At 45.1% G+C, this 144,179-nt stretch overlaps 2 protein-coding genes across 25 annotated transcripts in view; one reads left to right on the top strand and one right to left on the bottom strand.

The window, feature by feature from the left end:
- Positions 1-25,617: 25,617 nt before the first annotated feature.
- Positions 25,618-101,364, bottom strand: CXXC1 (CXXC finger protein 1). Of its 2 annotated transcripts, XM_086940375.1 has the most exons (16): positions 101,218-101,364; positions 90,267-90,370; positions 86,172-86,272; positions 83,795-83,913; positions 83,506-83,523; positions 55,500-55,658; positions 54,041-54,193; positions 52,898-53,011; positions 51,359-51,543; positions 50,663-50,870; positions 43,994-44,104; positions 43,471-43,520; positions 43,069-43,165; positions 27,089-27,241; positions 26,464-26,623; positions 25,618-25,931 (listed from the first exon to the last, which is right to left on the bottom strand). In XM_086940375.1, the coding sequence occupies exons 1-15, from the start codon at positions 101,218-101,220 to the stop codon at positions 26,477-26,479; spliced, it is 1,722 nt and encodes a 573-aa protein (XP_086796501.1). In that variant the 5' UTR covers positions 101,221-101,364; the 3' UTR covers positions 25,618-25,931; positions 26,464-26,476. The 2 variants fall into 2 exon arrangements, with proteins under 2 accessions (XP_086796501.1, XP_086796500.1); XM_086940374.1 differs by lacking the exon at positions 83,506-83,523 and having other exon boundaries at positions 83,771-83,913.
- A 40,996-nt stretch (positions 101,365-142,360) lies between these two features.
- LOC147684447 (uncharacterized) overlaps positions 142,361-144,179 on the top strand; it is a 1,151,265-nt gene continuing 1,149,446 nt past the window's right edge. For 15 of the 23 annotated variants that reach the window (XM_086940376.1, XM_086940378.1, XM_086940381.1 and 12 more), the window contains exon 1: positions 142,391-142,653. The gene's annotated coding sequence lies outside the window, so the exon portion shown is untranslated. Of the gene's footprint in view, positions 142,654-144,179 lie in introns of all 23 variants that reach the window. The other 8 variants (XM_086940377.1, XM_086940386.1, XM_086940393.1 and 5 more) reach the window with 3 other exon arrangements.

Raw genomic sequence — 144,179 nt, forward strand, 5'->3', positions numbered from 1 at the left:
AGTAGATTATACATTTGTATCTCTAGCTTTTAAGGAAGAGCATGCTTTTTTTTCAGACCAAGGTCTAAGAATTTTTTACATCTGTTTAGCATTACTCTGCCTGTTTGGACCAGATTAATTAGGGAGAATGGTTCACTGCCTCACAGCTTATTTTGCCCCATGTATGCTGTGTTTCTTCTACTGGTCAACATTTGTATGTCTCCCATAGGCAGCACCTGCGCTGTCTCTTTGAGACATGCAGTATTCAGTATATGTGCATGAAGCTCCGCCTACGTTCCACCCATCTTTTTAATTGGCTCCTGTCGCTGTCCTTTGTAAATAGTGGCTTTTTATTGGTCAATAGGCCTTGTAGTCCCTCCTTAGTAACGCCTGGTCTCTTCTTCTAACCTCCCATGAGGACACCCCGTTAGATGAGTTGTAACTCAGTAGGTTTTAATTACAACCTCCAAGGACTATTTTCTTAAATGGTTTGTAGTAGGCAGGCAACGCTCAGTGACACACAGCACTTCCAGCGGAGCATGCCAGAGGAGCTTTATCCTTCATTATGGCGGCCGCACAGATCGCAGGGTGACTTTCACTTGCCAAACCCTGTTGCAGTAAGGACACGCTCAGTGAGACACACCACTTCCAGATGGCATGCCAGAAGCGCTTTATATTTCATTATGATCTGCCGGGGTCATAGCTCGGGGTTGATTATCTCTAAAGATAGGCATTTTGGTAATTACTAACAATAAAGGCTCGGACTACAAGGGAATCTTTCTTTGTTAGGCTTTGGGGGTCCCGTTGTTTCTGCAAGCACCCGCTCGTCACAGAGGGTAATTGCTCGAATTCTGTGGGAGTGCTGTAAACACAAGGCCTCGATGAAAATGCCCATTAGGTTGGGCAAATGTCATGCTTGGAGTCGGTGCTCAAATCCCTGTGCATGGTCTCTGCTATGGTGGCACCAGGCAGCTTTTCTTTATAATCAGGTGAAAGGACGCAGCATGTTTAAAACAAAACTCAATGCGTCGTTAATAACTACGAGTAAAGAACGTTTCCGTTCCCCCAAGGTTTTGGCCAGAATCATCGAAATTATAATGCTATTTTCCTAGAGGGAGACAGCATAGTGTAAAGACATAATTTGTGAAGTTATTTGTGACTTTTTCAAAGTCAGTTTTAAGGCAAGGCCCAGAGTCCAATTGTGTGCAAGTTTGTAATGATCGGGGCCCTAGACCCTCATGCACCTATAACGACCACACGGACACAGGGAGTTCCAATCTGGAACTGGCCCAGGGCACGTGCTCCCAGCCCCTTTTATTGGTAGGATCACATGTGCTGTGACACCTGTGATGGATAGATGTGGGGGGATGTCGGAAGCCAACCCTAAGGGAGTGGCTGGTAAATGCATACACAAAGAAACACTAGACCAGTGACCAGCCGAACACTAGACAGTTGTCATACAAATCTACTAAATGATTTAGAAGAGCGGTTTCGTTTTTGGCAGCTCACTCTATCAATTCCGTTAAGAGGTCAATGTTATGTCGTAGGACATTGACCCACATGTTAAATAAATACATACACAGACAGCACTTGTGTATGCTGGCCCCGGCGTCTTGGGCCCCTTACGCTGCCGGCTTCCACCCTCTTTACCAGGATCCGCTTCCGTCTGGGCCTCCCTATTCCAGAGAGGAGCTCATCCTAATAGGTAAGCAATTAGCCGACAAAGGAACACTGTCTCTATCACCCTTCTCCCTCCCCAGGGCTGATGTACTCTGTGTTGATGTTCTGCATTGTGGGCTATTAAACGTTAGGTCTCTTCCTAAACACTGCACAGAGATCCAACTGCTGTTAGTCTCTCATGAACTGGATATCCTTTTCATGACTGAAACCTGGACGCGTCCAGACTGTCTGGTCGATCCGGGATTTGCTTGCCCCTCCGGGTTTACATTTCTCCACCTCCCTAGACCTATTGGTAGAGGCGGAGGGGTGGGAGTTATTTTTAAAGCCTCCTGCAACATTAAAATCCTTACTCTTGATCCTATGTTGGGCATCGAGTTGCTAGGACTCTCCATTCAGACCAACGCCGGAAATATTGTTACAGGAATTTTGTGCTATCGCCCACCAGGGGCGTTTAGCCTTCTACAGCAACAAGCTTTTATCACTACCCTATCCAATATCGCCTTATCCCACCAGAAGCTGCTTATACTTGGCGATTTCAATCTATGGCCAAACGGTATTCTTGATTCAGCCCTTACAAACCTACTCTCCACCTGTGATAGTTTTGGCCTCTCTCAGCTGACCTCCACAGCCACCCACAGGGCGGGGCATCTGCTTGACCTGATCTTTGCGGCTCGTGACTTGGTGGTAATGGGAGACATTCTTCCAATGGATTGGACTGATCACTCATTGGTTAGTTTCTTTCTTCATAAAACGTCAGGCCCCGGCAAGGCCCCGGCACCGAACAAGGAAATTAAATGCCGAGATTGTAGGGCTCTCTCTCGCACACATTCTTCGGGCGAAATGTTCCATTAGCAACAACTTTTTGATTTGAATAAAAACACAGATGACAATTACAATGCCCTTATCTCCAACCTCTCTAGGGTGGTCGACTCCCTTGCCCCCCTCAAAACTCGGACTTGCAGAGGTAAAGACTCTGCTCCTTGGTTCAACACCGACCTAAAACTGCTAAAACTTGAATGTAAACAAGCAGAGAGAAGGTGGAGACGAGAGTATAACAAAACGGACAAAGATACGTGGAAAACAAAGATCCGGGCGTATAAAACTCTTATTAAAAAATCTAAAGCCGAGCACTACGCCTCCTTGATCTGTAACACTAAAAACAATTCTAGGAGCATTTTTAACATCCTAAATAGCGTCACTAATCCGGAGTCTTGTAAAAATGTGATCGTTCCGTCCCAAGACCTCTGTGACAACTTGGCCCTGTTCTTCAAGGAGAAAATTGAACTTATCCTTAAAGATCTGGATTCTCCTTTGGTTGCTGGAAACCCCCTCTCCTTGCACACTGCTACGCCGGAGAATCAAGTGCCTAACTTAGCGTTGCCTCCAGAAGAACTCCTTTGCAGGTGGCCACCGCTAACTCTCGAACTCTTCACTAAGGTAGCTAGAGGGATCGTGTCTGGGTCTCCACTGGACCCAGTACCCCCCAAAATCTGGAAAGAATTCGAAGCAGAACTCTTCCCTCCGCTCCATCTTATTTGTCAGCAATTCCTGCTGACGGGCACTGTCCCTGCTCACTGGAAACGAGCGCTAGTCTCTCCTTTACTGAAGAAACCTTCCCTGGACCCGGACTGCTCAAAGAGTTACAGGCCCATCTCACTGTTGCCGTTCCCTGCCAAGATAGTGGAACGGGTGGTTAGTAACACCCTGTCTAACCACCTAGAACACCATCTACTGCTGGATGGGGACCAATTCGGTTTCCGGCCGGTCCATGGAACTGAAACTGCCCTTATTATCGCCATGAACGAACTTCAAAGGCGAGCAGACAGAAGCCAGGCATCATATCTGATACTGCTCGACATGTCTGCCGCCTTTGACACGGTGAATCACAAGATCCTACTGAGACGCCTATGGGAGGCAGGAGTGAGGGATACGGCCCTGCACTGGTTCCACTCCTTTTTGCTGGACAGGCAGCAAGCAGTTTCTCTACCTCCTTTCCAATCTGTTTTCTCTCCGGTAACGTACGGAGTCCCACAGGGCTCGGCCATTAGCCCAATACTTTTTAATATTTACCTTAGGCCACTTATTCTCCTGATCAAAAGCTTCGGTATCAAAACCATTAATTACGCCGAAGACACGCAGATGATCCTCTCCCTGGAAGGAGAGGACTCTATCTCCATTGAGATCCTACACAACTGCCTGCGGGAGACATCAAGGTGGCTGAAGCATAATTCACTCCAATTCAACGCCGGGAAAACCGAAGTGCTGTTTAATAGTGGCTCGAGGATCCCCCGGCCGTTCCCTAGCAACTTCTGGCCCCCGGAGACAGCGGCCAATGTACAGCCTGCAGACTCTGTCCGCAACTTAGGGGTCATGCTTGACCACAAGCTCAGCATGGAGACCCATGTTCAGAAAACCTCTGCCTGTTGCTACGCCATTTTGCGCTCTCTAAGGAAGGTGCTCTTCATCAACTGTTTTCAATTTTATATCTTAATATTTGGGATTCTTTAATATTACTTAACCACGTGCATATTGTGCGCCCTGTGCTGCACCCAAGTAGAGGCATTTTTTTGCCTGTATTCCCAGCCAAGTCAGCGGGATACATGTTCCAACCCGAGCCAATCCCATGATGTGGGAGATGTGCAATGTTCTTTTAAATATAAGTCAGGGATATAATTTTCCCGTATTAAAATACATTCATTTATGTACCAAATAGGTTACGTGTCCCCAACCCTCCAGTCCTGATGAAGACCCTACTGCAAGATTATAACAATATCTGCGCCTACAAGGGTCGAAACGTCGACATCTGATAGCCTTTCTTCATCAACTCCGCACCCTATTGGTTTCATTCACTGAATTTTTGGAGTATGATATATGTCTAAAATAATATATTTGAACCTGTTGGTCCTGTTTTTGGTACAGAATTTGTAACTGTGCGAAACAAGCTTCTAGTGTTGATTGTATCGTCACCTAAGAATCTTTTCTTTTTTTCCTCACCAACTCCCATCACTATCACATTTCCCTCCCCGCTTTTACCCTCTGGGGCACTGTAATTAACCAATGCTTGATTATTGTGTAATCTGTGTATGTTCAGTATAACGTCCCATTGTGAATTAAAACAATGTGGACTAAAGCTTTGTTGATTTGATTTATTTCTAATTATTTGGTTAATGTCTCCCTGTTACTGGGACCCCTTCGCTTTACACGCTTACTCACCCAGGTCCCCTTAACCTTAACTGGGTAAAACCCCCCTATTAATACTCCGCCCCTCCTACCAAGCCAGGCTCGCGCCCAAGTAGTGAGATGTACAATCCTGAGCAGGCTGGACTACTGCAATGCCCTCCTGCTCGGGGCCCCGGAGTTTCTATTAGATAGGCTCCAAAGAGTCCAATCTGTGGCTGCAAAACTGGCTCTGGGGCTCCCGAGGCGATCCCATGGAGCATCCGCGTTGGCACAATTGCACTGGCTACCTCTTAGACAGAGAGTGCAATTTAAGGCCCTCTGCATTGTTTTTAGGGCCCTTCACGGCTGCGGCCCAGCCCCCCTACAAGCCAAATTTGTGTGGTACGCCCCAACCAGACAACTCCGCTCCTCGGATGCCAAATTGGCAGTCATCCCCAGATTTAAGAAGGTCAGATCTGGAGGTAGATCTTTTGAGGTTACCGCCGCCAGGCTCTGGAACTCCCTTCCCACCGAGATCAGACAGATCGATGAACTCCTACCTTTTAGAAAAAAGGTCAAAACGTGGCTCTTCCCGGGCTAGCCCACGCCCTTTTTCTGTTTCACATCCTTTTCTGTTTCACCCCCCCAACCCTCCTCATACTCTGTCAGCGCCAGGATGCCTGAAATGGTGACAGTCTGCGCTTTATAAATTCTTAAAATAAATAAATAATAAAATTATTAACATGGTCACTGGAATGGTGTTGCCCAGGGTGGACGGGTGTATGTACAGCCCTCAGGGAGGAGCAGCCTGGTGACTGCCCAAAAACGAAAGTAAGGTAATGCAAGTTCAAACTGTGGCCACAAAATAACCTCAAAACTGAACATCACGGAGTCCATCAGTCTCCACAGTCAATCAGCAGGACAGTAATGACCCACTGGCACAGTGTTGGATGCAGCTAGACATCACTGCTCTAGTTCATAGTTTAACCTGATGGGATTCAGGGCACAGACACCGGCGCAGAAAAGTACAGGATCTCTTGAGTTTATCACAGCAGAATTAGGTCCAAAGGGTACAGAGTTGGTCCACCCAGCTGATGCTTTTATAATAAAACTAGCAGCCCGTCCCGACGTTGTCCGGGGATGAAATGTAAAGTGTGTAATGTTGTTACAGATGAAGTATAATTTGTTTTTTTCTGGTCACAATTATCACTTTCCCCTCATGTATCGTAAGGTGTGCTTTTGTAATCTGTTCACGTGTAATGTGCTCCTTATGTTTATTGTAACGTGCACACTTGTCACGGTTTACTCCTGGCACTTTTTGCTACCTCATGTATTTTTTTTGGTCACAATTGTCAGTTTTCCCTCATGTATGTTAACGTCTGCTTTTGTAATCTGTTCACGTGTAATGTGGTCCTTATGTTTCCTGTAACCTGCACACTTGTCACTGTTTACTCCTGGCAGTTTTTGCTACCTAATGTATTTTTTGTGGTCACAATTGTCACTTTTTTCTCATGTATGTTAACGTCTGCTTTTGTAATGTGTTCACATGTAATGTGCTCCTTATGTTTATTGTAACCTGCACACTTGTCACGGTTTACTCCTGGCAGTTTTTGCTACCTCAGGTATATATTTTTTTGACAATAGTCACTTTTGCCTTATGTATTTTAACGTCTGCTTTTGTAATTTGTTCACGTGTAATGTGCTCCTTATGTTTATTGTAACCTGCACATTTGTCACGGTTTACTCCTGGCAGTTTTCCTAATGTATGTTTTGTGGTCACAATTGTCACTTTTCCCTCATGTTTCGTAAGGTGTGCTTTTGTAATGTGTTCACATGTAATGTGCCTCTTATGTTAGAATTATCCTTGTACTTGTGTTTAGTACCTGTTTGTAAGTTGCACACACCTTTTTCCCCTTGTAACACACATTATGGTACCTCTCACATTTTGTTTATTGTTGATACTTGCACCAGTGCCACCATTGTCTGTGTATTGTTTATTATTGTGCCTGAGTGTGCCTTTTGAATTATCCTTGTGCTTGTGTTTAGTATCTGTTAGTAAGTTGGAGACACCACTTTTCTCTTTTAATACACAGTATGCTACCTATCACATTTCGGTTTTTTTTATACTTGCACAAGTGACACCATTGCCTGAATATCGTTTTTTGTTGTGCCTGATTGTGCCTTTTGTGAAGCAGTCACAGTATCACGTCTGTGCTTCTGTCTGTTTAGAAACTCCTGCACCTACGTGTTTGACGAAATAAAAGCTTAAAACCCAACTCTGTTGTGATTTCAGCTGTTTGAAAGCGAATTGCATCCGCCTGCCTCTTTAATTTATGCACTTCAATGCACAGAGGGAGCGTAGGCAGGCTGCCACCGCGTCTCACCAGACCCTGCCTCGCAAACCCTGCGTGCAGAAATGTGACATAGTTGTGTTTTCTGCAGGTTGAACGTGAATTGCAGCCGCCTGCCTCTTTAATTTGGGCACTTTAATGGACCGAGGGAGCGCAGGCAGGCTGCCACCACGTCTCACCAAGGGTCTGTTAGTCAGCCGGCGGCGGAGGTTAAGAAATCCCGCTTTGAGGCACTATGAGGCTGCTTCCTCGACCAGCACCACAGAAGTAGTTGCAGGCATGGCTGTTGCGCTATATATAGACGCCTTTGTGTAGAATTATGCTGGTTTTAAAGTATGTGATATGAAGTGCTCTTTCACTATGGGCCCGCGCTATCTCAAAAATGCTTTTGGAATGTCCACACTGTCTAAAGACGCATACATCAATCCTCCTCGCGTTGAACAAAGAGAGCCTTGTTTACTTCCTGCCCCCTTTATGACGTGGATGCCCAATGGTTCCAGAGTTCGTATTTGTTTTATTGTAAGTTGTGTGTGTGTTTTATTAGCAGAGTTGTGATTGGTGACTAATGTTATTATTCCAGCCCCCTCGTGTGACGTCATTATGGAAGGCACTCCCGCTTTAGCCTTCGAGTGTAATGCATTGTAATTTAAATATGGTGTTGCAGTACATGAAGCCGGCAATTTGAAATATGGCTACATGAAGACGTCTTTTGGTAATTTCGGAGCTATTTTTAAACGCATAATTAAATCCTTAATTGCGTTGTGGTGATAGCAGCTGTTGTTTTAAAATCGTGTCAAATTTGCAGAATGTACATTTCCGATCTCGTTCGAGTGTATGCTTTTAAATTCTGTGAAAGCGCATTTGCGCTGTAAGGGTGCAATGTAAGGGGCGCTCTATGTGTGCAATATATGGAGCGCTCTATGTGTGCAATTTAAACTTGCCCTCTTTGCCTGTGACCACATATTTTGTTTTTTGACGCCCACAGCCACGTTCTTACACGCGACCACACCCCCAAGGGACTACTTTTACACTTTTGGGTTTTATTCTTTTTGAATATATATGGTGTACACATTTATAGCCTATGTCCTTCTGCTATATCTCCCCTTTCAAATGGTGTATTGGGTGTAGTGATTGGTGCATTACTTTTGTAGTTTACCTGGCTCAAAGGTTTGTGTTCTCTCTTTATAATAGTAGTATAGATTTAAAAAGCATGCATTAGGAGCACTGTTGGAGTACGGTGCCAAATTTGCTTTTGTGCTGTTGCTTGATTCTCAGAAGACAGTCCTGTAGGAACTTGGAAGCGCGCTTACAGTTTTCTGAGGCCCTCTGGTATCCATCGATGAAGCAGCGTCAAGTACATCTCTAACTTGGGGATGTGTTGCCAAGTGGACTGCATGTGATGTGTGCTAAGGCTGCATCTGGGCCAAGGAGCTACTGCCTAGTCCTTCCAGCTATTGCAGGGGTATATAGGCAGAGGCAGTGGAATTATGCGATTGTGCTGCTGCAGCGATTTTTGCATAATTATACAATTCCGGCATTTGCCACAAAATCCTCCATCTGCCTCATAATCTTCAGATTTTAACAACAAAAAAATGTTGTTTCTAGCTCAAACGGTTCAAAAGTTAGTAAAAATGCAGTGACGTGTTGCTGCGCAGTGGAGGGCCCTTTGCAAAGCTTTACTGATCACCTTTCTATTGCTTTTAGTAATATTTGGGTGTTAAGCAGGTGCTAATTAGGGGCAACCAATACCCAGACTGTTCACAAGTTTAACAATCATTGGCATAGCCAATAGGTCTCCCCTTTGGGACCTTATAAGTGTTTAGTTATGTAGCACAATATCCTTGGTGCAACAACATCAAGTGTTGCATGGCTAAACACTTAAAGAGGTCCCAAAGGCGAGACCTATTGGCTATGCTTGTTCTGAGTGAGTGGCTCATGCACATCACTGTGAGGTAGAGATGCTGCGAGTGCTTTTACAGGAGCCCCTGTGACATTGTGCCTCTTCAAAATGTATCTTGGGTCTGGTGTAATACTTCTAGTCCCTATTCCAGTCTTCTCGCACTCAATGCATCCTTAAATGTACCATGTACAGCCGGGGTTGACACTCCTATTACCCCTGCCCTCCAGTGACACTTTACCAGTCACGGGTGGTGGTGGTGGACATGGTGGTGGTGGACATAGTGGTGGTGGTGGTGGACATAGTGGTGGTGATGGACATAGTAGTGGTGGTGGACATGGTGGTGGTGGTGGACGTAGTGGTGGTGGACATAGTAGTGGTGGTGGTGGACGTAGTAGTGGTGGTGGACATAGTAGTGGTGGTGGTGGACATAGTAGTGGTGGTGGTGGACGTAGTGGTGGTGGTGGACGTAGTGGTGGTGGTGGACGTGGTGGTGGACGTGGTGGTGGTGAACGTGGTAGTGGTGAAGTGGCAGTGGACGTGGATATAGTGGTGGTGGTGGACGTAGGGGTGGGGGTGGTGGTTGTGAAGGATGTGTTGGTGGTGGAGGACGTGGTGGTGGTGGAGGACGTGGTGGACGTGGTGGTGGACGTGGTGGTGGAGGTGGACGTGGTGGTGGAGGTGGACGTGATGGTGGTTGATGTGATGGTGGAGGTGGTGTTGGACGTTGTGGTGGTGGACGTGGTGGTGGACTGAGAATGCAGACTGCTAATTCGAACACTGCGAGAGGAAGTACTGGGAATGCTGATAATTCATTGCCAGAGTTCGCTTGTTTAAGAGATGAGAGAATGAATGGTAGCAGTGATGTTGGTGGCGCTTCTGCGAAATCAGGAGTTTACACTCGGGTGGCGAGATGGACTGCTTCACCAAAACAGTTTCACGATTTTGTAATATAATGGGGTGATATCTTAGACACTTTTGAGGAGTCATGCAATCGAGTTGCTGAGTACTTTGCAGATAAAGTTGAGAAGATGTATTCTTCTTTTCCCGACTCTGCTCACGATGGCAAGAGAGTGGAGAAGAAATCTGTGGGTGCTTCCGAAATGCAGGGTCTTTATGAATTTACTGTGCCCCCCAGGGACACTCTTAAAAAGATTGCCACTAGCATCAAGTCTGGCTCACCCAGGGACCCAGCTACCACCAGGGTGCTCAGAGGAAGTATTGACACACTTGAGACTTTTATGAGATATCTTTTAGAGTTGTCTTTTACATCAGGAGTGGTCCCGGAAATGTGGAAGGAGGCTGTGGTACTTCCCTTACAGAAGAAACCTCATATCGGCACTGACCAGCTTGACAACTTGCGCCCCATCTCCCTGCTTCTGTATTTTGCTAAGGTTGTAGAAAAGATTGTGAATATTCAAGTTACAGCACATATTTGTAACAACAACCTTTTCATCCCTCCCAGTCTGGCTTCCGGGCTTTTCATTCCACTGCATCTGCCCTGTTGTACTCCACCGAGACCATCCGGACGTATGTAGATGAAGGACAGACAGCGGCCTTAATTCTTTTAGACTTAAGTGTAGCTTTCGACACGGTTGCCCACCATACCCTGCTTCATGATCTAGAAAGAGGGGGTGTAGCTGGCGGAGCATTAAAGTGATGGCATCCTTTTTATCCGAGCGTAGCTTTTAGGTCATGCAGGGCATTTATTACTCTAGGAACATCAAGTTGACTCAGGGGGTGCCTCAGGGCTCTATCTTGAGCCCAACACTGTTCAACCTTTATGTCGCCCCCTCCTGGCTAAAATCTCGGATACATTTCGGATTAATGCTGTGTCCTATGCTGATGACAGTCAGCTGGTGGTCTCTCTGACCCAAGCCCGGGATGGAGCTGCCTCCAACTTTGTATCCTGCCTTCAAGAACTGGCTGTATGGATGGCAAATAACTGCCTAAAGTTAAATGGCAGCAAGATCGAGGTGTTGGTGATAGGGAAAGCTCCATCAGTACGGTCTTCGGCATGGTGGCCCCACACTCCTACACCTTGTGAGCAAGCTAAGAACCTTGGGGTTTGGGTGGACAACAAGTTGTCTTTCGATTACCATACCAGGTGGGTGGCAGGCGCCTGTTTTGGCATCTTGAGGGGACTACGGAAAACCCTTGACCCTCTACCCACTGCATCTAGAAAAATCCTTGTTCACGCTTTGGTAACCTCTCGCCTAGATTATGGCAATCTTCTGTATCTGGCTGAAACTGTCAGATGTTTGCAGTGCATCCAGAATGCAGCAGCAAGACTGGTTCTGATGGTCCCAAAGAGTGCCTCAGCTACTGGTGCGCTGGCTTCTCTACACTAGCTTCCCATCAGGGAGAGAGTAAAGTTTAAGGCCTTGTGTGTGTCTCATCGGATTTTACAAAGAAAGGGGCCCATGTATCTGCATGATTTTTAAACCCCCTATGTACCGATTAGACTGTGAAGGTCCAGCGGGAAAGGTAAGGTGCATGTCCCCAAATTCAAAAGAGAGCCAGCATGGTTGGTTGCAGGTTTTGTTACTTAGCGGCCCAGCTGTGGAACACGCTCTCTCAGGCACTCCGGCTAGAGTGTTCTGAATCTATCTTCCGGAAAGGTCAGAAGACTCATCTGTTCCCTGCTTCTTAATTTGTTCTGTTTAGTTCGGTTGTTACTGCTTCTTTCACTGCTACCTTAGCGCAGGGACACACTGGCCGCAACACAGAACTAAACAGAACAAATTAAGAAGCAGAGAACAGATGAGTCTTCTGACCTTTCCGGAAGATAGATTCAGAACACTCTAGTTTGAATGTAAAGCCGAAACATTCATTTATAGTTACGGAGTAAGATAATTGCTGGGATTTGTTTGGAGGCGATACATGTTCAAGAGTAGTGGTAGTTCTTGATTTGAGGTGTAAACATCTAATTAAGCATCTTTATATATGGAGCAATACAAATGCATTGATAAATCTGGCAGTAACAAAAAAACATTTTTAACCCCTTCCACACTCATGACGAGCTGGGCTCGTCATGGTGTAGCCTCCTCGTACACTGATGACGAGCCCAGCTCGTCATAAAACAATGAAGAATAGCAATTCCCAGCACAGGAGGGGAATTGCCTTAGCAGCCATGGAGTTAAAGAAAAGGTGGTGGCAATTGATAAAGGAACTGCAATCGAGTCGAAACTTACGCTGAGTTGAGCATAATCGATTTTAACCAATTAGTTAAAAAAATACCAATGTGTTAGGAGCATGTCCATCATATATCTGGGTTAATAACAGATGTTTTATAATACTGTTTGGCTTTAGAACCCTTGGACTGAGATAATTGAACAATTCCCTTAAAGAAAGGATAAGAAGAAAGGAAAACCTCTTAATGTGAAGATTAAAATAACAAGAATAAATACTAAAACATAGACCGGTAAGCTATAGCTGAGAAACATATATAGAAAGGGGGTGAAGGGTGAATGGGCCTCATATTGAAAGATTCCTTTACTGTTTTTTGAAAGGTGCCAATACGTATCCTTAGAGAGTAGAAAGGAACGTCTACAGCGCAGAGCAATCCTTGTTCATAAGTGAAAAGAAAGTATTACCCGATGTAAACCTTCGATTTTAGAGTAAGTATACTTTGCATTGGTTGTAAAAAGTAAATGAGGGATGGGATACGAGTTATCCAACATCTTTTCTGTCTTCCCCCAACATAGGACTATAAGAAAAAGCTGTCCTTAATCACCTTCACAGTAACAACCAGGGTGAATGGTGGTAGATATCAAGGTATGCAAATAAATAAAAAGGTTTTTTGGACTTGAATGGTTAGAATATTGATCCTGTATGAATGTTGGATGTAGTATAAAATGGGGGAGGCATGTGATTAACACCTTGCATGCTCATGATGAGCTGAGCTCGTCATGAGCTACAGTGCTCCGGTGCTCATGACGAATGACTAATGAAATGATGGTAATATTGAGTACAAACACTTTGATGGTGATGTAAACATATGCCAAGGACGTATAGTGATTATGTTTTTAAAAAAAATTGTCTCCACAGAATTGTTTTTAATTGTCCTGAGGAAGGTGATGCAGGATCCACCGAAACGCGTCGACTTGGATTCATTTATCTTTTTAATAATGTGTTGTAACCGTTTGGCTTATAATATATAAATTGTATAGCTGATACCTTCATAAGAAAGTATATGCACACTTGATGTTTTTAACACCTTTACTGCTGCAGCAAATCCCGCTTGGTGCTGTACTTTTCAGATTTCCATTGTTCATGACGAGCTCAGCTCGTCATAAGCACACGACCAGTGTACTGCATGACGAGCTGAGCTCGTCATGAGCATGGAAGGGGTTAATATCTTCTTTTTATATGAATAAAAATACTTTGGCGATACATACGCCTTGGCAACGTAATATACAGTTTTAGATTGTAAGTGCTTTTGTGGTTCCATTTGAGACGTGGGGTGTCTGAGTGATTGAGAAACCGAATGATCACAATTCTTAATAGACATCTATTGAGTACTGCTGGAAGAGTGGAGTAAAGGTAGACACCTGATCAACTTGTAGTAAACGAAATCAAGGGAACTTCTTTGTTTGTTGACATTATTTACCCTGTTCCCTTGTGATCAAAAGGGTTACTCTCTTTTATATTGTAGCTGTAGCTTGCGTACTACTAATGGAATTAGTGGGAGAGGTGGAAAAGTGTACACAAATTTGTTTGACTAGTTCATCCATACCGCATTGCCTTAGGATAATGGGTGTGGGTATCTGGCGGCAAAGCTTGTGCATTTGGAGTTGTGGTTTGTCGCAAACAGATCTATCTCTGGTTGACCCCACTTTTGAAAAAATGGCTGAAGAACTTGATGATGAAGTTCCCATTCGTGTATCTGTTGTCTTTGACGACTTAACAGATCTGCAACTTGATTGTGAACTCCTGGTAGATGTTCTGCTAATAGAAAAATGTTCTGAGGAAAGGCCCACCTCCATATGCTCTGCGCCAGCCGGGAGAGCTGTAGGGAGTGTGTTCGTCCTTGTTTTTTAATGTAATACATTGCTGTCATATTGTCCGTCCGGACTCGTACAGCTTTGTTTGATAGGTAATGCTGAAACTATTTTAGAGCTAGAAAAATCGCTAGTAACTCCAGACAGTTTGTGTGGAGTAGTTTTTGTTGCATTGTCCATGTACCCTGTACTGTGTGATTTTGTAAATGCGCTTCCCATCCTGGGAGAGATGAGTCTGTGGTTAGTATTATTTGTGGAACAGGTTCTATAAACGGCCGGCCCTGGGAAAGGTTTTTGGTGTTCCACTATAGCAGAGAACGATATGTCCGCCCGACTACCACCACCAGATCTGTTATTTGTTGCTCAGCCAGATTCCACTGACTTGCCAAACACTGTTGTATGGGGGGCATTTGTAGTCTTGCATATGGTGCTATGAAAATGCAAGATGCCATCATTCCTATTAGTTGCATGATCACTCGAGCTGGTAGTGAGTGTTGTGGCTGGAATCTTCTGATAAGATCCTGCATAGTTTGTATTCTTGTTGGGTTGGGGTATGCTATTGCCTTGGAGGTATCTATTGTAGCACCCAGATACTGTTGAGACAGGGATGGTTGGAGATGGGGCTTCTTTTGATTCACTGTGAATCCCAGTTTGTGTAGCAGGCATATTGTTTGATGCGTGTGCTGTACACATTGGTTGTATGACTTGGATTTTATTAACCAATCGTCCAGATATGGGATGACATGAATGTTGTCCCTTCTTAAGTGTGCTGCTACTACTGCTAGACACTTTGTGAACGCTCGAGGTGCTGTAGTTACTCCGAAAGAGAGTACCTTGAATTGGTAGTGTTGACCTTCTAGATCGAACCTTAGGTACTTTCTGTGCGATTAATGTATGGGAATGTGGAAGTAGGCGTCCTTGAGATCTAATGTGGCAAGGAGGTTTGCCTTCTTTAGCAACGGTAGAACCTGTTGTAGTGTGACCATATGAAAGTGGTCTGTTTGGATTTACAGGTTTAGGGGCCTTAGATCTAAAACAGGTCTGAGGGACCCTTCCTTTTTGGGTATGAGGAAGTATAGAGAATAAACTCCTGTGTTTTGATGATGTTTTGGGACTGGTTCTATTGCATTCTTTTGCAGTAGAGATTCTACCTCTTGTCTTAACAGTATGAGGTGTTCTTGTGACAAGGGACGTTCTCTGAGTGGTATTGTTGGAGGAGTGAAACTGAGCTCCAGGCAATAACCTGACTGAATTATTTGTCTTACCCACCTGTCTGTGGTGATGGAGTTCCAGACAGGTAGGAACTGTTGTAACCTCCCCCCGACAGGAGTGGAATGGTCTGGGGGGATGGAAGGGAAGTCACTGTTTGGCAGTAGAGGTGTTGCGATTGTTGTTTCCTCTACCTCTGCCCTTATTGTTGTTTCCTCTATAAACTCCTCTATATCTTTTACTGGGCGAGGTTTTGTTGGGCGCTTTAAACGAAGAGGCGGTATTGTCGGTTTGGAAACCCTTAGAGGTGCCCCTATATGCGGAGCGACAAAAGGAAGGTCTATGGGCTTGTGTTTGTAAAGCTCCCATGGATTTTGCCGTGTCTGTATCTTTTTTCATCTTTTCTAGTGCACTATCAACTGATGGACCGAAAAGATGCTGGTGGTCAAATGGCTGGTTTAAGATACTGGCTTGCACTTCTGGTTTAAACCCAGAGATGCGTAACCATGCATGTCTACGCAACAATACCCCTGTATTTATTGCTCTAGAAGCTGTGTCTGCTGTGTCTAGTGCACACCTTATGGATGTATTTGTAATAACCTTGTCTTCCTGTATTAGGTCAGAAGCCCTGGTTTTATATTGTTCTGACAAGTGTTGCATGAGTGACTCTAACTCATCATAATGAGCTCTAGCATATCTTGCTAACAAAGCTTGAGTGTTAGCAATCCTCCAGATACTGGCTGCTTGTGAAATGGTGTGTTTTCCTGAAGCATCTAAAAGCTTAGACTCTTTCTCAGGGGTGGAGCATCCTCTGTTGTCTGCGAGTTAGCTCTTTTTCTCGCATTTGACACTACTAGTGAGTCCAATGGAAACTGTCTTTTTAATGTATGCTGGATCAGTTGGAGCAGCTTTGTACTTCTTTTCTAGTCTGGGGTTAATTACCCTAGCTCTGACTGGGTCTTTAAATATTTCAGGTGCATGTCTTACCACTCCACTAAGTATTGGAAGTGTGGTTGTGGTCTTATGTGATGACATTAATGTGTCCATTAGGAAGTCTTCTTCCATTGTATCTGTGTGTAAGTCTACTCCATGGAAAGTGGCTGCTCTATGAATGAGCTGCGTAAACCCAATAGTGTCATCTGGGGGAGATGGTCTAGACGGGTATACATTATCGTGTGGCAGATTTGGTGCATCTGGGGCATTATAATCTTCCCATGGGTCACCTGATGGCCCAGGAATATCATCTGGGTCATTCATGTGATGTTCACTCTCTATGTCTTATGAGTAACTATCCCCATCATCCTCATCTTGTGGTATAAGACTATGTGTACTAGATGGTGAATGTACAGGAGAAATATCTACTGGTACTTCTACTTCTGGTGAAGGAATCCTCATTGGTGAAGTTTGAGCATGCTTTTTTAGAGGAACTGGCGGTGGTCTAGGATAGTCCATTTTCCTCTTTTCAGGCACTGAAGTGATATGTCCAGTCTTTGGATTAATATGAAGAGTCTTTTGCTTTGGATCAGGTTTAAAAAGCTCTTCTACTGGCAAATCTTTTTTTGGCGCCGATTTACTTGGTTTGGGGCCTAAATGCTTTTCTTTAACAGAGTTTATTGTGTTTGGAGCAGGTTTTGGTTTCGAAGACTTTTTCCTAGGATCCGCGCTCTTTGGATCCAGAGTTTTTATTCCCGGAGTATGTTTAGACTCATCTACCTTCGGAGCCGAAATATGTTTCGGTACCGGAACCATCTTCGGGTCCACTTTTTTCGGAACCGGGGTGGTTTTTGGGTTCGGTAGCTTTGGGAACCTCTTTCGGTGCCGAACTTGCTTTCGGTTCGACCACTTTCGGTACCGAAGGATGCTTTGGTGCTGGTGTTAATTTTGGCTCAAGGACCTTCTGCTTTTCGGGACCGACAGACTGACTCGAGCCAGTCGACTGGAGGCTTTTTTATATTCTTCGGTGCCGAGCCAGAAGAAGCTCCGGAAGCTTGTTTCCGGTCCAGGGAAGACATGGCTTGGCAGTTCGGGCTGGACTGTTCCCATGAGGCACAGGGTCAGACTGATTTGCATATAGCCATGTCTGAACTGGGGTGGCAGAGTGGGCTAAAGAACGGTGATGGATTAAACCCAGATCTTTTGACTCGGTGTGAGTGTTTGATTGATTGATTCAGATGCTCCGTCCATCACCACCCCCTTTTGTACCGCTTTTGGCCGCCATAAGTGTGGCAGGGTATGCTCAGACATGAGTCCCTTGCTCACTTTGCCACTGGATTCAAGCAAGCCGGGCTGAAGACGGCTGGAATGCCAGAAACCGGTCCTCGGAAGCTTGTTTCCAGTCCAGGGAAGACATGGCTTGGCAGTTCGGGCTGGACTGTTCCCATGAGGCACAGGGTCAGACTGATGTGCAAATAGCCATGTCTGAACTGGGGTGGTAGAGTGGGCTAAAGAATGGTGATGGATTAAACCCAGATCTTTTGACTGGGTGTGAGTGTTTGATTGATCCAGATGCTCCGTCCATCACCACCCCCTTTCGTACCGAGCCAGAAGGAGAGGCGTTGAAATATTTTGGTCGGTGTGCACCTGGACCCGGAGGTTGAACCGAACGAAGCCTGTCTCGGTATGGTGGGGGGAACAGGGTCGACGTCAGTACTCACGCCCTGTTGACCAGGTGGAAGATAGTCTTCTTCGGATTGATCCTCTGCTCCAGAAGCTGAATCCTCTGCTTCGGAAGCGATTACTTTGTGCTGCTGTTCTTCAACGTCTACTTCAATTGGAGCCTTGTCTATGAGGAGGTCTGGTGTCGATGAAGAGGACTGTGCCATTACTCTTCGAGCTCGACTGTCCCTGATGGTTTTCTTGGACCGGAACGAAGTGCAGGCCTCACAGTCTCGACTCTCGTGCTCTGGAGATAAGCAGAGATGGCAAACCTCATGAAGATCCGTGTGAGGGAATTTGTGTCCACACCGAGGGCACTTCTTGAAAGGTGTTCTTTCCATGAGCCAAAGGCCCAATGGCGCAGTTGGGCCCGACCCCGACGAACGCTGGAATCGAGAAGTGAAGCCTTTCTCCGACGCTAGTAACCGGAATCAATGTCAACGATGATGCAGATGGTATTTTGATTGATTTATGGATTCGAAAAGGGATCGGTAACGGGACCGAACGATTAACACATCCGAACCCGATGGCGGAAAAAAACAATCTGAAGATGGAGTCGATGCCCATGCGCACTAAGATCTAAGGGAGGAGTCATCGAACAGACAAAAGACTCTTCCAAGACAACAACAAAGTGTAATCATCCGGGCCCACCACCAGATGGTGATCTAATGCAATAGTGTGTGGTCTGCAGCCCTGTAATGGCAGAGTTTTTGGCTCGATTTAGCAGTGATATAGATCTTAGTCTTGCTCACATCTAGGATAGGTATTCTTAGCCTGTGTTGGCCCTTTTAAGCCCTTTCTTCCAGACCTAGAAGAGGATAGCTGCTTAATATGATGATAGATCCCTTATTCTTGACTCTAACCTGTCTATTGCCTATTGGCTTTGACATACTAGACACATTGGTATGGTTTATGTAGGTATTCTGGCAGAGCTAAGGGGCATTTCATCCCTTTCAGGCCTACAGGCCTAGAGCTAGAGGGACTCCATCTTGATGGAGCTGAGAGGCTTTTCAGGGTAAAGGTAAAGTTTACAGTAAGGCTGTTTGTGTGCTAGAGGAAGACCGGTTAGGACTGCTTCTTATACGAGAAATGTGTTTTTCTCTTGGGCCCAGACGTAACAAGCAGATGGCCACTGCGGTTGCGTGGAAGCCTGGGAGCTGGCACAGGAATTCGGTAGGAGGCAGCCCTCTGGTGGAAATTTCCATGAGGGGAGAGGAATCCATATTAGTGAGCTACAGGAGAGGAGGGGTGGTCAGTTCAGCTTGGAGGTCAGTTCAGCGTGGTGTTCATTCCAGCTTGTGTGCAGTTCAGCCTGGAGCTCAGAACAGCTTGGAGCTCAGAACAGCTGGGAGCTCAGTTCAGCTTGGAGCTCAGTTCAGCTTGGAGAGAGAGAGAGAGGATGTCTGCTGGAGCTGCAGAATAGAGTGCAGTTCTTGAATGGAGAAAGAAGGCAGACGATTGCTGAAGAGGAGGAGAGAGAGAGCAGTGCAGAGAGCATCAAAGAAGGCTGTCAGCTGGAGCAACTGAACCAGAGGCGTGGTGATGTGGTGAAGGAGGGAGAGACAGAGAGAGCCCTAATCCCACCAGAGGCAGAGAGAGCCCTGATCCCACCAGAGTCAGAGAGAGAGAAATCTTCCTTCTAATAGGTGAGGTAGTCTGAACCAAGTCCCCTTTACATGTACACCTAATCTTGTTCTTATTCCCTAGGCTATTGTATGTCTAATCTTTTCCCTTTCAGCGGTGTGTTATAAATTGTATGTCTAATCCTTTTCTTTCAGCGGGGTGTTAAAGTTACTGCTAGTTATAGAGACCCCATAGTTTTGTGTATGTGTACTTTATTATTGTTACAATAAATGACCCCATTTAATTAGTGAATTAGTGTGCATGAGTTTTTTTATGATAAAGCCATCTTAGCTTCTAGCCAGTTGCCGTTGAGCCACTGATGGACCAGAAGGGAGTAGGAGCGCTTAAATCAAGAAATAACTCAATCACATAGTGTGTATATCTTTGTCCCCATACAGTGAGGGTAATCTCCTTTCCTGGTAGGTATTACTGTTTGAACAGATGCTACCCCTGATCAGGTAAGTAATAGTGAGGGAGAGAGGAGACCTGCAACTAAGGGACCAAGTTAGTACACCCTCCCATAATCCTGTAAACAGCGTCTTCTGTTCCAAAGCATAGGTAACCTTTTTTTCTCCTAGTCAGATGTTACAGCCAGAACAGATGCTGCCCCTGATCCGGTAAGTCTGAATAAATAGAGAGAACAGGGAGCCCTTGAGCTAGGGAATTGTTGACACTAAGTAATTCGGCTATCCCATAATATTATTGTAGTAGCAGACCCTTAGTGAAGAGACATATATCTGAAGGTGTTCATAGGAATGTGGTCGTCGTTGATATACGGCGTTAGTGAGAACGCTGGGGAGGATTACCAGCGTGGATACCCACAGGATTGTGGCTTGTGTAAGTGAGAGCGTCAGGGGGGATGACTGGCGTGGAGGTTTGCCGGATTGCGAACAGTTTGGAAAAGAGAGCATTGGGTTCTGCAGGCCCATGTGTAGACGCACCGGATTGTGTGTCATATCTGCCCTGGGGTAGATTAGTCTGGGTCTGAGTGGCCGCGAGACTATAAGTTATCCTTCGTAATCAGTGAGTATTCTTAGTATGCCTATAGATTTAGTGGTGTTTCTAATAATATGAGCTTGTATATTGCGAGTTCCCCATCCTCAGGTAGGTACCCAGGTGCCTGGATAGATGGTCCTGAGGAGGGAGGTGGTTACGTTCTGGCTGGGTTGGAGGGGCCCCTAGGGGCTGATCCCATCTAATCAGAAAACCCGGCCATGACAAGCCCATATGCCTCGAACATATTGTTTGGTTAGCTGGCAAAACAATGTTGGAATGCACTCTGCTCCAACTGTCATGAAGGTCATCAAACAGTGACAGCATTTTAATTGGCGGTTAGAGTTGACAGATTATCATAGCCATTAACGGTCGGTCTTACCTTTTCAGTTTTGCCTCAGGGTATTTACAGTAAATAAGTACGCAAAGGGCAACTCAAGCAGAGACAATGGGACTACAAAGCAATTCTTAAAGTGCTACTCAGAATGGTTGTAACTTTGTGTAAGTTTCTGAAATTCTTCGCGACAACTTCCAGTAAGAACTGATTTGTTTACCTGCACATGTTTTGCAAAAATCGCGATGAAGGATTAAAATTCAGAGTAATACTTTAACCTCGTGTACGATAATCAAATGAACACTGTTCGGTGCTTACGGTTACACAAATAACAGCTGAAACAAATGCATACATATCCGTTACCATAGTACAATAAATATATTGGACTTCACTAAGGTCAAGGATAAGAAAAGGACGGGCATTTAATCCACCTTTATGCAATTTACTGACGAAACCATGAATCGTGTCACGAATATCTGAAAAGGGCCTACTGACCTGAGTAGCAATACCTTGTTCTCTCCAATGAATGTGAGAACAGTGTTAAATCCATCTTCCATCGATTCCGAACAACACTACGAAATAAGAAGAAGCACGCAAAAAGAAAAAAAAAGTTTGCAAGCACAGTGGAGGGCGAGGGGGCAGCGCAGGGGGCAGGATTACAAACGCCACGGGAGAGGGGAGCAATAGGAGAGTGGCGGAAGCATCAGAGGGCAGATAATGCGTGAGGGAAGGGGAGCAACACGGTGGGTGGAGGGAAGGGAAGCAAACTAAAAGGGAGTGTAACATTAGCAAGCTGGTGGCTGCGCGCGTGCACGCGCATGTGACCGCAAGCGCTAGGCCAGCAGAAGCCTGGGGAAGCACTTTTAAAAGCACACTACAAAATGTCTCGCAGAGCAGCGCATGCACTGACTCAGCGAGACCTAAAAATGGTGAAATAAAGAAGTAATACCATTACAAAATGTGCTGCATTATGCACATAATTTGCCTTTTCGTGCTGCATAATTTCCTCAACCCTACTGTATAATTTTGCACTTTCCTGCCGCATAATTCCAGTGGACCTTTATATAGGTCATGGGCTCTGCATGCTAGACAGGATTAGGATTTCGATGGGTGAGCAAATAGTCACTGGTTGTTTGGTTCTTCAGTGCCACAAGCGCTTTTTGACTAATAGTGTAACAGTGGCATTAGACTCTCCCTTTTGTTTTAATACTCTTCACAGGTAGTAGCAGTGATGCATGTTACAGGGTCTGGCAGGATGGTGTTGCCAGTAGAGTGAACCTGTACAACAGATGTTGAAATCTTAGGTTGTGATTTACTCCTGCATTTATACACCTGACATACTGTAACAGTATTGGAAATGCTGTACAACGTAACTGTAAAATAATAAAAAAAGACTTTAAAATTAAACAGGTGTCAACATCCTTTTGTCTTGGCTTCATGTTTGCAGGGATTCTTTCTTGGTTTATCAATGGTTGGAGTGATGGTCGCAAGATGGCCTTCGTAGCCTCATGACTCCATGAGTTGCTGGTGCTCTGCGTCTTCGGTTTGTGCATTCATATCTTTTTGCAGATTCCATGGTTCACTAAATACTATGTCTGTAATTTTGCTCTAGGAAGCTTAGTGTAGATACTCCGTTAGCGCATGCATGCAGTTTACTCTTGGTTCTTCCGATGGACTTTTGTCAGGTTGTTGTCACAGGGGTTAGAGGCGGCAGACCCGGAAGCTGAGATCGGCCCTGGACCAGGGTTCAATTCCCCGCCTCGGCGGGTCTTGGGCTCAATAATTCCACGGACTCGATAATTCTCGCTCCGGTGCCTTCTCAACTCACGGGTTCACACTCTGCGACTCTGGGCAATAGCTTGCTTAATCTCCACAACGGCCCCTCGCGGCGGGATGCCTGGCTTTCACCTTGTGGATACCCTGCCGGGGTTATCTCACAGGGGAATACCAGGACGGGTTCCCTAAGCAAGCGCCGGGAAACCCTTTGTGGGTAGCTGTGCGCTATATAAGCTCAAAATACATACATACCTCACGTCAGTAGCTTGCTTGTGGGAGTGGAAGCACTCACTGTCAGTGGTACAAGTCTTTCCAAGAATGCCTTTAAGTCCTGCTCCCAATTGATCGTTGCTTTTGCCCGTGAGCGGTCGTCGTGTTCGCCAGTGTGAATCGGCAGGCAAACCTCCTTTACATTCCCTCTTTTTGGTACTCTGGGATGCACCTGCTCACCCATGCTGGAGAGACTTTCAGTACCTCAAGTTTCTTTTCTTTCATCTGGTGCTCCAGAAACTGAAGGTTTTTTTCCATCACTGAGAGTCATCAAGTGGAAGAAGATGGTGGCGGAAATGGAAGCTCAAGCCCGGAGTGGGCAGGTCGAAATATGTGAAGGAAACCAGTGGTCAGTTATTGTCGAATGTTCCATCAAAGGTTTATGAATCAGGGCGCTGGTAAGCATCACAGTAGTAATCAAAGCTTCAGTTGCAGAGCTCCGAGGTGGACATCCGAAATCCGATGGCGGAAAAAAACAATCCAACAAAGAAACCAATAAACATGTGCAGTATAAACTATAGGCAAAGTCACATTACCACATTACTCAAAAGACTTCTTAGAAGAAAAACAAATTGCAAACGCCCGAGCCCAACATTAGATGGCAGGAGTATGCTAAGCATATGCATCTATGGCCAACACATGCTACAAATAGTATCTTTTACATTACGCTTTTAACATTCTGGAGTATGAGACTCAAATGCAGCCTCATCGGGGACAAGGTCCCATGTCGGAGGATTGTTCGAGGGCTACCGGAGGAGGAGTGACTTCGATGTAGATCGACAAGTGGCATGCCTCTGAGCCTCGGAGAAGCACATCCAACCCCAAAGTCGGAAGTGAACAATCTAACCATGGAGTTGATGCCTATGCACATTGCCAACTAAGGGATGAGTCACTACACCTCATTACTTGAAAGACTTCTTCAAACAAAAACAAGTTGTACACGTTCAAGATCAACAATAGATGGCAGGAGTACGCAGAGCATGCTTATCTACAGCTACACATGCCATGAACATATATTTACCAGAAGGAATCTCTTGTATTCAAAGCTCTAGAAGAAAACATACAAGTGAAAGAGCTATAAACCAGGGCTGTCAATTTTGTAGTTTCTGGCATAGATTCTTGCCAGCTCACATGTACATATGTAGTCATCCTTATTTCCACAGGGAATAATCTCTTCTGTTTTTTTGTGGTGGGGCTGTTCTTTTTTTTTAAATTGAAATATAGGTTTCAGAAGATGTCAGTTTACGGTGGTGGGTGGCACAGGCATATTTCATACAGCTTATTGACTCATATCTCCACATGCTAAGAGATTCTTGATTGTATGTTCTGTGGTATCTGATGCTCTGACTGAAGATTACAGACTTCTTTGTGTTAGTGGGACAAAAACCACAGCCTTGCAGATACACAGGCATATGGGTATTTTGTAAAGTTCTTTCATGACCATCGTCTTTCCTGAATGCAGGTTTGCCAAGGAAAGAGCATGCAGTGTTGAAAGGTGAGTTTTGTGAAAGGATACAAGCTTGCATGAAACTACTCTAGTGAGACATTCATGCAGTGCAGGTGTGGAATAGATCAACTATGTCTCCAAAAGGACTAGTGCGCTATGTTCTTGGCTCATAAACTCTTAATTGACATCAAAAAGAAAGGGTTTGCATATTGTGAAGTCATTTCACAGCCCAGGGGAATCCCAGTAACCGTGGCAAAGTTTACATCCTTGAGCATGAAACTTTGTATAAGGATGAATACATTTTTTTTAACAAATTGAGTGGGTTTGGCTTCTTTCGGAACTCACCAAGAATCTCTAACCTACGAAGAGCTAATTGGTGGTTTTATTGACTAAAGTCCATCTGGTGTCCATGGAGTACACCTTGAAATCCATGCATACTTATCTTGGATTTTGAGTATTTGTAAACATAAGCTAATAAATGTAAATAAAAAATGGAAATCTACAGTGTTCAAAATCAGTATTTTTGTGACTTACATCGTTTGTCTTTTTACCAGTGATTTTGCTATACCAAATTCATGAGAACTTGGATAGAGTGAGTACCAGTATTAAGTGGCATACTAAAGTAAATTTATAGAGAATGAGAAAAGCTACCATTTAACTTATTTTGTTATGTAAATTGCTATTTGTGCCTCTTACATTGCATTATGCTAAGTGTAAGTGAAATGCAAAAGTACATTCAAGCATTTACCACGAGACAACAGCAGTGTGAACAATAACTGCATCCATTAAATACATGCATTAAATACTTCATGTGTTACCTTTTGCCTCTGTACTTGTCAAACAGATAAGTAACAAGCAATTAATTCACTGTGGCTCCTCTATAGTGTCCTCTATGAAAGGAACCCCTATGTTGAAAGGTTTGTAGTGCACCCTTAGTCATGGTGGTATCAGTGCATTTTGTTAATTTTTTCCAACATTTCCTCTACCTGTGGCCTGAACACATGCTCCCCATCGAATCAGGCTCTCTCTTGAACAACTGTTCCAGGTTCAATTTGAACATAAGTGATCAATCTTTTTTTTGTTTTAAATAATACCTACATCCGCACAAATGTGTCACGGTGATTCGGAGACGCTGAAGCTCATCATGGAAGAAGATGGTATTTCACACTGCCCAATTCTTATATTGCTACTGTACCTTTCTACGCGGCCCAGTTCAATGTCAGTTAAGGGACACATACAAATTCAGAGTGCATCTTTTTATATCTCAAACAAATATATACAAGAATGGCAAGTATAAATGCACACATTGACTTTATCTCCAGTTATTTACAAGAATGACCAATGTCAATATACATCTGCTATGCTTTCTCTTCTAAGGAAACATTAAACAGGAGAAAGGAATACGGGCAAACATTTCTTGGAATGGTATTTTCATTTACAACCACTTGGAAATTCCAGCCACCTCAGAAAAATAAATTTTCTCTGATTTGTTCAAGAGGTGAGGAACTGAAAGGTCTGCAAAGCGTTGAACTCACGAAAGATACTGCTTCCAACACTGTGAGAATAAGAGGAAAAAAATACATATTAGAGAACGCTGTCGGAGGACTTGCATCCATGCAAATTACCACATTTCCTAATAGTTCATGTCAGTTAAGCAGTGGTGAGGAATTATATGGCACACTGTCTCAAGCATTCTTTAGTTAGTATTTCATTTCGTATCACGAGAATTTCCATTTTACCAGCATCTTTAGTGAACTACAATTTCAAGACAAGAGGCTAAGTATCAACAGTTTTAAAGAACTAAAGAAATGCACCTGGTAGCCCTTTTCTGGAAATGAATGGAGTCTCGACTCATGACCCAAATTCCCTGTTTGTTCTGGTATGATGGCCTTTTTGAAACTCACTGAAAGATAATGACCATCCAGTTCATATCTAAATAGTTTGAAAGCCCTATAGTACAGAACATCAAATCACTATCTCAATTATGCACTTCTTGACCATGCGGTTTTCAGCATATCAAGCAAAAAAAAAAAAAAGATTAACTTTCAAGAATTTCAGTACGCCTTTAACAACACTCTCACACTCACCTTTTTTAGAATTTCAGCGCTCAATATTGCTCCTCAGATCTGTAGTAAGAGGGTCATGCTGTATAGTCTGGTGCAGCATCAGTGCCAACAACCCGGCCCGGTTCGTCATGGCCATGCGGACATTGCGCTCCTGCTCAAATAGCTCGTCCAGCTTGTACCACTTTAAAGTCAAAAAAGCAGAAGACAGGAGTTACTCCATGCAAGGGGTGGGGTAGTCTGGAAATGTGTAAACTTTATTAAATTTCGAAGGCAGTTGCTGAGAACGGAGCCCAGAGTATAATCAATTGTAATGAAACTGTTGATACAGTGTCTAAAGATTATTCTACTTTGAGACAGAAAACTATGACAAACCAAGAGTAATCGTTTTTATAATGATAGATAAAACTTTCAGGGAGCCTGACTTCAAACTACAATCCTAGTTACACTGAATAATTGATGATTTAGTACTCCCTGTGAAATTCTAAAAGCCTTGGGACTACTTTGGGATCCCCTACCTTTGGGGAATGCATAAAAAAGCCATTTTGGAAGTGGGTCCCTTCCAGACACATCAAGGTTACAATCCCTCTTCTCCCTCACCATTCATCCAAAAACATTGTGCAAGTTAATGGGGACGGCTGCTACGTACCACACGAACACGCTCCAAGTCCACTTCTGCGCGGCGCAGTTTCTCCCAGCAGTAATGACGATTGCACTTTCTCTTGGGCACTCGGCAGAATTCACCAGTCAGTTCAAAGACGTCTTTTACCAGGGGACAGCCGCATACTTCATCCGATATGATCTAATAGGGAGGAGAATGGGGGGAAATTAGGTATTGTGCGGCAGTGGAATAGTTCAAGACTGCTCTGCTCAGTGCCTGCATGTCCTCTCAATGCCTTGCTCAACACATCTACCTTTACCCTTCTCTCAGTTTATGACTGTTACATGTAAAGTGGCATTTTAAGATTATTCTTGCCTACGCAATGTAAATGCCACCAAGTTGGTATCATCACAAAACCACTATAAGGATGAAAGCTCAGATTGTTTTTTACATTACAAAATCTCTACATGAAGGCTCTTAATAGAACTGTAGATGTTTAACACCAAAGTTTGTTCCAAAACACCTTTGAAAGTGGGCTGGTCGAGTTGTAGCTCCCAATCATAACACTAACTTTGATTATGTGTAGCCCCATGCTTGTAGCATAATAATATGATGGAGGTCAAAGGAAAATAATTTCACAGAATTCAGTCCTGCAAGAAATCAACAGCATATGCTGAATGAGGATGCCAACAGACACATTTTGAAGGCTCTCTTGTCCAGAAGAAACACCATGATCATATTAGACAACACGCATGGAGAAAAGACAAAGATCCCAGTCTTGAAGCCACAGACAAGCTTTCCTGCTTGCATGTTTGTGTGCAAATACCATCCTTGACCCAAACAGTATCCTTCAAGTGAGAGTAACTGCCCCAATCCAAATAAAGAGGGACACTTTGAACGTTCACCTCTGCAATATTAGGTATAAGGTATTGGAAATTGGTGTGTGCGTGTTTGACTGTCTGTGGCCCACTTCTTTTTTAGGTCGAGGACCTAAAGGCTGCGCTTGCGCAGTCTGGGGTCGGAGATTTAATGTCTCTTAGTAGTGCTGTTTAACCCGCCTCCCTGCCCCGTCTCTCCTCCATTGGCTGGCTTCCTAAACGGAGGCCAGCCATTGGAGGAGAGATGCGTCACTCCAATTTAGCCCCGTCTTTTTCGGATTCGGGGACGTAAGTTTTGCTGTTCTTTAGACAGTGACGTTGTCTGTCACTCAGAACCACAAAACCACGCCCCCGATTCCGAAAAATTCAGAAGCTTGCGGCTGCCATTTTTTTCTTGTCTGCGGTGAGGATCGATCATTCCTTTAGCCCTTCTTGCTCACACACCCGGCTCTGCAATCCGCAGACACCCGGTTCTGCCGCCCTTAGTTCTGCCCTCTTACTGCCCTGTGCACACCCAGCTCTTCAATGTCTGGTTTTAACCCCTCCCCTGCCTGGGCACTCTCAGCTCTTCACTCTGAGAGTTTGCAGCGCGGCCGCCATTTTTTCCCCAAACTTGTTCGGGATGTCGCCTCCGCCCTGCAGCACGGTGGGTAAGTTGTGGTTAAATGTCTCCTTAAATGTTGGTATGATGCACTTCCTTCTACTAGGCGATGTTAATGTGGACTGCAACTGTAACTGGGGGCATAGTTTACTCTGTGTGTGTATTCTCCTCAAATCGCTGTGGGAATTTCATTTTGCATATTGGTATGTTTGCGTACTGCATTTGAATGTTCTAGTCCATTAGGCGATACTATTTGCTCCGCGGTGAGTGTGAGTGGGTGTTGGGGGGCGGGGGTACCCATTAACTTGCTTGCTTGGTCTTGGGTTATCATTGCAGTCTTAGTTCCCATGTTCTCAGCCTAAAATAAGGCTGCTCTTGCATGCATGTGCGGCAGTGTGCTGTGCCTGCAGCAGCCCGAGGCTGCCAGGCGCTGGGACGGTGCCAGAGAGCGAGGAAGCGGCCCCACCGGCCCGCCATAGCCGGGGGCTGACGAGCTGGAGCTGGTACAGCTAACAGAGCGAGAGGGCAGCCGTCGGGATGCAAGGGGTTAACGCTGTCACTTGGAAGCAGACGGCCAAGGCACCGCATCCCCAGCACTGCGGCGACGATCACCCACCAGAGACATGAGGAGACCTTCATCAATCAAAACTAACCAGGACACCTCTGCTTGCCGGCCCTGCGAGGCGGCCCCGGCGGCGGTGTGACACGCCAGCCTCCCCGGGCCCCCAGACACTCCCCCATACCGGAAAATGAGGAATCCCGTGCACTGACTGCCTCTTCGGGCTCCCAGCGCTCCCACCCACCAGATAATGGGGGGCCCCTGCACTGACAGCCTTCTCGGGCTCCCACCGCCCACACCCACCTGAAAATGGGGGACCCCGTGCATTGAAAGCATTCTCGGGCTCAGTGCTCCCTCCCTCCCCTCACCGTAAAATGGGGGACCATGTGCATTGACTGACTTTTTAGGTTCACAGGATATCCCCCCCTCCCCACCACCAATTTCCCTATAATGGGGGATCTCATACACCGACAGCCTGCTCAGGCTCCCAGCACTCCACACCGCATAATAGGGAACCCCATCTACTTACTGCCCTCTCAGATCAGCACAGAGGGTCCCTGTACATGGTTAGCTTCTCAGGCACTCTGATGTCCCCCATTCCCGCGCCACAGTTAACGGATGACTCGTGCACCGGCACCCTCCTCAGGCTCAGGGTGCCAGAGCTCCATCTTACCAGCTATTAGGGAGCCCCCAAAAAAGCACCCCCCTCCCCCACCCAGACCCCTGTCCCCCCGGATAATAGGTAATCTATGCACAGTGAGCTCACACACACAGTCCTTCGTGTATTAACAGCTTCTTCGGGCTCTCAGAGAAACCCCCTTTCCGCATACTGCGGACCCCGTTATCTGAGAGACTACCGTACTTAGGCACCCAGAGCCGCACCCTCCCCTCATCTCCCCCCTCACCGCCCCCGTGCCCGGACAGCTTCCCCAGGCTCCCTAACCCCGAAACCGGACACTGGGATATCCCGTGCACTGACAACGGGCAACCCTTGCAGCTTCTGTTTAAGTTAACGCTTTATACACCATAACCCACCCCATATATGAAACCAATGGTCCGGTGGAAAAAAATGAGGTGTGCATGTTCGAGGGCAGGACGATTGGGAGACAATTATGACAGGCGTTTAGCCCCTCAAGTGGGTAGACCGGGTGGTCACTCCATCACCTAACTGTGCTACATTTCACTGTGTATACAATGGTCAGTACAAACATCAGTCATAAATTCATTACATGACAAGTATTGACAAAGTCAGAAAGTCTAGCCTTTTTGCTGAATGGAGTCAGGTTTTTATTACCAAACTCATGGAAAAAAGTATTTTCAGCTTGTTTAAATAAGCCCTGTGGTTCTATCAGTGTTTTCACCAACATACTCAAAAGCAGCACTCTTTATCAGAGAATGCTCTTCACCCTCTGAGGCGGAAAGCCGGAGGTTCTCGCTTTACCCTTTGAAATATTAGCAGCGCTTCGCCACGCTTGATAAAAAAAAGCGTTTTATTTGCATTTAACTCGTGGAGTATTTTACCTTTAGGAACGTTTTAAAATTTAGCGCTTGCATTCAGGAATTGTCTCCTCACCTCCCTCTGTTGTCTGGGCCACTCTCAGCTGAGTATCGACGCTGAGAGTTGGTCCCGGGGAGGCGAGGGCAGGACAGCGGCCATATTGGGTCGGGCTGCGCCGTGAGGCGCTACAGACAGCATAAAAGGGGAAGGGCCTTTCCGCGCAGCGGACGCGTTGCGGACGCGCCGGATGCTCGCCGGAGTCACGCCAGAGTCCAGCCCGTCTGCGCCCGTCCGCGCTAGGCTGGGCGCTGGGCTCTGGTACAATCTTCAGGTGGTGAGTAGAGCTATCCTTTTCACCATGGTTATCTCATACTCTTTTGATGAGTTGTATGCTTTACGCAACTCCCCCAATACCAATTGTTCCTTATACCCTTCCCTCCCCACTAAGTTTCGTTGTCCTCACTGCTATTTTTCATTGAAAAATCCAACCATGTGCAGATCTTTATGTCACCACGGCAGACGAAATAGACAGGTGACCCCCAGGATAATTTCGCCTAGTCTTCCACTAAGCTTCTGGAGCATAAATTGTAGATCTTTACCTCAACATAGACACAATATATATGATTTTCTTGTGGAACATCAACCGGATGCGATATTCCTGACCGAGACGTGGCTTAGGGACTGCTCAGGTCCGGATATTGCAGATGCCATCCCCTCTAATTATGCTATTCTTCGCCAGGATAGAGTTTCCGGCAGAGGGGGTGGAATTGCAATTATCTACAAGAATATATATAATTGTAAACTGGTTGACGCAACCCAAAAAGATTGTGAGTCAGCTTTATTCCAACTGTCCATAACTCCTCAATTTATGTTGTCAGGTTTACTGGCATATCGTCCCCCTGGGACAGCGAGTCATTGGATAACCTCACTACCTGACCTACTGGCCCCAGTCCTGCTTAAAGCATCTAATTTCACTATTCTAGGAGATTTAAACATTCATTTGGACGATAACGAATGCTCTTATAGAAATCAGATCTTTTCTACCCTAGAAGCTTTTAATCTCCATTTACTCAACACTGGTCCCACACATTGTGCCGGCCACTTACTTGACCCTATTTTCTCGAACCTGCCTTTAGATTGTTCCCGTGAAGCTTTACAAATTACTTGGTCTGATCATTTAGCTGTCCCTTTCACCTTAGACATGGCTGATACAGCAACTAGATCTCTGACAGGAAAACTGGGGCCATCCCGGAATTGGGGGAAGGTCAGCATTCCAGAACTAAACAAACTACTGATCAAAACTCTTCCGTCTATTGATGCACCGATTACTGTTCTTGATGATGTTACGAAACTTTGGCTTACTAATGCTGTGGAACGGGCGTTACCAATGACGTCTAAGTCTACAGTTATACATCATCCTCCTGCTCCATGGTACTCGGAACAACTTAAGAGTCTTCGCTCACAATGTAAGACCTTGGAGCGAAAATGGAGAAAAGGCTACTCTCCTTCCCGTAAAATCACATATAAAGAAGCCTTAAAAAAGTACCATAACAGCTGCAAAACTGCTAAAGCAAATTACACCACAAAAACAGTGACTGATGCACAAAACTGCCCTAAGGTATTATTCTCTGTCGTGAAAAAATTGACCGGTGCATATTCCACTCCCCCTCCCCTTGATGCCGCACAATGCCAATCCTTGGCAGATTATTTTATAAAGAAAGTGGATCTTATTTATGACCACTTTTCTCCATGTCCTGAGATTACTCTCATCTCTCCTAATAAGTCCAAGGAACTAGTGAATGCAACCTTGGATGCTACCATCACTATCTGGCAGCCGTTAGACGCCACTTCTTTTGTGTCCTGTTTAAACAGCGTGCGATCTGGCTCCCCACAGGATGTGCTCCCGGCCAAAATCTTAAAACAATTGGATCCCCTTACCCATCCCATTTTCATTAAACTACTAAACACCTCTCTGAGCGAGGCCCAGGTCCCTCAACCTTGGAAACACGCTATGGTGGTACCTTTACTAAAAAATCAGGCGCTGATTCTTCCAACCCTGCCAACTTTCGCCCGATATCCTTGCTGCCAATCTTTTCTAAGATATTGGAGAGACACATTAATTCACAGCTTTCTAAACTGGTCGAAAACACCGCTTTTCTCCACCCTTCTCAGTCGGGTTTCCGGCCTAGGCACTCAACTGAGACAGCACTCCTGGGGGTAACGGAGAGTCTGAGGCACGGTGTCGACCAAGGTAACACCATGGCGCTCATCCTGTTGGATTTGAGCGCAGCGTTCGACACCGTGTCACACTCCATCCTTATTGACTCTCTGAAATCTCTAGGAGTGGGTGGACAGGCCTTGGCCTGGCTGGTGTCTTTCCTCAATGACCGAAGCTTCCAAGTGTTCTCTCCTAAAGCAGCATCCACCATCTGTCCTTCTTCCCGCGGTGTCCCTCAAGGCTCAATCCTTAGTCCCTTATTATTTAATATTTATGTTAAACCCTTGGCATCCATTGTAGAACAGGCGGGACTTACCCTGTTTTCGTACGCGGATGACACCCAGATTGTCTTCTCCCTATCAGGGAGAGACGAGAACAACATCTCCGCACTCAAGTCAGGCCTCACTCTTGTGGCCGATTGGATGCGGAGACATTGTCTCAAACTGAATGGGGAGAAGACCGAGGTGGTTATTCTGGGCCGGAATAAACATCTCTGGGGTCCCTGCCACTGGCCCACTGAATTGGGTACCGCGCCAACACCTTCCACCGCTGTTCGCAACCTGGGTGTTATCATAGATGATAGATTATCTATGCGACAACAGGCCACTAAGGTTGCGGCCATCTGCTTTTCAACGTTACGGTGGCTCCACAAGATCCTGTGGATGCTTCCTCTCTCCTCCCGCAGAACTGTAGTCCAGGCGCTTGTAACATCTCGCCTGGACTATGGCAATATCCTTTATCTGGGCGCAGATAAAGCCACCTTACAGGTGCTACAGGTAGTGCAAAATGCAGCTGCGCGCCTTCTTAAGAATGTTCCCAGACGCTCCTCAGCTAGGGCCGCCTTACATGACCTTCACTGGTTGAGTATACCTGAACGTATCAAATTCAAGGCACTTTGCTATATGTTTAAGGTTAAGCAAGGCAGTGCCCCAGCCTACCTCCAAAAGCTGATAACACCTTATAAACCCTTACGGCCACTAAGGTCATCAGACATGGGAAATTTTACCATGCCAAGATGGAAGCTGACAAAGATGGGAGGTCGCTCCTTTTCCACCCTGGGACCCAAATATTGGAACTCACTCCCATTGGCTCTAAAATTAGAGACCAATTTGTTCCGCTTCCGTAAGGCCTTAAAGACACTGCTTTTCACTCAACGTGCCTAATAGTCTGCTGTAGCTCAATCAGGTGAAGCTGCCTCCTTCTTCTTTAGACTATCCCTTGCGCCGGGAAACCCACTGTGGGTAGCTGTGCGCGATACAAGCTTAAATAAATAAATAAATGATAAATGGATGCGGTGGGGGGATAGGTGGATGAATGAATAGATGGAATAATTAAATGGGTGGATGCGTGTATGGATAGTGTCTTAGGCAGGCGGATTTGATGGACGTTTAAGAAATTCAGCCAACTTTAAAAACTGGGGAAGGCAAAATTAAAGGCAAAAGCTTGGATTTTATGTGACGGGTTACTGGGAAGTGGACCTGGAAAGAGCAGCAGACACGTGCAGTAATTGCCAGGTGACTCATTTTTCTTGCCTTCTGCCCCCCGATTGCACTCGTTTTTCTTGCTTTCTGCTTCCCTGATTGCACTCGTTTTTCTTGCCTCTGCTCCCCTGATTGTGCCATTTTTCTTGCCTCTGCAAACCTGTTCGTGCCATTTTTCTTGCCTCTGCCAACCTGTTTGTGCCGATTTTCTTGCCTCTGCCACCCTGTTTGTGCAGTTTTTCTTGCCTCTGCAAACCTGTTTGTGCCATTTTTCTTGCCTCTGCCAACCTGTTTGTGCCGTTTTTCTTGCCTCTGCCACCCTCCTTGTGCCGTTTTTCTTGCCTCTGCTCCCCTGATTGTGCCATTTTTCTTGCCTCTGCAAACCTGTTTGTGCCATTTTTCTTGCCTCTGCCAACCTGTTTGTGCCGATTTTCTTGCCTCTGCCACCCTGTTTGTGCAGTTTTTCTTGCCTCTGCAAACCTGTTTGTGCCATTTTTCTTGCCTCTGCCAACCTGTTTGTGCCGTTTTTCTTGCCTCTGCCACACTCCTTGTGCCGTTTTTCTTGCCTCTGCTACCCTGATTGTGCCATTTTTCTTGCCTCTGCTCCCCTAATTGTGCCATTTTTCTTGCCTCTGCCCCCCTGATTGTGCTCTTTGCTTGCCTTCTGCCCCCTGATTGCACTCGTTTTTCTTGCCTTCTGCCCCCTGATTGCACTAGTTTTTCTTGTTTTTTCTGTTACTCAGGAGTGTATCTTCTGTGGCCCTCCACTGCCCGAGAGAGCAGCGGGTAGGGGGGCAAGCCCGTGCCTTGGGCATCCATAGCTACCCCGTGTGTGCTGACAGAGATGGGTGGTTGTCCTGCATAGAGGGATTTTTTGAGAAACGTTGTGTTTACGTGAATTTAAAAGACTTGCCGGGAATAGGACTATTGATTTGGGGGCATGATGAGCATTGAGCAGGCTAGGGTTTAATACCTATTATTAAGCCCTACATTATTCCTCATATCACACAGAATGTTTTAGTAGATGTCTGACAGCCCGCGCGGGCCCACCGGACTTTTGTCATCCGGTTTTCTCTGATCCGCAAGCCATGGTGGAGTTGGTAAACGACCTCCTGCAGCTGCAGGCCGGGGGTGCGTGGAGGGACCTGACAACCAGCTGCGGGCCGCCACCATGCTGCTCGACACCGTGGAGGAAGGGGCCTTCGTGCTGGCGACAATAGTCCCGGAGAACACCCGACAACCACCGTGAGTACCACTTCCGTCCCCTTTTAGATCACACAGCACGACGGAGGGCACAAGCACACTTCTGCCTGGCAAAACTTAAACTGCACATTTTCTGATGAACTAAAAAGCAGCAGCTTTGTAGTTTTTGTGAAAAATCTATATTATGTAGGTAGCAATAGCGTTTATTGGTCCCACAAATGAAGCAAAACGTTTCTTTTGGGGGTCTGAAGAAAGTTATCAAATCTCTTCCAAGTAGGATTCGTCCCTAAAATACTACAGCTGAATGAGTTAAGTGAAACCCTCAACACATTCTTTAACTCACTTATGCAGTGATCAGCTAACACATACACACTGCATTTATGTTGTCTGTGTGTCTGTGCGTGGCTCTGTCTGTGCGTGGCTCTGTCTGTGCGTGGCTCTGTCTGTGCGTGTGTGCGTGGCTCTGTGTGGATAGCTTTTTTTGTAGGTGCCTCTATGTGTGGGTGGCTCTGTCTGTGTGAGGGTGGCTCTGTGTAGGTGGCTCTATGTGAATGACTGTGTGGGTGGCTCTGTGTGGATGGCTCTGTATGTGTGTGGCTTTGTGTGTGGCTCTGTGTGGGTGTAAATGCAATAGGTCATGCATATGCGAGTGATTGAGCTCAATGCCATTTACTTAACGATTAAGCTATTGGCAATGTAAATGACAATACCATTTATGTAAGATTAAAAAAATAAATAAAATGTCATGAGCAATGCCAATAGCTCTACCTTTAATAATGCCGAGACCATTGCATTGTAAATGCTTGTCTTCCATGTTGTTGGGAATTTAGCTATATTGCAGCACAAAACCTAGCCTCTCCCACACAGATTGTTATGTTGAACACTTTTAGAAAAGGCTAAAATCCTGTCATTCTAGAATATGGTACGTTTGAGTTGGCCAGTGGTAATGGCACCAGTATACCCTTGGATTTTTGCTTCTTATTACACACTTGACTTGGCTTACAGGCCATATGAATTGTGTGTTGGACCCTTTTTTCAGGAGTATCGAGGCGGTCATTGTTTGCTGCGAATGGGCATTGTACACTCCAGTACACTATGCACTTTGGGGTGGTCAGTTCAAGATGCCTAGACTGCTTCTCGGTCACTCAAATCCTTTATTTTTCCAGCATGCAGTTACTTCAGAAAGGTGTCCTGGCTCTTGTCTGAATGACTGAGCTAACTGAAAGGCATTAGAGGCTGGATAAGAAAAATCATGTTTTCAGGATTTGCATTTAATATTACACTATTAGCCTGGTCGCAGATAGTGCGTGATTGTGAGGATGAATCATAGGGTAGAGAGGCTGTGTATGCCAATAAGCTGTGGCAGAATTCTGTGATCTAGGAAAAATAAATCACACCCTGACTTGTGACACTAGGATTGTGCTAGATGAGCTGAATAGGGAGACTTCAGTTTCATGGGCCCCAGAGATAAGGAGGGGTCAAAGAAGAACCGAGACTGTTGACAGGAGAAGTGTGGCTTAATGGTTAGAGCGGCAGACCCTGATGCAGAGGTCTGGCCCGGGACCAGGGTTCGATTCTCGCCTCGGCAGGTCTCGGGCTCAAGATTTCCTCGGACCTGCTGTTCTCGCCTCAGTGCCTATTCTAATCATGGGTCCCACGCTGCAACTCTGGGCAATAGCTTGCTTGATCTCCACAACGGCCCCAACAGCGCTGGGATGCCTGGTTTCACCATGGGGTTACCCAGGAGTGGACACTTCACAGGGAAAAACCAGGAAGGGTTCCTACAGCGGTATGAGTACAGCGCCTAGATGCCCTGGTGGTGAGTCGTGCGCTATATAAGTACCAAGTTATTATTATTATTATTATTGTGGAAAGGGTATTTGAATCTTGAGACCACACAAACCTCCTAAAATCAGGAATTTGGTATTTTTGGAATATTTTCCGAAAATTGGGTGTTGTTTTTTTAACAAGCCAATTACCTGTTAGGTCTTTCAGTTCAATTTAGCTTTATTCGATTTTGTACAAATCATAAAAGCATACAATTTTAAAAACATACAATTAAAACAACCTTAACAAGGGCCGCAAAATATTGACGAAGTTAAAAGTGAGATTTAAACGATTATACAAAGAAAGAGGATCCCGGTCCTAAAATGTGCATACCTCATTCTCAATGAAAACAACTTTACACAATATTTAGGCAGTTATATATTCTGGAAATCCTGCCTTTACATAGATATCGCCCTCCCCATGGGCTACTAATTAAAGCCTCTATAGTGTTGCATATCGAGACGGTTAGGTGCAGGGAGGTTGCTATTGATCGTTCTCCAAACAGATCTACCGATAGCATGGGTGTAGCCTGCCCCTGGTCTAAGTGCGGGGTAATGAGGATAAAAGTCATAAAGGTCCCCAGTATGTATCGGGCCATCTTCTTCTTGCCGGTACCAAGATTGGAGGAACAAAACAATGTTTCTGTTGCAGAATTTCACTAACACCAGATCCCCGACGATATCCTTTCGAAGGGGACCTAACCAGCCCACCCTTCTAACAGTTAGTATTCTGCCATTAAGTTCAGCAGGCAGGGGTCTATTCCCAGATAACCAGTGGATAACTGTTTTGTAGCTCATGTTGGGTTTCAGTTTTCCCCTGTGCGATTGGTGGGACTCCTGATAGAACATAAACAAAGGGAGCAGCCTCTGGTGGTAAGTGAATATGAGGTGCTATGTTTGACCCTGAACTGGCGATGTTGCGCTGTGAAAATATACGATTTGGCAGAAGATGAGGGTCCTTGGGATCTAGTATATTAGGAGCTGGGGCCTGAATCTGAGCATTGGTGCTTAGTGCGGTCGATTTAGGGGTTCCAGAAACAGCAGATGAAGGGGATTGCCTGGTATATACCTGATTTTTTATGGGGGCCAGGTTTGTATTGATCGCGGTTTCCAATTCCGTAAGTCTATCCCCCAGAAGGTCTATTTTTGCCATCAATGGTGAAATGGCGGAGTTAATTAGCCGTTCAATGAGGGTCAGTAAGGTCGACTGTGAGGGTGGTGCTGTGAGATCTAACCCTCCCACAGTTTCACCCGGATCTGGAGTTGGAGGGGAAGTAATCGCAGACAGCAAGGGATTTGAGGACAATTTGGGATGCTTAGGTTGATTCCCATTTTGTTTGACTGTCTCGCACTTCCTTTTACCAGGTGGAGGAGGTGCTGTTACTGTGCTCTGGGCGTCTGCTGGGTTAATTTGGGGTCGTTAATACGAACTGTTATTCAAGTTTTGTGTACCAATTGGGGCGCTAATGTATTCAGGACTGCTTGAAGCTGTAGTGTACTTAGTTCCACAGAGTCTGTTTAGTTCGTCTAGCCCGGTTACGCTATTCCCATAGTCAAAGACAGATACGCGAGAATAATTTGTAGTTATGCACTCGGGTGACTGTATAGGTTCATTTACCCCAGGATTTAAAGGAGATTGCTGAGTGGGCTTATTTCCTAGTAAGTCATGTGTCCCTTTTGGCGAGCCCCTATGTGGGATTGCTTTATTTGTTGCCCCCTTTCGTGTCATCATGATTACAGGAGAGTGATCAATCAGTTAATAGGATTGCTCAATCGGATGACAAAAAGTACCTTGTTGGTAAATTAAATATTGGGTAAAAGTTTGTACCCTCTATCTGATGGAGCCAAGGGGGATGGCCCGTCCCGTCCTTCTCGGGCCACAGAGGGCCCGTCCTTTGCCCGGGCTTCGCCCCGGGTGCGGTCCCGCGCGCAATCCCGAGACGCAGGGGCAGCTCTCCCTCTTATGCGCCTCCTGGCGCTGAAAGTATGGGCGTCGTCGGCTTCCGCCGCTGTGCAGGCTGGGACTTGTGGTCTGCGGCCCTGGTCCCCCTCCGTGGCCGCTCAGGCGTGTTTGGTGCGGCAGCGGGAGGGAGACGAGCAGACAGGCAGTACTGGCGAGCTAGGAAACCAAATGCAGCGTCCCTCGGGGAAGGTACAGCAGACCCCCTTTCTTTCTATTAGGTCTTAAATCACCAGTTGGCAGCCATATTTATCTCATCCATTGGCAGTGGTTCAGATGCTTCTATCCATGGGGATAAGCACATCACTAGATTCTACCTCACTTGGTTGCTTTTATAGTGCATTTGTTCTTTTTTTTCTCTCGTCCCAATTTCGGAGTTCTTTTCTTTATCTGGTTCACATGTACATCTTTCTTCCTCACTGAATCTTATTCTTCTTCTTCGCTTTTTTGAGAGCAGTTCCTCAGTCAAGGGACAGTGCTCTTGTGGCTGTTAATTGGTTTTGAGCCAAGGTTGGGTTTAAAGGTCCATCATGGAGGCAGGATCCCTGATGTGCAAAGTTGCAGGCTGTGCCAGAGACCACGTCAAATGGACTAGGTTTATTGAGCTGATGCTAGAAACCGAAGGTGTTATCTTAGTGCGGGGTGTAGGTTTCGTGGAGGGCCTCTGACATTCTCCAGAATCAGAATCGTGAGACAAGACGTACTGGGGACTAGGCACCTGTAGGACTTCTAGACTACAGAATGGATCATCTTAGTCAGACTGGGTTTCTTCTACTTTTTCAACTACCGTGGCAGACAGTGACTTGGTAAAATCTTGGTGCTGCAACATACAGTAATGATCGAATCATTCCCAAATAGTTTCTTCAACAGAAAGGCACTACAAGCCGACCTTTTGCTGGCCCAACCACAAGAATCGCAATTGCATGAAAGGAAGAACTAAAAAAGGGGATCTCAATACCCTTCCCCCAAATGTATCATTGTCTTACAGCCTGGGCCGAGGTTCATCCGATAAATGCATTCAGACGTGGTGGACTGCAGCTAGATGAACACGACGAGTCCCAGCTCTCCAGCACCGAAATATAGACCTTGGCGTATAGCAGAACAAAGCACTTACAAACAAGCCCAAACTCAATGGTGGAAAGAACAATTTACTGTTAAGTCTCTGTCCTAGTTTTTTTTTAGCTTCAGGGGAAGTATCTCGAGTCACCTCAAAACAGAAAGCACTACTGTGAAGTAAAGCAAGTTGTAACATTCTGATCAATACTAGAGGCAGAAGAGTGTAAAGCTAAACCTGCAGCAAACCATCACTTGGGGGCCACAAAAAAGCTCTTCTTTTCACACCGTTTATCACAGTTTCTATTTAATTGATCAGGCAATCCTTGATGAATGACTTCCATCATCCAAGGGTCCAGTTCTACATGTACAACCATGACAAGCATCTGATCTTAGCCCAATAACCTTCCTCAAGGCCACCATAGATAACGGCTAATCATTAAAGATGGTCTGTCCTTTATTCACTAGTGATTATCTGCCAATTTCAATAAGTTGAATCCATCTTAAAGAGAACTTCTGATGATTAGGAGTGACTTTTTTTGTTGGAATTCGTCAATCTGGCAGGTGTGATATGTGCAGCACCTGATACAACAATTACTTTGTGTAGCTAGTGTGTCATAATAGGTACCAAACTTTCATTTTAAGCTCAGGTTGCAAAGGTCTTTTCTGATTCATGAAAATCAAAACACTAAAAGAGTTTTAGCCTTTTATACTATTTCATATAACAGTTGTTAATTCACTCATGAAGTTCAGATCAGAGTATGGGAATTGCATCTACTTGGTGGCAAAGTTCAACATACTTCTTAAAGGGCTCTCCAGAAGGAATCATGCCAGTTCTATTCTTTGATGGCTGCACAGGATGCTTGTGCATAACAAAATACTTTAATACTTCTTAAAGCCATAGTGATTACCAGGGAAGCTTGTGAAGGGGGTTGTACTCAAACAGATTGTGGAGCCTGTACTGGTTGGGTTGACGATAAAGCCTTTGAGCGTTCTGAAACCTCTCGTAATAATTTTGTAACATGCTTTGTAAGTCAAGAACCAAGGCTCTTGGTACCATGTCCTATTGTGGCTGTTGCCTGATTTGCTGGAGTTTGGTTCATTTGTATTGATGTGGATAAGTTACTGTGGTGAACTTTTTCTAGCCCTTCTGAGCTTTGTATATAACCTGTACTGCTTTTTCAATTGTACCTTCGAACTCCCACCTTGACAACGGGGAATGATTCAAGTATGTGAATCTATGAAAGATCCAATGCTGAAGAATACAAGGTTCTGTACAGCTCTGAACTGGTTATGGACCAGAGACTGTGATTTTGTTCACTTTAGGTTTTAGTAGCTGTGATTTATCCTCCAGCATAAATTAGTATTGCACGAGCAATCTAAAAATAAATTCCCATAATCAAGATAGCATAAATAATATCACAATCTTTCTACATAGTGGCACGCTTGGAACGGAATGCCCTGTTCTTGGATACTGTTACACGCTAGACTTTCTCCCTTTCCACCTAAAAATCAAGTTCCTTCAATTCCTATCAATCAGTCTCACCTCTCATAACCCAAATGATTAGCTACTAAACTGGTTAAAGCTTAGCTCTAAGGAGAAGCCAGCTCTGGCAAAAGAGCCCTAGAATAAGTTTCTTTTATAATAAAAATATTTTGCTACCATCCTTTAAGTCCCACTAAACCTAGACGTAGGACCCTAAAAGGTCTTCTTGATTTCATTTGGACCCTATTTTAAAATACAACAAACCCTACCATAAATTAAAGCAAAACCTAAGTTTATATAATCATGTGAGAAATGAAAGAATAATGTCTGCACAGTATAGCTAATTTGAAGGTTAAAGCTGCTAGCTGACCTAGTTATCCTATAGAGCTCCGTCGCTGGTTTATCTTTCCGTACTCCTGTGTGAGGATCCCTGGACACTTGGCTTTGCTCAATTTCTTCCATTTTAACGGTTTTCCTGAATAATGTTAGGCAGTTATGGCGGGTGGGATACTCCGTCAAAGTCACAATGGATATTTTGTCTGCCTTACTCCAAGTATATTATGACCGCTGGCGCTTAAAACGGCGGGTGGAATATCCTTCACAATGGTGGCACACTACCTATCTGCCAAACTCTGAATCAGCTCATTTTCCTTGATACAGAATTTATATTTGATCCCCGCCCCGTTGACAACCTGTCTTCATTATTTGTCAAATGTCTCAAATTAGGGAGAAAGGAGTCAGAGAGACTCCCATGATAACAGCATCCTGTGTCTTCTGGATAATCAGGGCACCAAATGTATCCTCCCCTTTGCCTGAAAGTGTCAAGGAGAAATTTAAGGAACACAGTGATGGGACGAATTTGCAAACAAGAACTCCTGTTGCTTTCCCTCCATCATTAGCAAAGAAGGTGGCCTAGATTAGGCGAGCTAATGCGGACTCTTGCACAATCTAATCTAGCTTGTGATCTGAATACGATGGATACCCGCATGGAAACAGACTATGGTACTCAAGATTAATGTCTAATACTATGTCACTTTCAGGCAGCATCTCCTTTTTTGCTATAAAGTGCTCTGGTACAAAGTAAAGGGTGTAGACTATGCTATATCTAATCTCTGAGAACAAATAAAAGCACAACAAACAAAATGTCCTGACATTTTGACCTGAAACTATTTTTAGAACAGCATAAGTTAAAGAATAATAAACAGTATAGAAATAATTTAGGAATTACGAAACCCAGCATTAAATATGGAAATATGATACCCTACCTTTGGGTCACGTGAGTGTTCTGGACACAGAACCTGTAGACGCTTACAATATGTCTTGCTCAATGGATTGTAGACGTCACAAAACAATCGAGTTGCCCTACAAAAAAAAGGAAATACAATATACGCACAGTGTGCTGCAAATTGAAGGCCAGATACACAATAAAAAAAACATCATCTGGCGCGCTGAATAACTCGGTTAACCTCTCAACATAAATAAGGCCACCTCCGTGCCTATGAACCTCAGAAAGAGTCAAGATTAATGAAAGTCATGAAAAACCAATCAGTGCAACTATACACAGCAGGGCTTACAAGATCCAAGAGCTTGCACAATAGGTTTAACTGGTGTTATAACAATTAAAAATATTTTAAGAGCTTAAGTTATGAGTATGTAGTGGCTCTTACCCCTCTATCCGGGTTGGGTACATGGATCCAAAGGAAGTCTGGCTCTCATACTAGCGAAAGAGAGAGAGAAAAATAAAACTAGTCAGTGGCCAGGAGAAAAAGATTGGGGAGCCACTAAAAGCTGCACACACATGCTCCCAAGGAGGAAAGCTGGAATAAAACATTTATATTCTGGGACTGGAGGGTAAATCAGACGAGGAGGTGGTGTGTAAGTTGAAGTTATCTTCTGGATGGTTGGTATCACCGTCTATTGTTTACCATTTTAAACCCCTCCCACCACCACCAATTCCCCATAGTTGTTCCTTCTTGGTCTGGACACTCTAAAGCTACCTTCCAGTGGCATATAGTGCTTTACGAATCACCAATAAATAAAATAAAAACTGCTATGTGCTTTAGCCTGAACATAATGAGGCTACACATGGGAAAGAGACCTGCCGTGCAACAATTCAATTCTTGCGTATATGCTTGCAAGAACTCCTACCTTGGACTTACATGGAGTCGCTTAATGCATGTGAGGACGTACCTTAGCGTAGCAGCGCTCCATGTGCCTCAAGGCCACCTTCGGGTTGATGGGATGCCCGCAGGAGACACAGAAGATCTGGAAGTCTGAGTCATCACCGTCACCTTCGCTGGTCTAAGCATCCAGGATAGAAAAGAGTTTCAGTTCAGTAAATTATCATTCAAGCAAATTTGAAGTAACTTATGTAGAATTCTATGTTTTTTAATTTACTAATGTTGATATTAGCAAGAGGTGTCATTTGCAACGTTCAATGTTCAGGATGTTGCCATCAAGGATCTCAAAGCACTTCCATCCACCTAAAAGACAACAACTCAAAGTTATCTCACCAGAGGCTGTGATGCCCTCTGAAAGAGATTCTGCAAGTAGTGTTTACACACACATTTGTTTTTAATTATCATTTTGTTCTGTTTACACAGATATCACTGTGGATGTGTGGATAGCTTCACTGTTCCAGTTGTCTGGTTTTTAAACTATTTTACTGTAAATTCACAAACTTGATTTTTTTTAGAATAAAGTTAAGGTGTACATTTGTACACTAATAGCCAGAGTTTTAATTAAGTAGTTGTTCATTTATTTGTGAATTTTATAGTTCAAACATTCATAGTGCTGAAAAACAGCAGAGAAGTCGTTTTTTTGGACTACTTTGTTGTGTCAATATTCATATTGTAGGTTCGACACGTCTTCTGCTTAGCATTGCACATACATGCGACAGCGACCCCTTCCACCGTAGAAACAGGTACACCTATCACAGCTTTTAACCCATCTACTACCATATTTGCACCATTGGTCAAAACGCAGGAGTTAAGACTACTCCAGTCTAATGTCTTGATGCAGCTTAGATTCATGAGAGAGAATGTTGCACTTTTGACCAGACGTAGATGGTTGCGTATTCCCACAAGTTTATATCAAGATTTGGCAATGTGTCGATAAATGGAGAGGGCACGTGCCATTTCCGCTCTGGCTCAGAGGATTATTAATTCATCAATTCCAAGCGAGATATCCTGTGCTGATATTCAAAGGATTGCTTGTCCTCAACCTTACAAAATACGTCTAACATTTGCAATAAAATTATCAATGATACTAAATGTTCAACAAATCTTTTGAAGGTTTCTGGAATGCGGGAAGCTGCCAAGTTACCCAAATTTCTAGGAACTTAATAAATCATGATCGAACTACGTGGAATTTAGGAAGCAACAGCTCTGCATGCAAACCCTTTCAGAACTACAAAATATAATTGTTCCCAGATAAAATGTTTCGTGCTGCGAGTTGGAGTCTCGCAGGGCCTACAAAAATGATAGATGCAAAAGATGTATAATGAGGTTTGCAAGAAGCTTGGCTTTGGAAGAATTTGAATTGCATAAATTGCATAATTATGTATTCCTGCTATGAGATCTTTTAAGCAGTAATCTGAAGGGTGGCCTTGCAATTCTATTAAGACTTAATGACAAATGGAATTGTCTGCGCCTCAACACCAACTTCAGAGTACCGTTTCCCTTAAAATATGTAATTTCAGTTGAAGGGCAAATTGTTTTACTGTCGTTTAACGTTTATGTCTCACTGGGCCTGGTTACTCGTCTGTTTTTAAGAAAATATCATTTATTCAACAAGTCCAGATTACTTATCCTCAGATTGTGTGTATACTGGGAGATTTTAATGCTTTTTTGGAAATACAACATATGTACATTGTAGCTGTTTTGACTTAAACAAGACATTGATCATTGACAAGCTCCAGATCTTTAATCAAAGCACCAATAAGTAAGGTTGTTACTTGTTGTCTTGGGCTTCAAATTAAAGGTCCCAGTCCTCAATGGTAGAAACCCTGGAGATATACTGGGACACCAACTTAGAATTGGGGAAGGGCGGGGTGGTCGTGAGCATGATGGTTGACAATCGATTGTATGTTAGTCTTGTACGACATATCGCACACTCTTGTAAGTCAGAAAGTAGTAGACATTGATATAAGCGATTAGGTTTATTTCTCCCACTGAAAATGTTCTCAGCCACAAGACTTCAAGCAGAATGTGACTAAATCATCACAGTTACTGTTAATTTGTGAAAATCTTTTGATACATAGTTTTGGGGACTAAGACTGGTTTGTTCTTTGTTCTAAAATGGTCCTAGTACAGATTTCTAGTATTCCTGGAAACCATGGTCAGAATAAGTGTAAAATTGAAACAACTACAATATGCAACTCATCTATGCAGTCCACCAAAGCATAACGTAGAGCTGAAAAAGTTCTGCCCACAGCACATGCAAGTTTTCAAATACATGTAGCTTTACTAAATGAGACCACATTGAAATTTACTCTGTTGCCTCATCAACAAGACAAAAGTACCAAACAGGTCTATACCAAGGCCAAGAAAGAGCAGGATTTGTTTTTGCTGGAGGCCCTTACTTACAACTATCAATGTAAAATATCAGCAAAGGAAACTAGGTAAGGCCAGAAAGATCTTGTTTGCATCCCAAAGCAGAACCAATGATTAGGGTAACAAAACAGGCAAATTAGTTCACTGGCAAGGCTGTAAAGAGGAAGTAAATTGACACGTAAGCAGTATCCACAACTGCACAGCTAATTATACAGCTGCACACCATCTACCCCCAGATGAGAACTTGACCTTAAATTTCGAAGACTCCATTCTACCCTATGCAAACACAAATGCATTAGAAGATGAAGTAACCACGCTGAGAGATCGTGGGTCATTTCGCAACTGGCCTCAGGAAATGTACCGGGCAAGTTCTTCAAAGGCCTAGCTGGCTTTGTAGTTCAACTTCTCAGTGCCCTTTACAAATCTGCCAGGACAAAAGAGCTTATCTGCCAGAGAGCTTAGCCATGTCCACAAAACAGCGACACTGCACATTACTCTGGGCTGCATTCTAGTCCATGAGTTTTATTACCTACCCTTACTCATGATAGAATCCAGCATTATGCAATACGGCCTTCATCCTGCTCTAAAAAGAACAGTCGTGGGCTTAGTGAGTGAGGTACAGCTCGATTCCTATCGCACAATGAACACTGGACCCAAATATGGGCATACTTGTCGCACAAAACAAAAAAGTGATGGATGGGAAGCTTGAATTTTTCTCAACCAGTGACAATTACAATGGGATTCATTCCAGTCCATCATTTGTTGTAGTCTACAGAACCAAAGAAAGAACATTAAGTCATTGTATGCACAAGGGCCAGAATCAAACTCAACGTCCTTTGCACTGTTCTCAAAACCTATTATGCACAGGCTCTTAGCACTTCTACAAACTGGCACCTCACTATGCCCAAACTAGCAATCTTTGTTCAGTGGCTGCACACCGGATCAACTAATGAGGCTTAAACATGGCTACCGAGACCAATCAGTATAGGTACCAGTAGATCGCAAAAAACCTTAAATCCAAAATTGAGATTCAATCATAACCACAAGTAGTACCGGAAACGTCTGAGCATTGATTTAATTTGATGTGCTTTCAACTGAACTTTAAATGTGTAATCTCTGACATCATTCCCAACTCCTTCCCTACATGTTAACAGCCTCAGGGTTCTGAAGTAATCAAAAGCAATTTGCAGTATTATATAAACTTTCTGAATAAATACTTCCTGAGGTACAGTCTAGTGTACCCCGGTGAGATTTTCCCACCCAGACCCTTTTGAACTTTTTGGTGAGGTGCAGCTAGCTGGCTCCTTTTGAAAAAACGTACTGCACTATTTGAAGCTTCAAAAGTAATAGTCAGGTTAGTGCTCATAATTTAATCAAGAAGCCAGATTGTTTTTCAGCTCCTCGTTCTAGAATTTATTCAAAACTGCTGGACAGTTGACAACAAATTAAAATAAGAAAGAGGAGTTTAACTTCATGCCAAGTTGGTTGTTGCCCAGTCCAGTGGTTATCATTCAGCAAAACTCCTCATGGGAATTTCAATAAACATGCAATGCAGGACAATGGACGGACCACAGCTGCGTCCACTTCACCTTCAAGAGAACGACGACCCACCACCACCAGCAACAGGCCGCCCGCAGAAGCTGGAACAAGATCACAGCAGACCAGCTCGCCACCTCCCTGAGCCAGCACCCTCCTGCCAGCTCAGCGAACCCCAGCCAGGCCGCCGACAACCTCACGAAGTGGATCAGCAACTGCGCGGACGAACTCGCCCCGCTGAGGACCCCGCCCAGCAGACCCGGCAGCAAGAAAGCCCCGTGGTTCACCGACGAACTCAGGAGCTCCAAGAAGAACTGCCGAGCCCTCGAGAAAGTCTGGAGAAGGGAACCTACACCGGACAACAGGACCACCCTCAAGCAGGCCACTCGGAAGCACCACCAGCTGATCCGCGCCGCCAAGAAAACTGCATTCAAGGACCGGCTGGACAACAACGCACACAACAGCAAGGAACTCTTCAACATCGTGAAAGAGCTATCCAACCCCAGCGCAGGAAACAACGACATCACCCCATCGCAAGACCTCTGCAACTCCCTCGCTTCATACTTCCACAACAAGATCGCGGACATACACAACAGCTTCAACAACCAACCAACGCACACCATGACCGAACAACCACCCCCCACCACCACCCTCCACGCCTGGACCCCGATCAGCACCGAAGACACCATCCGCACGATGAACTCCATCCACTCCGGATCACCAACCGACCCCTGCCCTCACCACGTCTTCAACAAGGCCGACGCTGTCATCGCACCCCACCTGCGAGACATCATCAACACATCCTTCAACACCGCCACCTTCCCTGAGAGCTGGAAGCACACCGAACTCAGCGCTCTACTCAAAAAACCAACAGCGGACCCCACCGAACTCAAGAACTACCGCCCCATCTCGCTCCTCCCGTTTCCAGCCAAAGTCATCGAGAAGACCGTCAACAAGCAGATGGCCGCCTTCCTCGAGACGAATGGATCCCTCGACCCTTCACAGTCCGGCTTCCGAGCCAATCACAGCACCGAGACCGCCCTAATCGCCGCCACCGATGACATCCGAGCCCTGATGGACAACGGAGAAACAGCGGCCCTCATCCTCCTAGACCTCTCCGCGGCATTCGACACGGTCTGCCACCGCACCCTAGTACAGCGCCTCAGCAACGTCGGAATCCAGGACAAGGCGCTGGAATGGATCATCTCCTTCCTCGACGGAAGAACTCAGAGAGTCCGCCTACCACCGTACAAGTCAGAGGCCTCCGAAGTCATCTGCGGCGTCCCTCAAGGATCCTCTCTGAGCCCCACCATCTTCAACGTCTACATGAGCCCCCTCGCGGCCATCGCACGCCAACACAACCTCAGCATAATCTCCTACGCCGACGACACCCAGCTGATCCTCTCCCTGACCAACGACCCCGCCACCGCCAACCTACACGAAGGGATGAAAGAGGTAGCCGAGTGGATGACGACCAGCCGCCTGAAACTGAACTCTGACAAGACGGAGGTCCTCATCCTGGGCTCTTCACCCTCCGCCTGGGACGACTCCTGGTGGCCTCCCGCCCTGGGCACCGCACCCAAACCGACAGACCATGCACGCAACCTGGGCTTCATCCTGGACTCCTCCCTCTCCATGACCAGGCAAGTCAACAACGTCTCCTCGGCGTGCTTCAACATCCTACGCATGCTACGGAAGATCTTCTGGTGGATCCCCACCGACACCAGGAAGACCGTCACCCAGGCCCTCGTCACCAGCCGACTGGACTACGGCAACGCCCTCTACGCCGGTACCACCGCCAAGCTCCAGAAGAGAGTCCAGCGGATCCAGAACGCCTCAGCCAGACTCATCCTCGACATCCCACGAACCAGCCACATCTCCGGACATCTGAGAGACCTTCACTGGCTCCCCGTCAACAATAGAATCACCTTCCGCCTCCTCACCCACGCACACAAAGCCCTACACGACCAAGGCCCGAGCTACCTCAACAGCCGCATCAACTTCTACGCTCCCAAACGCCACCTCCGATCAGCCAACCACGCCCTCGCCGCCGTCCCCCGCATCCGAAGAGCGACTACAGGAGGAAGGTCCTTCTCCTACCTGGCCGCCAAGACCTGGAACTCCCTCCCGGCCGACCTGCGCCTGACCCAAGACCACCTCTCCTTCAGGAAGAAGCTGAAGACCTGGCTGTTCGAGCAGTAGCGCCACCCCCCCTCCCCCAGCGCCTTGAGACCCTACGGGTATGTAGCGCGCTCTATAAGTGTCACTGATTGATTGATTGACATGGCCCCATACCAAAGGACACGTCCTATGTACAGTAACCACAAGCAGGTGTAAACCATTATTCTGGAAATGAAGGTTTGGGAAGTGGACAAAAAAAATAATATCATTGCATCATTATTGATCAGGGTGTGGTTGAAGTCAAGCTCGATGCCCAGTACCTGGAGGGTACATCCAAGGGCATGCCTGGGGGAATGCAGTAATAGTGTGGTTATATGACCAGAGATATTGGCAAATGCAGGATTGCAGAGGAATACAGTCTAATAACTCTTGGGCATGGGTGCCAGGCCTCCCAACTGCTATTACTTTGTTCAGTGAAGAATTGTATTCTCTCCTCTTTTGCTGCAGGGTCAGCCTACACGCTTGGAAGAAGTGGTGGGTATGTATGTCTCCTATGTATAAACCCCTTCCTACAATGAAAATGCAAACATGCAAGCTCTCTTGAGCATTTCCAAACTGCCAAGAGCCAGGACAAGGTGGTCTTACTCACCTCCTCATCCTCCTTTATGGCATTCTGTTTGGCTCGTGAGATGATTGCTTCAAGTTCGTGGAAGCGACGTTCCATGTCCTGCAGCTTCATGCGGGCTTGCTGCTGATCCCGCCGAATCTTCTCCAGCAGCTTTTTGCCATGCTCTTCCGCAATGCAGGGGCTCTGCTGCCACTGCTGGATGCGCTGCGGCAGGATTTCATAGATGCGACTGTACAGCAGGAATGTAGAAACAGGTGAGAGGGGGAAGGGAATGGTGGTTGGGGGACAGACCCAGAGAAGTGGAAGGAAGAGAAGGAAAGAATTGTGAAGCAGGTAGCTAAAGAATACCATCCTGCCACACAAACATTTGTCGGATCCACATCATCAGAGCTCCTACATGCACATCAAGCACAGCTGGAAATACTTCACAGTTAAAGCGTGCACATTTAAGAACAAAGTGAAAGGCGGGTCTAATGCACACATTCCTCACCATAGGCATACAACAGACATTTCTATTGCATCTGTCACCTATTTTCATCCATACTTAAAAGATGGGTTATATATAAACAGCTGTGTGAACACAATGAACAAGACACGCCCCAGAAAATGCCCTTCATCTTATCCATTTCAGGGTATACTTCAAACAAATCCAAAGCAGACCAGTCCCTCTGTCTACCACCGCACTGCCCTCCGCCCCACTAGGTAGCTTTAACTTACTTTGCAGCCAACTTCATGCCACAGTCGTCAGAGCAGTATTTGGAGGTGGTGCGGGCTGGACGGACACAGCTGGGCCCCAGGCACTGGCGCAATGAGGAAGGGTCTTTATACTCCACCCGCTCAGAGTGCCTGCTCCTGTCCTTGTGCTTCTGTTTTTGCTTGTGGCGCCTGTACTTCTCATCTTTCTGATGAGGGAACAAAAAAGGGTGGAATATAGCTTTAACATCAATGTGGAAAGGTTGTGCAGCTATTTGGAGATTACATACGTGCCATACTGAGAAAAGGTTGCAACAGGTATTTTTGTTAAACATGAAAACTAGAGAGCTTGGTTACAACAATAACAGCAGCTTTTAATCAGATATGTCAGAAATATGCTTGTTTGGAGGAGGCTGCCGTTTTGCTGCTGCCCACTGCGAATGGAGGCGAATGGCAGTTTTCTGGGGCTGGATTTGGAGCACCCCCATGGCCTTTGCAGTCTGTGCCCTTTTTTGATTTTCTCCAACAGAGAGTGGACTTGTGGCTCGAAGAAGTGTTCACCATCAAAGGGAAAGCCAATGAGTTGCTGCTGGACCACCGGACATAAGCAAGACGCTATTTCAAGCGCAGCGGAATAGGAAGAAACTTGTGCTGGTTTCATTGAGACTGTATTTGCAGCAGAGTCCACCTAAAATTGGTGTTAGCAATGGTCTAGCCCTCCTGGACAATTTCTTTCCTTCGCTTTTTATAAGCACCAGGAAGGTACTTGATGAGTTCCTCCATCTCCATCCACTGGTACCTATCACAATTGGAGAGCAGACAGAAGGAGCCGACAAATCACCTCTGAGTGGCAGGCACACTGCTGCCCACTTGCTGCTGCATCTATCTCCTTGCTCTCCATATCGGGTGGAGGAGTATCTCCTGGGCCCTGGGATTCCGGTGAGCCATGTCTGCAGCGCAGCCTTGTAGTTCTTCTCCACTCTGGGCAGGACCGAGTGTGTTTTCAGTAGGTCATTGAACTTTTCCGCAGAATATTTCAACATGCTTTTAAGAATGGGGAAATAATGTGTAAACCACTCTGTTTTTCTGAAAGGGTCCAAGTAAGGAAGTCTTCTACTGCCTCCTTTAAATGAAGTTTTACTTTGTGGGGATCTGCTGTACGACCACGATAAGCTGTCAAGTGTCGTCAGGTGGGGATGGCTTAAAAGGGATATGGCTGCAAAGACTCCACGTTATAGTCATTCTAAGAGTAGTTTCTGATCAGCAGGTGTAGGGTCCTTGTATGGGACTGACAGATATTCAAGGAGGTTGTGATTGAGAGTGAAGGGACAGAGCAGAGGAAGGAAAACATGTCAGTGACAGGTGGCGGTGTATGATCCTTGGGCACCTTTTTGGAATTCAGAAAGCCCAAAGTTTCTCTGAATTGCCTCTATAAGATAGATACATACATACATACACAGCAATTACAGTGAGCCAAAAAAACACTGTAGGCATGGTTTAGAACATTAAAACAAAGTTTGAAAGACATTTAAGGCAACATGGTTCTGATCACACTCCAATTACCTTTTTGTCAGATTTTTTATCTCTTCTCTTCACGTGTTTAACCTTCACTGCTCGCTTCCTTAAAACAGTATCCAGAAAGGGCGTGTCCTCAGGGTCGCTCACGCTCAGCCATGGCTATGGGTACAAAAGAAAATAATGATTTGGAACTAAGAAGGAAAATACATGTATACCTACAGGTACAACACAATTCCCAATGCCCCAGTTTACAGATGTGAATATGAACGCATAGTGTGCTATCCTGTCTATTTGAATCGTTGGCTTTTATAGAGATTAGGTATGATAATGCGCCATCTCAGGCCATGAACCCCTAGAAGGAATTTACTATGCATTCAATGGAAAGATTAGATACTGGCCTTTTCATATGGCAATGGGTTCAAATAGGGACTTGTAGGCTTCGTTTAATGTTGGAGGGTTCTACTTAGAGCTAAATCTGCTACCTCTTTTTAATGGATTTAAGCTCCAGATGTCTGTAACGCTATTCCCCTTCATTCCGCTGTAATGTTGTTTGGGAAAGATTAAATGTGATGCCCTTCTCTAGGGGTAAAATAGTTTCATATGCTGCTCTTCCTAGGTCTGTGACGTCCTGTAGTGCGCTGCACTCACCAAGTTCTATGCTCCATGTTAAAGGGAAGGTACCTTTTACTTTTATGGGTCACACTGAACTCCAAATTCACTCCTATGTCTATGGCTCGACCCTCCGAAGATTTGCCATAACAGTCCTAGGTGAATGGCCCAGGGATCCAAAGGAGCAGGGGAAACTGCTATATTAATTCAGGTACATTTCTTATAGCATCCCCGGCCAGGCCATAATAGTTGTAGGTCTATCTCCCTGGACTGTCAAGGGCCTCCAAGACCCAAAATCTGGCATACAAGTCCAAGGCCTAAGACCCAGGATAGAGGTGCTATACTAGTCCAATGTCTATTGCTCCAGGCTCCCCCAGCGATGACTGTTCTGTACCATGTCAGGTTTGTGTCAGAGACGTTGATGTACAAACTACCATCACAAGTATGTTAACTAAGACATTTTTAGATAAAGCTCAACACACATGAAGACCCATGATGCCTGCCCCACAAATAGATACATTTTATTAGCTAGGGCCCGGAGGCAAAGCAAATATGTTTGAGGCTGTATCCATGTATTACCAAGTGCTGGTCATCAAAAGCTCCGGCACAGAACTCCTGGAAGAATTCTGGGTCCATGGGAAGGTCATCGTCTGAGAGAGACTCCGACATGGTCACTGGTTCAGAATGCTCCTTGTACACCTGAAGCTCGTCATCTCGCACACGAAGCATTTTCTGACATAGCCAGGAAAGAAAGTGAGGTAAAAGAAGTTTATTAGAAGATCCGCTTGCTTACAATCAAGGAAGCAATATATATATCAGAGATGATAAACACGAGGCAGAAACTAGGGCAGAAAGTGAGTAAAAGACAAGGAAGCGACTCAGACTGTAGGGTGCAGGCAAAATAAGAAAAAAGAGAAAAACAGAAAGAAATAGAATACGATTCAACGAGGAAGGAAGATACACATGTGAACCAGATACATTAAAGAAACCAGAGATTGGAACACGAGGAAAAAAGAACAAACACCCTATAAAATAATCTATGTGAGGTAGAATCTACTGATGTGCTTAACACCAAGGGTAGAAGCTTCTGGCCTACGGCCAATTTGAAGAAATACAAGTGTCTGGCAACTGGTGGTTTAACACCTATCAGGTAAATAGCTCTTTAAAAACAACAACGCCCGGTTTTCTAGGAATAATAAATCCAAAAATACAGCCAAATTCCTGATTTTGGGAGGATCATCTGTGTGGTGTCATGATCTAAATGCCCTTTCCACAGCAGCCGAGTCTGTCAGCAATCTCCTCTTTGACCCCTGCTGATCTCTGGAAGTCAGGGTGTGATTTCTTTTTCCTGGACCACACAACTCTACCACAGGTTATCGGCATACACAGCCTTTCCCTTAGGATTCATGTTTTCAAACTCACAATCCTTCACTATCTGCGACCAGGCTAATAGTGTTATCTTAAGCGAAAATCCTGGAAACATGGTTATTCTCTTTCGGCCTCTAATGCCTTTCAGTTAGCTCAGTCATTCAGACAAGAGCCAGGACACCATTTTGAAGTAAATGCACACTCTAAAAGTAAAATAAATAGATATATTTGCAATAAGAGTTGAGTGACTGAGAACCGGTACTAGCCAGCCTGAAATGACAACGTCATAGTGCATAGTGTACTGGAGGTTACAATGCCCACTCGCAGCAAACAATGACCACTTTGATACCCCTGAAAAAAGGGCCTTGTCACACAATTCATATAGCCTGTAAGCCAAGTCAAGATTCAGGTCCTAGAATAACCGGATTTTAGCCTTTTCTAAAAATGTTCATAGTAACAATATGTCTGGGAAAGGCTACGAATTGTGCTGCAATATAGCTAAATTTCCAACTACATACAAGAAAGAAAAGTAGGACTCAGGCAGTCCGAAACACACACCAATGGCCACTACCATATACCTAATGAAATCAATTACCAATCAGCTACTTGCACAGAAATTATTTTACTTTACTTTCACTACAATCTGCAGCTACAGCACTTTGGCACTTACCCGCGCCCGAACCTGACACTGTCTCAGGCGGCACTTCTGCCTGATCTTGTTGGGACCACCAAATTTCTTCATGTCACGGCAGAAGTCACACTGGCCACAGTCTTCTGTTCGGCTGCAGGACTCGCACTCACCACACATTCGTGCCGACCTCTTGATCTGCTAAAATAACCACATGGAAAAATGGACACTTTAGGGACCAAAGTTACTGGGCATCTAGGGGACACCACAAAAAAGAGAATATTGGAGGAAAAAGATATTTTTAGTGCACATCCTCCAACATTAAAATATTCAAGAGACGCCCTTCTTGAATTGACAACTGGCGATTACTTTTAGTGGTAGGAACTGCAATACTGGCTCACACAGCTGAAGGGTCCGATTCATAGTCTGACCTTAATATAAAATATTATGTGAGATAATTCCATACATTACCCACTGATACAAACAATTTGAATGCTAACACTATATACCGTTGACAAGAGGGATTCTACCACCGCAAATAGTGTTGTTCACAATTCCCAAGTTGCTGGGATGTTGTGTAAATGAAGAAAAAAAAAGCAGCTGCATGCTACTCTCTTAAATATTAGTCTATTGGCCAAACATGCTGTTTGGGTTTGATTTTACTAAGGAACAGGACTACGATCTTTTTTTTAGGACTGAAATTTGAACTATGGAAATGTCCGGTCCATAATTGGATTTCAGATTGTGTGCTATTAGTTCTGAACTAGTTACTGACACTTCACATATAACAAGACACAAGCTGGATTTTTAAAATGTGCCGTGTAAATTCCATTTCTGAGCCTACTGTCCCTCCCTGTAGTACATCAGACTACATGGTTCTTTTGCTTACTGTAAAAACGTATTTACATGCTTCGAAGCTGCAGATCATTCACTAAGACGAAGGAGTAAAATAGCTGAAGTATCCAATGTCAAAATTGAAAGAACAAGCCATCACCTTTACTGATAATGATTCTAAGTGTGTCAATTTTATTTACTGGATTACTTCGGAATTGGATGTCATAACCTCTTTAATTACTGTTCAATCTCATCACAGATATCCTTTTGCCGTCTGGTATACTAAGGATTTATCATGCTACATACTAACGATTTAGCAGAGGCCAAGAGCACCTGCAAATCTTCAGAAAATGTAAGGGTGGGAAGATAAAAACAACTATAAACAAGGCTTGAAGAAACTATAGGGAATCTACTAGACTAGCTCACACGATTTACTATGCGAATTGCATCCTGGATAGCAACAATTCTTACAGTGAATTCTTTAAAATTGATAATGAATTATCCAAGGCTTACAAAATACATTTTTAGTGGCATCTTTTAAAGAGCTCTGCAATTCTCTCCCTACTTTTTTTGTGGGTAAAATCCAATTGATTTACCAACCATTCTCTACAGTGGCTAACAAAGCTTTAACCTCTGTAGATTCTAACAATGACTATTATTAGTATTTCTCTGAATTCAAAGCTGCTACCTTGGAGTCAACATTTCAAACTATACACTCCATTTAGTCTGCCTCCCCAGGAAATACTTGCTTGGCACAACCTTTTCATTTGCTGGCTCACTACATCACTGCATGTTGGTGCCGGCTGATCAACTGCTTCCAATGAGGTTATTCTACCTCTGACTTGGAAACATTCTTGTTATTGGTCCCTGATTGAATAAATCTTAACAAGATGCTCTATCCCCTAATAATTATGGTCCAATTTCTCGGATGCCCTTTTGTGCAAATGTCATGGAGAAGTTTGTTGTGGAGTCTTTTGATGCAGTTACCCCCACTTTTTGCCCCCTTTTAAGCTACTAGATGCTAATTTTCGACTCAGAGAGTGCACCGGGGCCTGCTAACCAGACCTCAGTGCCAGTGCTCCTTCCTTCCTTAAACAAGATAAAGACTAATTGGGCTACAACTGGCAAAGGACTTTAGCATCCCATTAAGTCCCTAGTAAATGGTTCTCCAGGTACCTAGGGCAGGGGTACTGCAGAGGGTCCATTAGGGCTGCAGCATATCTTATGCCACCCCAAGGGACCGACATACAAATTCCACCAAGACAGCCATTGCAGGCAATGTGACCTCGTGCAAACCATTGATCATGCCAAAGTCAATGCATCTAATATATGCAAGTCATCCCTACAGCAGGCCTTGAGCCCTGGAGCAGGGGGCATTATTTTAGGAAACTTTTTTTTTTTGCATGGGCCGTGGAAAAGAGGACCGAAGGTGTCCGTTCGTCCCTGAGCATCGCAAGGTCTGAGCCCACTTGCTGCTTCACCCTGGCTGGCTTCCTGGCAGGAACATTCAGACTCTTTTTACAGAGACCGATCCTCATTGAAACGCATTGTGAACCCGAAGCCGAATTGCCCCCTGCACCCGGCCACCCTCACGCCACTGGTGGTGGTGTACTGCTGGTGCTGTCTTGGACCTTGCCCACCTTAACCCCTGGAGATTGGTCCTGTAAGTCGATGTACTGGAGCTGTTTGTAGAATAACATTGCAGAACTCAGAAATTGCACTGTCTACTCTTCAAAGTGAAAAGAATTTATATCTAAAAATGTACTTACCTGAATAATTTTCCTCTGATGCCTAAAAATATATAAAGATACTTGCTGTTTTTATAAATTGGTGTGGATATTCTTCTTGAGTCGTGTTGTCATTTATTAATCATTATGTGGATTTGAAAATGCCCTGCACTCCACTGTGTTAAGCCTGAGGCTGCTCGACCACAAAACCCCCAAATAGAGCACTTTGGGATTGCACAGCAAGACCCTGTCCTCTACTAAGGGAACCCCTTGACTCTTTATGTGATATGTCAGTGATCTGATATACTGTGTAAAGAGCCGGCTTCCTACATTGGTGGTGCAGCAGTGGGATAAAAGTCTTGAAATTTGCTTTACCACTTGTTTCACGATTTGTTTTTGGGTGAAATTTTTTTTCAGATTTTCAATTTTTCTAATTTTTTTTAAAATAGCTCTTAAGGCTTTGGTTAGGTCCTTTTCTAAAACGGTTTAGAATTTAAAAGTATTTTTAGAAAGTTAGGCCTTTAGAAAGTTCTTAGCCATTTATTTTTTTTGCTTTCTAAAAAGGTCCCAAACTCACTTGCCACCATGTATGGTGCACCGGGTACCTCCTCATCGCTCAACCTGGAGCCCTATAAGACCCTTAAGATGGAAAAGCTTAAGGCCCTTTGCAAACCACGGAACCTCGCCATGGGACATTGACCCACAAAAGACCATTTGCAAACATTGCTTACAAAAAATGCTAAGGCTATGGCTGAGGGAGAAAACCCCCTTGGAGAAGGGAAAGCAGATGCTGAGGTGAATGAAGTAGATGATGATGATTCCTCCAGCAACAATACAGAAAGCAATACCACTGAGAGCACTCCTAGTAGTGTCTCAGAATAAATAAATACTGAAGATGCCGATCTTCAGAAACTGGTCAAGAGGATGGCATTAGAGGCTAAACTCCTGGCCATAGAAAAGGAAAGAGTGGAGGTGGGCCTAGGATCCACCTCTGGTGGCAGCAAAATAATAAATAGGGAAGAAGGTTTAGACCCTAACATCTCAAAAGGATTGTCCCCAAATATACAGCTATATTGTCCCCTGAAGAGGACTTCACAAAATGGTTTACGCGTTTGAGAAAGCCTGCAGAGTAAGAAAGGTCAGCTAGAAGTACTGGGGCTCTCTACTTTGTGAATTGTTTGCTGGTAAATGCAGGGATAGACTCCTGCTATTGAATGAGATAGATGCTGAGTCCTATTACCTCAAGAAGGACTACCCGACTGAGGGCTTTGGACCCACCGCTGAGGAATACAGGAATAAGATCAGGTTCAGGGAGACTCAGAAAACATCAGTCGGTCTCAGTTTGATTTTGTAGACTCCTCAGTGGAAAAACTAGGTGGTTAGTTAAAAGGAAGTCAGGTGCAAGATTATGATGGGCTTTAAAATTTGCTTATGAAATAACATCTGGTAAGTAATCGTAATTCAGAAAAGTTGCATCAATACATGGTGGACCTGGGACAAGTCTACCCCCAAGAGTTGGGGAGGAAGGCTGACCCCTGGGTAAAAGCAAGAGTGTCCAAAACTAGGTATAATGGGGGTGACCAAAAGACAGAGGCCAAAAAGCTGCCACAAGAGAAGGAGGTGTACCACTCTGAAGACCAAGATAAACGTAACGAGTCCTCTGTGGGCCCCCAAAAACCTGCTCAGGTGGGAAGGCCCAGAGACTCTTCACAAAATAAAAGTGGGTACCAGGGTAAAAACTGGGACCCCAAGAAGGCCTGTTGCTCTAACTGTAAACAGACAGGTAACCTAGCCAAGGACCCTTCCTTTCTTAAAAACAAGCCCACTAGTGTCCCTCCGGGGGTTGCTAGTGAAGCCTTTGGGGGATACTCCGCAGATGAGGAAGTCCTTCTAGCCTTTAACTGGAAAGTGGGCCCAAAAGGTGAGTTGGAGATTCCAAAGGGTAGCAGAAACTTCCACCACATAGTGGTGAACGAAATCCCAGCTACTGCCCCGAGAGATACTTGTGTAAGTCATTGGGGTCCATTAGGATGGCGGGCGGAAAAAGTCCGCCCGCCACCCTAATGGACATCGGGACCGCCCGCCTAAAGGGCGGGGGTCCCGACATTGGCATTAGGATGCGCCCGCCACAGTAGCGGGCGCATTCCTCGAATTAACATTGTGGCGGGCGGTGCTCACTGCACCGCCCGCCACAATGTTAAAAACAAATGCACGCATTTGCATAATCGAAGCGGCAGGCACCGCGCGGTGCCTGCCGCTGCGATTATGCAAATGCAGGGGGGTACCACAGGTACCCCCCGTGTGCCACCCCCCTTTGGCCGTCACTCTGTGGGCCCACAGGGGCCCCCCAGAGTGAACACCGCATGCCTTTCCGTGGCGGCATTGCAAAATGCCTATTCTAATATGGCTGGCGGTGTCTGATAGACACCGCCACCATGTTATCCCTTTTCCGCCCCGGCCGCAAGGCGACCGGGGCGGAAAACAGGCTGGCGGTGTTTCCCACCGCTGCGGTCCCCTCCGCCATCGTAATATGGCGAGGGGGAATGCAGGGAGGGATGTCGGGCAGATTGCCTCCGCCAGGGTGGCGGTGGCCACCGCTACCCTGGCGGAGGAAATCCGCCCGACATCCTAATGGGCCCCATAGTGTTATCCATGACAGGTTAATAATCTCAAACCAGTATATTCAAGGCGAGACTAAAAGAGTAAGGGCTATCCCAGGGTAGGTTACCGTTAGCCCTGTGGCTTTATTACCCCTAGAAACAGCTAGGTCCTTAGGTGGAGGATGGCGGTAATCGGCAAAGACATCCCCCTTGACCGTCTTCTTGGAAATGACGACCCAGAGGTTGTTCTGAGCCATGTGAGGGACTGGTCCAGTGCCAGTCCTCACCCAAGGATTCTGGAAGTGCTGATTCTGCAGTTAAAGCAAGTAAGCCCCAGAAGAAAAATAAAAAGTGTAGGAAAGGTGGCCAACTGTTAGCCAAAGTTCCAGTAAGCCAAGGAGACCCTGTCGCTGCTGTGGAGGGCTACCTAACTGGCCCTGGTGAAGACCTACCTAACCCACAAGAAGTCTGGACTAGTCAATCAGCTGTTAAATCTGAGATGGTGGCTCCTCAGTTAACAGAAGAGAGAGTGGAATGAGGGTTTTGCTACAGGCTGTAGTCACGCTCTACTATAAAACAAGCATTTACAACGCAACGGTCTTGCCTTTGCAAAAGTTGGAGTTATTGGCATTGTAAATGACAATTTTTTTTATTTATGTGTTGGTTTTGAAAACAGATAATTAAATGGCATTGCATTTACAATGCCAATAGCTTAAGCTCTTGCAAATGCGAGACCTATTGCATTTGCACACACACAGAGCCAAACACACACACACACAGAGCCACACACACACACACACACACACAGAGCTGCACACACACACAAACAGAGCCGCACACACACACAGAGCCGCACGCACACACACAGAGATGCACACGCACACGCACACACAGAGAGCCACACACAGAGAGCCACACACAGAGAGCCACACACAGAGAGCCACACACACACACAGGCTCCCTGGGACGCGGCACAGCTGAGGCTCTGATGCAAACAGGAGGGGTGAAGACTATAGAGTGCGGAGCCGAGAGTGCACAGGCAGGGAGGAGTGAAGGCTACAGAGTGCAGGGCCGGGTGTGCACAGGCAGGAGAGGAGTGAAGGTAACAGAGTCCGGAGCAGAGAGTGCACAGGCAGGGGAGGGGTGGTCAAAGGGTACAGAGTGAGGAGATCGGTGTCGACAGGCAGGGGAGGGGTGAAGGCTACAGAGTTCGGAGCCTGGTGTGCACAGGCAGAAGAGGGGTTAAAACTAGAGATTGCAGAGCCGGGTGTGCACATGATGGTAATGTTAAACGTGCACAAGGAGGTAAAGGGTTAGGACTGTAGGCAGCAGGGCCCAATGTCCACTGGGAGCGAAGGGACAAGTGCTTTAGAGGGAAGGGACAATTTAGGGAAAACTCAGGGACTGGCAGTGAACATGGGGTGGCACAGCGGGGCGCTAAGGGTGGCAGACTGTGTGTGCGCGGGGCGGTACGGAAGGCAGAGCTGGGTGTGCGCAGGGTTGAAAGGGGGTACGACCAAAGGTGGCAGAGCCGAGGGTGCGCAAGGCTGTAAAGGAGGTACAACTAAACGTGGAAAATCCAGGTGCCCGCAGGGCTGTAAGGGAGCCGTGGCAGAGCTGCAGGGCGGTTAGGTATGCAATGCATGAGGAGCCTCCGTTGCTGAGAAGCCAGTACCTGCTGTCCGCAGCCCCTCCGGTTGGTCCCAGCCGGGCTGCCTGTCCAGCCCCACAGAAGATCCCCGGCAGCTCTCTCGCATGCTTCCCGGGGCTGTGGCAGTGCCGTGACTGCAGAGGGACCTTCCCCGGTCCTGCGGACCCTCTCCCTCGGTGTGACACTTGGCCTCTTTGTGCCCGGGTCTCAGTCACCCCCCTCCCCCCCCCCCTCTCCTCGTGGTCACTGGTTGCTCCAGCCTCTTCCAGGACCGGCTCAGTCCCTCCCATGGGTCCGTCCTCGTTCCAGCACTGCTTTCCAAGCAGACGGGCAGGCTCACTCCCTCCCACACACCACCCTCCCCTCCCGGCTGCTGAATTCTCATGCAGGCCCCTCCTCCCAGGGAGCATCTCCAAAGAGCCGCCCTGAGTGCTCCGGGCGCTCTTCATGCTGAGCCCGCGCATGGGCGCCTCTAGTGGGAGTACACATCAGGCGCCACCATCTTGCAAAGCTCCGGCCATCGCCTCGCACGTCTCTTTCACCCACAGTTTTCTCCGCGGCAGTCATACAACTGGCGGCTTTAATCCTCACCGATTGCAGCGGAGGTGTTCCGGTGCACTGGGCTGTGTTTACTTTAAATCACAGCCTCCGCATTACAGCATTGTAGTCGGATTTCTGCTGTCGCTCCGCGGCGATTTCAGAACAGGCTGACTGCTTCCGCCCTGTATTCAAGAAATACAGCGTTTCATTAAAGGCCTGCGCCGATTTTCTGTGCCTCTGCCCCTCTCCTCCCTAACCCCACACCTCCTGTGTATTAGAGGCCCCGTGATGAGGCAGTGTGTGTTCCGGCAGTGAAAACACTAACCTTGGAGTGTTTCCAAAGGAGACAGCGAGACGGGCAGCAGGAGTCTGTAAGCCCCGTCCTTTTCAGACTGGGGGGGCGTGTTTTTCTTTCTCCCCTCTTCTCCATTGGCTGGAATGTAAACAACGGGTGTGTTTTTGACTTGTTGTTTACCATTCCAGCCAATGGAGAAGAGCGTAGAACAAACTTAAAAAACACGCCCCTCAATCCGAAAAGGACGGGGCTTAGGGCGAGAGAATGACGTCACTAAGACCTCTTCTCCAATGGCTGGCCGCCATTTAGGAGGCCAGCCAATGGAGAAGAGGGGTGGGGTTTACCCTCGCTACTCAGTCATTAAATCTCGCCAGCGAGACTGCGCATGTGCGCAGCCTACGCTAGCCGAGACCTAAAAAACAGACAGGCAATCTGAACCCAAAGAAGCCTGTATTTTAGCACATTCACCTGTCAGTAAAGAGTTAAAGGTGTGGTTCTGGATACGGACAGCAGTCATTGACCTTTGTTGGCCGTTATCTGTTATGGCTGCACTGTCCTTGTCAGGGTGGTTTGACTTCATGTGAAACAGCAAGCTACGTCCCTTGACCCTGTTGAGAGTAACCTTTTTGGGTAAGCTGGGGGTTGCCCTGGCTGAGATAGGGTTAGCAGAGGTGGACACTTCTGATCCCAAAACCAAGACAGGAGGATGTAAGGCAGGGTAGGCCCGGCAACAAACCAGCATGTTTCCTTACTCTTCCTCTCCTGACAGACTAGGAAGACTCTCCCAGGTTTGGCTGAGTTTCCTGGCATGTTAGCTGGTGAAGACCTCTGTATGAAACTGGGGTTTGTTGCAGTACACCCGCCACTTTTTGCCTGGTATTAGATGGAACGTTGACTGAAGTGTACTGGGATCCTGCTAACCAGGTCCCCAGTACCAGTGTGCTTTCCCTAAAAATGTACAACTGTTTCCCCAATTGGTCAAAACTTTAACACCCTCTGTAAGTTCCTAGTAATTGGTACCCTGGTATCTAGAGCTTGAGGTCCTAAATAGGGTCCCTAAGTGCTGCAAGACGGATTGTGTCTCACCAAGCACATGCCAGACTGCCATTGCAGGATGCGTGTCTTGGTGCACACGAAAGTGAAAACACGATATGTCACACATCCCTATGTGCCATGTCCCTAACACTGCATATTATATTTTTAAGTCACCCCTACAGCAGACCTGACAGCCCTAAGACAGGGTGCTGAATATTTCATGTGAGGGCATACCTGCATGAGCAGGGATGCCCCTGTACTGATCAGTCCTATTACTGCCAGTACAAGTGACCAGGGAGGTAATTTTAAAACATGTGCTGGACACTGGTGAAAATGATTTTCACAGCTACACGATGGCTTCACTTGAAATAGGGATGTTTGGTATCAAACATTCTGTATTGGGAGACCCACATTGATGCCAGTGTTGGGTTTATCAATACATGCACCCAGAGGGCACCTTAGAATTGCTCCCTGAAAACGTAGCAGCCTTTGGTGTGCTTGCTGACTGGATTCTGCCAGCCTGCCACCTGAGACAAGTTTATGACCTCCTGGAGTGAGAGTCTTTGCTCTCAGGAGGCCCAGAACATAGGCCTGTCTGTTATGCGTGTGTAATACCCACTCCCACAGGAGGGCCTGCTGATTAACCTCTATATGCCACTATATGAAGAGACAGCTACCTACATTTGTTAATAAACAACTTCAAGAATGTATTGCCCAAAACTCACTGAAACTCCTATCCGGCTGATTTTCAAGCATTTCACAGCACTGACGGTGCTTTGGTGGCTGTTCAAAACAAACGAGAATCTTCTATAAACTAAAGAGACATTTCTGTTCTTATTCTTCTTGACCTCTCATCTGCATTTGACACAGTCAGTCATTTGTTACTTCTTGACAGACTATGCAAGTGTGGCTTGAGAAGCCAGATGATGGAGTGGTTTTACTCCTGTATCACTGCGTGGAGCCAATCAGTGATTCTGCCTCTGCACCAATCCACAGCAGGGTCACTATGCTGCGGTGTTCCACAGTATCAGTCATTACTCCAATCATCTTTAACCCTCGTCTGATTAAGGACCATGACATATGTTCTGTGTGTTGCCGATGCCATACAAATTATAGTAAAGCTGGACAGCACATCGGAGTTGGCTCAGTCCAATTTTGTTAAGGACTTGTTAAGAGTTGAAAGGCAGTGGATTGCTGCCATCTAACAAACTTAACTTGGATAATACTGAGGTCATAATTTTAGGAGGGTCCTCGTCTTAACGCACATCTAATTAGGGGTCTTTTGACTTGGAACACTGTTCAGGTTTTAGGTTATTTTGGATGGCACTCTATCCCTTTCCCCTCAAATTAAGAAAGGCGCTACAAGATTGTGGCCCTGGTTTGATCGAAGGTCTGTTTTCATAGCATATTCTCAAATGAGTGCTCCTTTCTTTTTGCTTGTTGCAGATTTGTAAGGTTAGGAAATCTCAATAAGGTAGCAGATCTTTTGCCTATCATCCCAAGTAGCCCGGGAACTCTCTCCCTGCTCCTAGATAGCTTAAAAGAACTTGAGTAAGTATAGAGAACTGCTGAAAACGTGGCTATTTTCTGAGTGTCTCTAGTAAATATTCTTAATGAATCAGGACCCCTCCAAGTAATTGCACACTTTGTAAGTATCGTAATAATAATGATAATCTACAACTCAGATGACACTGCAAAAAATCGGAGGGCACACCAAAACATTTAAAGTAAAAAAAAATTAAGAACGCTTTTTTAAAAAATATCATAAAAATGTATGTGGCACCAGATTCAGGAAGGCGGTCTTATTACTGCTCACACTATCACTCCATCTCTTTGGGACAGTTAGTGTCTGAGTAGGTCAAAGGGTACATGTTACACTTGGTCAGGGAACAAAATTACATTTGTCTGCTTTTAACTAAGGGACAACTTGGGAATGTGAGTAAGAAATCAAACTGGAAGTATACATTTCTGCAAAGTTAACTTTTTATCTGTTAGATTAGATGTAAGTTTTCTTCAAATGATTTCTAAAGTAGAACACCACAATTTCTTCAGAAACAGCTCAACTGTGTACCTTTTTGAGTGTTTTTAACATCGTTGGAATATAGCAAGCACCTTTTCTTGCACTACTCTACCGATCAGTGGCTGCATCGTTGCCATGCACGGTTGCACATTCCACAGCACATGGACTTCTGGATCTTTGTAGCATGTGTAATGGCTAGCTTGACATGCAGGGGAAGTGCGTTAAGTGCATTCATGGGATCAATTGGGGGGAATCAAGGCAAAATATTTTAAGGAAGCTGAGTTTCTAGCAAAAATTAGGAGAAACTTAACTCAAAGGTCAAACATAGTGCAAAGCAGTGTCGACTACAGTTAACAGCTAAAAAGGCAGGGCAGGATTGTCATTCTTTGTTGCTCCAATACTTTATATTTCATCTATGAATTGCAATCTTAAGTCTTGTACTAGATAAAGAACAGTAAAAAAAAAATTGTAAAGGAATACAGGCACTTGAGGTCTAACAGACAAAACAAATACAAAAAAAAATTATTTTAAGAGAAAAAATGAAGGAATGTAATATTGGAACAGAACAAGCGAAAAATGGGGAGGAATTCAAGTATGTGGCTGCCAGTGGTAAGATTAAGAGATAACATTATAGGGCACCTGGCGGGCAAATGATGGCAAGTAAGAATTAGGTTGCTCAATAGCAATTAGAACTAGCCACGGGCCATGTAATGAGAAATGGCACGGAGTGAGCTGGTAGGTAACCATGGATACATTTGCAGACAATACACAGGTGATTTGATAGCTCAAGTGAAGCAAGCAGTGAGAAAATAGGAAAGGGGTGATACACAAATAGACGAAGGGTTTAGATGTACCACGAGATAAGCTAATGGAGCATACCTAAGGGTACAGTTAAATGAAATGAAAATAGTATTTGTAACCCGCAATGGCTACCCTGAGGCGACCAAGCGCTATAGACAAGACGTGTGTATGGAAAAGGCAGAGTGTGAAGAATTAATTAAAAAGGCAAGTTTATAGAAGTTTGCGGAAAGACAACATGTTGGGCTCTGCTCGCAGCGGGAGAGGAAAAGAGTTCCACAACTTGGCTGAGTTATAGGAAAAGGAGCGACCGCCACATCTTGCTCTTTTGACTTTCGGGACGAGGGCCAGATGGGCTGTAGCTGATCTGAGCTATCTGGGAGGCTGATAGGGGGAGATCAGTGAACGACAGATATCCGGGCCGGTATTCCAGAGTGTTCTGTGAGCAATGCACAGGGCCTTGAACTGAATTCGTCCCTTGACTGGGAGCCGGTGGCGGTTTTTCAGTCCAGGTTTGGTAGAGAGTCGGCTGGAAATTTGAAGAAGGGTATGGGCGGCACAGTTTTAAATGATCTGAAGCTTGTGAACAGTGGATTGAAGAGCCCCCAGATATAAAGCGTTCCCGTAGTCTAAGCGGACAATGATGAGGCCTTGGACCATAATTTGTCTCGCCTGGAATGGGAGCAGGGGAAGGATTTTGCGTAATAGTCTGAGTAAGCCATAACAGGAGGCGGATAGCATCATAAATGGGATGCCTATAGCATACAAAGGTTAAAGGGAAGCCAGTAGAGTAAAGTTACAGAGACGGCAAATAAAGATATGGGCCAGGGGTGCAATACATAACAGAAAGTGAATAGGAGTTAAAAGTGTATTTTAGGAGCGAGAGAGAGACGATAAAAAAAGTCCAATTAGACAGGAAGAGCTCTAGACCAGGTATGAAAAAGTATAGTTCAACATCGGAAATTTTGTTGGGTAAAAATATGAGATTGTAAACAGCAGACATGAGCAATGGAAAGAGATGGGAGCACAAACATACAGAGAATGCCAAGATTATGAACTGAGGAGGACAAATAATGAAATAGGGATAACGGGGATAGAATTGAGATGGAAACAAGGAAAGAGAGAGGGTGTAAGGAAAAAGAACTTCAGTTTTGGTAGATAAAGGTGAAGAGATAGAGATATCCACTGCTGGGTAGAAGAGAGATGGGGGACATGGGGGAATGAAAGATAATCTCTGCAACCACCAAAACTTGACAGAAAGTTGGTTGTGTTACAGGACAAAGTCCAAAATATATCTATGAAAAAGCAAAGAACAAGTATTCTGTAATGTCCAAGTCAAAATCCAGACCGAAACATCAATCTTCTGTGCATTTTGGTTGGACCAAAAGAGATGTGCATAAAAGAACATCCTCAAACATATCCAATCTGAAGCAGTTCTTTTTTTAAGCGGAGAAAGGGACCGGAATTCCACCCAGAAATTATGGCGGAATGATAAACTCTTACAGGAAACACATACTTTAGGTTATTGCCATTAAAGGGGGCTCCAAATGTTAATGGATCACAGGGTGCACTCGATTTTTCACACAAGGCCAGTAGATGTTTAATAAAGGAAGCCAAAGTGCAATGTGTATATGTACTTGACATATGGGGCTAGATTTACCTATTGTAGGACTGGTGAGAAGTAAATAAAGATAGGTTACGTGTAATATGCAAAACAACAATTTTTTAAGAGGGTGTTTACAAATTCCTGTTTAGATTTCCTCATTATGCAAGGACAAGGGGCCCCACCTAATCCATCTAACCTATGGAAGTAAAAGAACATATACTTTGAAAGTGATCCCCCAGGTCAGAGAGAAAGTAGAACAGCTTTCTTCGCCTCAAGCATTACTTTGGGGAAGCTATCCTTTTGGACTCTTATATAATTTTCTTCACCAATAAAATTCCACCTGTTGAAGGAATTCACCGGTCAGCCTTTCCTGGCCTTTTAATGGTAGACCGAATGCCCATCTCTGTCTTCAACCCCTCATGCTCCCTCACACCAATTGAAGTCAATGTTTCTTGTTCGAAAATATTTAGTATTATTAAAAAATATGTATCTGGAATAAAATATTCATATTAGGATGCAATTCTAACCACAAAATCTAAAAAAAAAACAATTAGTCATGAGTTTGGATAGGTATAAAAGCAATGTCAAGCAATAGAACGATAAAACCATCAGAAAAAAAGGTGCAAAATCAACATTAGATAATCATTCATCGATTTATCAAAATAAACATAACAAAAAAATCGATAGTAGTGAAAATACTGGCAGACTTTCTCGATCGCTTTGTCATAGTCTGGCCGCCCATTCCTCTCAGCTCTGCCTCCTAATCCTCATGCTGCCACCTACCACTGGCAGGGGTTCAGGCTAACCCAGTGGTACTAGCGATGGTGCCACAGTATGTGGCACACTCCCTACAATGCTGCTGTGGTCTGAAAACACCATCATATGCATTTCTCACCTACTGTACCCTAACATGTCTCACTATTTAAAATCTGTGCATTCCAGGGCAGGGATGAGTTCACTGGACCTCACCCTGATGGAGGTTTTGGTTGTTGTCAATATATATATTTGTGTTAATACTTTCTTTTTTCACATATGGTCAGCCAATTATTAAATTGCTTGTTTATGGGGTGCTGCGTTTTAGGGACCTATCACATATATACACCACCTTACGGGCCCAAAAAACAGGGCTGAGCACCATGGTGAGTAACACTCACCTGAACAAATCAATACCAGACATGGGATGTGGGGTGCACTCAACCGTGTTACTTTTTACACCCAAAGTATGGTCTCTCCAAAACTTGCTGGGTAAGTCATTCCCAATATAGTGGGCAGAAACTTCAGTTGTTCATAAGCAGTAAACATACACATGTGAACCATTCATGCACAAGCTGTCAATCTACACACACACCATCAATCAATCAATTCATATAGCTATACATACATTAACTAGCTGCTCAATCCGCTCCTCCCTCCACATGTTCATCACACACAAGCTCCTAAAACTCCACCTAAACATTCCTCATCGATCTGTAACATTTTCTTTATCCACTGATCACACTCACCAACCACAAGCTCACTAGCCACCCATTCACACAGTCAACATGCTTAAGCCAACACTCTCCGTTCATCCCTCCATAAACACGGAAGCTCACTTTTGCTACATCCAGACAAACTCACCATCGACACAAAAAAACACATTTCATCCACACACACTCACACACACTCTCTCTCCTTCCATTCCTCCACACAAACCTTCCTTCCATCTACAACCACAAAGTCTCCATCCAGCCACCTATTCCCAAACCCACAAGGAAACTAACCATTAACCTTAAACAAATTATTTGCCCTATATCCAACCACCGAGCCACCACAAAAACTCAGCATCTACTTCCCAACAACTAGTTGCTGATCTATAAATTACAAATTAGCCACCCGTACACATTCTCCTTCTATCAACTCACAGAAACTCGCTATAATCCACATACAATCCTTCCAGATCTCCTTCCATCCACTCACACACAAGCTCAAACCGGACAGAATTCTATACATCTGTTTAGCATCCACTACCAGACAATATTCTAGAAGATGCTCACAGATCTGGACACAAAATGACAAATGGCCAGCAGAAGTGGATATACCACTCTATTTAGGATGTACTCAACGAAACACAATATAGCAGCCATTTGCCAATACTTCAGAAAAGACACCTAGAACTAGACAAAGTTAAGTAGGTGTTCCCTTTAGAAGTGAACACAATAATCCAGTGTAGGCTTTTCAAGTGAAGTATACACTTTAGTGCTAAGAGAGCCTGCAGCTCCTGCTAGCTACCTCTTTCCCTCAGCATCTCAACTTTAACTTGCTTTCTCTGCAGCAGTCATTTTGTGATTGGAGCTTAGAAAAAAAGTTAAACTACATAAAAGCCAAAGCTTTTGGCTTTGACAGTATTTTATGGGTTATAAGACAACAGCGCCTGATGAAAAGTAGCTTGTGAAATCTAAAGCTCATATTTAAACTCAACTGTCCAGCTAGGGGCCCCGATTCTTTAGAGGAATTGATTATGAAGTGGTCCGGATATCTCTTACTGGTCCCTTTTGTTGCTCCATAAAGCTCCCAATCGAAGAAAAAATAATCTAACTTACACTCCTGCATTTGCATTGTAGACCTTACTCTGAGTGTGTACAAGCACAGCAGCACTTTCAACCAGTCTGGTAGCTCTTCAAGATGAGGAAATCACAAGAGGCCAATGGGGATGTGAACAATACTTCCATAAGCTATGAAAAAGTGCTCAGTATACATTAGCAAGGTCAAAGAGTATCTCACCCACTTTTGTCATGTCACATGTGTACCAGGGGGGTAAGAGCCTAATAGCTAATCTCAGGCAGCGGAAGTCTTTTTAAAACCTGCTCTCCTGTGACTGTAAAATAATGTACATTGGAGAGTGCACTGAACAGAAAAGCTCTCATTTCTACTTTTCTTTTTCTGTGCTTCTAATTCGCATCCCCCAATCCCATGCCCTTGGTCTCAAAGCTACCACAGCCCAACGTCCTCTAGCATCTGACTCTGGCACCCCAGAAAAGTAAATGACGCCCAACATGTTGGGGCTTCTGAGGCAGACTCATGTTTGTGCCTAACAGGACTTTAATATGGCCAATATAGTTCCCCAGGATGGGATCCTTCAACCTCTCTTTTCCCATCCCCAGCGTGGTCCATCTTTCCAAAGCCAGTCTGCCTAAGACAAAATCCCACATGCAACCACACCCCTACTAACCTTACCCCATCACATTTATACCTAGTCCACAAAACACCTCAATAAACATCCCAAAGCAGAATACTCGTAGTCTCGGGCTGAACAAGAAATAACCAGCTGAACTGTTCAGAACTCAGGTGAGCTCTCCACCTTCTCATCCATGTAAGATGAACAAGGCCCCAACTGATGGAACATATTACAACAAAATCAGCAGCTGCCTTGTGATCATCCACAAAGACACTTGGACATTCCAAGAACTCCCCACATCGCCCTCCAAAACCCTTATCCCATAGCTCCCCCTTTCATCTACACAAACCGTCACATTTCAGCTCTTCAAGAGGCCACCTGTCTACAACAGCCTCTTCCTTGAGGATTTCAAACAATCACCACATCCAACATTCCGCCCGCCACCCAACGTCCTTCTAGAGCACTTCAATCTCCAAGGAGACGAGACCTTAAGAAGATGGAAGGAAGAATTCCTAAGGCTCATGTCTTCAGTGAAACTAACAGTCAAGATCAAAAAGACACACACAAGTAGTTCAGGCATTCCCCGCTTGCAAGTACCAATGACATTTTTACACAAGGTAGGACACATCATCGATGTCTGGGAAGAGATTGTGCACAGCACTTTTCTAGAACTAGCACGCACACCCAGTCTCCTGCAAGTGTCCAAAACATAATCCCTTTAAATTTTAGTACATAAAAGAACTAAGTACAAGCAACAGAGAAACTGAATGGGTGGAAAGGAAAAAACCAACCCAAATCTCAGAATCTCTTAAAAAAGACATTCCTCAATAGTTAAGCTTACCTAAAATCTAGACAGCATCTAAAAAACACAAACAAATTCAGAAACAAAGCATATTTTGAGTAAGTATGCAACCGTATTCCCAAACTACATCTACCAACTAAACTACCACAGTAACAAAACCTCCACACCTATAAAAAGCAAATCTATTGAAGAATTTGACAAAATCTTAAACATCTCAACAGTCCTCTTCAGAGTCACAACTAAAATCACAATTATTCCCCCCTCAAACTAAAGAAGTCTTGAACTGCTCCCTGAAATACCACTCATTATATCTCATTTAAAATATATATTTTTTAACTGGTTGCCAAAAAGAAGTTAACTACACCTTACAAATTGTTAACAACTCTAGCAACAGGTGATCTCTCAATAAAAATACAAAGCAGGTCAAATCCCAAATCTCTGGAAATCTCAAATTAACACAGAAGATATGAACAACTTCCAGCCAACCAACCATGTCCCTCATCCCTGGTTAAAAAAAAAAGGCCAGCAATAGCTTTTCATGGACCACCATCTCCTCTCTGAATTCTTCAAATGTGATTTGAGCCCTACATCAACTTAGTTGAGGGCTCGCTTACCTCAAATTAAAAAGACGCACAGTACCCAAGATCTGACTGCAGTCTTTGAGACAGTCAGCCAGTGCATCCTCTACACACACAATGACGTTAATTTCTTGTTCTAGGGTAGTCTTCAGGGCTTGTACAAAATTACTGCCACCTACAAAGTTAAATGCATCATCTCCGTGGGCTCCTGTATTGATCAAACAGCACTGGGTGCTCACTTCAAGCTGTTTTGTACAGTATATAAAGCTGAAGCCTTGTGCTCAGTCCACAGGTGTAACAATCAGATTCCTACATTTAGGAATACCACAATCGGAGACAAAAAGTATTTGCAGATAAGGCCTGAACATACTTCTCCAACCTAGGGTCCTAGTCAGTTACCAGGACTATAGGAAAGACTTAAAATATACTTGGACTCAATAATCAATGCTGATATCAGCTATGTTATATTAAAATGTATACTCTGAGGGAAGACAAGTCCCTCAAATATGGTCTACAATAATGCACCATTTCTCATTTTACAGCACCCACAAACACCAATTTAACCTCCTTTTGTTCTGGGACACACACTTAGTACACATGAAGCACATGAATGAATTATTGCAAAATCCGCAATAATGACAGACAGAAAAAAGACGAAATAGGACAAGCACCCGTGATCATCTTCACAATATTTACATACTCCTATTCTGACAGCCTAAACAAAAGAGTCAAAAAGGCATTCATAACAGACTAGATTAAATACCCTAAAATAAAATAGCAAACCAAAAATAAACAAAAGCAATCACCATTAGGAACTCCTCGGAATCCAAGCGCTCTATAATTATGCACAACATTTCGACAGTATCTTTATAGGGATTACATTATGAAACACAGACGCATAGTGAAGATTTTAACAAAATGTAATTTTGTTATGTTGTCAAAAGATGCACTTTATTTATATCCTCGTAGCAGCATGGGATACTAACATGTAGGCCAACTTACAAAATATACCAATTTGATAAACAACATTTCAGAGGGCTTCTCTTACAGCTACCAGATCCACATCCTGAATTTTTACACTGATATTGTTCCTCTCATTCTCCATTCATCTTGGAGCAAGACTTTTTCCCATTGTCCAGGAAATTAAAAAGATTTTGATGAAAAAGTAAATACTGCTGTTATAGTCACAGAGATAATGCTAGTTTGCTCCTAGATGCTAATATAACTAATTTTTCTCCCCATGTTACACTCTGATGCCCCTTGTTACTGGTGAAGAGCCTCATTCCAGTTTCCAATGTAGGAATTGTGCTAGATACGAATAAGTCCCTTTCACAATGATCTGGTTCAAAGACCGGTCGTTATTCACAACTGGTTTGCTCCAAATGTTACAATCGAGCCTGAAACAACTTGAGCCATGACTGATACTACAGTCTCTTTTTCAGAAAAAAGAAAATACGGTTGCTCACTCTATCCCCCACCCAAAAAGAAAAATCCTGTACACTTTAAAGTTTATCTTATAAATAGGATAACGTTTTTCTGCTTTTGGCCCCTTGGAAGAGGTAGGAGAAAGATATATTAATACCAATAACTTATATAATTACTCCAAAGACTACCATATCCAGTTTCATATTACCGCTTTAAGTACAGAATACTCTCTTGCTTAAAACTGCTGGTCTCTTGTACTTTGTCCCCACTTCCTTGATATACCTCCAGTGTTAAGCTACCTCATTCATACATGCTCCAATAAACAATCCAACATATATGTAATGTGTGACAAAATTAGAAACATTGAACGTTGTGACTAGCAAGAACATTTATTTCAAGGCTTTTATCAGCCAATGGTTTATCGTCATTTTTTTAATGAAACTATTGCGCCATGAAAAAAAAAATGTTTGCTTAATACAGCTGTGTAATATACCCAGGATTTATTACTCCTGGGTATACTGGGAGGAAATCGCCCACCCCATAACAGACCAGTAACCTATGCAACCTAGGACTGGTAGTGGCACACAGTAACATGGCTAAACTAAATGCAGCAGAAAAAAGCCATAAGTCATGATGCTCTATTACAGCCAAACATAAGAACAGAAGATTTAGGATAAAGGGGCGTACTATGGTCTAACATACAGAATACATTCAAAGCAGACAACCCGAATACATTCAAGGACTGAGATGATTGGGGACACTATTCTGACCTGCAAGCCCCCTAATGATTATACATTAAATACTGTTGTTGATGATGCCTGAGTTTAAGGTCTTTTTGCTCAGAGAAACAAGTGTCAACTTATAGGTCATCTATCTGCTGATGTAAGGGAAAACAACCATAATTTGGTAAAATCAATTAAATTATATATATTTTCGAATTAAAAAAACATTAAAATTGTTTCATAAATGTAACTCGTGTTTAAGATGTAGTCATAAAACATGCTAGTGTTATGAAAACATAGGTTATAATTCAATTGATGCCAAAGGAGAGGGTTCTTAGTGCAAGGGAGTGATTGCGCTCTGCTGGATAGTTAAACAATGGTGTGGTGCTGCAAGGAATGGGGTGACCCTAACAACCCCCTAAAAAGATGTTGTGCAATACATACATCTACATTAGATACAGAGAACCTGTGCACACACATAGAAATCAAACATAGAATATGTCAGTTTGTAAATCTGAAAGAAAAAAGCAGTTGACGCCGGTCGATCTCGTTGCTTTAATACTCGTACTAGACAGCGCCAGCCCAGCTGGCGCTGTCTAGTACGAGTATTAAAGCAACGAGATCGACAGGCGTCAATGGCTTTTTTCTTTCAGATTTACAAACTGACATATTCTATGTTTGATTTCTATGTGTGTGCACAGGTTCTCTGTATCTAGGTGATGATTCAAAATGCACTGAATATAAGAAAATATCGATAAATAAAGTTTAAATAACATGCTAGTTTTACAGCTAGAACTCTGAATCACTACCTACCTAACCAACCAACCAATGCGGGATCGCTCACGTGAGCACCTCCAGGCTCCAAAAGATTCCAATCAACTCCAGAAACCCCCAGGGTTCAATCTTGTTCACGGTTAACTTCAAACTGAACATGGAGTCCCTTAAAGACTCTACACAATGAAAACAGCATAAAAATTCACCAATACCCTGCTGATAAACTATATTTGAAAGTCTCCTATGCTCTTCTCCACATATCCAACATGTCAAACTCTACCGGCATTTTGTCTAGACCAAAATGTCCAGCATCTACCTGAAGCTTAAACATACTAAGAATAAGCACAGCTAGTTCAACCCTGGCTCAATGACATGAACAGATCCAAACCACACCATTCACCTACCACCAGCTCACTCAGAAGCACTCTGGAGACTAACTTTACACTCAAGGAACACACTGCCACGAAAACCAAACATCCTGGTACCAGCTCTCTCTGTTAAAGAAAGTGTAACCATTCTTCCCAGAAAGGAATTCGTGAACTGCTGCTTAAACACTAATTCTCTCAAAAGCGCACGGTGACAATACCCTTCTCTAAAGCCTCGCAGACTCCACTCTAGCCACCACTTACAGCTTACTATAAGCCACAGCAATACTCATCATTGGCCTGAAAGAATAGAAACATATCACCCCAAAACGATGGAACTCAAGGCGTCCCCCTTGCAGCCCAGCACCCTCTTCAAAACCAGCTGCACCATCTACAAAGCCTTCGCACCAGGCACCTCTGCCTAGCTGGCTGACAACATTGCCATCTCCGGTAGCTCTAAGAATGCCCACAGCCAGGATACCATCACACAGGAAACAAAACAAACAAAAAAGTCAAAAGAATTAAAAATAAGACAACAAGCCTTCTTTTCAAACAGCACTAGATCACAGTGTAAACGTATAAACACTGATTAACACTTGCACCACCACAAACTAAACGCCATTCAAAGAATGGAAAGGGAGAGAGTGTAAGAGTCATCCTCATCATAATCATTTTATTCAGAATCTTTTTTAATTGATCCCTAAAACTGCATAAAATACGGAGAGAAAATATCATATAAAAGAATAAAAACTTCTATCAATAAATCCTAAAAGTACATAAAAGAGAGAATAGATCTTCTATAAAATTACAACTCATTCAATTAGCAGTTATAATTTCATTAATAAAAATCATCACCAGAGACTAGGGGCCCCATTACGATATCGGGCGGATTGCCTCTGCCAGGGTGGCGGTGGCCACCGCCACCCAGGCGGAGGCAATCCGCCCGACAACCACTCTCGTGTTCCCCTCCGCCTGATTAGGATGGCGGAGGGGACAGCGGCGGACGGAAAGACCGTCCGCCACTTTACCGCCGCGGTCGGCTTGCGACCGCGGCGGTAATAGATTATATGGTGGCGGTGTCCAATGGACACCGCCAGCCATATTACAATGGCACAAAGCAGAGGCCTTTCCGCGGCGGCAATGCCGCCACGGAAAGGCATGCGGTGATTGCTGCGGGGACCCCTTGCAGGGCCCCCAGGTTGGCGCCACTGTCTGGGGGGCACATGGGGGGTACCTATGGTACCCCCTCACATTTGCATATGCAAAGCGGCAGGCACCGCGCGGTGCCTGCCGCTTTGCATATGCAAATGCAAAACAGCATTTTTTACATTGTGGCGGGCGGTGCAGAGTGCACCGCCCGCCACAATGCAAAAACTACAGGATGTGCCCGCCACTGTGGCGGGCACTTCCTAATTCCACCCACGGGACCCCCGCCCTTATGGCGGGCGGTCCCGTTCTACGATAGGGTGGCGGGCGGACAATGTCCGCCCGTCACCCTAATGGGGCCCTAGGTTATCTAAAAATGCAAGCAATTTCCTTCTTTTTCATAGCAAGGCTTATATATCCAGCAGGAGCTCAGCATACTAATTCATTATTGAGGGTATAAATAAAATCCTTCTAAAATGAAAGTTTCTTTGCCATAAAGATTGCCTGTAAAAATATTTTCCTTATATCTCGATTAAACTTGCAGAACAGCATAATGTGGATCGTGGACTGGGTAGTTTTCCTATCACATGGGCATCTGTAAACTATTTTCTGCCATCTTTCATGCTTTGGAAAAGCCACCAGTTCATGGACAGTGCCCAAACGTAACCTTGTCAGGTAAAATCTGTCGGGTGTATGTAACTTAAACTAGGTATTCAGGTAGACCAAACGGCATTATACTAGCTATATATCTTGATACGCTTTATTTTGTTATCTTCTCTGCTACCACTTTGTTGGCTTTGTTTCTCCTTGTAAATCTTTTAAATTTAATTTCGCCCTATTGCAGAATACCTGCGGGACTTATCACTGATAGGTCTTTATCGATTTCCTTCAACAGCTTATTCATATATGCTAGCCATGGGATTTTATTGAAATGTTCCAGTGCTAAGCAGTCCTTAATTATGTCTCTGGTGAACTTGGTTCCTTCCTTGCACCAGATGTTTTGACAAGAGCATAAAGCTACTGCTTGCATTAGGTCGACAAGAACCGATGCATCCAGTTCTTTATGTAGGAGAGATAAGAATGTAGACCCTGGTACAAGCAGCATATGGCAGAAAAAAGAATTTTCACAGGATTTTAATATATTTGCACTGGCATTACCCCATAGTACAGAGCCATAGGTGGCTACTGATAGGCATTTACTGCCATATAGTTTGAGCAGATCACAAATAGGTCTACTGCCTATCTTGTTACAAAATCTTAAAATAGTTTCCATAGTTCCGATAAGTTAAAATTTTAACTGGTCTGAATGGGAACGCCAATTACTGTTAACGGAGAAGAAAATGCCTAATATAGGGGAAACTTTGGACTTCTCGGAGCTTATGTTCCCTCACACAGTGAGTCTTTTTCTTAGCCCTACCCAGTCAGCAGACCATCACAAATGTTTTAGTAAGATTTAAATGTATGCCTTTTTTGCTCCATGCATGAGACAAAAGCTTCGACCAGTTGTAGTCCGTTTGCAGTTCTAGATATTAAGACTGCGTTGTCTGCATACAGGAGCAGCAAGGTTGGACGAGAGCCTATTTTCGGGGCATCAGTGTTCAATTCTTGGACGGTCTTGTAAATCCCATTAATGTATAAAGAGAAGAGGAGGGGTGCAATAACACAGCCCTGCCGTATTCACCTCGAAACCTTAAAACTTGGGGTGCACTCTCCTTACCTCTCATACCTAACTCTAGATGTCAGTCTTGCATAAAGTTGTAATAAAAATGACACAGTGTCATCTGGGGCGCCCATATGAATCATTTCTTCCCACAATTTAGCGTAATTTATACTATCAAAGGCCGAACTAAGGTTTGCGAAGCATAAATGGATGTGTTCTTCCTTGACCAGTTTGTATTTACCAATGATTAAGTTCAGATTTATGCACTGCTCTACTGTCAACATTTCCCACCATAAGCTATATTGGGATTCTGTCAGGATGTTACAATCATAGGCCCATGTCTCCAATTGTCCAAGGACTATTCGCTCCATGGTCTTACGGAGGAATCTAGAAGGGACATGGGACGGTAGCTTTCCGCATCTTCCCTGTTGCCTTTTTTTAAAAATGGGGACAATTATACTGTTGGTTCATGTTTAAGGTACGCAGCCTTTGGCGGCTGCGTTGCAGACCCGAGTTAAAAGTGGTGCCCATAACTGCATATATTCTTTGTATGCATCGGCTGGAGCACCATCGGGTCCCGAGGCCTTATCAAGTTTCATTTTATTAATTGCCAAAATTATGTCCCTTAGCCAGATTCGTTGTAAGAGTATGGGAGTATAAGAATCATTTTTATTTCTTCCTGAAGGGGCCAATACAATGTAACTTTGTTATACATGGTAGCAGCAAGAAAGACTGCGCTAACATTATTTTGCTCGGGTGTTATTGTTTAGGGATGTCACTACACTATAGTTTCTTCTTCCTTTTTCAGTTTTGTGGTCTTTGGACTAAAGATGCAGGGTTTAGAAGCATGTTTTGGGTCTCATGTAATTACTTTATAAAAACTGTAGAGAATCAGGAAATATCAAAATCGTGTTTGATATGTTGGCAATGTTTGATTCTTTCACCAATAGGTAAAATGGCTGGTTTCATAAGAATCTTTCCCAATCTGTACCATCACATTTACCCACAGACAGGGAATAGGTGATACCCTATGATACCTCAGCCCCCTTTTCTAGCGAGTCAATACTGATAGTAGGTGAATTGACAAACATCCCAGGCTTTAAACATTGAATGCGAGGTGTAGTGACAGGTATATGTGAAAAGAAAGCCGTCACGAAGCAGCTGGGATAGTGGTAATACATGACGCCAGACTTTTGGAAACCATAAAACGTAGAGTCACTTGGAATACTGCTGCAAAAACATCTTACCAAGTTCAACAAAGACTGGAGTGATATTGTTTGTATTTGCAGTGATTCAGCTACGTATATGAAAATGATGTGTGATGACATCTCAAAAATCGATAGCTGAGCTGAAGAGCTTCCCGGTAAAAGATCCTCGCTACTTGCTAGATGGTATGCGGAAACCATATTTACAATCTTCAGAGTTCATGACAAATGCCATTGACTTTGTAGTCCATTCTGGCCCAATGTTTCGTTATGCGCGGGAATTAAAAAGCAAATATTTCTCATTTTGTGCTTTGCGTGGCATCAAAGTGTCATCTCAACGATGTCATTTATCTGGTGGTTCTCATTCCTAGAGGCCCTGAATGCTATTTTATCCATGTGGCAGCCATTTACAGAATTTTTGCTTAGTGGCGATTCCAAATGCAAGCACTTTGAGGCTCTTTGGTTGCATATTGACAGTAATGTGAAAAGAGTACACTCTACTGCATTCTTAGATTTTTACAGGAAAACATGACTGCTGTAGAGGACATAATAAAAAAATTAGAGTCTGACAACACCCTTGTCTACCAAGTGTTCAGCTTAATTGGTGTAGATGTGAAACATATCCTTGAGAGTAGGCTGGGTGACACTTTTAGTGACTTTGGCACTGCAACATGTTCCATGTTAGAATGCTTGCCACTTGGTAAGCAAAGAAATGTTGAGGAGCACTGCAAGAAAATATATTTACAATGCATGACAAATGGCTTGCAATGATGCATAGGAATACCCCTTCACCAACCATGGTATTTGAAGTCAATGAAGCCTCACTGTAATACTATGCACAAGTTCTAGATCCCTCCCGTAAAGGGGAGTTTTCTCCGTAATTGAAAAGTACTAACTCATTTTTTACCACTTCAATAACTCGGAGGGCATTTGCGCCCAGTTCAATGCATATTTTGCAGAACCTGTCGCAGAGAATTGCATCTTTAGGTGCATCAGTATTGGCATGGGAAGATATGTCACTGGCCAGAGCTAGCAAATTGTGTACTGGCTATTTTAGCATTACCCTTCTCTAGTGCCAATGTTGAGAGGGCCATTTCACTGATAAAAGTTTATATAGTAAGGAAAGAGGGAGTGTGCATGACCAGAGACTGACTGAAGAATTGTATGGTGTACTACAATAAGTTTCATTTGTAAAAATGTATTTGGACCTCAATTACCCCGTACGTACACAGTCTATATACCATACACTTTCAGTGCAGAAAGCAAGCAATAATAAAAGCAAAACGTTCCATAAACACCAATAAAACACTGTTTCTGTTTTTTATGGTGAAAGAATGTAACTACTGACCCACTGTTTTTAAAGGTATTTAAATCACTGGAAAACGCTGACAAAAGGCCACCAGAATTTACCAAAAATATAAACTGAAAACAGGAAAGCCAAAATAGAAGCATATTAATGTGCTTTCTAGATGAGAAAACTAAGCACAGTCATCCTCCAACAGTCCCCAATCCAAAGCCTGTGTATCTGTCGGCTTACTGCAAGTAGGCAAGCACATCTCACCACTTCATTTTGTAACAGTGACATCTCAATGACATCAGGGAAGATGTTGTTACAGCTTCGTTATAACCAAAGGCCACTGGTGAGGGCATTTTCAGATAAGAAACTACAGCAATACCCCAAGTGGTAATGCATTACTGCTCGAGCTGAAAACTCAGCACCCTTCACTGGTCTCAGAAAGATTGATGAGGAAGAACTGCTGAAAAAACATTGCAGTAACACAACACTGATGTTACTTCAATTAATGCTTTTTTTGTTGTTGCAGTTTCTTATAAAAGGATAACCCTATCATTTCCTGCTCTTGTCTGTCCTCATTTCACCACCAGAGCTTCAGGTGCAGTTGTTCCTTTCAAAAGTGGACCTTTGTGCTTCTGGCACTTTTAAGACTCCAGCCAAAACATAGTGCATACTTGTTATGCTGAGTTGGAGTTGGGTTAGAGGGGTCACCTCTTCCAGATTATACCTGTGCAGGCATGTAAGAAGAAATGGATAAGATGCTCTAAAACAAAGGAACGCTGCACAAAAAAGCAGTCATAGTTTTTAGATAGATAGTAACCGGACATATTTCGCGCCAAATAGTGAAAATATCCACATAGTTAGAAGTTGGTCAGTGTCAAATAACAGAGTGCCATGAAACCATAACAGGTGTGTATTGACTGAATAAATGCCCTTTAACTTAAAACACAACTTGATAAGGAGTAGCAAACAAGTATAAATGTACTAGTCCTTAAGAATCAGATTTAAAGAACCATACTGCAAGTTTATCCACTATATGTTTAATATGGGGTGACCGGGCCAATACTCAAATTCTAGGTTTTGCACTGTTACTCTTTCGTGGGGCATGCCTGGAGGAAAGATTTTGTCACTGAATTTATGTTTTTTACACCTAAATTTAGTTGGTATCGCTGTCCCAGTTACACTGGTGATTTAAACGTAAATTAACATCTACATTGAGCATATATACATAGCTTAACAGAAAGCATATCCAAAAGTTTTCATTAAACAAAAGTCCTTTGTAACAAGAAACCATGATGTAGGGATACTCTATTCTTGTAGCACTTAGGATGTTGGGTCGTGAATGCAATGTTGTCAACCATTACATCAATATTTCAATAAAAACTGCAGAACCAATCATTATTACAGGAGGCACTTCTCCTTTTTCAGAAGCCTGTGCCTTAGAATACTGTGGCCAAAAAGCAAACATTTGGACTTACTTGTAGACTTGGAAAGGAAATGAAAATGTAATACTCGAAGTAAAGCGGCAAGTCGTGCTTTGATTAAACAATCACCCTTAAAGCAATTCTGCTCTATTCAAAATACCTAAGAATGCTACAATTCTGGCAAATGCAAGCGATTTTGGCCAATTTACGAAAAGGAGCTTCAGGGCGATTCTTAACTATGACTGTGCTGGTGACCCCAGCAGTAGTAAAAACAGACCGGCAGCGGAGGCCTTAGAGACATAAGCTGAAGTCCCCTCAGCCAATCAGCAGGCAGCATTTTGCATCACAGAATGGTCTCTTATCCAGTACAGAACATCTCTCACGACAGCTCACCTCTTGCCCTGAAATATTCTAAAGAGGAAGTAGAGGGGAGAAGGGAAGAAGATTTAGATTGCTTGAATTTTAGAAAATACAGTTTATTAGCACATCAGTATTCTAATAAAGCTGCTGCACAGACATCAGCGCTATGGTACATATACCACTCAGCGACAGAGACGGGTGGGAGTCTAATGGGATACAAGTGACACTGGAGACTAGAGAACGCGTAGACAAGCTACACACAAAGTGCCACCTCTACCCCGCCCGCATTCTGCAGCACCCATGACTCAGCCAGAACACTAACCTTGTTGGAAGACGAGCTCCTCCGCTGCTGGTTCATCCGCTCCTCACGATCAGCCTCCCGCTGCTCTCGCTCCTTTGACTTCTTGTGCCGGTATTTGATCTCCAGGTGTGGGTGCTTCTCTGTGGGTTATACAGCAGAGAAAGACTGTTAAAAAGGTTACGTTTATTTAGACTAGTTCATCCAAGAACCTCACACCGATTAATGAACTAAGTGATTATCTGCGCCTGGTGAGTCCATGCTTTAAAATATTGGTTTTATAAGCATTTTGCGCATTTAAAAACCATTGACAATCTAATAAAAATATATGCCTCATTGAATTTTGTGTTCATAACTAAGGTACACACCAGAACATCATCAATAATTGCTCATTTTACCCTCCTGTCTTCATAATCATCTCTAAATTTCAGTACTGCATGTCTTAGTTTAGAATAGGGCAATACCTCGATTTATATGGGAAACTATCATCATCAATCTATACCTTTATCAAAAACTGTGTGGACGATTTCCTGCCTAAATACTGCAGGTCTTGTTTCCCGGCACACTCTTCTGTGAGTACCCTTGTGTTCACCCAACAACTGTCTCACTTGCTTTGCCCATTTCAATTCACTACCTTCAACCTCACCTTTACACAGAGAGGGGATTTTTATGCTTCCTTCCCTAGCTATCCCTGACCAGAACCGAATTGCTGCTGCATCCCCTAGGAAGCTTCATGCATTAAGCTGGGTTTCCATTCATACAGCCTGAATCATAGATGACAATCGTAACACTAACAGTCTTTTCACATATTTATCTTCCTCGTAATTCCAGTCCAGTTTACCACATAAACTTCATTCAAGACCACACTGGAATTTAGGCCAGACCATGGCATTGTCGGATAACAAAATTGGAAGTAAGAAGAACAACCATATTTCCTGTTAAATTGCTTTTAGCCCCATACAGAGGATAATGCGTAGCTTAGCAAAGATAGAGGAGAGAAAAGGTTATACCATTTACAAACTTCAGCCACTTATCCTTCTGCTCTGGTCTCCACAGTTGAAGAGGGCATTTCAATTAGTAAGTGGCATAGGTTAAACAGACAACACTGGAAGTTCAATTTGCATGACCCTAAGAAGTCTAAATAGAGAGGCTAATGACTCTGTAGGAAACATACATATACCAATCTCATTCCTAAATTCTTGGCTTGTGTGCAATAGACTGTGGTCCACGAGCTACAGATGTCAGCACTAATGCCTTGTTCCATCTAAAACCCGTTTTTGGACTGTGTACTATTAAGCATGTGTACCTGTATGGCCCAAATCCTTCAAAAACTATGTGGCACATAATATACATTGAAGATGGCTGCCACAACAATGATAGGCATACAGAGAGAAAGCCTGCTTGTAAGAATATATGGCATGTGACTAATTCCAGAAGTATAACATGAAAGTACACTGTTCAAACACTAAAATAGGCCCAGAAAGATGGTGAATTCTCACTACTCTACCCACTCATCACAACTGGTATCATAACTGTGAACATACAGTTGTTGTTTTTGTAGTCAGACACAAGTGTGCAACGTACAATGATATTCCCACATCCACTTAAGACACATACAAAGACACACGAAATTTGTCATCACTGCATACATCCTTCACCAACCTCCCCTCTGCTGCACTGGTGTTATGCTCGAAAACCTTGTAGTCTTCTCACCAGTCTTCCTTCACAACCAACCACTGCCTTATTGTCAGTTACATAGACTAAAAAAAAAATACTGGCGCACATCTCCCGAACCACTTAGCAATACCCCGCCCGCCCCCACTTACACCAATAAGCATTCTTAACATCCACCAAGGAATAATAACCCTTCATTTCTTCCAAGGGTACAGTACCAGCACCTCTGGGCCACGCTATAGACAGAATTTTTTTCAATAAATGCAATGACAATTTTCCAAATGGGAAGTGTAATTCAAACAAAACAATGAGCAATGACTGCTCAAACCATCATGGATATGGCCACCCTTCACTTCCTGCACACCTGATAGAATATAGACACAGTAAACAATAGACCAACCCGGCAGAGTTCTTAAGTTCCTTCCATTGAGACTGCTCTATTTACAGACATAACAAATAGTGATTGACAGCAAACTCTGTCAGATAAGCCATTGGTGGAACTGCTGGAACGATGTCGTAACAAGCTGGACTGGTACCTACGTTCTGCTAAGTCTGCCTAGAGTAATAGCATTGCAGTACAGACTCCATAACCAGATTTACTGCTACCTATAACTAATGAATTCCTGGCACGACTAAAGGTCTCCTACCCCAAACCACCTTCACTATTATTACAGTACAAGTGACATGCAAACTGGTCGAGCTCCATTGGCCTTCTGGATGTGCTCACCTCGACACTGCAAGCAGTACCACTCCCGGATGGCCTTGGCCATCTTCTCTGTGATGTTGATGCAGTCTCCATGGAACCACTCATTGCAATTATCACAGCCACTGGGAATGTGAGAAAATGAATATAGTTAAAAGCATAGAACAGGGCAATCACATTTGTTAGTAGATCGCAGAGCAGGAATTTGTGGCACAGCACACACTGAAGGAGAGCTCTTGCTGTCCCCTTACTGAAATAAACTTTCATAGCCTCGCAAAGCCAACACAAAGTCAGTAGGCCCTAAAGTAGTTATCTCATTGGTATGCAACAGTTCATATTTTTTACTTACAAACCCATTTGTGGATACACGGTTAAACCGCCGATTTAACAAGCACATAAGTACACAACTATTTTTTTTGCAAGAAAAAAAGTCTTCCTCTTAAGGGGTTTGTGGATGCCACAAAACTTTCAGGTGTTCAAGCTCCACTTCCAAGAATATACAGGAAATGCTTTGTTTTTTTAGTTGCCGGAGGGATGTTCTTCAAAATAAAGATACAGAGGCACAGGATGAGAGGGCAATTACGAAGAATAAGAAACATTGTCTGGGGGCAAACCACTTAAGAATCCAGGAGCTAGGATCGCACAAGAATTATAATGACAGGAAAAAATATATTCCGTGAGCCACAAAAGAGACTGCTATCAGCAAGCAGCCAACTGGGAACCAACCAAATACTTCCTCACAGACTTGTACAAAATATGAAAGAGTGACCTCCCTTTGCTTCACTGTGCAAAAAACAGAAAGATTCATGTAAGCGCTGCAGCTACTATCCTTGCTCCCATCAAGTGTTGAACTGCATGGAACATTTTGTTATTTTTCCACCATGGGACATGGGAAAAATGCTAAACCTTGCTGCACCCACAACAACTTGCATAAGAAATTAGGTCATGGACAAGGAATAATGCCCCGGTTACTTACAGGTAATCTTCATTACTCAGAGTCCCTGTCTTCCTCGCCACAGTAATTACCCATGAGCCTCCGGCTCCACACAGAACTCCAAGCATAAAATATTCGATCTAGTCTCCCTCTCCCTCCTCCAAGATGGCCCCCAGTGGCTCCAGCCAATCCCAGAAAGGGATACAGAAAGCACACAATCGACCTGAAAAACCAAGCCGCAGACATGAAGCCACCACCAGGGCCGGGATGGAAGGGAAACTATACTGTGGCGAAGAAGACAGGGACTCGGAGTAATGAAGATTACCGGTAAGTAACCGGGGCATTACCTCCTCGTCCTGTCTTCCTCGCCACAGTAATTACCCATGAGCCAATACCAAAGCAATCAGCTTCATGCAAGGAAAACACTCCACAGAAATCATGCAGAGAAACATATTTCAATCACAAGAGGTACACATATTCCACAGAAACAAATACCTCAAGGAATCCAAGCCGACAGTACAGAAGAGGCAAAGGAAACAGAACCCCCACCCCCAATCTGAAGGCGATAATGGGACATGAAAGCATGCGGGGACGACCAAGTGTCAGCCCGGCAAACATCCACCATGGACACCCCCTTAAAAGCGGCCCACGATACATAAACCAATCTGGTGGACCGACCCTGAACAGGAAGAGGGGGAAGGTCAGAAACAGAACTACAATCTGACACAGTCTCGCACCAAGAGTCCATGAAGCAAGTGAGGCGACCCCCAACCGGACCTACATCAGGAGCGATCCAGCCACGACTTGGAAGCGGGAGCGGAGAAGGCAGAAGCACCAGAGAACCGGGACCTGTCAAAGGAAAGAGCACCCCGGCCACGCCCCCTTCCACGAAAGGGCTGACCAGCCCAACTACTCATAGAAGGACCAAAAGCCCTCTGCGAACCATGGAACGGAAGCGACCAGCCCGCTCAGGAGCAAGGAGTTTACGGTCCTCCGCCATATCCTTCACCATCTCGTCCAGAGGTGAACCAAAAAACTAACCCAAGAAAAGGGGATCTTCAACAGGAGACTCTTCTGTGCAGTATCCGCCTTCCAGGAACGAAGCCATAACTGACGTCTCGCAGCGACAGAAGACCCAGCAGCCAAGGTCGCCGCTCCCAAAGAGTCAAAGAAACATCTGAAAGCAGTCTAACCTGCTGCTCCATCATTGCCAGGGTAGAAGAAACATCCTCCCCTTGGTTCAATAATTCCGATAGAGACAGAAAATCCTTAAGCAAGGACTGGATAGTGTAAGAGGAAAAGGCCGCCGCTCTAAGGGAAAAATTGGCAGCCGCAAAAGTGCGCTTCACAGCACCCTCAACCTTTCGAACAACAGGGTCAGCAGGAGAAGAATCTTCAGAGACCACAGCCCCATGCGACGTCATACCAGCCATCAAGGAATCCACCTTGACCGTGGAAGCCAATTGCACAGCAAAAACCAGCAGAGGATAACGTTCATTCAGGAAACGAGGAAAAAGAGCCATTGTCTACATCCTTCCATTCAGTTTCCAACACCTTCAATACCTAAGAATGAAGGGGCAAAGAATCAGGCTCAGGACGCTGATACTGGGAAAACAAATCATCCACCATAGGCACAATAGAGCCAGGAAAAACCAAGCATTGGCATATGTGACACAGCACCTCCATAAGGTCGGCACCCTGCACAAAATGACCCCTGACATTAACATCCTCCTCAGCGTCAGTGAAAACTGCCGGAACGTCATCAACACGTGCATGATTGTCAGGAGGAACAGCAACCCTGTCCAGCCAGGTAGCAGCCACCGCAGAATTGATCAACTTCTGCAGCAAATCCATAGAAGGAACAGACATCCCAGAACCAGAAGCTTCCAAGGAGTCATGTGCTGATAAACTCAAAGACCCACCATCCAAGATAGCTAAAGACCAAGTGAAAAAACCCAGCAATGCACTGAAACACCTGACCGTAATATAAAGCATCAGGTTGCTAAGCAACCAAAGCCAACTCCGACAGCCCGCCCATAATGCATTATAAAACAGAGGAAGTCAAGCGTGCGTCTCCCAAAGAGACCCCCACTCCCTACAACTGAATGCATCACGAGAGAAACAGGCGAGCCTCCCGCAGCCGATAAAAACAACGGCAAACGGAAAGCGATTAAATGCAATGGGAGAAATCACAAAGATGAGCGGGGAGTTTGTTTGTGTGGCTCCTTCCCGACCGCGCGTCCTGTTTCTTGGACGTTGCGCGGTCGGGAAGGAGCCACACAAACAAACTCCCCGCTCAGCGGGAAGAGCAGGCGTGGCACAACGAAGCAAGAACACCGACGTACTCGCTCACACCAAAAGCACCAGGAAGTCCGCTATAGCAGGACAAGGCGCCCGGCAAAGAAAAGGGGAAAAACAAACTTAGTTAAAAACAACACATAAGTACAGATACCAACGAGACTAACTTTCCCCCTTCAAATACCAACGGACATAAGGGGCTGCTGAAACAAGACCCCAGCCCCACTCACCTAACCAGCAGGGAGACAGCACTCGGAGTAGTGCAGAAAAAAAAGAACAGTTCGATTGTGTGCTTTCTGTCTCCCTTTCTGGGATTGGTTGGAGCCACTGGGGGCCATCTTGGAGGGGGGAGAGGGAGACTAGAGCGAATATTTTATGCTTGGAGTTCTGTGTGATGCCGGAGGCTCTTGGGTAATTACTGTGGCGAGGAAGGCAGGACGAGGAGGTAATGAAAGTATGCTTTAATCAGAGGGTTTACCATGAATTTTAAACAATCACTTGGTGTGTCAAAAACACGCTCCTATTCGAAATACATTTGAAATTCTGATATAACATATTAATGAGGGAGGAGAGAGTGAGGGCGCAGGTCCATAAACAAAGTAACATTCTTTGTGATTTCTTTACATTGCAACTGTGTCAATAAAGTTTCTAGGTCGAAAGTACTCAGTCATAAATCTAAAGTTGCTTAATGGATAAAAGGAGTTTTATTGAACTACGCTAGGAACATGAAGATCATTCTGTAAAACGTCAATGCGTCATAAGAGCAAACAGACATTTCATTAGCAAATATAATCATAAAAGCCACTAAAAAGAGCAATGGTTGCAACAAGCGGATGATTACGCTGGGTAATGACCCAAGGATTCCCAAGCAACCCCCACCTCCTTACATCATAAAGCAGTTGATGTCAGGTTTCCGACAGATGCAATAGATCGGTGCATTCTCTCCATTTTCCCCTGCAGCAGACAGCTCCAGGTCAGAATATTCACTATCCTGCAGGAAAAATAGGATGTACATACATCATACAAATTGAAATATCAGGTTTTTTGTCAGTCTGTGAAATACACATATGTGGATCACTATGGTTTGTGTTCTCTGGAGCAATCCCTGACCTTAGGACACTGTAATCCCTAGATTTATCCAAACTGCCATAATTTTTTACACTTTTCAGCTATGTCTTTTCCGAGTGCAAATACATTTACTAGAAAACTCATGTAGCAAAATACATCTAGTCCTGTCTCATCTAAAAAGTACATTAACACAATGATACCCCGATGCTAAATGAACTGCAGCGTCCCAATAAACCTACTATTTAATGTAACAAGGAAACTTGTACAGAGTTCTGCTTGTTTTTGACTAAGTTTGCGCTATTCATACAGCACATGCATACATATTGAAATTTAAAAAAATATCGATTTTACCTAAAAATAATGACAAAAAAAAAGTAGGTCTTCTCACTTTTATATAGTTTTCCATTACTATTACCACTAACGCTATTGTCTACTACACTAATACTATTACAAACACAGAAGCTATAACCAATAGCTAAAATTCTACTGCTTGTAATAAGAGAGAAGTAGAAGCACTAACAACACTACTATTAGCAGTTCAACGGCTATAACTATTACTTATTACTCCTACTAGGTGTAAAACATCAAGTACACACACACACTTGTGATTACAGAGGTAGATCATGTATAGCTTCCGCTACAGTTACTACTATTTGTGGCAGTCCACCGCCTAGTGTTAACACACCAAACTAAGTGCTACATGTAATACCGTCATCACTACTGGTAGATAACTAATATTCCTGATTAAAATTACTCAGTGTTTTCACAGGAATTAGTGCAATAGAAACCAATAATACAGAAGCTACTTAATGGAAAACGAAAACTGAGAAACCACATTGGAAGAAACAAAATCAAGGAAAAACAATTTTAAGAAAATAAAAAAAACATCAAAAATTAAAGGAAGGAAAGGTATTTTGAAGGAAAAAATCCAAAATATCATTAAACTTAGGTGGAGTTTGGGACTGCTCTGCATTTTTAGGGTACTGGGATGGGTAATGTTTTGTGAGATGAAGGGTTTTCAGGGGTCAGGAATAATTAGAATTCAGGCATAGAAAGGCGCCTCTAGGGTTCACAGATGAGTGGTGTTTAGGACTGTGAAGTGTTGTTAGGTTTCAGGGAAGGGTTGACTTTAGGGCTGGTGAGGGCATTTATTGTTCAATTCTGGGTAGAAGTTGGGGGTGGTAAAGAGTTTTTAGGGTTCAGGATGGGGTTGATTGTAGAGATTCAGGGGAGTTTAGATGGAGAAATGGATTTTCAGGGTTCAGGGATGAGTGGTGTAGAGTGATGAGTTCTTATGGGTCATGGATGGCTGTGTTTGTTAAGGTTCGGGGATGAGTGGGGTTTAGGTGTGGGGAGGAATTTATGTTTTTTGGGGAGCTGTGAGGGGCAGTGATTGATGGTTATTAGGGGTGGGTAATTAAAGCATGCAAAGTAATTGTTTGGCAATGTGAAAAATATAAATATGAAATAATGTCCCCGAAGTAAAGCACTGAAATAGTTATCTCTGACAAAACTTGTTGTATACTAAGATAGGTAGTACAATATGAGATGGTCCCAGTAAACAATATTAAGCCACAGAACACATAAAAAAACATATTCAACAAAATTTAAGAACAGTCTGTGATTTTGTGAGGGAAAGTCGTGATTTTGTGCGGATTGCCCATGTATGATTGTTTTTATTGTTCACCTACCATTTAAGTAATTACAAATATTGTTTCACTTGAACCCTAGGTGCCCATTCCCTTATCACTATCCTGAGAAAGACCCTCACGTAAGGTGCCAATTAACCTACAATATATATGGGGTCGAAACGTCGACACTTCCGCCTGAGCCAGTCACTAACAACAGAGATTGTTCTACTGTGTTTAGGTCTCGTAGAGAGACCTATTGAAATGAAACCAGAAACTTAAACCAAGAGGATTTCCACGAGTGCATGTGCTCTCGTGACCGCGCTTAAGCCATCTGTTGCTTCCCCAGTACACCCGGCCTCACTTCTCCTCCCCCTAATTACACTTCTTTCACTGTCGCCAGGTTGCTGTCACTTAATCTCCCCAGTGCCCCACCCCGATCAGTGTCCTAACTACACTTCCAATCCTCGCTGCCTCATTGCCTCCTCTCTATCCCTCTCTCTCCGTTCTTTTCCCATCACTCCGTCCTCCCCTCTCCTTTTCTCGTTTTCATGCTTGTTATACACGGGGTCTGTGCTGTATTTGAGCATGGCGCCGCTTATTTACATTACACCCTGCCATTGCATGCATGCATGCACATCTTAAAAAGGCTTGCCCGTATTTTCAGCGGAAGACAACAAGGGATCAGTTGCCAGCTTTGCAGGACCGTGCTCTGATGACGATCACCTGCCTTTGTGAGCCGCTGGAAATTCAGAGCATTCTAGTCGGTAAACTTTCTTCTTTTCCAGTCATGCTCATTATTATAGGCTGCCAAGCACTTCCAGCCTGCCATATGCTTCAGAGGGTTGATATTGCCACACGCATTCATATTTAAAAAACGGGCGGCGCTTTATTTTTTATCACAGCAACCGCGTTCGGTTGCATGATTCATTCTCTATGTCTGTGTGTTTGATGCATAGCGCTGCCGCTCCGACACACTCCAGTGGGACTAGTACTAGCGCTGCGCTATTAACCACTTGGCTGCTAAGGGGTTGAGGCCCTTATCATGATATTTCCATTGAAATGAATGGGAGGGGCATGACGAGTTACCCTTGTCATTAGCATCCAAGGGGTTAAATAAATACAAAAATAAATTGGTAAGTACTTTCCAAATCATTAGTGTAATTGCGTATACGGTCAGATACAGCTGACATTCCTACAGTGCAGACCCATCTCTTACACAGCGGTTTAACAAACTCCCAAACCTGCCTCAAAATCAGTTTCAGGTAAGCACTGGTGAAGTGATTAAGAGGCGTAGGTGCCACTGCAGAGTCCCTCGGTTTTACGATCTTGTTGTCCTGTGTGAGGTTGCTGTGCAGAGGGCATATGCGAACAGATGTCCCACTCCCACGACTTCCAATGCCCTCTCATCTCTTACTTCTTCCCTTGTCCCTCCACTTCCATTTGGTGTCTGACCTGCTGGGAGCCGTTTTCCCTGACAGAGTTTACTATTTACCGCACGTTAGATAGCGGGTCCTGTGTCAGAGCCAGTAACAACAACAGTGAGTGTTGGCCTGCGAGGCGTCACGTTCTACAAACCACTCAATGTTCGCAGAGAAGATTTGCAAAGCCCTGGTTTTCAGCCAGAAAATGAGTTTACAAATAAAAAGGAAAACGAAAACATAGCTATGGCTATGGGAATGTATTTATTGTAGTTTTGTTCGAGACGAACCGACGTCAATGGGGCGTCAGAGTTCTGTACAGACACATTAGAACAGAGTGAAAAGAACATAGCAGTTTGTGTGCCTAATATGAACACAGCTATTCAACGACGCCCTCTTCAAATCCGTAGCTCTTTTCCTTGTTTGGTAGTCATTACCGTCTTATTTGTATTTTTGTGAAATAATTTATAAATTCGATGGATGGAGGGGCAGCAGGAAACTACCTGAATTTAAAGCAATGAAATAATTTTGTTTAATTGTCTCCTCTCACAATACACTTGTAAAATCTGTGGCTGTGGCTGTGGCGTTTGAGCGATTAATTAGAGTTAGTTGCCTTGTAAAAACTTAAGTCAGTGTCATGCAAGGCTTGAAGTTTCATGTTTTTATGGCCTGCCAGAAGCTAGAACTGCCGACTTAGAAACTATGGAACCAGGTTTCAGTCCCAGCATTGCTCTGACCTCTGCCATCTCTAACCAGTGCCAGGCTTGCTTCCTCGTACCGTCATTGTTGTCAGGCCTCCTCTGTCATTCCTCTCGTCAGTGCCAGGCCTCGCTCATCTGCCAAATGCCCATCCGCAATCCCTCATCAGTGCCAGGCGAGCCCCTGAGTTGCACCATTTCTGTCTTTCATAAACTGAGGTGGCGCTAGCGCATGGTTATACTGAATAAGCAGCTACCTATGTTATGTGACATCTCTTTAATAGTGTAATAACTTCAGTTTCACTATTGCTTTATTAACCTTCCTGCTTCCTGAAATTTACTTGAAAATGCAGCATTTCTCCACTACTTCGCTACGGTGAAGTCTGACAATCATTTTACGGCCCACCACTTGCAAATGTCACCGTCCGCCATTGCGCGTTCCTGTTTTTTGTATTGAAATCCTTTGCGGCCGCCATGCGCATAACTTTTTTATGCACAGGGTCCGTGCTGTGTTTGAGCATGGCGCCGCTTATTTACATTACACCCTGCCATTGCATGCATGCATGCACACCTTGAAAAGGCTTGCCCGTATTTTCCGCGAAAGACAACAAGGGATCAGTTGCCAGCTTTGCAGGACCGTGCTGTGATGACGATCACCTGCCTTTGTGAGCCGCTAGAAATTCAGAGCATTCTAGTCTGTAAACTTTTTTTTTTCCAGTCATGTACATTATGATAGGCTGCTAAGCACTTCCAGCCAGCCATACCGTGCTTCAGAGGGTTGATATTGCGGGGTCCATGCTTTGTTTGTTTGTTTTTAATCTCTTGCGGCCGCCTGCGCATAACTGTTTTATGCACGGGGTCCCTGCTATGTTTGAGCATGGTGCTGCTTGTTTACATGACACCCTGCCATTAAATGCATGCATGCACAGCTTGAAAAGCCTTGCCCGTATTTTCCGTAGGAGACAAAATGCTGGTACCACGCAGGACAGCTCTCCAACAAATGTCCATCCAGGCCCCCCACCACTCACGGTGAATCGGCAAATGACATGCCTCTGCCCTGAAAGAGTGGACTTGGTTCTGAAAGAGTGGATTTGGTTCTTATAAAAACATAACTTTTTATATTTTATATCTTGAATCACCAGAAGATTTGTCTATTCCGATGTACTTTCAAGCAAAATATGGGCGGCTGAGCAGTAACAGTTTACAGCTGTACTGTTTGAAACTATCTGGAGACGTGCTCTCCGTCGCTCCCTCTTCTAATATTTCACTCCTCTCTCCCTATTCGACCTTTTTTAGGTAGAGTTATTTATAACTCGAAACCTATTACAACTGAACGAAAATCTCTGAAACCAGCCTGACTTCATGCAATACATGTCCCCAGGCGCACGCTTGGCCTCGCAAGGCAATATGCTTCCCCTCCCCCCTGGTGTTCATGGCTTTTCTCGCTTGCTAATGTGTTTTTTCCCCTCCCACCCTTCCTTTGATGTCCGCTGTGCGTGGCCTCTGCCTGTCGCCTCTCCGTCCTTCACAGCTCCTCTCTGTCATGGAATATCAAATTTGGGGACTACATCTTCAAAACAAGCCTGTTCATGTTGACACTTGCAATTAGAATCCTTTCTTTCTTCCATTCCTTCCTTCCTTTCCTCCCTCCCTTTCATTCCTTTCCTTCTTTCCTTCCTCCATTTTTCCTTCTTTCTTTCGTTCTTTCTTTCTTTCCTTCCACATTATCACTCAGCACCACCACAGCACCACTCAGCACCACCACAGCACCACCCCAGCATCACTCAGCGCCACCCCAGCATCACTCAGCGCCACCCCAGCATCACTCAGCGCCACCCCAGCATCACTCAGCGCCACCCCAGCATCACTCAGCGCCACCCCAGCATCACTCAGCACCACCACAGCATCACTCAGCGCCACCCCAGCATCACTCAGCACTACCACAGCACCACCACAGCATCAATCAGCGCCACCCTAGCATCACTCAGCACCACCACAGCACCACTCAGCGCTACCCCAGCATCACTCAGAACCACCACATTATCACTCAGCACCACCACATTATCACTCAGTACCACTCAGCACCACCACAGCACCACTCAGCGCTACCCCAGCATCACTCAGAAGCACCACATTATCACTCAGAAGCACCACATTATCACTCAGAAGCACCACATTATCACTCAGAAGCACCACATTATCACTCAGAAGCACCACATTATCACTCAGAAGCACCACATTATCACTCAGAAGCACCACATTATCACTCAGAAGCACCACATTATCACTCAGAAGCACCACATTATCACTCAGAAGCACCACATTATCACTCAGAAGCACCACATTATCACTCAGAAGCACCACATTATCACTCAGAAGCACCACATTATCACTCAGAAGCACCACATTATCACTCAGAAGCACCACATTATCACTCAGCACCACCACATTATCACTCAGCACCACCACATTATCACTCAGCACCACCACATTATCACTCAGCACCACCACATTATCACTCAGCACCACCACATTATCACTCAGCACCACCACATTATCACTCAGCACCACCACATTATCACTCAGCACCACCACAGCACCACTCAGCAACACCACAGCACCACTCAGCAACACCACAGCACCACTCAGCAACACCACAGCACCACTCAGCAACACCACAGCACCACTCAGCAACACCACAGCACCACTCAGCAACACCACAGCACCACTCAGCGCCACCACAGCACAACTCAGCGCTACCACAGCACCACTCAGCGCCACCACAGCACCACTCAGCGCCACCACAGCACCACTCAGCGCTACCACAGCACCACTCAGCGCCACCACAGCACCACTCAGCGCCACCACAGCACCACTCAGCGCCACCACAGCACCACTCAGCGCCACCACAGCACCACTCAGCGCCACCACAGCACCACTCAGCGCCACCACAGCACCACTCAGCGCCACCACAGCACCACTCAGCGCCACCACAGCACCACTCAGCGCCACCACAGCATCACTCAGCGCCACCACAGCATCACTCAGCGCCACCCCAGCATCACTCAGCACCACCACAGCACCACTCAGCACGACCCCAGCATTACTCAGCACCACCACATTATCACTCAGCGTCACCACAGCACCACTCAGCGCTACCCCAGCATCACTCAGCGCTACCCCAGCATCACTCAGCGCTACCCCAGCATCACTCAGCGCTACCACAGCATCACTCAGCACTACCACAGCATCACTCATCACCACCACAGCACGACCACAGCACCACTCAGCACCACCACTCATCACAACCACAGCACCACCACAGCATCACTCAGCACCACCCCAGCATCACTCAGCGCCACCCCAGCATCACTCAGCACCACCCCAGCATCACTCAGCACCACCCCAGCATCACTCAGCACCACCACAGCACCACTCAGCACCACCACAGCACCACTCAGCGCCACCACAGCACCACTCAGCACCACCACAGCACCACTCAGCGCCACCACAGCACCACTCAGCGCCACCACAGCACCACTCAGCATCACTCAGCGCCACCACAGCATCACTCAGCGCCACCACAGCATCACTCAGCGCCACCACAGCATCACTCAGCGCCACCACAGCATCACTCAGCGCCACCACAGCATCACTCAGCGCCACCACAGCATCACTCAGCGCCACCACAGCATCACTCAGCGCCACCACAGCACCACTCAGCGCCACCACAGCACCACTCAGCGCCACCACAGCACCACTCAGCGCCACCACAGCACCACTCAGCGCCACCACAGCACCACTCAGCGTCACCACAGCACCACTCAGCGCTACCACAGCATCACTCAGCGCTACCACAGCATCACTCAGCACTACCACAGCATCACTCAGCACTACCACAGCATCACTCAGCACTACCACAGCATCACTCAGCACTACCACAGCATCACTCAGCACTACCACAGCATCACTCAGCACTACCACAGCAACACTCAGCACTACCACAGCATCACTCAGCACTACCACAGCATCACTCAGCACTACCAGAGCATCACTCAGCACTACCAGAGCATCACTCAGCACTACCAGAGCATCACTCATCACCACCACAGCATCACTCATCACCACCACAGCATCACTCAGCACCACCACAGCATCACTCAGCACCACCACAGCACGACCACAGCACCACTCAGCACCACCACAGCATCACTCAGCACCACCACAGCATCACTCAGCATCACTCAGCACCACCACAGCATCACTCAGCACCACCACAGCATCACTCAGCATCACTCAGCACCACCACAGCATCACTCAGCACCACCACAGCATCACTCAGCACCACCACAGCATCACTCAGCGCCACCCCAGCATCACTCAGCGCCACCCCAGCATCACTCAGCACCACCACAGCACCACTCAGCACGACCCCAGCATTACTCAGCACCACCACATTATCACTCAGCACCACCACAGCATCACTCAGCACCACCACAGCATCACTCAGCACCACCACAGCATCACTCAGCACCACCACAGCATCACTCAGCACCACCACAGCATCACTCAGCACCACCACAGCATCACTCAGCACCACCACAGCATCACTCAGCACCACCACAGCATCACTCAGCACCACCACAGCATCACTCAGCGCAACCCCAGGTTATAGGTGTCACATTTGCGAAAGTTATAACTATTGGCATTGTTAATGACAAAACTATTAATTTACCTATTTTCAAAACCAACACATAAATAAAAAAATTGTCATTTACAAGACCAATAGCTCAAACTTGCCTAATGCGAGACCTATTGCATTGCAAATACTTGTTTCCTGTGTAGCTTGGTTATACTAAATCGTGTAAACAACGGTGTATTAATGGCGCAATAACTAGCCATGAATTTTCATTGTTGAAACTAGGATTCATTACATTAAATCCTCACAAAATCACCGACTTTCCCTACGAGCCCTTGCTTTACCTTGTTCTTCTGGGCACTTTGTGTATGAGTTTGACTTTGTAATCTATGCATTTGTAAATATTACGGTGTGATTAAATAACACTGCTCAATCATTCAATCCATGCATTATTCTTAAATGTTGTTGAATATATGTTTTTGTATGTGTTCTGTGGCTTAATATTGTTTACCGGGACCATCTCATATTGTACGGTCTCCTACCCAGGTCCCAGTACCATTGGGTCTATCTACCCTTATATGTAACGTACTAAGATAGGTAGCCAGGAAGAGTTTTGTAGACTTCCTCCCTGCTGCTCAGCCCATCTCCAACTGTCACCACTCATCCACACAGGCACTCCATTCATCACAGTCACACCAACATTCCGATACCATCTATCACTCTGGCTGAGCAGCTAGGGGAAAGCTAGGCTGGGTAACATGCATAAATAATATGAGGCTATAACAAAACTGTTTCTGAAAGTAAGACCTGCAACCATTGCATTAACAATTAATAAATGAGACTTCAAAAGAAAATTTGGACCAAAAAGACGTTCTATGAATTTGTTTCTACAAAAAGGTAAATGCCATTCATTCTGAAAAATTACACTAAGCAGTTTGGATAAAATGGTTTCTCAGTAAAGGTATTCCATTCAATTGTTTTCTTACGAAATTACATACAACCATACTGACTACCTCAGTGTTTTTAATACCACTGGTACAACTACTTCTCGTCGAGTAAGTAAAAGCCATGTTACTCTTGCATTCACTTATCCTATCAGAAGAAGCAATCAAATTACAACTAGTACTAAATTACAATGGTTAGAACTGTTGCTATAATAACGAATTACATGTTTACATTTAAAATATGGTAATACAACCCCGGTAACACAGAAACTATATTGAAAAGATGAAATACTGGTTACCTTTCTCATACTTTACTTAGCCTTTTCCACTCACTCCTTTAAGAAAGTGTTAATAAAGTGTGCGATTAGAAACTGACCGCTGTAAATTGTAATTAACGACTCTGATCTTAATGAGTCTATCCAATATACAATGACAATGATTTTCTTCAGCTGCTAGTATTTCTATGACTGTACACATAACGACAAGTCCCGGAATGCACATAGAAGCAACCTAAAAGTGAGCACAAGCATGGAGGACCGTGGACTCAATGTAGGTTCCCACTTAAATGACAAGGTCGTACATAACACTTGTCCCTTTTCAATACAAAATACTCAAAAGGTCTCACATGAATAGGATCTACGAATAAGTGGGTTTAAACCAGCAGGATCTGGAAATCCAGTAGAGTGTGCCACTTCCCACCAGATAATTGCTACAACAAATCAGTAGTGTCTTCTCAGGCTGCCAAAGCGAGCACCCTCTCCAACTTGCAACACTCTTAAGTCTAAGAGTTCACATCTATGAAGTTGCAGAACTGTAAACTAAAAAGGAAGCCCAACAGTAAAAAGAATAGAACGGTGGGAGCTGCACTGCAATACTGCAGAATGCCTAGTGAAACTGCAAGTAAACAAACAGCGAAGTCTCACTACAAACGAGTAAGCCATAGAATGTCTGTGGGAGTGATCTGTCCCTCTTCCTGATTGAAAGTAACACCCCTCGACCATTTGTTTATTTATTCATGCACTTTTGTATAGCACAGACAATACCCAAAGGTGTTTGAGTGCTTTACGAAATACGCATGCATTTTAAATGGATAATTACTGAGGGATCAAAATGACCAAATGTTAACACGAATAGTTACATATGGACAAGAGATACAAAATGATAACCCATTACAGAAAAACTAATTGTACAAGAAGTATAAACAGCAGTGAATAGGTTGTAAGCGCCTGATGAAATGAAGGTAGTGTAGTTCTCAGAGCCAAGTTTAGTTGCAGTGTCTTCACTAAAATATTGTAGCGATCAATTTGTAGCAGGAGGAGGGAGGGCTTACAGATCCGTGTTGCCCTTCTGCTCCTCCCCCTTCCACTACAGGCTGATATCTACAAGTACATAAATCGCAAGCGAGCTGCGGTCCTCGCCGTACGTCTCATCTGCACTCACCATCAAGGCGCTTCGGTCTCCCCGGCCCGCTCCGCCGCTCTCGAACGCCCGCTATTGTTCCCGATTAATTCACCGAGCCTCCAGTGTCTCCAGGAACCAGGTCTGACCTGCAAACAACTACGTCTACTTCCGGGTCGTGTTGTGATTGGTTGAGAAATGAATCCAAGCCTCGCTTTCAATTCCGAAAGGGTAGTTTCCTCAAGCATGGAAACAAAAATAAGACTAAATGTAATCATTCTTCGTGCCGCTTCAGTACGACGAACAGTGGCGGCCATCTAACAATAGGGAAATATTCCGGGCTTAATATCCAATTTCCAAACAAGCAGGAATGCTAGGGTCAGTAACGGAAGAGCTGTCAACTTTAAATTTCACATAATAGGCAATTACTATGTGTATGCTCGAGTGGCACGGACTCCAGACTAAGATGTACAGAGAAGTGAATCCATTGTAATCTGCCCGCAGTGTTTTGCTCTTGGGTACAGTAATAGCAGGCTCGTCCGTCAATTCAAATGTTGCCATAACGATCCCATGGTAAAATGGCCGACACCGCATTGTAATGATATTTATATAGCGCTCACTGCACTTACGAGGCAGTGCTGTCCTAACAGGTAACATGAAACGGTGTGAAAACCCAGGGGCAGATTTATGTTGGACTTGCGCCACTTTTGCGCCGCCGTTGCATTACTTCTGAGATGCAGCGGCGGTGTAAACCCTGCGCCACGTTGCGACATACTTACATCGTGACGCATCTGGAGATGTGTCACGGTGTAAGGCCCTGCGCCACATGAAACCAGCGCCAGGTTTCACGTGGGCGTTTCCACGCAGGGGGGTCGTTTTGTTGCAGGAACACCCCTGAAAAGTGACTCAGTGAAATAAACAAGATTTCACTGAGTCACTTTACCAACGCTGATACGTCAAAACCCTGCGCCTGCTTGAAGCAGGCGTAAGGCTTGACGCGCCACGTTACAGATAGGGGAAGGTGGAAAAGTGCTGGAGTTGCGTGCCGCACGCATCACAACTTCAGCACTGCGCCAACTTCACGCCCTAGATACGACACGCATCTGTTTATTCCTGCGCCATGGTGCGCCGCATTTAAGTGGCGTAAGGATAAACTTGTGTGCCGCATCTTTCCTGCCGCATCTCTGCTGATTTGCAGAGATGCGTCAGGCAACATAAATCTGCCCCCCAGTGTTAACGATTTAATTAGGCTTAAAGTTCATTGGACATATCCTATTTTATTTATTTTTCCAGGTTAATTTGCGCGGATTTACAGAAAGTTTCTGAGGGAGTTTCTTGCCCCTCCCCTGCGATGGAGCTCAAGGAAGTGGCTTTAAAAATCAAATCAGGCTCCCCTGCCAGTCCAGCGGCACCTAACAGAATAAAAGAGGGCATTGAATTGACAATACCTAAGATACAGCAACTAATAGACGCATCCTTTAAGTGCGGAGAGGTTCCTAGGTCATGGAAACATGCAACTGTCATACCTCTGGAAAAAAAAACCCTCAGCCAACCCGAGCTACTGGATAATCTTCGACCCATCTCTTTGCACCCCTACATAGCAAAACTCGCTGAAAAGGTTGTGAATAAGCAATTAGTGGAACATATCAACTCATACAACCTTCTACATCTGACTCAATCAGGTTTCAGAGCATCCTTTTCAACCGAATCCGCTCTCCTTTTTGCAACAGAGACTATACAGAGACGGTTGGATGCCAGTCAGATGGTGGACTTGGTCCTGTTGCACATATTTGATGGAAGTGACGCACACAGTGAGGTACATTGACAGTATTAATTCCTGTTTCACCAGATATATATTTTTGCTTCCTGTTGTGTTGTGCTTGTTGGTATAGTGCCCCCTCCTGGTTAAACACACACTCTTGGTTCTAGGGGGTATTTTTAGTGCGGATAATCATTGCTTCTGTGTATGGTGCTAGGTGCCACTGATCCGGAGGCATACCAGCAACAGATACTCCAAAACCATATACTCACCTGGGCCCATAAACAAACACCATTTGTGTAAACCGCTGGAGTAAAAGTTTATTATTTTTCATTCCTCAAGATTGATTATTCCTTATTCTTAACCAACCTTTCACTGATCAAAAAGTTCTTTCCTCTGGTCGATGGACCATTAGTTGAACTAGTTGATGGTGAAAATTAACTCAATTCTAACCTTTATATTTTAAATTAAATAATCACAGACTCTGGAAAGTTTTACATCTATATCTAAATTATTTGTATGTGAACCACTTCAAAGTACAGCACATTCACCAATACTCATAGGAGAGAGGGTTCAATTAATCATATCATCAACACATACTTCAAACTTGCAATGACATGTTCTCAAAAAGAAGAGGACAGAGAAAAGAGCACCTGCACATTCACAAAATTTATATTTACCTAGGATGGTGTGAAGACCAACCCCCTGGCCAAAGGGCTGGCGGGGGTCCCCTGGGATAGTTCAGGAAACAAAGACATCAGGACAGGATAGATGACCTCTCTAACACAGTAGATCATGTTGCGCCCCTCTCTGACACTCTCTTCCGCCTCGAGATTCTTCAGCGATCTTCTTTCTAAGCCTAATAATTTAGGATATTAAGCTCTACATTCTATTCTTCATCAGCATCTCTCGCTACTCCGACAGCACCCTCGGCTCACAGCATCTCAGCATTGACATCTCTCTAACTAACTAAAAACTACCTCAATTATAACTTTTCGTTTCTCATGAACCACTAATTAATGTTTCAACATCGTAAAAATACTAACTCTGGTTGGTCAGGCAGGGGGAAGATCATCACACCATGCTTATATATCATTCTTTTCAGTTAGCCCTTACCTAATAAACCCACCCCCTTAATTATTATTCATTTTTTATTTTCCCACCCGCATTCACATTACATCTGATACAAATGTTTAACTTTAATATGTGGTTTTCTTCACTCAGGTCTTGTACTGCCGATTCCCAGGCTTCAGGCAGGCTGTGGCCTTGCACTCTTTTTGAACCACAAGTCATCCTTAAGGGCTGACTTCCACTTGCCATGCGACAGAGTCATATGACACGGCTCACTCCAAACATACCCAAGAGCCCAAATGCGCACTAATAATAAAGTCAGAAAGACAGATGGGTTCACTGTATACCACCAAGTCAAAGAAAATTCCCTTTGGGACTCCTCAATAGCATACACAAATACTCAAACCTCAGTCCCACCTCACTCATATACGAACTTTTGAAATTGCCAAAGAGTAGTATATAAGTGTTTTATTCACCAGGTGAATGCATAAAAAGCTATATCATATATATATAGCAAGGTATATCAAATCAATATATAAACAACAAATATGACACAATCATAAAACATCACACAAATTGTTTATACAATCAAATATCAAAAATTATTAATATTAATTAATTATTAAATTAATTAATTATGAATAAAACATTAATGCTGATTGAGTATAATGCCGAACTGTGAGACAGTTATCCATTTGATGTGCTTTATAAAATAATGTTTAATATTTGATTGTACAAAAAAAATGTGATGTTTTATGATTGTGTCATATTTGTTGTTTATATATTGATTTGATATATCTTGGTGTATATATATATACATATATATATATATATATATATATATATATATATATATATATATATATATAATATAGCTTTTTATGCATTCATGCATTCACCTGGTGAATAAAACACTTATATACTACTCTTTGGCAATTTCAACAGTTCATATATGAGTGAGGTGTGATTGAGGTTTGAGTATTTGTGTATGCTATTGAGGAGTTCCAAAGGGAATTTTCTTTGACTTGGTGTCGGTATTGTGTCCTGTCCCTTTGGTGTGGAGGACATCTCTCCTATTTTTTGATATATTCACTCTATACCACCCATCTGTACTCTAATCCCCTTTACTTATTAATACTTTCCCTGCATTGATATTAGTAAATTCACTTAATTTAGTTTCAAGCAAGCAGATGCAAAGCATGTGAGTCTTCAAAACTCCATATTAGTACATTCTGCTCATGCGCAAGAATTTCCCTCTATGCGACAGCTCGTCATACTGTGTAGATGCAATTGACGCACGTGCAATGAAGATATCTCATTTGTAGCCATTTTAGAAACCCACTCGAGTTATTCATGTTAGCAAACACATACGCAAGCTTCACTAACCCTTGTTTTTAAGTGGTGCGTATTGGTTTTACACAATACGTAGTTAATAACATGTTAGGGAGTTAAATGCGAAGATTGCTTCCAAGCAAGTCTCTTTTCTACGAGTCCTTGCTCCATCACCACCACTGAGTGGCTTTGGTGTGCTGTAAAAAATACCAAAGAAAGTATTTGACTCTGCTTCTCCGGATACTTCTGTCATGCAGGCCTTGACGCACCGCACTGCGTTACATGTGCTAGATATAACTGGCACCATCCCAGGCTCACTGTGGTGTCTGTGGGTGTATGTCTCCTGTGGCCCTGAGTGCATCTCCCCTCCATTGTCTGGGAGTGACCCTCACCGGCTATGTCTCTGTGAGAACCTCACCTGCAGTTCACATGAGTGCGCCACATATGTGTGCACACTTTAATGTTGTCCAATCCAACACGGTGTCTGTGCGTGGATCTAGCATAGCCTATGTGAGCACACATGGCATGTTGTGCCAAAGTGCGCTTTTGCCGTGCTCGTGAGTCACGTCCACTTGTGCTGTGTCTGTGAGTGCCCTTCCGATGCCGCATGTGTGTAAGCGAGGAGAGCACTTTCCATTCGTTGGACGAGATGGGAACCTCCCCACATTATGCTTGTGCTTCCCCGTGTGCGGTCTGTGCATGTTCTGCTCACGCACACACTAATGCATGTGCTCTCATGTTCCTCACCTTGCTGTTTTTCTGCACTAGGGTAAATGCTAGAGGGGTTTCTAACTACTGAATTTACAATTGAATGCGATACAGCTGTTTATTTGTGTGAAGTTCCTAGCAGGGCCTCAGCCTCTCCACCTAACAACATATGTGCGATTTCTTAATTCTGAAGTTTGCTTGATAATGTTTGTGGGACGGAAGAGGGACTTTAATTAACAACTCTTTAGTGTTAATATTTGTATGGCATCACAGGATTCAGAGTGTGGCAAAAAGGCCATTGAATATGGTGAATTAATGCAGGACTAGATTGGGAACAGACACTGTCAGGAAAACATGGTCTGAAACCGCTGCTTTGCATTTTGTCTTTCAGCCTTTGAAAAAGAACTTTATTAGTTTGAAATGCATTAGGCAGAATAAATTGGATTACCAAAGAGTTCCTGTTGAAAAGCAATAAATAACCAACCTGTATGGGAAGTGCACTTTTATTTTTGGGGCAAACTTTGTGGACATATTACGGCGGTTGCAGGCGGGAAAGAGCACCATCGCAGTGACTTCAAAGTGGGTCGGGTTAGGCTGGACTGTTAGCTTAACATGTGAACATCAGGACAGCAGCAAGCAGCCCACTGGAGGGAAAAGGACATTGGTAAGATTGTTGGACACTGCAAACCCACCAGAGGGTATGAATTGTAGTTGAACAGAACCACATTGCCCAAAATGCTTTGTAAAGTTTAGGTCATATGAGAGTCCATTACGGACTTTATTGACATTCAGAAAGAAAGAAACGTGGTCTGTAACAGCTGTTTTGCATTTTGTCTTCCAGCCTTTGAAAAAGAACTTTATTAGTTCGAAACGCATCAGGCAGATATAATTGGATTACCTACCAAAGTGTTCCTGCTGAAAAGCAATACATAACTTACCTGTACGAGAAGTGCACTTTCATCTTTGGGGCAAACTTTGTGTACATATATATGTGTACATATGTATATATATATATATATATATATATATGTGTGTACACACACACACACACACACACACATATATATATATATATACATATACATATATATATATATATATATATATATATATCCTGATTTCGCCTCCAGCACACAGGATTTCGTTTCCAAAGAGACGACGCGGACCCAAGTAACGTGCCAATATTCCTTTATTTCATGAATAGCCCTGACACCACCGCCATGACGCGTTTCGGTCCCTCTCGGACCTTGATCACATGATATATATATATATAGTGTTTCTTGAAGTTGTGTGATTGATTCTCAGTGGGTACAATTGTGCATCAGCCTTTGAAGTGGGCACAGGGCCTGCCACCCCGTACTCTCTCACAGCGAGTTCTGCTCTTTAGATAAAGGTGCTGCATTCGCACGTTCTTCTGCTCCATGCCTCACTAAGTGCTACCCTCCAAGTAAAATGTGTGCATTGTTTGCTGTTGGTAGATGTAACTGCCTTTTACACTAGGCAAAGCAGTGACACCTAAGCCCCACCCACTCCACAAGTATTTAACATGTCAACTCTGCAGGGTTATAGGAGCCTCTGGTGGCATCGGAGTTCCCCCCCCCCCACCCCAAGTAGGTATCCTCTCATGATACCTTATTCATAAAACCTTGAACTGGACCTGCCATGAGACTAGGGCCCCCTGCTACAAAAGCACCAGAAATGGCTATTGATGTACACCCCTGTGGATGGCAGACATATACCAAAAGTGTGTTTGAGGTATACATTGAATTGCAGAAGGAGTAAAGGCATTTGTTAAAGTATTTGGCGCTTTACTGCTTTGGCCATTGTCCCTATTGGCTGACGTTGCATTTTGATAGGACTCGGTTTTTCATTTAAAATCATGATCTTTAAACTTCTGAGCAAGGCTGAGACAAGTCCACAAGTTTACTGCATCTCGTAACTTGCATACAAATTGCATTTTATTTAGCCGGGTCTCATTTATGGAAACCCATGTTATTAGTATAGCAGAGTTCCTGTGAACTGCCACTGTGTTTTAGTGCCACTGCCGTGTTTCACTTGAAGGGTGATTACACATTAGCAATCACACACTTTCTCAGATTGAAAGGTGAACAACATGTCCATTACTCCTAGACCTAAACGGTATTAATGAAGAACGTGTCACTCTTGATCAGTTCTTATGAAGCATACGAAGTGTACAGAAAGTGGTAATCAAAGTTTGAATTTATATTGGCATCTTTTCAGTGTGTTACTTAATCCTCATCGGTTGTTGGTGTCAGGGCACTGCAGAGCCAGCCAAACAGCTTAATTTCATCCAACAGCTCTTCCTGGTGCCCACCATAGTTCCTTTGTGTAATATCGAAAAGGAAGAGTTTTGTTTAAGCTCACTATTCAAGGAGGCCGAACTGAGCCCCCCTCCGGAGAAGTCTAACTTGACAATCTTCCCTCTGTTTAAGAAGGGTAGAATGGGGGGCACCGGAGAAGTTGAGAAAACCAGGGGCGATACAGAGCTAATCGAACAGGTAGGGAGGGTGGGAGGGGAGGGGGAGGCCTTAATCTCTCCCACCACTCAGGTACAATCCCCTATACTGCAAGGGAAGAGAGGACTGAAAGTAGATAAGAGGGATAGCCCAATAATAAATCAAAAGGGGGAAAACATGAAAAAGAAACATAAGAAAAGAGACCATTCTCTAAACAAAAAGCCTCAAAATTGCAGATCCTAGAAAGCCAGAGTGATACTCATTTAATAATGGAGAAGGGAGGCTCCAAGTCACCGCTAGCAGATGACAACCTAAGAGAACCCACCGGAGCGAACATGATACCAGCTGGGAGATTAGGGGACTCTGGACCAGTAGTACCCCCACCAACCCAGTTGTTGCAGTCCCTCCAGGCAATCCATCCCTCCTTGACTAACAAGATAGCTGATCCATCGGGAGGGGAAATGCGAATTGGATATGGGGTTCCCTCTTTATAAATAGGGCCTGGGGTCATTGATTCCAGGGTGGATAGTAACCTAGAGGGAGGGCCCCAATTTCCAATTATTATGCAGGCTGGGCTGAATAGAACCCCTACAGGGATCACATCTCCGTCCAATAGAAACATTGAGGCATCAACTTCTAATATTGTCTCATACTTGAGCATTCAAACACATGGCGGTACACAAGCTGTCAGCTTCATCGATAAGGTCCATTTATGGATCCCCTGGAGAGACGCTCCAAAGAAAACTAGTGGGGTACAGACCGGTTTATCGCCTTGTGTGGATTTTACCTGGCTATTTGATAATTAATACACCCCGGTAAACAGAGGATTAATTCTTAGCTTATTCTCGGAACTAGAGGCATTAAAGCTGATAGCAAGTAAGGATATTCTAAAAGTGATGATCAATGTAAACAACAATCTTACTTATTCTAGGGTCACTTTTGGCTCCCTGATAATGGCCAATCTGGTTTTGCAAATTTGCAAGCATTTTTTAAACGAGGGCTCGACATAACATCCGTTATAGAATATGATGAATATCAAACAGTGAGCTCTAAAACTCATCATTTGAAAGCTCCTAGGGCTATTAATTCAGTGGCGTAGATGCGCTGGGCCCTGATACTGAGTATCCTGTGGGAAAAACCAAAGATAAAGTGGTCTCCGTGGACAGGAGAGGACGCTCAACACACTTTGTGACTGGTGTGGCAGTTGCCCCTCAGACCCCGGACATAGAAGATGAATCTGCCCAGTGGAGCTGGGTTGCAAGAGCCCTAAATAACACTCGTCTGGAAGTAGTAAGGAGCGCTCCGTTGAGGTAGCCTGGATGGGCTACTTTTGTCCTGGAATATGGCCAGTCTGGGTCCCAATGAAGCTAAATTGAATTTCTAGAAAATTATGAACCCTTTAATCATATGCTTACAAGAAACGTGGTCCTGCTAAGAGTTTGAATGCGATGGCTCTTTTGTTTATTCCTCTATGCCAAGCGCTTGGTAAGGGGACACGCTAGTGGGGGGGGGGGGGGGGGGGCCTCCATTTTGTTTAAAAACTCCATTAATTGGAATCAGAAGGTTTTCTGCCACCCCTCACGCCTTTGTATATGTGTGAAGCTGGCATGTTTGGGAGATTCTGGTAGGTCTACTTCCTTCCTGGCAAACTTGTATATCCTTCCTGTGAGAAATTCTGATCATTTTGTGAGTGCGTTTTTTTCTTTTATTCAGGATATAGTTATTAGGGAAGAATACCCCCCAGTGACAATAGTAGGGGACCTAAGTGTCAAAATGTCAAACTCTGCTTTGGGGGTTTATGCCTATACTTACAAAGAGTACATTTGGCATATTCCCGAGATTTTATTACCAAATAAAGTAAAAACAGACAAACAGGGGTTCCTCCAGCTTGATAGCATCAGAAGTCTAGATCTTGTTATTCTAAATAGAAGAGTACCTGCTGACAAAATAGCACATTTTACTTTTCATTCTCAACACACTCAGAGCCTTTTAGACTATGTGATTGTTTCCTATCAAATGTTTGGGGCTTGTGATAATCTCCTTGTCCTTCCGTCGATATGGAGCGACCATAGCATAGTGGGTATGACAGTGGCTTTTGATATACCCACATTGGATCCAGGGACTATTGGTCAGGGCATGGCTACTTTTAACAAAGCAAATGGTCGCAAAACTCTGCCGGCTAACTTTAGACAGATTGCCCTGCTGGATCCCTCAGGTAAACTATTCACAAAAAGTATATTATTCCATCTACAACAATGGGCGTATGGTCAGAATAGTCTACCACTGGCACCCTGGATAATATAGCGGTCATTCAGACTATTGTGGAGAAATATGTTTTCTCACGAGGTATGTCAGTGTAAACAGCTTTTATTGATTTCTTCACAGCGTTTTAAAAAGTGGATCGCCAAACGATGTGGAGAAAGCTCCTTCTCCTCGGCATACCACATCACCTTCTTGGAATTGCATACAGATATCTGGTGGCAAGTTTTGATGGGAGGTTCAGGGGGTTATCATGTAAAATCAGAACATACAATGGGCTTAAGCAAGGCTGCCCACCAGCACCTCTTTTGTTTTCTTTGTATATTGCTGATCTCCCCAGCGCTCTAAACTCTGTGAGGGGGGATGGCCCCAGAATCGGTACAGTGCAAGTTGGCTCTCTATTATACGCAAATGATGTTGCGATATTCGATCTAACGCCCATTGACCTGCAACCTCGTCTGGATGCCCTAAGTAAATATGCAGAGGCCCATTTCTTGAAAATTAATATTGCAAAAAGCAAGATTTTGGTCTTCCGCAAGAAGGGGCTCAGAATAAAGAGAGGTGTAAAATTGATGCTTGGTTCCGAAAAATTGCAATTGGTTGACTCATACCTATATTTGGGGAAGGTTTTTTCTAAAACTGGCTGAGATTTGGAGCACATTAAACACTGTGTCAGTAAGGCTGTCTCCCAGGCGAGTGCACTAAACAGATTCTACAAAACTTGCGGGAGACGCCATTTTGGCCAATTTTTATCCGTTTTCAAAGTTAAAATCCCTCCTTCACCAACATATGCTGCTGAGGTATTGGATATGAATTATTGGCTTTCCTTTGATAAGGCGGATGCACAAATCCTGCGTAAAATTTGCAATCTAAACTCTTTGGCCGGCCCACATGCACTACGTCTTAAATTTGGTTTAGTTTCATTCTTTATTTTATCCTTGGCAGCGGCTCGTTTGGGGGGAGGAAGGTAAACTTAGGGCTGCCCTGAGAATAGACATTTTCGACACACTAAAAGATCAATCAATGTTTTTTAGGTCCTTTGTATATGCAAATGAAACATTTGCTCTTAGTCTGAACCCCGCTTCTCCTATGCCTAAGTCTGTATTGAAACTGCTTTTAAAGAAGTCCATATCCTCTATCAATTTGGTGAGAGATGCTGCCTCAAGTCAGTCCAGGTCGAGTAATGAGGTGCTCAGCGGGAGCGTCTTGGGGAATAAACCACAGCCTTATTTATCTTGGAATATCCCTCACGGGATGAAAAGGCTAATACTCCTACTGTGATTCAATTTGCTGCCTCTAAGCGAAGTCACTGGTATCTGGGATAAAATACCAAGAGAGAAGAGAATCTGCGAAATGTGCCAGTTACAAATCCAAGATCTAAATCATGTTTTATTTGTTTGTAGTAAGTTGCAAAGTGCTAGGAGTGTGTTTTTAAAGCCATTTTATATCAAATTTAATATTCACTCTGCCCAGGAGGCCCGATTTCTGGTTCTGTCTACTCCAAATGAAATGGTTTGTTATAAGAGATGTCAATTTTTTAAAATATGTCTGTCTATTTATTAGGAAACTTTTTATAGTAGTTCTATTCCTTAGTCATAACATTTGTTGGTTGGATATCTGATGTTCCTATGTATTTATTGCACTATTTGCACATTACACAGTACGCTTGATAAAAGAATTCTCCTTAGGTGACAGTGATGTATAAAGGAAGAATTTTGTATTGTATGTAAAGTTTGTCTTTTTTAATCTGTTGGTGTGTTTTCATGAACCTCCTTCGGAGTTTCATAGCAAAATAAATACATTGAATTATAGTTATGTCTGTTGACAATAATGGGGTGACTTACTGTGATATGTGTAAATTTTTCTGTAGCAATAAAATCTTTATGGTGATTTGGGCCTTTCGATCTGGGCAAGGGAGATGGGTTTCAAATTGATGGAAATCTGTGGCACTCAAGGAGACTTTAGCCGTTTATTAAGGATCATAGTAAATACATGCTTTTCTTTATTTTGTAAAACAAAGTTAAAGCATCATTGCTTTGTTACTCTATGGTTCCAAAAAGGAATGAGAACCTGTTGGTGTTTTTGAATTAACCTTAGATATTTTCTGTTTTCTTTAACTCCAATCTGAATCCCGCCCGACGACTTTATCAGTTGGTCAACTAAAAATAATATATATTTTACGATGACACAGGGCAAAATTATGATACATTTAAACACAATGTTGAGGAGCCCCTTAAAATCCCCATCACCTATGGCTCACTGTCAATCTACTGGTTTTGAGCTGTTGGACGTCACTGGCCTTGGTGGATTTCTGACCTTTTTTTTTTACCTAAAGGCACTGGATATTACTGGATGGCATACTTTCTATATTATATAAAAATAGTTTCTCTTTTTGCTGTTTTTTTTTTTACATCATCTTCTTGCCTTTAGGCCCTGCAGATAGTGATGTGGTCCCAGAGAATGGGCTACATATTTTCTGTGGGTGATGGTTAGAAATGCTTTGAATAAATGTATAAATAGTGTTAAAGTAGGCACCGCTATTTATTAGGAAAAGGCCTAATGCATTTCATAGTGACTTTTATTTTTTTTATAAAAAAAAAAGAATTCACACATCTGGAGCTTGCCCTTTAGGTGCACTCATAATTTTCACTCGCTAGTCTGCCCGACGCCCGAGTATATAGAGCATTCTGGAAGAGTCCCCCACCATTGCTCCGCCGTCCCACCCTAAAGTGCATTCTTTGTGTTTTCCTCAGGAAGGGAGGCACGATTGAGCTAGCAGGCCATGCGCATAGATATTTAGTACAGTGCAATAGGCTTCCGGGGGAGGAAGGGGCTGGCGGTACTGCATCCCCTGGGCGGTGCGACAGAGGCAGCGAAGAAGCCGGGGTGGCACAAACTGAAGACTTCCCTGGCGCTTGAATAGAAGTACATATCTGGCGCCGTCGCATGCCTGGATAAGGGAAGTCCCAAGTGGGGTGAAGGCGGAGTGTGCTGGTACCTTGCACTGTCTGTGGACACCACACCCACCAACAAACATTGCAGCTCCGGAGATGATCCCACACACAGCTGGACAAGTAGACATGTTAGGACTAGAGCAGCCACAGTGTGGTGGTGCGGGGTTGGGAGCCAGGGGACATGGTCAGGAGTCGTGGACCCAAACCCATGCAGATGAATTACCTTGACAAGTATGCTGTAGTGATGGCTGCTCCCGGCGGAGCAATTTGGGATGTGGATGTTCGCGGTGGTCAAGAGCCTCGGCCCGAGGACGAACCCTTCCAGCGGGAAATCATGGCTGCCATCCAAGACCTACGTGGCACGATAGAGCTAAAATTGGATGCAGTCATGGTAAATGTTAATCTCCTGTTGGCTGATTAGCGCTCGATATCTGAAACAGTTTAATGGCGGAGTTCAAAATATATGGCTTACAATCAACTAAGAGACTGGAGGGGCAGGTCCAAACACTAACGAGGCAAAATGCAATTATTGCTGCCAAACTGGAGGATCAAGAGGGATGGGCCAGAAGAAGCAACATTAGAATGGTGGCGATTCCGGTGTGGCGAAGGGGCCAAGTGTGTATCTGCCTTAATTCTGAATACCCTCCGTCCCAACAGACTGACAATTTCTTTTCGATCAAGAGGGTGCACAGGGCCCCGGGACCCCCACCGAATCTGGGTGCCCCTCCATGCAGTATAATTGAGAGAATATTTAATTACAGGGATTGAGATGTGATCCTCCAGGCGGCTCACACTCATGGTGACCTGCACTTTGAAAACGCGGCCATTCGATTCTTCCCCGACTTCACCCTACAAGTGCAAAGGCAGAGACGTAGCTTCAAAGAAAAACAAAAAGTCACTAAGAGCTAAGGAGGTTAAATATATGTTGCCGTATCCAGCCAAAGTGCGAGTGGTCACAGATAGCATTACGTAACACTTCACTTCCGAGGAGGCATGGAACTGGGTTAAGGGATGGCAGACTGTGGGTCGGAGAGGGATGAGGGATGGTGGCATTGGGCGCCCAGGTGTGGAGAAGGAACTGCGATGCTCTGCCTGTTGCTCCTACAAACATGTGAGCAAAAGCCCTTATGGGCTCAGAGACATTGGGTCATGTAGTCATATTGTGTGAAAGTAGTGAGACAGGATCAACCTATGGTGATCCAGAGGGAGCTAAGTGCAGTCTGGGGGGGAGCAGTCAACCATTTGCGAAGGAACTACATGCATTTGGCACTGGTATTTAGCCTACTTGTGAAGACACATGTGTGGGGATTTAATGTTTAGTAAAATTATCCATACCTACACTAAAGTGGCGAGAGTAGCCCACCCACATTACTAGATGTTTTCCAAGGGGTGATAGGCTCTCTGCAAGTTGGGGCAGTCGGTGGTTCCAGACTCATGACGCATAGCAGCAGGATGGGGGTAGTTAGTTAGTGGGTTCAATTCAAGAGTTTTTGTTCTTTACTAAGTTGATGTGTCATGACAGCATTGCATCTACAAGGGACTTGGATAACATAGTACTGCACCACTGGGCTCACCAAGGGCAGGCTCGAATGAGAGCTCTACTTGGGAGGCAGGGAACAATCCCCATAGCACCACGAACCCAATGGTGAATCACACACAACGGGGCCTGAACATATGGTCACGGAACGTAAATGGGCTGGGAAACAAAATTAAACACTCTTTGGTATTACAAATTCTGAGGTGACATTCACTGGATCTAGTCTTCATCCAGGAAACGCATCTTCGGGGGCAATCAATACAATGCCCTAATCTTTTTTCGGTACATGATTCTGGTACATGCAGGCTACACCATAGACTTGCGAGGGTTGAGTATCCTAGTCAAGAGGCCTGTGGCCTTTACCGATTATCCCACGATCCGCCGGGCCAATACAGGGCCCTATCTGGGACATGGGAGCGCCAAACACTGACCCTCTGCTCTCTCTACATTCCGCCCCGTCTCCACACCATGGCTGTCCCAGACATAAGCACTTTACTACCAACATTGCCCAATGGGACACTAATCTTGGGAGGCGATATGAATGTTGTAATGTAGTAGGAGGCTGCCAGGATGAGTGGTGCTGCAGCGTGGGGAGGGATGGGCCCCTTACAATCCTTGTTGGAGGCAATGGGGCTAACCAACCAATGGCAGGAACACAACCCAAGCCAAAAGCAATACCCATATTTTACATCCTTGCACAGCAGTTTTTCCAATCAAGACCATATTTTCACACACCAGTCTAGTTGAGACAGATTAAGGGAGGTGAAACACTAAGCAAGAGGCTTCTTAGATAATTCCCTGGCTGGGGTTGTGCTGAAGGGACTATCCCACGATTTATCACAGGTCCCGAGAATATACACATGGTACCTCCAAGATAAGGGGTATGAAAGGGTATAAGTCTCCCAGGGCTCATCCCTCAGCCCCACGCTCTTCAACGCATATATGACCCTGCTAGACAGCATCATCAGATCCCACAGGCACAATATAATTTACTACGCAGACGACACCCAATTTATCCTCTCACTCACCGACATCCCCACCATCACCAGAACCAACTTCCACAGATGCATGACTAATGTTGCCGACTGAATGAAGAACAACTGCCTGCAGCTGAACACAGACACGATGGAAGTACTGATCATTGGCAACAGCAGCAACACAAGGAACAACTCCTGGTGGCCACACCCACTCCCTCCAACCACGCCAGAAACGTCAGAATCATTGACAACCTCACTATGAAGTCACAGATCAACCCCATCTCCTCCGCCTGCTGCCTCACTCTGTGCGTGCTACTTAAGATCTTCAAGTGGCTACCCCTACACATGAGATGCATTGTGACAGAAGCCCTCATCAGCAGCCACTGGACTACAGCAACGCCCTCTACGTAGGAATCGCCACACACCTCCTACAGAGACTTCAGACAATACATAACAGCACAGCCAGGCTCATTCTCAGCTTTCCCTTTTGACCCCACATCACACCCCACATCAGGAACTCCACTGGCTCCCCGTACAGAAGATATGCCAATTCAAGCTGCTGACCCATGGACATAAGACTCTACACAACCAAAGACTTGCCTACATTAACCACAGCCCGAACTTCCACCAACCGTTGAGAAGACTACGCTTCGCCTTCCACTCACTTGCCCATACTCCCTGCATTTACTGAAGCAGATGTGGAGGAGGCTCCTTCTCCCACCTCGCAGAAAAGACCTGGAACAACCTCCACACGCACCTCTGGCTCATCACCTCACTTCCGGAATTCCAAATGGCCCGCCAGACCTGGCTGTTCAAATAAACCTCCGGTTCCTGCAAGCACCTGGACACACTACTGCATCATCACCTCCCTCGTGCACCCCAATCAGTCGGACTTTATGCCCCACAGAAGCACCCACCTAAACCTGAGCAGGGCTAGAAAAATCCAAAAAATTGTACTAGTCCTGCAGGACTAGTACCTTAAAAAATGTCCTCGACCTAACTGCAACCTACTTGACCTCTGTCTCTGAAAGTGGAGCAAATGTGACAAGATAACAAGATTTAAAGGCATCTTTTGCTCATTAACTTTGGGAGCAATAAAAATGCCTTTAAATCTTGTTATCTTGTCACATTTGTTCTGTTTTCACAGGCAGAGGATAAAAGTTGGTTTGTTTTCCTACACGCCAGAAAGGGCGAGTAGGACCTAAAAACAGCTCGACCTTGTTAAATTTAGTTCGACTATGCTAGCGGTCGAGTGGAATTTTCGAGCCCTGCTGTGGTGCCTGTATGGGGTACTGCACACGACAGAGCCGCCCAACAAAGAACAAGCGGTGACTATGGCCTTGGATGCTGAAATGGCCTTTGATAGTATAGAATTTAATTATATATTTTCCACGCTAGCTAGGATGGGCTTTGGGCCGAAATACTGCAACTGGGTCAGGGTCCTATACCAAGCGCCACTGGCAAGGGTGGAAGTCTATGGAGTGGTGTCTCGTGTATTTTCGCTGCATAAGGGAACACGGCAGGGGTGCCCCCACTCGCTCATGATTTTTGTGCTGACACTAGAGCTGCTGGCAGCTTGGGTGCATCAAGATCTACTGAAAATGGGTTTAAGGGGAACCAGAGGCTGGGAGGAGCAAATTACTCTGTATGCAGATGATGTACTTTTATACGTCACTCAGCCGTACATCTCCATAGCCAGAGTTCTGCATGTCTTTAACATTTTCTGGAGCTACACTGGCTACCGAATAAACCGGTCCAAGTCCGTGATTTATCCCTTATCCAGGGAGACATCCCAGATACTGGTGGATTGAACAGCACCACTGGTGTTTGATGGCTTCCAGTACCTGGGAATTTATGTCACTCGGGACCCCCAAGAGTTTATGTACAGGAATGTACTCCCCCAACTGGATAGGCTCCGTGATGACGTGGCTCATTGGCGGAACTTATGCTCTCCTTAATAGGCAGGGCGGCCTTATACAAAATGCTGACCCTCCCACGCCTGTTGTACATGTTGCAAAACATGCCAATTAAGATCCCCCCTGAGATCTTTAGGAAAATTGACCACGAAGTCGAAACACCTGCGGAACGGCCCAAACACAAGAATTGCATTGTGTAAGCTACAGAGGGGAGAATATGATGGAGAATTAGCGGTCCAAGATATCCTGAAGATTAGGAGTTGATCACCCTTTACAACACCAAGATCTAATTTCCGGTTTACTCAGTGGAGGTGACAAAGGAGCTACTTAGAGTTCATTGCTTGAGAGCCGCTTCCCCCTCCAAGTTCTCCTTTCTGGCTTTCGGCATTCTGTGGTCCGTTGGTTGTCTTTTGGGTGGGGGTAACAGACAGAGGTAGGTAGGTCATTTATTTATTTGTTGATTAATTAAAACCATTACAACAAAAAGAAAAAAATACCAATCATAAACAACAACTAATTGAACATATATGGATACAGTGTATAGATAAAATTGTCAACAATTGATTAACATTGTCCAGTTAGGGATTACAGTGCAGCCAATATTTCCACAGGTTTGGTAGCAATCTGCAAGTTCCAAAATAAAGTGCAATGTGCTCACATGTCAGAAGCTAAAGTGCAATGCGCTAGTAGCAAATGCTCAATAACAATAACCAGTAAAAAGAAAAGGCAAAAAAACAATTTACAGAATGTCTATAACTGTCGTATTGCAATATCAATACTAAAGTGACTTATACTATCATCAGAAAAGTGAACAGTGCATTAAGTGCAATAGGCTAGCAGCAAATAATCAATGGCAGTAAGCAACAGAGCAAGAGAACAATATCACAAATGTCCAGAATTAAAACCAGCTAAAATACAGTAGTATGACAAAATCAATACTAAAGTGGCTTGTGCTATCAGCAAAAACGTGAAAGGTACATTAAGTCTTTCACTAGCAATTCTAAAGTGCCTTGTGCTAACAGCAAGATTATTATTTAATGTTTACAACAATCTATAATGTATGGCAACTTTCGGGGATAAAGTGTACATACTCCAATTAGTCATAAGATAATAGACATAATAAGCGGGACATTGCTATAAAAGTACACTGAAAACATGGAAATATAACGCAATTTCAAGATGAATTAAAAAGTGCATTAAAGATAGTCCGTCAACCCCCTAAAAACAGTAACATCATTATTTCACAGCCGTAACAAATTTAACAATTACCTTGGGTGTCAACCTTACATAATTTCTTTTCCACTCTAAAAATGAATTGGACAAATTGATGTATAGTATAAACGTTGACACCACTTAAGCAAAATATTAATGCCGCTCTACAAGTTCTAACTCCCATTTTTTTAAAAATAGGTTTTAAATTGTTTTACGTTCCGGCAACATTTTTGGGCATAGAGTTACCATGTGCAGCAAAGTTTCATCATACTGCCCACAAAGAGATTAAAGAGTAAATAAGGTTGGACAACCGTTTTCTCAAAAGAATTGGCAAAAGGCCCAAAGTGTTTTTTTCTTCCTCAACTCATCTTTATCCAATTTGGGGCATTCGAAATGTAGGAGACACTGGGCTAAATAATCCAGCCAGCTTCTGGTATATTCGCCTTTCGAAATCTCGTGCCAGCACATATTTGCCAGCGTGCCCTCATAGGCTCGAGATAATGCCAATAATGTTTTTAAAAATGTAGCTTGACGAACCAAGAGCCGATTCCTTAAACCATATTCCAATCTTAAATTGGCACGTGGGATCTGTCTAGGAATCCTAAAAACTGATTTAAACAGACCCCCCAGGATATAGCGGCATGGATTAGCAAATTTAGCGGCACAAAAATGGAAATTTAGCGGCACAAATATGGAAATTTAGCTGCAATTTTGCGGCATTTTATGTGGCCATTTTTCCTACAACAAACACAGATATCTTAGTTTTTTTTAGTTATTTAACAACATGAAGCTATGTATATTTGGTTTCTTTACAATGTAGACACTTTGGGGCAGATTTACAAGCCCCTTGCGCTGCTTTTACGCCGCCGTTGCGCCACTTTTGTGACACAGCGGCGGCGCAAAAGATGCACCATGGTGCAGGGTATTTACAACGTGACGCATCTCCCAGATGCGTCACGTTGCAAAGCCCTGCGCCAGAAGAGGCGTACCATTGCAGGTCAGTTTGTGTCTTGCAATAGCCTTAGAGCTTGGTGCCACTGTACCTGCTGCACTAATGATGGCTATACCTATCGCCCCTTTACAGTGTATTTTGAACACGACCTGATATCCCACCGGATGCCCGTTTGACAGATCTAAACACTAGAGAAAGAGCAGTCAAAAACGCCAAGTGGTCACTTGTTAAACAGTAGCGAACTGCATGTTGGTACTTGTAGTTTCGTTGCAAAATGTCAGCCTGCAAATCGTCTCCGATTTAAAAGCGGGGACTGGTTGAAGTTGACACCCATGACATGGGGCCACTTGACGCCCGTGTTAAATTTCTCGCCTCTAGGATTTTTCCCATGGCTCACTCCCAGGGGGAAATGGTCTGCAATAGGTGAGCTCAACCCTCTGACTTCATCCCTTGTCCAGCGCGCCTCTGCAGATACCCGTCCCGTGTGCCCCTCAGCTCTCTCGGCTGAGTGGTTCTGTCTGTTTATCTTGAGGGACAGACATCTCTGCACGGCGCTCTGTCTCCAAGCCCGCGAATAGGGTGACCAACTGGCATTGGTGCAAATTCAGGACGGTGAGTGTACAAATTCAGGACAAAGGGTCAAAATTCAGGACACAAATTCAGGACAGGAGGTCAAAATTCAGGACAAAACTTCAGGACAATAGGTACGTTTTAACACATCAGAGGTCGCGCAATAGTATATAAGTAAGCCCAGCCATTTCCAAACATATTCAACCGTTTGCAAACCTATCCATCATGTATCCTTCCATCTATCATTTCACTCATCCATCCCTTCATCCATCCTTTCTCTCATCTCCATTATCCATCCACCCTTTTACCCTATCCATCTGTACACTTATCCATCCACTCCTCATCCCATCCATCCATTCACTCGTCCATTCAGCCATTTACCCTTTCACCAATCCAGCCATCCTTTCACTTACTAATCCTTCCACCCATCCACTATTTTAGTCATCCATCCATCCTCCCTTTCTCTCTCCATCGACCCTTTCACTTAGCCATCCTTCTTTCCATCCATCCTTTCACCCACCCATCATCCATCCATCCATCTGTCCTTCCCCTCATCATCCATCCTTCCCCTTATCACCCATCCATCCTTTTCCCTCATCATCCATCCATCCTTTTCCCTCATCATCCATCCATCCTTCTACCCACCCACTCTTCATCCATCCATCCTTCCCCTCATCATCCATCCATCCTTCCCCTCATCATTCATCGATCCATCCATCCTTTCACCCACCCCCTCATCATCCATCCATTCCCTCATCATCCATCCATCCTTTCACCCACCCCCTCATCATCCATCCATCCACCCTTCTCCTCTTCATCCATCCATCCATCCACCCTTCCCCTCATCATCCATCCTTTCACCCACCCCCTCATCAACCATCCATCCATCCCCTCATCATCCATCCATCCATCCTTCCCCTCATCCATCCATCCTTCCCCTCCATCCATCCATCCTTCTCATCCAGCTATTTACATTTTCTCTCCATCCGTCCCCTGTCATCAATCCATCCATCCTCTCTCATTATCCATTTATTCAATCTTTCATTCATCCATTCACCCTTTCACTAAGTCATCCAGCCATTCACCCATCGCTTCACTTACTTACTCACCGACCTTTCCATATTAATCTTGAGCTGAGCCCTTTTGAGAAGAGGCCCATCAAGAACTTCACCCTCGCTGCAGGGGCCGTTCCAGGACTGGGACAGAAGCCACCCAGGGCGGAGACAGGATCCACCACAGGGGGGGGACAAGAGCCATCACAGGTGTAGGTGGACTGGAGCCACAACATGGGGGGACAGGAGCCATCACAGGCGGGGGATGGACTGGAGCCACCACATGGGGGGACAGGAGCCATCACTGAGGGGAGGGCAGGAGCCATCACAGGAGAGGGAACAGGATCCACCAGGGTGGGCACAGGGGTGGGCATGCAGTATTCTAGTATCATCTTGGGCTCCTCGCCCCCTCCTGCACAAGACAACGAGAAGACAGGCTCTCTGTCCAAAATGCCATCCCCCACTGTGATGTACAGTACTTACAGGAGATACTCTAAGAGAACTGATTGAACTGATTGTCCACCATACTTTGTTAATCAGTGTGGGTGCGATTGTGCCATTTCTTTATTTTCTTACATAATAGACTGCATGTTGAAGAACCAAGGTTTGCTTACAATTTAGTGACAGTAATTACGCTCTGTGAAGAGAACCACGTGCTGCCTCGGTGTAATCAGGGGTGTAATCTGGCCGAGTCTCGGATGTTTGGGGCCCTGGGTAGAAATGGAATGGGCGAGCCCCCTCCAAATAGCAGAGACATGATGCATTCAGGGCTGTTTGCATGTGAATAGATGTCGCTGCTCCTGAGCCTGTAGCCCCTCCCTCTCAGTCACCTTCGCAGCGCCTCTTAACAGGTCAGCAAGGGCTGGAGGTGTCAGGGCTGCCCCCCTCCCCTCTCAGTCCCCTTCGAAGCACCTCTTAAACAGGTCATCAAGGGCTGGAGGTGTGAGGGTTGCCACCCCTCTGTGCCTCTCCAATGCTGTTGAGTATCTTGGCTGCTAGCCCAATTCACAGGCGATAGCCACATAAAGCAGACCCCCCAGGATATAGCGAAAAATGCCGCGATTTCTACAAAAAATGCCGATTTTGCGGGCCTTTTTGTAAAAATCGCAGCATTTTTTAAAAAGTGCCGATTTCGCGGGAAATCGCGAAATCGCGATATCCTGGGGGGTCCGTTTATATGTCCTTGCCACTATGCCCTCCAGCAATTTCACATGCCTACCCTTAAAAATTATGGACCCATAGTCCAGGGAGGGAATTAATTTTGCTTTCATGACTTTCAGCAAGTAATGTGAGAAGCTGCAATGGTATCCCACGACGTTCCGATACCTGGGAATCCACATTTACCATAACGCTACGGATATACTGAAGGGGAACCTGCTGCGAGCGCTTGCCTCTATCCGAGCACAAATTGGATTTTGGAGGACTTTACCACTGAATGTGCCCAGCCGCGTAGCATTGGCCAAAATGATAGTCCTACCGAGACTCCTGTATTACTTTGCCAACATCCCGTCCTATGTCCCCAACAAGGTATTCCAGGACCTCGAGGTCCTGCTCCGGGGCCTAATCTGGAACATAGGCCGACCACGTGTGGCGTTCACAAAGTTGTACATGCCCACTGACTCGGGGGGCCTGGCAGTCCCTAACATTGAGCTGTATTATCTAGCGGCACAGATGCAGTGGGTGTCGGGATGGCTAAGTGGTAAAAACCTAGGAGACACCGCCACCGACGTCACCGCCTGGTCTCAGCTACAAGTTTGCACTCTGTTTCATCCACTGACCCAGGCTCCTCGTCCCTCGCAGCTGTACCTAGCAGTGGCGCGCAGGTGTTTCCTGTGATGCCTGGGACTCACCCGAGCGACGGTACCATATGCCCCGATACTCCCCCTGCTGGGTACCCCAGGACAACTGGAGTGATGACGGACGCTATGCTGGAGAGCTGGTCCAATGCGGGCGTGGAAACGCTAGGAGACCTATACACTGACGGTACCCTTCTCTCTTTTGCGGACCTCGCGGAAGGCACGACCCTCCATACTGGACAGTTCTTGTTGCACGCGTCCCTCGTCCGCACACTAACTGACGCCTGGGGTGACATGTCCGAGGAGCTACCAACACACCACTTTATACAGTACCTCCATGTCATGGGCAATGGTTCCCACATAGTGCATTGGCTGGCGCAGGCCCTCCTGATTCATACACAACCCTCCACCTCGCAGTTGAGAGAGAAATGGGCGATGGACAGAGGAAGAGATTGGACTGACAAGGAATAGGCGATGGTGCTAGCTGGGCCGGTTAACGTCCCACGCAACCCCTGCTTCAAGGTAATACAATTCTACATATTACACCGGGCCTACCTTACACCCGATAAGATAAACAGGTACTTTTCGGTCACCAAAACTGCCTGCAGACGCTGCTCCCTAGTGGGTGCAGACCTCTTACATATGCTTTGGCTGTGCCCCAATATCCAGCAATATTGGAATGAGGTAACAGCGCTGCTTACGCACTGCACCAACGAAAACGTTCCGAAGACATGGGAGGCCTGCATCCTAGGACTGTATAAACGCACAAAACTGAACAAGGTGCCAGTCCGGTTCTGGGATCTAGGGTTAATCACGGCCAAACGCCTGCTCACCAAGCGGTGGAAGGCCAACACACCCCCACATATGCGGCACCGGTACATGTCCCTCGCCAACTGGGTACGAGCGGAAAGCGCAGTCCTACGACGGGAAGAGACAGCAGGACTTAGAAAATTCCCCATTGCACAGCACTGGGATGACATCCTTCATCCCTTTCAGCAGAAATGTCTGGAACAGGGATTCACTTGAAGGGGAACATATACAAACCTCGCACATACACAAGGGACACTACGAAGCACAACTGCGCCCACTACTCCCCCTTTCCCCTCCCTCCCCCCCTTTTTGACAGGGTGACTCAAGTTGGGGCTTACGCCTCTACATCTCCGCCATACCGCGAGCAATACACTGCGCCTCGCCTGCGTACCTCCCACACTCCGGAATGTCTACGACGCTTGACTTGCTACCTGCGGTGAAGCGCCCTTCGCACTATCTCCTCTTCCACATATCAGGCTCTCGCCATGCGTCCTGAACGTGACCACCGAACTGACTGCACTCTAAAGACGTCATCAATGCGCCCCTGTGATGAAGCCCCCCTACGCGAACAAGCTACCTACATGATGCATCCCATTCCCCAACCGCCGGACCTACACTGACGCTGCAACACTACCTTTCTCTTTCTCAAGCACATAGATACATCTACCCATACATTGTCCTCCTCCACACATACCCCCATGTTATGGTTCACGTATTTACTAATATGCTGGTCCTGTTTACCGACCAGGCTTTTAGTTTTGTTAACAAAGACATTGTACGCATTGCGCAAGAGACTTTCAACACCATATTCCGGCAAACATATCAAACCCCCTCCTTCTTTGTACCAATAAAACACAACAACATAAAAACACGACCTGAGGGGCAGGACTGCTGCACGCACTACTCGGAGACGGGCAGATAGATCCGGTTTATGTTTTACAATACCGGCCATTGCGCTTGCATCGCCGCCAAAGAGAGGCGCTACATGTACAAGATTGCTAAAAATAACAGCCATGGCGGTTCCGACCGGACGCTGCCGCCAACACGAGCCTCTCATTTTAGACATAGTGAGCTACATCGACACACGTCTATTAACGCACTTGCGATATCGCATGGGACTGCTTTTCAAATTCTATGCCCCACGCCCCCATGGAAGACTCACTGATACAACCACCTGCAATACTTACACATGGGAGCGGACTGTTACTCATATGATGAAGATGACAGGACACCACTGTTGTTCTACAAACTGATAAAACCTTACAGGCCTGCTTACTTATTAAGATATGTGATATAATGTATATGCGTACTACTAAGACAATGCGCCACCGGACCCCAGGGTTGTCGGCCATACGGCTGTGTTAACTTGTAAATGTAAATGTAAATGTAAATGTATAGGCATTTATATAGCGCACTACTTACCCGTAGGGTCCCAAGGCGCTTCGACCGCTGCGAAACCCTTCCTGGCTTCCCTGAGAGATGGTCCCTTAATGGGTATCTCCAGGGTGAGACCAGGCATCCCCGGCGGTCTGGTGGGGCCGTTAGTGAAGATGAGGCAAGCTAATGCCCAGAGTTGCCGAGTGTGATCGCTGATCAGAGTGGGCACCGAGGCGAGAGAATTATCGAGTCCGCTGACCCTGGTCCAGAAACCTGCCGCGCCGGGAATCGAACCCTGGTCCCGGGCCGTCCTCTGCTCTCGGGTCTGCCGCCTCTAACCAGTGAGCCACACTACTTCACTTGGCAATATTTTATATGGTTATTGTTCTACGCGGCTGGCCCCCAGGGGTTGTAAGCTGTAAGCTGTGTATAACGCATTCTGTACAATAAAGGTCTTAAAAAATTTTTTTTAAAAATTAAAATGACTTTCAGCAAGTGATCATAATTGGGACATAATAACTTATCTCTCAGTTTTGGAAAAGCGAAGGCAAGTGAGGTACCTTTAGCCTCTAAGTATTCAAATACTTTACCCCTAATTTGCCTTTCCCTATTAACATTATTTTATTTTTTTTTGTATTAATTGTTAAGCCGTTTTGAGTTACATATATATTAAATGAATGTATTAATCTTTTTAATCCGATCATGGTTTGGCTAAATAAAATTGTATCATTGGCATACTGAAGGTATTTGATTTCTTTACCCATCACAGTAGGGGAATGCGAGTTTACATCATTAAAATGGGATGGGAGATCGGACATAAATAAATTAAAAAGACAGGGAGCGAGCACACATCCTTGTTCTATGCCGACATTTGTTTCAAGCGGGAGGGTAGTATGTCTATCGTCGCCAATTTTGACCTGAACCCAAGTATTGGAGTACAATAATTTGATAATTTTAAAAAGACTTTCTGATATAACCCAATTCATTAACTTAGACCAAAGAATATTTCTGGGTACAGTGTGAAAAGCGGCTTTTAAGTCAATAAAACAGATGAACAATTTTTGTTTCCTACATTTTGCTCTTTCTCCTAGTAATGTTAATAAAATCAAATTAGTGAGAGTCGATTCTCCCTTCCTAAATCCTGTTTGAAAAATTGGAATTCTTCTCTTTCCGCCCAAGACTCCAACTTCTCTAACAGACAACTTGCAAATATTTTTGCATCTACGTCTGTGAGGGTTATTAATCGATAATTTGCGGGGTTGTCCTGGGGCCCACTTTTGTAGATCAGCTGTATAATACTTCCCTGCCATGATTCCGGGATACAACCTGACTTAAGAATGTCGTTAAAAAGGAGTGTTAATAACTCTGGCCAATACCTAATTTTAACTTTAAAACTAGCGTTGGGAATCCCGTTAGGGCCGGGTGCTCCATTCGATCTAATTTTAAGTAAAGCCTTTTTAACTTTGTCCACCGACCATAACTCAGTATCAATAGAGCCTAATGAATCACTAATGCTGAGAGGGACACACCCTTCTACTGGCTTCATTATACACTGGTGATCAAGACGTTCAAACTCTTATTGATGATGCTCCAAAACAGTTGCAAATCCTTAGATTTACATGCAAAGTGAAGTTTGGCCCAAGTTTCTTCGAAATACAATTGTTTAGCCCTCCAAATTTCATTCTTTTAACCCCTCTTTAAGTCTCCTATTTAAGTGACATTAAAAAGTAGGAAGTCCCGTTTGCTTTTCTATACAATGATCTTATTGTTTTATTAAGAGATCGTTTCAAGTATAATAAGCGGTAGGAAAACCAACCAGGGTTCTTTGGACTCAGAGTTACACCCCCAGATGGTTCACTATTAGGGAATTTATTCAATAAGGAATCACATAAGGAGGGCAAAAGGGCAACCATTGAGTTTCCTTCAGAGTAAGCAGCCCGGGCATCAAGAATTAAAAGAGAGAGAAAATCAATAATATCTTTCTTGGTTTTCTCACTCCATATTAACCTTTTTAGATTAAAAGCGGCCGGGGCAATTCTTAAATTTCTAGCTTCTGGTAAATACTCAAAGGGTAAACTAATCGCAATAACTTGCGGATTATGGTCACTCTAAATCCTTGGAACAACCTCATAACTTTGAACTAAATCTGAAAGTTTATCTGACAATATTGTATAGTCAATTATAGAAAGACTGTCAGTTTTATTGGAAAATGCTCTCTATCATGCAAAATCGTTAGGTTATATTTAATAAATTCACCATTGGACCATTGGGCTAAAAGGTCTGAGTGAGTTTCCCGCTTTTTATACGATACAAGATTAGTGTTAAAATCCCCAGAATTGATCATCTGTGAATCCCTATGATCATAATATAGCACTTTCACCATTTCCCATAACTGGATAAGTTGAGATGATCAAACCTTTTTTTTCCGAACTTAAAGAAACATTTAAAATGATCAACGGTTGACTAGCTACTAATTTAACGCACTGAATCCATTTGACTTTTAGGTCAATCTCGTAATGTTCAACATTAAGACTTAAAGAAACATATATAGAAAGACCCCCACTTGGTCGACCATAAGCGGTGTCCCTACATGCCGCATTCAAGTATTCATAATAGCCGATCAGAGGAGTACTACACAAATTCAAAGTTTCTTGCAAAATTAACATATCAAACAATTTAAAAAAAACAACATTTACATCCTCTATAAGTGTATTAAAACCATGTGTTCCAAGAACAAAATGTAAACACTGTTGGTGCATTAACTGAGGTACCCGTACATCAATCAGTCATTACTGAATTTTTTCTTGATAGAATAGACGGAAGCCAACTCCAATCTTCAACCACCTTGGATACCCCTTTAAATTCCTCACACACACGAGATCCGGGCTGACCGCTTTTGATTTTAATGCCACCTAACCTGTTTAAGGCTGAGGATGGGCCTGAGGCGCCCTTCAATACTCTAAATTGATAATCCTTAGTTAGTTTTGGAGCCTCCTTCTCGACTATTGGTAATAATGTGGTTGGGTATTGCAGACCTTGGGGTCTCCATACTTTGATCCCCCAGCTTTCAAAATTATTAGAATTCGCTAATATTTTCCTAACAATATCATCATTTAGCCAGGTCGTGATGGTTGTCTCCCTATTACCACCATCTATCTTAACCTCTACAGAATCCAGATCTTCAGTTACAACATCCTTAATATCCTGAAGTATTACTGGGCGATGCAACTTTTAAACATTTTTGTTAACAAATCTTTATTAGATAAAATGCAAGTGTACAGAATAATATATTACTCAAAATGAGAGATCAAGTTATGAAATATACCTTTAAACCCATAGAGCCAAAATATCTAATATTTAATTTAAAAGTAAAAGTTACTTCATAAACTTATTAAATGAGATCATTTTGTACTTAAAACATTACATTTTTTGGTATTTTGTGTATTAAGAAAAAAGAATGGAAAAGGGATAACAGAAAAAGAGAGAAGAGAAGGGGAAAAGAAAAAAGTGAAAAAATAAAAATTACGTATTACACATCTGCACATGTATCACATAATAAAACCTATATTATCTAATAATTAGTTAATGTAATAAAGTCACATTATTAACAACTTATCTCATATAGTAACAATAGCAAATATTAGATAAGATATTTTAAATAATACGGAAAAAAGCAATCATGGTGGCTGGAAAACCCTTTTGGAATCGCTAGGGGCTTTACCTTTTTTATTTAAGTAACCAGTAGGCGGAGACCAAAAGAGGTCCTTATTCATCATTTGTAGCGTCAATGTAGCTGCTGCAGTATCGAGTCTATGAGTAGAATAGAGAAGATTTCACCTACTAGTAACAATAATATTTTCAGCATTTTTCCAGTTGGATGTAATGACCTGAAAGGCAACAGCAAGCAACAGATCTAAAAATGTGTCTAATTTAGAAGGTGTTGGCCAAAAGCGGGAGGAACTTCCTAGAAACATCAAAAAGGAAATCAATAGAACAAATAGTGGAATTGGTCTTGCAAACGTAATCAAAAAACTGTGGTTTGTGGACAATGAAAAACCATGTGTAAAGATGTGCCAAGAAGAGTTTTACAAGACCAGTACATGTTGGAAAGTTTTGGGATATATTATTTCAAAGATACTGGGGTAATATGTAGTCTATTATAAAAATAAATGTATTTATTCGATGAAGCATCGGCTGTCTCCCCAGCCGATGCTTCATCGCCTTCACATCCCAGCCCCAATATTTTGCCTGTCGCACTTCCACCTCAGCTCGTCAAAAATAATAATAAGGAAGCTTGTAAAGCGCCTGGTTACGCCCACCGGCGTGTCCCCGCGCTGTGATAAGTGAGAGATCCTAGAGCCCCATACCCAGACTAAGTGTCAGAGCCCCACAAGTCTTACCTCTGCTTGTGAAGCGATTCCGCAGAGATGACAGGAGCCACCGCCCCTGTACCCAGCTGACCCGCACAGAATGTAATACACGGTAAGGATGAGATGGGAACAGGGAAGGGAGCCAGAAAGGAACAAAAGGCCTGGCATGTGTGGAGTTCGGGTAGGGTCTTGACGCCAACTGGAAGACAAAGGAGACTAAATTAGGGAAAGACCTCACCTCCCCCTTCCATTACAGGCATCTAAGCACATACAGAAAGCCTGTTCACTCACGAACTCACCAGCGTAGCGCAGTCTGCCGTACCCAGGGTTGGATAGATGCTCCAAAGTCAGGTAAACCAAAGAATAGCGCTCCTGCGCGTAATGTACAAACACAAAGTACTGCGCTCCTGCGCATAGAACAAACCCAAAGCAATGCGTTCCTGCGCGTGTGAAACACCCAATGTATAGCGCTCCTGCGCGTTAGTGCAACACTGGTGAAGAGCACTCAACATGTGGCATTCCCACTAAGCAGAAGTAAATCATTAATAGCGCTCCTGCACTGTGACAGGTTTGAGGAAAAACAAAGGTAAGGAAAATCAATAACGCTTCAGCATGGAAAACCATAAGGAAACCTGCCGCTCCCTCAGTACGGCAATCGAGGATGACACCAACAGCGCTCCAGCGCGGCGTTCGTGTCAGTTGCAAACGGCGCTCCCAGCAAGGAAAACGGGGAGAGAACCAGCAGCGCTCCTGCGCGGCTGCAAAGCGGGTGAATTATGAAACCAAGTCTTGGCGCTCCTGCGCTCTGATGCTGCTACGGGCACAGCAGGCGGGTTCTGGCGTTCGGGGATTCAACTCGAATCCAAAGCGCAGACCCGGCGGGGAAACGCGGTATTATGCGTTTTCCCCCGGAAGTGCTTGCCTAGTCGGTACAGTGAAAGACTGGACCGGGACTCGACTTCCGCCGGAATTGAGTATCCTGGTCAACAGTATGTGCCTAGTAGCCCCCAAGGAAACAGCAAAACGCCGCAACACGACACTAAGGCGCCCAGGCCCATTAATGAAGGAACAAGTGTGTTTTAAGCTCTCTTCTGAACCTGGTCTCAGAAGGTTCCAACCGAAGCTCAAGAGGGAGTTCGTTCCAGTTCCTAACTGCCAAGAGCCGGAAATATCTGCCACACATTCGGGCCTTCTTGACTTTAGGGATCGCCATCAGGCCAGTTCCAGTGGGTCTACGGGACAGGACGGGCCTGTAAACAGTGATGAGGTTTTGCAACTACCTATGCCCATTGCCTTGAATGATCCGGTGGCATATGCAGAAGGCCTTAAACAGAATTCTCTTCCTGACAGGAAGCCAGTGAAGAGTGTCCAAGGCCCTTTTGGAAGCGGCCCTTCTTGGAAGCCTGAGGACCAGCCGAGCCGCCGCATTTTGCAACACCTGCAACCGGTCAAGACTCCTGACCGTGGCACCTAAATACAGTATGTTGCCGTAATCTAATTGCGGAGTGACAAGAGCATGCACCAGCGTTCTCCTAGCTTTTATAGGGAGAAGATCCATAGTTTTGCGTAGACCCTTAAGGACACCAAAACAGGTACCCACATCACGTCTGATCTGAGGTTTGAAGGTAAGGTCCAAATCCACCCATACACCCAGGTTCTTAGCCTGGAGGCACGGGATAGGGACTGGGCCTAAGCAGGATGGCGAGCATGCCGATGACCACACAGACACCCCCCCCCCACCACGAGCACCTCTGTCTTGCTACCGTTCAACTTCAGGCAGTTGTTAGCCATCTGGAGGCAAGCTCCTGCATGCAGGCTCTGAAGTTGGATGCAGCCAGATCAGGCGCCCGTGATAGTGAGATAACCAGCTGTGCGTCATCGGTATATGACACGATACGGATTCCAAAACCTTCCACTATACTTACCACTGGGGACATGTATAGATTAAATAGGGTGGGACTCAGGGCAGAGCCCTGGGGCACACCCTGATCCAGTTTCACGGCTCTAGAGTAGTAGGCGCCCTGTCTGACCTGGAAACTGCGTTCCGTCAGGAAAGATTGTAACCATTTTAGCGCAGCGCCTGAGACACCGCCCTTATTCAGACACTGCAGCAAGGTGTAATGTGCTACAGTGTCTAAGGCGGCACTCAGGTCCAAAAGGATGAGAGCCATTGTCTGCCCCTCATCCACTCGCTGCCTCATGGCCTCAATGGCCATAAGTAGAGCTGACTCCATAGAGTGGAGTGACCGAAACCCAAACTGAGTGGAATGGAGAAGGTTGGCTTCTTCCACATAGGCCATGAGTTGTGAATTTACAGCCTTCTCAGCCACTTTTGCCAAGTAGGGTAGCAGCGAGATAGGGCGAAGGTTATCCGATTTCTCCATGCTGATGTTAGGCTTCTTCTGAAGTGGAAGTACCACCGCCTGCTTCCAGCCATCAGGCGCCGTGTGTGTACTAAATGACACATATAGAAGGTGCCTGATATAAGGCTCAAGAATGGCAATACTTTCCCCAAGAACTTTAGGTGAGGCAGGATCCCTGGGTGAGCCTGACTTTATAGAATTGCAGATCCTGCAGAGCAACTCGGGGGTGGGGGGGTAGTAAAGCTATCCAGCCTCTGATTTCCCCCAACAGCTCCCATAGGCTCCACAAACTCAGCACCCATTTTTTTGGCTCCCGGAAAGGAAGAGTATTTTTTTCCACTTTCTCTGAGAAGAAGCCCGCGATGCGGTCGCAGGATTCCTCAAAACTTTCCGTGGGAATAGTGGATGATTTAAGTGAGGAGATCTCCTTATAAATCTTGAATAATTCCTTAGTGGAATTTTCTGCTGCCCCAATTCTCTCAGCATAGTAAGTGGCCTTGGCCCGTCTGATTAGCCCATGATAGGTTTATTGCTTCCCTCACTCCTGCCCATCGTCTTTTTAGGGGAGAGCATGCTCTAGCGCATGCATCTTGCTTGCGAGATACTGTTGTTAACAAAAAAGGCTTGGCGAGCGCCCTTTGCTTTCCATTGGTTGGTTTGTGTGGGACTCTTCTTTACATCAATTTGTCAAGGCAGGCCTAACATCATTCCCATTCCTCTCCGTGGAGCAGGGACCAAGCACTGATTGATTCAACTTAATCAGTGCCGTCCGCTGCTCCAAATTTGATTGAGGTATTATTTTGCTCTTTTTAACGTTTAGTGTCCAGTAAACAGGTGGTGTGTGAGTGTCAAAAAAGGACAAACAAACTTGCAAAGATTTACATTATAGAGCTAACTTTATTTATATTTTCCCAAGTCTTCTTTTCTCACTTTGCACTCATGTTTCCTTTTGTTTTTGCTTGTGGGCGCTGTCTCAAAAGATCAGGATTATTTTATTACAGAGCAACATTCTTTCTTTCTTATGTGTAATATCTGAAATTATGTTTAAACATATAATTGCACAGTACACCCACATTCACCCCACTCTAAACAGCCGTACTCAAATCCATGCCAATCCACCTCACCTCACCCCACACGAATTTTCCCCACTCAATCAGATCCACCCCAGACCAATCCAATCACTCCAATCCACTTCAATTTCCCCCCCCCCCTCCAATCCAAAACTGTCTGCCCCACTTCAATCCATAACAATCTGCCCCACTTAAATCCATAACAATTGTCCCCACTCCAATCCAAAACAATATGCCCTACTACAATCTGCCCCAATCAGTCCAAAACAATCTGCCCCACTCCAATCAGCCTCACCCCAATATGCCCCACTCTAATCCACCCCACTCCAATGTCCCCCAAATCCAATCCAAAACAATCTACCCCACTTTAATACATCCCACTCCAATCCAAAACAATCTGCCCAACTCCAGTCTGTCTCTATCCAGTCAGCCCAAAACAGTCTGCTCCACACTAATCTGTCCACTCCAGTCCAAAACAATCTGCCCCACTCCAATCTGCCTTACTCCAATTCGTACCACACTAATCCAATCCATCTCACCCCTCTCCATCCCAATTCCCCCACTCCAATCTACCCACTCTAATCCAATCCAGCCCACTCAATCCAATCCAGTCCACCCACTGCAATCAAATCTACTCCACTCCAATTCACCCCACTCCAGTTCAACCCACCCACCCCAATCCAATGCACCCTATCCCAAACGTATCTTATCTACCCCATTTCAATCCACCCCACTCAAATCCAATCCACTCCATCCAGTCTACCCACTCCAATCCACCCTACTTCACTCAACCCCAATCCAATCCACCCCAATCTACTCCAACAAACTCCACCCTATTCCACCTCACTCCACTCTACACCACTGTACTATAAGACACTGCACTCTACGACGCGCTGCCACTGAACTCTCCTCTCCTCAACAACACACTACTCCCTCTTCTCCACTCTATGACACTCTACTCCAACAAATCCAGCCTGCAACTCTCTACTACCCCTAATCCACTCTAGGACATTCCATGCCACTAACTTTTAGCAAACACACTGTTGTACAACATGGCAATAACACATTGCCAAAGCCAATAGCTGTGGTACTGGCGAGACCTATTGGCTTTGCCAATGCTGGTTATTTATGTTGTTTTCACCCTATCTGCTGGCTCTATTGATGCTTTAGTTACACCCACAACTGTACTACTCAAAGCCACTTTACTCTACAACATTCCACTCTAGCCCATTCCATTCTACTCTATGCTACTCCACACAATGCCACTCTGCAGCACTCTATACCACTCTTCTCAACTCCACCCCACTTTATGCAACTCTTCTCTACACCACTCCACCCCACTCTATGCCACTCCACCCCATGGCAGTTTACTCAACACCATTCCACTCTAAACAACACCACTCTGCTCCATTTCGTTTCACTCTACGCCAGTCCACACAATGCCACTCTACTTTGCGCCAATCTATTCCACTCTACCCCACTCTGCTCTACTCTAACTCACATAATATGCCACTCTGCCGTACGCCACTCCAAGCCACTAACTTTTAGCCATGCTGCTGTAGAACATGGCTAAAAGACATTGCCAAAGCCAGTGGTGTATGCTTGCAACAGAAAATGGTGAGGTAGCGAGAGGTAATGTATTAAAAAAAAACACTTAGCTGCCGGTCTTGCTGCCGGCTGCCTCAGTGCTCCTCTGCATACAGCAGCTACACAGCACAGGCTCACAGACTTAGCACCCAATCCAGACCCTGCTCTCATGCTATTACCCAAACTGAGATCATCGCCTGGATTGGCCAGAGCGGGTTGGTTTAACACTCGCTCAGACACAGGGAGTCTGTGCCTTTTCTCCACCCGGCTGTACAACACAGCTGGGTTGCAGAAATCCAAATGTGCATGTTGTTTTTTGCCTCCTAAGTCGGCGGGCCAAACTGACATGTGCACTTACAGTGCCCACCACTACCCCTCCCTCCTGTCCATGGAGAATGCCCTGGCCCCTCCCCATCCCGCCCTACACTATTGGCATTGACTCACTCAGTCAGGAAATGAAAAATAAAGTTAGAATAAAATTGTTTTATTATTTTATTTTTCATTTACCATCACTGAGCAGTGGGGTGATGCTCCCCAGCCATTATGAAGGAGCTGCTGCTGGCCAAAGTCAATAGCTCTCACATAGGCTAGACCTATTGGCTTTGCCAATGCTTGTTTTCATTGGATTGGGTTGTGGTGTAGGAGGTACTTACTATTTTTGGCTGTTTCATTGTTTTATTTTTTCCAAAGGCTATTAAGGGAAGGGTGTGGGAAGCTTAAAATGGTGATGGATGGAATGTAAGTATGTACAGTAGAGTGTTGAGATGGAATTCAATGTTGACTTTGATAATGAATTAGAATGTATGAGTGGCTGAAAGTGGAGTTGCTGGAGAAGAAGTGACTGTGGCACCAGTGGTGGTTTGCTCTCTTATTTGTAACTTGGAATAAAAGGGTTACAACCACATTGACAGTATGTTAAGTCTTTACAATAAAGGGGGTAGTAGTGTGTGTTCATTACTTCACTACTATAAACAGCCTCTTGAAAGCTCAGCTACTGATGCATCACAAAACATGTATGAGTCGCAATCAAATTCCAGAAGAAAACTCTTTCAGTTTTCTTTTTTTATTTATTTTCACTCGTAAAAGATGGACTTCTTCAGGGCAAACTATTATGTATTCAACAAGTATCCAATCCTTGTAGCCATTGACAATCCATCCCACAGCGTAAAAAAAGTGTATATTTCAAGGTCCAAGGATGACAAATCCCCAGTGAGGGACTAGTGTTAATCTAAAATTCCAGGCCTATCCACCTGTAATAGGTGCATTACCTCCTCGTCCTGTCTTCCTCGCCACAGTAATCTACATATGAGCCTCCGGCTCCACACAGAACTCCAAGTAAAATTCAAAGAGCAGCGCTCTAGTCTCCCCTCCCTCCTCCAATATGGCCCCCGAGGCTTCCACCAATCCCATAAAGGGACACATATCCAGCAACTCAGCCTGTTCTTTTTTTCTGCACTTCTCCGAGTGCTGTGGTTTCCCTGCTGGTCAGGTGAGTGGGACGGGGTTCCTGCCTTAGCGGTTCCCCTTGTCCCGTGGTATATGGTTGGGGGGAAGTTAGTTTGCTGCATGTTGCCTTATGCGGGGTGTTGCACCTGCGTTTGCTTAAATGTTTTGTTTCCCCCTTCTGTTGCCTGGTTGCCTCGTGTCCTGCTTCAGCGGACTTCCGGGGTTTGGTGGGTAGGCTGATTGGCGAATTTGCTTTCCTTTCCCGGCCGCGCGTCCTGCTGAGCGGACGTTACACGGCCGGGTGCGGGGTCTCTGGGAGCCGAGGGCTTCCGTGGGTGCTTTTGCCGGTCTACGGCCTTACCTGCTGCCGGTTTTCGCGCCGGCGGCGTTTCATGCCTCCATCGTTTCCTGCAGAGCGGGAGGCGCGTTTGGGGCTGTTTGGGCTTGGCGCGCTGCGGTCTGGGCGTCTTCCTGCTGCGGCGCGCGGCTCTTCCGGTGGTTTTATTTCCTTCGGCTTCGGTCCGGGTGGAGTTTGTTGGGTTGCCTAGCAACCTGGGGTCCTATTTTACCGGGCTGTTCGTCGTTATGCCGGTGTTTGTTTTCTTTCACTTGGCTGTCGGTCATGGATTCTTCTAACGTGGATGATCCTGATACTTTGGCCGTGGCTTCCGGTTCAGGGGTGCATGTTCCCTCTATGGAAGTTTTACAGCAGATGATAAATACTGCGGTTTCTGCTGCTTTGCGGGGTCATGTTCCTGTCCCTCCTCCTAAGAAGGCGAGGGTTGAGGACGATGCTGCTGATGCTGATTCCGCGAATGAGGAGGAGGTTGATGTCAGGGGTCGCTTTGTGCAAGGTGCCGACCTGAAGGAGGTGCTGGGCCACATTCGCGAAAACTTGGTGTTCCCTGCTTCTGCGGTGCCTCTGGAAGACGATCTGTTCTCGCAATATCGTCGTCCCGAGCCTGATTCTTTGCCTCTCCATTCCTCGGTCTTGAAGGTCCTGGAGAATGAATGGAAGGATGTGGACAAAGGTTCTTTTCCTCGTTTCTTGAGTAGGAGGTACCCTCTTCAGGATTTTGCGGTGAAATACCCTGCCTCCGTGAAGGTTGACTCTTTGTTGGCGAGCATGTCTTCACATGGGTCCGTTGTCTCGGAGGACTCTTCTCCTGCGGACCCGGTTGACCGTAAGGTGGATGGTGCTGTGAAACGCACTTTTGCGGCTGCAAATTTTTCTATCCGGGCGGCGGCCTATTCCTCTTACACGATCCAGTCCTTGCTCAAGGATTTCCAGTCTCTGTCGGAGTTGTTGGACCAAGGGGAGGATGTTTCTTCTACCCTGGCGATGATGGAGCAGCAGGTCCGTCTGCTGTCGGATGTCTCCTTTGATTCGCTGGGGGCTGCTGCTTCTGCGGCCGGATCCTCTGTGGCTGCGAGGCGTCAGTTGTGGCTCCGTTCCTGGAAAGCTGATGCTGCTCAGAAAAACTTGCTTATGAAAATCCCTTTCTCTGGAGTTAGGCTTTTTGGTTCGTCTCTTGACGACATGGTGAAGAAGACGGCAGAGGACCGTAAACTGCTTGCTCCTGACCGTCCTGGCAGGTTCCGTGCTTTTGGTTCCCAGCGGTCTTTTGGTACCTCGAAGAGGGGTCGGGCTGGTCAGCCCTTTCGTGGACGGGGGCGTGGCCGGGGTGCTCCCTCCTTTGATAAGTCCCGGTTCTCCGGCGCTTCTGCCTCCTCCGCTCCTGCTTCCAAATCCTGACTGGATCGCTCCTGGTGTCGGTCCGGTTGGGGGTCGACTTTCTTGCTTCATGAACTCTTGGCGCGAGACTGTGTCAGACCAATGGGTGCTTCGCGTGATTTCGGAGGGGTTGCGCATTGGATTTGCCCAGACGCCCCCAGACTATTTCAAGGCCACTCCTTGTCCCGGAGATCCGGTGAAACGGTTGGCGCTTTTGGACGGCATCGCTTCCATGGTGGTCAAAAAGGCGGTGATTCCTGTGCCCTGCGACCAAGTGGGGAAGGGGGTGTACTCCATTCTTTTTCTGGTGTCCAAGCGCACGGGGGATCTTCGACCGGTGATGGACCTGAAGTGGGTGAATACTTTCGTCCCTCACCAAGGGTTCAAGATGGTTTCCCTGCCTTTGATCCTTCCTCTGATCTCTCAGGGGGATTTCCTTGCTTCGATCGACCTGAGGGATGCTTACCTTCATGTTCCTCTTCATCCGGAGTTTCAGAAGTTTTTCCGGTTTTGTGTGCAGGGGCGTCATTACCAATTCCAGGTATTACCTTTTGGACTCTGCTCTGCTCCACGGATCTTTACTAAGATTCTGGCTCCTCTTATTGGACATTTACATGGAGAGGGGGTTAGTGTTTTTCCTTATCTGGACGACATTCTAATTTCTGCTTCTTCTCTTCCTAAGGCGGAGTTGCATGTCCAGCAGGTGTGCCAGGTCCTGACGCATCATGGGTTCCTAGTGAATGTGCCGAAATCCTCCCTGGTTCCTGCACAAGAATTGACTTTCATTGGGGCTCTGTTCAAGACTCAGTTGGGGATGGTGTTCCTGCCCCCTCCCCGTGTTTTGTCCCTGATGTCTGCTGTTCGCTCCCTGTTGGTGGGGGTTTCTCATCCTGTGAGCCTGTGGTTGCGAGTTCAGGGTCTGATGTCGGCTTCCTTGTTGACGGTGCCATGGGCTCGCCTTCATATGTACCCGGTGGTGTCCCACATTTTATCGCATTGGGACCCCTGTTCCCTCGATATGGATGTTCTGGTTCCTATGTCGGAGGAGGTTCGGGTGGTCCTGGGTTGGTGGTTGGACGAGGGTCATCTGTCCAAAGGCCGCCCTTTTCTGATTGTTCCCACCCGCGTGGTCACTACCGATGCCAGCCTGCTGGGATGGGGTGCTACTCTGGGGGTTTCGGCGGCTCAAGGGATTTGGCCTCAGTCGGTTTTGTCCTGTTCCTCCAACTTCAAGGAACTGAAGGCCGTCCTTCTGGGTCTGTTGGAATTCTCAGCTCTTGTTCAGGGTCACCACGTGCAGATCCGGACGGACAATCAGGTTGTGATGTCGTATGTGAACCATCAAGGGGGGTGCAGGGTTCGCTCCCTCAGTTGCCTGGCTCGTCGGATTGGTTCTTGGGCGGAGGTGCATCTGTTGTCCCTGTCGGCCATCTACCTACCTGGGGCGGAGAACACGGTGGCGGATTGTCTGAGCCGGGTGTTTCCTTCCATGGGTTCCTTATCTCTCACGAGGTGGATGTTCAGGAGGTTGCGGATGATGTTTGGTTGTCCGATTGTGGACCTGTTTGCCTCCCAGGACAATGCCCAGACCCGTTGTTTTTGCACAATTATGCCTTGCCGGGACGCCTGGAGGGTGGACGCCCTTTCGTTCCCTTGGCCGGAGGGTCTGCTGTATGCCTTTCCCCCTGTTCCCCTGCTTCCGGCTGTGCTTCAGAAAATCAAGAGGGAGAGGTCATTGGTGCTTCTGATTGCGCCTTGTTGGAAGCGTCGCCCTTGGTTTCCCCTTCTGAGGGAATTGGCGGTGTCTCCGGGATGGCCCTTGCCGTTCGTGCCGTATCCGCTGATGGGTCCTCTTCTTCCACTGCCTGTGTTCCGTTCCCTGGGTCTGCGGGCCTGGCTCTTGAGAGGGAGTCTCTGATACGTGGCGGTTGTTCGGTGACTGTGGCTGGTGTCATTCAGCAGTCACGGCGGCCTTCTACGCTTAAGTCTTACGCCAAGCATTGGGATCATTTTGCTTCTTGGTGTATTGATCGTGGGCTGTCGTTGGATTCTTTGGATCCAGCTCGCATTCTGGACTTTCTGAACAATGGGTTTGTGTTGGGTTTGGCCATCTCGACCCTTCGGGCTCAGTGGGCCGCCATTCGGGCTTTTCATGTCCTGCCTTTGGTGTCCATTTCTCCGTTGGTTGCTCGACTTTTTAAGTCTCTTTCTTTCCAGCGGCCTCGTCCTATCATGCGTCCTCCTCCTTGGGACCTTCCTTTGGTTTTGCGTTCCTTGCAGTTGGCTCCGTTCGAGCCTTTGGAGTCTGTGGACCTGAAGTTTTTGACTCTCAAGGTGGTGTTTCTGGTGGCGATTGCATCTGCCAGGCGTGTGGGTGAGTTGGGTGCTTTCCTTCGTTCTGCCCCGTTTTTGTTGGTTTTGGCGGACCGTGTGGTCTTGCGCCCTCATCCCACCTTTGTTCCTAAAGTGGCTTCTTTTTTTCACCGGTCTGCCGAGGTGGTTCTTCCGGTTCTGTGTCCTGATCCCTCCTCGGCTGAGGAGTCCCTTTTGCACCTCTTGGATGTTCGGCGTGCCTTACTGATTTACATTTCTCGCACTTCTCCCTTTTGTAAGGTTGACTGCTTGTTTGTAAATTATGGTTTGTCGCGTCAGGGTATGAAGCCCTCCCTGTCCACGATCAGTCGGTGGATTAAGGAGGCCATCCTTTTGGCCTATGCTTCGGTGTCGGTGGTTCCATCTCTTCCTGTTCAGGGTCGTTCCACCAGGTCTGTTGCTGTATCCTGGGCTTCTTTCAAAGGGGTGTCTATGGAGGATGTTTGCAGGGCTGCTACGTGGTCTTCTCCGCATACCTTCATGTCCCATTACCGCCTCCAGATTGGGGGTGGGGGTTCTGTTTCGTTTGCCTCATCGGTTTTGACTGCTGGGGTGCCTTAAGAGATTGTCCATTTTGGGTTGTTGTGCCTCTGTATATTAAAATATGTTTCACTGCACTGATGTGGTGGTCTGTTTTCCTTACATGAAGCTGATTGCTTTGGTATCGGCTCATATGTAGATTACTGTGGCGAGGAAGACAGGACGAGGAGGTAATGCCCCGGTTACTTACCGGTAATCTTCATTACTCCGAGTCCATGTCTTCCTCGCCACAGTATAGTTTCCCTTCCCTCCCGGCCCTGGTGGTGGCTTCATGTCTGCGGCTTGGTTTTCAGGCTGAGTTGCTGGATATGTGTCCCTTTATGGGATTGGTGGAAGCCTCGGGGGCCATATTGGAGGAGGGAGGGGAGACTAGAGCGCTGCTCTTTGAATTTTACTTGGAGTTCTGTGTGGAGCCGGAGGCTCATATGTAGATTACTGTGGCGAGGAAGACATGGACTCGGAGTAATGAAGATTACCGGTAAGTAACCGGGGCATTGATAAGCACCTGGATGCCAAACAGGTCCACCTCTCCTGTCCTGATTAGTATCAAAGGGGAAAACCATGTATGGCTGCTAGGTGGGTTGTTTTGTGCTGTAATCACTGGATGCTTTTACGAGTTAAAATAATTTAAAAAGAACTGAAAAAGTTGCCTTCTGGAATTTGATTGGGACTAGTTTTGCGGTGCCTTACTACATGAGCTTTGAACATATTTGACAATATGGACACATCCTTGGATAGCAGATGCAAGTGGTGAATGCAAACATTTTTCCTATTAATATAAACTTCCTGTTTCCTGCATCATACTCCATAGAAAAATGAGTGATGTTCCACGGCTCCCCCAACAAGCATGGCGCCTCCGACGCATTCCGACACACACTAGGTTAACGCTCTAGTTCGTCTTCCGAGCCGAAATGATTAGAACTTAGTGCAGCGCCGCTATCTCCTTCCCAGCCAGTATCGATCGGTTGCACTGTCTCCCGCCTCGCGCACGCGCGGCATAGCAGCTGGCGCGCGCTATCTATCAGGATACGGCGGCTTGTGTCCGCGCGCGTCGCATCCTCGGGCCGTTTCTTTTCCCCTGGCTAGCGCCGTCGCTTCCGTTCTCCTCACGTAGGTTGTGGCGTACTTGTTTTCTTTTTTTTCCCCTCTGTCCCGCCCCCTCGGATGGTGACGGTGCGTTCCATGGAGTCTGCCGGCGGCGAGGAAGCGGCCTGAGTGTGTACGCCGGAGCCTGAGTGAGTACTGGGGCTCACCAGGGGGAGGGGCCGCGGTCGGTGAAACCTTAGAGGGGAGGCGGGGGCGTGAGGCCGCCTGGGGAGGATACGGGGGAGGGGGGGTAAGGCGAGGTGTTAGTAATGACTGCTACAATTACTTGTCAGTGTCTGCGGCATTGCTTTGTCCAACAGTATACTCTCCGGGCCTTAGTGTTTACTTACTCCTAAAAAAAAACAAATGCCCTGCTGTGAGCTTTCAACTCCAAAACAACTTCAGTGAGGTTCACTGTGCTCCAGAGGACCCACCTGACGTCTGCCACGAGCGTGGCAGCTGGAATATTCGTGGAAAGAGAATGGCCTTGGAGACCACCCAGAGACACAAACAAAGGGATGGATGCGGTACTTGCACGAGTCTTGACCACTGATGATGATGAGGATGACTAGGATAGAAGTGCGTCGGGGTGGTGCATGAATATGGGATCTGTGTTTGCTGTGTGTGGCTCAGGCCCAGGCTGGAGTGACTGAGAAGAAATCAAACGTGTCCCAAGCACCGCTCATGTGTTTGTTCTCAGTCTGATGAGCAAACTGATGCACCTGCCTGGGGCATGTAGTGCAGCGAAAATAACTGCACTTTTTTCAGTGATCACGCCGCACCTTTTTGAAGTCAGAGTAGAGGTAGCCTCCTCCAAAATACGCCACAGGCTCTCTAGAATAAGGGGCCTTTTAAACGGTCCTTGTATCTATTGCGAGGGGGATAGTAGCAGCAGTGTGGCAGCCAATTTCCCAGTGGAAACTTAAACAATTAGTTATCTCCCTTAGCCTGTTAAAGAGGGCTGTATGAAGTTGTGGGACATGTTTAAGCTGTTTTCTCCATAATTTTAAATGTATGAGGGATAGTGCTTGTCACTTGTGAAATAAACGTTTCTAACCATTTCTGAGCGTTTTGATATATATATATATATATATATATTTGTCCTCCTGTTCTTCCAGCCTTGCCCCATAGTAGGTGTATAAAAAGCATTTGCAATGCAATAGGTCTCGCATTTGCCACAGTTTAAGCTATTGGTATTGTAAATGACAATGCCTTTGATATGTTTTGCCAATTACCACATAAATAAAAGGCATTTTCATTTACAATGTCAATAGCTCCAACTTTTGTAAATGTAAGACTTATTCAAAGAAGTGGCCGCCATTGTCCCGGACTGCTTGGGAAGTGAAAGCAGGCATGGTGCGCTGTATGTTGCAGGAAAGCATGTTGTACCTGCAGTAGGGGAACTTAATAAAGAAAATAGTGCTTACAGACTCAAAAAGATGTACTGTGTAACAACCAAAGTAAAAGGGCCAGTCTTTTAACTAATCACAAGCATATTAACTAATCGGAAGCCAGCTTTTATGAAGGGCAATGACACAAGCCAATGACAAATATAGGCGGAGAGTGGGCGGCCTTCTATTCAATACTCCAATACAGCATGCCGCAGAGCATGCGCTGCCCAGGCTCGACTTAAAAATTACCTAAGCCATGGTTGCTTTCTTGTACCTGTCGTCCT

Source organism: Lissotriton vulgaris, chromosome 10, assembly GCF_964263255.1.
Source record: "Lissotriton vulgaris chromosome 10, aLisVul1.2, whole genome shotgun sequence".
Lineage (NCBI taxonomy): Eukaryota > Metazoa > Chordata > Amphibia > Caudata > Salamandridae > Lissotriton > Lissotriton vulgaris.

Bases quoted from the DNA above. Each gene is read 5' to 3' on its own strand.
- CXXC1 (XM_086940374.1), bottom strand. The intron at 86,273-90,266 runs GTAAGGAGGTGG...TCACATTCCCAG, and splicing joins GACATCAACTGCTTTATGAT to TGGCTGTGATAATTGCAATG. The intron at 27,242-43,068 runs GTAGGGTATCAT...CCTCCCTATTAG, and splicing joins AACACTCACGTGACCCAAAG to ATCATATCGGATGAAGTATG.